The 144,179-nt window shown below is 45.7% G+C and overlaps 1 protein-coding gene and 1 pseudogene across 3 annotated transcripts; one reads left to right on the forward strand and one right to left on the reverse strand.

The window, feature by feature from the left end:
- Positions 1-11,615: 11,615 nt before the first annotated feature.
- LOC8031302 (dixin-A) lies at positions 11,616-72,346 on the reverse strand. Of its 3 annotated transcripts, none has more exons than XM_002405004.5 (11): positions 72,013-72,346; positions 28,191-28,277; positions 26,002-26,067; positions 23,219-23,305; positions 23,003-23,056; positions 22,546-22,629; positions 19,410-19,565; positions 18,072-18,156; positions 15,570-15,687; positions 13,125-13,233; positions 11,616-13,030 (listed from the first exon to the last, which is right to left on the reverse strand). In XM_002405004.5, the coding sequence occupies exons 1-11, from the start codon at positions 72,022-72,024 to the stop codon at positions 12,959-12,961; spliced, it is 930 nt and encodes a 309-aa protein (XP_002405048.3). In that variant the 5' UTR covers positions 72,025-72,346; the 3' UTR covers positions 11,616-12,958. The 3 variants fall into 3 exon arrangements, 2 of the variants coding, with proteins under 2 accessions (XP_002405048.3, XP_029827955.2); XM_029972095.4 differs by having other exon boundaries at positions 19,410-19,568; positions 72,013-72,168; XR_003917303.4 differs by having other exon boundaries at positions 12,893-13,030; positions 18,080-18,156; positions 19,410-19,568; positions 72,013-72,161.
- A 71,723-nt stretch (positions 72,347-144,069) lies between these two features.
- The window catches only part of LOC115313200, a 1,443-nt pseudogene continuing 1,333 nt past the window's right edge, over positions 144,070-144,179 (forward strand).

The following is a 144,179-nucleotide window of genomic DNA, read 5'->3' on the forward strand; positions in this document are numbered from 1 at the left end:
GGTAGCGGTTTCTGCAGTATGTGCCTCCACCACTTCCTTGTACGATGAACGAGCGCGGCTCTGAACCCAATGCTGCGATCTCACCCAGTGTCCACTTGTTGTTCAGTCAGAACCAGACTTGCTGTCCAGGTTTCAGTGGCTTCAGGGTGGATGTGCGCTGGTGTCCATGCTTGTGCTGTTCCTTTTCACGAGCTCGAAGTCCTTGCTGGTGGGCTCTCGATGGGTAGTTTGGAATTAGTAGCTTCGGATGTACTGGAAGCAGTGTGCGAACTGTTCGGCCCATAAGCATTTCTGCTGGAGATGGCAGCGTGGATGTTGACGTTGAGCGGTAGGTGAGGAGGGCCATGTCTAGGTCCTCACCCGACTGTCCTGTCTTGCAGACTGTGTCCTTGATTGTCTTGGTTGCTCGCTCCGATTGCCCATTAGACCGAGGGTAGTGGGGCGGTGATGTCCGCTGTATGATAGACCATGAGGCGTTGAAGTCTGAAAATTCCTTGCTGTCAAAGGGAGGACCGTTGTCCGAGATGATCTCGTTCGGGATCCCAAAGCGTGCATACATCTTCTTAAGACTGCTGATGACAGGTTGGTTAGCAGTTGAAGACAGCCTTTCTACTTCGACATACTTTGTGTAGTAGTCGACTACAAGCAAGTGCGACGCTCCATTCAGACGGAAGATGTCGATTCCCAGTTTCTGCCATGGCAGAGATGGGAGCGGGATGTCCATTAGCGGTTGGTGGTGGTTTACGGGCATGTGGCGCTGACATGTGATGCTGTGCTTTACCCTGTCTTCCACATCTTGTGTCATTCCTGGCCAGTAAAGTACTTCCCGAGCCCGAGCTTTGCATGATGACATTCCAGGATACCCCACATGAAGTTTCTTGAGTGCTGCTGGTTGAGCAGCTTCCAGAATCACAAGGCGGAGTCCTCGACAGAGTAGTCCTTCTCCGAAGTGAAGTTCTTCCCTGCAGTCCCAAAACCTCTGTGCTGATGGATGTACTTCGTGTCTCTCTGGTCAGCCGTCCTGGACATACTTGACCACACGCTGCAGGGTTGGGTCGGCGGTTGTTTGCACTCTGATGAGATTTAGGGTTTCACACGAGGCTCCAACGAGTAGGCAGACTGACTGACGGGTGTCCACCAATGATGTGTCAACTGAGACGGAGGTCAGAGGAGCTCTGGACAATGCGTCAGCTGCAACGAGCTCTTTTTCTGGCACAAAGACCAGTTGTGAATCATATGGCTGCAGTCGTAGTAAGATACGTTGGAGTCTGGGAGACACCACATCATATGGCCTTTGCACAAGGCCGAGAAGAGGTCGATGATCAGTCTCCACTTCAAAAGGGCGTCCATACAAAAAATAGTGGAAGTGTTCTGCACCGTACACAATGGCTAACAGTTCTTTTTCAATTTTGGCGTACTTCTGTTGAGCACTTGACAATGTTGCTGATGCAAAAGCGATTGGCTTGCCTCGCTGTAGCAGCACAGCCCCCAATCCGTACGAGCTTGCGTCGACCGACAGGGTTGTAATCTGGGTTGCATCGTAGAATGCAAGGATGGGAGTTTCGGAGGGTGATTTTTTCGCTTCTTCAAAGCACTTCTGTGTGCTTGCGTTCTAGAGCCAGGGAGTGTCTTTCCGTAACAGCTGCCTCAGTTGATGGGTTCGTTGAGCTATCTGTGGGGCAAACTTCGTCAAATAAGTAGCCATGCCCAGAAAGCGCTGATGATCTTGTCGATTGGTTGGCTGAGGATATTGCGCAATTGCTTTGAGCTGGGCATCATCTGGTTTGATTCCCTTGGCAGTCAGCACATGACCAAGGTAGTTCACCTCCGACACTGCCAACTTGCGTTTGTCCTTGTCACCTTTAAGTTTGAGCAAAGGTCTTTCACAGCACCTTTCGCAGTTGCTTGCAATGGTCAGGCATGGACTTGGACGCGATTAAGATGTCGTCGAAATATGGGTTGATTTTTTTTCTGACGCAAACACTTGGTCCATTGCCAGCTGTAACATCTCAGGGGCACACCTCAGCCCAAAAAGGCATGACCAAAAACCAGTAGCGTCCGAACGGTGTGGTGAAAGTACACAGTCGGGAACTTGCATCATCAAGCTGCATGTGATGAAAGGCATGAGAAGCATCCAGTAGAGTGTACACCGATGATCCATGTCGCTTTGAGACGAGGGTTTTAAACGCTGGCATTTGGTAATGCGGGCGCTTGATTGCCTCATTAAGCTTCCGTAGGCCTAAGCAAATCCGCAGAGAGCCATCCTTCTTGGTTACAATGACAATCGGGCTGACCCAGTCAGTAGGCTCAGTGACCTTAGCAATCACATGCTCATCTTCCAAGCGCCGCAGTTCCTGCTTGACCTTGTCTTCCATGGCTGATGGGATCTTTCGTGGTGCCGAAATGACTGGTTGTGCATTCTCTTTTAAAGTTATTGTGAACTCTCCAGGGAGACGACCTGTTCCTTCAAAGCCATCCTTGTACTCATCAATGATGCGCCCTGGTGTGCCATCCCTTCCTGTAATGCCATCAACCGAGTTGCAGTTGAGTTTGTTGAGTTGTATTAGCTTCAGCTCCCGGCAAGCATCCAAACCCAAGATGGCAGCAGCTGACATGCCAACTATGCAGAACTTCAGTGTTACCGATGTGCCAGATACGCTGCATCTTAGAAAGCACTCTCCAAGTAGTGGCAACGGCTCACCGGTGTAAGTAGTCAGACAGGCACCAGGGCTGTTAAGTAATGGGGGATCCGACAACTTCTGTAACTGCTCCGTTGAAATTAGGTTCACATCTGAACCAGTGTACAGTTTGAACACAATGTCGTGTCCACTGACGTTCACTGTTTGGTTCCATGAAGAAGAGTGCTGAATGGTGCGAACAGTCAGCACATCCAAGGAGAGAGGTCCATCCTCCTGCAGCTCTCGCACGACGTGGGCATGACGCGACTGCAACGGCCGAAGTTGATGTGGCTGCTGACACAACAGAGCATAGTGGTTGGGCTTGCCACAGTTGTAACACTGTTGTCCGAATGCTGGGCACTGTTGTGGCTTGTGAAATTGGCCACACCTGAAAATTGCCCATACCTGGTGAAATTGGCCACACCGCGCCCCGCGGAGAGATAGTGCAACCAGCAGAGGCTGGTTGCACTATCTCTCCACGGGGCGCGGTGCCGCCGGGGCCAAGATGCGCTCCGATAGCAAACCGAAACTTAAAAACCCGTCGATTTTGTACGGTTTTTCAGAAAGCTGTAAATGCTTCGCGTGCCTTCTATCGTTCGGCAGTTTGTTGATTTAGTGTTTTTCTATGATGCTGGGCAATTTTCTAATTGAAACCATGCTTTTAAGCACAATATTAAAAAAGTTAATTACACGAAAATAATTAACAACCTAATTATCCCGGACTTTAATAATTTTCCGAAATGGGCCCCTGGCCCAGGACCAAAACGCCACAAGCCTTGGCTCGTTGCGGTGAGTACTTTTCGCAGGAGCTATTTGGCCTGCGTTCTCGGAAACACCGTCTTATTTTTACGACATGGCACTAATATTTAATTCGGACGGGACAGCTGTAATAAACGGACACATTTGCTTTCCAGAATGCTCGTGGATTGACAGTCGATGGCCTGGGGCAGCACTCATTTCTTGCGCTTATTTCCCTTCGTATTTACCTTTAGGTGGTGTTTTAGGCTTTACCAAATATGCAATTAGGTTCGTCCACCCCAACCAACAACGACACTATTGAAAAGAAAGTTTTTTTGTTAAATTTCAAATAAATTTCGTTTTTTTTTTCTAATTGTTTTTATTTTGAAGGCAGCTTATTTCCAGAAGGTACGTGGATTGAGAGCCGATGGGCTGACGGGTGCAGCACTCATTTCCTCCGTTCCTGATTTGCTATTGTCTTTTTGGTAATGTTATATAGGCTTTACTATATATGTAATCAAGTTCATTCACCGCAGTCAACAACGCTAATCGGAAGGAAACGTTTTTTTTTCCTTTAATTTCAACTGAAATATTTTTTACTATGAATGAGGCGCTCTGTTACCAGCTCGGAAACTTCCATACCGTGGGCATGTCTCGTTCCAACGCTTGACCGAACCAAAATTATTGTGGTATACACTCCGTGCGGGAACTAAAGGGGACGCTTTGAAAAACGCGCGTAGCGCCTCTAGCAGTGGCGTTCGACAGTGAGACGAGTTCGGCAGTTTGCAGCGCCTTTTTTGCGTGCGAATCTGTGGCGGCAGAAGCGCACACGGACGCAACTCTGACTTTTTGAGCCGATACGTCGAGGGTGACGTTGCATGAGGAGTGGGGCAGACCTAGGAAGGACATCTACCTGTTCTCCGCTTTTTATATATACCAAAAAATGCATTTTACTTTTTCTACCAATCACACCACATGCTGGCTTTCGACGAGGAAACTTCCCAGCCTCTAGAAAGTGCAACCACTACACTTTTTCACAAAATTGACGAGGTATTTATATCCTGAAATTAATCTACCACAACTTCATTGAGTGTAGCGTGGAAAAAAATCAAGATGATTTAAATTGTGATTTAAACCACACCAATATACCACTACGACCCTTTTCCACAAGAACAGCTTTTTCACAAAAATCATTTCGTGCGAAACTAATACCATATTACGTGTTTTTAATAAAAAAAAAGTTTTTAATAAAGCTGCTTCTTTCGATACAATTAAATTTGCAGCGAATATTTCGTTTACAGTGTTTTCAGTGATTGGGCGGATTGAAGAATCCATTTCCCGTGCTCGAAAATACTGTACTTCCTTTCGCCTTAAGTATAGACGCAGCCGGCGCCACGAGCTGATAGGATCAATCAGACCGTCAAAAACGCTCCATCATGGCGTGCGTTATGTTTCTGTTTGGGGTCTATCATCGCTGAACCATTCATAATAAGATAATTCCTAGTGACTTACGCTTTTGACGATACTTCATTGATCCCATTACCTCGTAGCGTCAGCTGCTGAATCGAAGTTTAGTAAAAGCAAGTGACTCTTTTTTAGGTAAAGTGGTTTAAATAATATATATGTGTGTCTCATTCCTATTTAGATTAAACTTAAGAAAAAAAAAAACTGATTGCCTTACTTTTTTAGCTAACATGTATTAATTTTTTTTATTGAGACGTACTAATTATTTTGCATCAATTTAATCAAATTCCGGCCTTTTGTTTTGCCAGTAGTCAGTCACATCCTGCCTACATAGGTCACTGTGTGAAGAAAGATGCGAAGAAAGGCGATTTCCACGTTCGGAAGGGGGCTTATGAAAAAAGAAAAGCACACCACATAAACTGTTATACTCAAATGTCGGTTACTAGTAAATTAAAGTTTCATTGTAGTTTTCCTTAGATTCATATTTGTCATTTTCTGTACCGTCCGAATCTTTCTTCATGAAGTACAGACTGCATGCCAAACTGGTCCGGAAATATCATCGACACGTACGATGGGGACGAACCTTTTTTGGAGGGCATTCCTCAAATGAAATCGGCGCTGCATACCCGCGGATGTTGGATGACATTTGAGTTCGTCCCATTGGGGCTAACATATGTAGGCGTTACTCTGATACAAAAACAAACGAAGAGCGCAAAGCGACAGTGTAGAATATGTCAGTCGTGCTGATTGTACGCGTTTTGCGCGTGTTGTTATTTTTCACTTACTTTTTAGTTTCATTTCTCTCTCCCTTTTGTTTTCGTTCTTCTTTTAGCAATAGAAATTACGTTGTCTTCCCCGTGCTGTAATGAGTATGCCGAATGCTAGTGTTTTTGCGTTTATGTTTGTTCTTCCCTGGGCTGCTAAGGGGGGCAGAGGCTAGGCAAGCAGCGTGTGAGTTGCTTTCTTTCTCTGAATCAGGGATCAATAAAGAATTTGAGTTGACACAGTGGCACATGATCGGGAGACCAAATTTCTCGCGTCGTATGGCACCGGTGGCAGTTGGTTCATCGAACGACGTTTCATCGACAGATCGTTTCATCGACGCGCGATGTTTCATCGACAGCTTGTTTCATCGACAAATCATTTCATTGACAGCTCAAAATATCTTTCTTCTGTAATAAGCTGCATGAGATGGTAGCCGCGCAACGGCGTCTACGAGTCGGTCAGGTGGGTTAACATTTTTGTAATGATCCGCCGCACGCTGTCGCCGCGAAGCGGCATGAACGCAAGCGGGAGCCTGGATTAGCGCGCACCCCAGTGATACACGCGTGACAAAATGCCCCTATACAGCGTGCAATACGCGTAAAAAATGTCGACTAACGTTCGTGTCGACGAAACGTGTGTCCATGAAACGTTGTCCACAAAACGTAATTCCACGAAACGAGTTTCAACGAAACGATAGGGACCCGTATGGCACGGGTACATCGTTGTCGCTGTCCCACAAAACATCAGCGAGTTGAAAAACTAGGAAACTTTGTCCCCACGAGACACGACGCATAACTCCTGGGCCCGTTTGCTCGAAGCCGGTTAACTTTAACCGTGGTTAAAAGTTAACCGCCCCTCCCTACTATTTAACTACAAGTACCTAGTTCAGTTTGACGAGGGCTGGATGAGCGATAGCTCCGTGTTTTATTATGGGGTGGTAAATTGTGTCACCTACTGGCTGTATCGAATATACGTGGCTTCCGTGGAAAGGTTCCCGAAATGGGGGGACCCAAAAAATGCCCGCTGCCTTGTTTTCGCGACGCAGCGCGGCAGACATTTGAGCTTAAGAAACAATTTTCATTGCTCGTGGTACAAATAATCGGCGAGGTAAAACTAAATTAACCCTTGTTTGGAAATCTTCTGAATATTTGGCTGTATGAAGTGAAGAAAAGCCTCGTTAGAAATTTCCTTCCGAGTTCAAAAGAGGACGACGAAGTTTAGTCCTAGAAACGATGAAAAAGAAGTGAGCAGTGAAAGGCGGGCGGTACACCTAGAGCCCCTCGATGTGTTTGCGTTTGTCTTGCAAGTAGCGTCAAATGCGCGAGTGCACGAGGCCCACGTCTCGAGCGGCCCTTGGAAGCAAATGGCGGCGCAGCACTGAAATGAGCGGGCCTTGGAAGCGAATGGCGGCGGAGCACCTGCTCATGGCACGTGTCTCGCGCGCTTCCACAACAATGGTTGGCGGTACTTGTAAAAAAACGCTTTTATCAAGGGGCTTTAGGTACACCGGCAGCATGGTTGGCCAGCATGTAAGAACTGTATATAACACCGTCATAAATTGAAAAACCTGTAACTCGGCTCCATTGAAAATTGACCTATTGGTTAATTACCCGAACATCGAGAAAAACGCTGGAAGTGTAATTCTACCATCCGCGCGCGCTGGCCTTCCACTTATAAAAGATTTGAAGTAAATAATCATAATAAATCTTTGACGAACGCGCGTGCACGGCAAAATGTGTTTTAGGCTTTTTGCTTCAGAACAGTTATTACTGCAGACGCCAGCAGGAGCAGCGCGTGTAACTACACTCGTAGCATGCACCTCGGTGCTTTTCAAATTTAGCGAAAGTTCTATAGAAACGCTCTCTGCTTTTGTGTGCTATCAATACCCGGCCGATTGAGTCGAGGCCATCCACTTTCCAAAGACGTTGCCATGCCGACAACTATCGCGTTCATTTAGGCTTAGGAATGGCCAGTCGGCAGTCTATCTAAAAAATGCGGCGAGGTCATTGCTCATGTTTTGCGTTTTAAGTGAGGTAAGGCAACGCGAAAACCTCCTGCACCATTCATTGCTGACTAACGCGCCCGCTACTGCAGCTACCACGACGTAATAGTTCCCAAGCGAGCGGCGCTCACTCACCGGGGCACCGCTATGTTTCCCCGCCGTCCTTACTCTGCCGGTCACGTGACCCAAAATTCCCCCTCGTAGGGAAATCCGGTTAACCGCGGTTAGTTAACCAGCTTCGTGCAAACGGCCCCTGGAAAATTAAACGACGCAGCAGTCCATGCTGTCAACCCAGCGCAACAGCACCGCTCCGACTTCAATGCGTACCATTGTATGCGGTGTGGTCTCGTTTCGTTGGGGTTTTCACTACCTACCTTCGGTAACGGCCGCGAGTGGCGGCGCGCCGGTCGCGTCGCACGGAGTGTATACTCTACGGCTGCATTTGCATGGATGCGATCGTAGCGCATGGAAGCGAGATTTGACTATTTTGATTGGTAGCAGATGGTTAGAAAAGGAAGAGGCATGAAGACAGGCTGCGTGGGATTAATACCTGCTCGATTCGATGCGCCACGATCGCATTCATGTAAACGTAAGCCTTATACGATTATCAACAGGACGTCTGGTGGCCGCGATGTTCCTCCTCGTGTGAGCAAGCACGTGCAATTGCAGGCCTGCCAAAGCTATCTTCACGAGCATGCAGCACGTGCTTGCACGCATGGGGCGCCAGTCGCGGTGCCATGCTAACAATTGTTTATACTCGACGGTCAGTTGTGTCACCCAGCCTAAGAATTTTGGGACGCTGTGGTTCCAGTACACATAGTTTCCTCAGTTTGATTCTAGCTTTTTCTTTCTTATGTTTCGGCATAAAACAACCTCTACACTTATCTAAAGGAGCACTGAAAATGTTTTTGAGCTCCTCCTTTTTAGAACGCAGCTCTTAGGCACCAGTTTCCGGCTTGACCGGCGTCGCCTACGGCATCGACGTAACCGCGCGTTGCATGATGGGGCGTTTTCCATAATGACGTCCCACATGACGTCACATGTGACCCGCGCGTTGCATGATGGGACGTTCCCATCATGACGTCACGAGGGTCAAGAGTAACGTTTCGACTAGGGTCAAGAGTGACGAGATGAGGAGGGAGAAGGAGGGGGAGGAGGAGGAAAGGAGGGGAGGAGGTAGGAGGGGAGGAGGAAGGAAATGAGGAAGAGAGATGCCAGCTACCCGTTGTGCAAGGGATATCACCATTCATAAATCGCAGAGAGGCACGCATGAGTATTCGTTATCCAAGTGGCCGTCTACATGGGTGCGGGTCTGTGCTGTACCCATCGATCTCTGTGGCACGTCAGACGAAGTTGGTAAATTGTGTGCCGCCAAGGTCGACAATGGATTGCTCGTGGTAGCTCTGTATCTCTCGCCTACAACACTCACCAAATATTTTGTGCAAGACAAAGAACCTCATACCAGTCAGTCAGGAAAACATCCCATTGGCCCCGAGGGACGTGCACTCGCTGCTCTGCTGCGCCATCTAGGGGGAGCACGCTCAAGACTAATGCGGAGGAAATCGAAAACGAAAAAGCAGTCTTCAACAAAGCTGACAGGAAGTTGGATGACATCGAGAGTATCACGTACTTCGTCAAAGTGTTGACTCTAACGCTGTCTCGTTCTTCCCCCTTGATCCTGCTGTCCTGTTTTCTGGCACCAGCAGAACTTAGACGGAGTGGAACTTCCAGATGTAAGAACTATATTTCCTTTGTCCTGAGAAGCGGTGAGCGAGAATACAACAATATATATATATATATATATATATAATCTTTCTCGGATTTTTGAGCACGGTATATTATCGCAAAATCGAAAAACCTCAAGAGAGGAGCAGGAGGAGGAGGAAATGAGGAGGGGAGGATCACGGGAGTAAGAGAGCAGGAGAAGGAGAGGGTACGGATGAGGAGGAGGGGCATACCCTCCTTCAGTACCTTTTCCTCCTCCTCCTTAGGAACTGCGCTCTAATTCAGCATTACAGGGAGTTGTAAACGTCTTTCATTTTTGTTGTGACAATAGGTTTGGCGCTCTCTAACGTCCCGAGGAACCCAGAAATACCATCGAGCTCTGGCTATTTCCCCATACAAATATTATCCAAATTCGCGGCACACCTTATCTGTGTTTCGCGATTAAAACGCGTAAACTTGCGTTATCATAAAAACAAAATGACCGTACCCAGAAACTTTTATAGTGCGCCCTTAGTTTTTCAATATCCGTCTACACACTCATCAAATACTGACACTTTGTACGACAACTCACCTCAAAAGACAGGCGGTTCTTCATGCTCTGTCTTCAAGCATACTCACAATCATATCTTACCACATCGCGTCCAACAAGATTTCGTAGTTTCATACACACCAAAGGCTGAAATATCCGCGAACGTATACTGAGTTACGAAACACTCTGAAGCGTTGGATTCTTGGGGGAGATCAGTGTGAAGGATCTGCTTACGCTTGCAGGTGACGGGACAATGCACCCGCGTTCAGATTGGTTCTGCCCGTGCTGAGAGTACATGCGGTTGAGGAGCACAAAGCCCACCGTGTCTAACTGAAGTCTAATTGCACGCCATACATTACAATTAGCACGACGAATGTAAAAAATTCACACAAAAACTGGCTTTCCTCGAAGGAAACTTTATGACGTTGGACTATTTCATATGATAGCGCATCAACTCCATGAAAGCAGCGTGGCAGCTTTTCAGATCCTGCTGGAAGAGCAGTCTTTCAGGGCTAGAAGGAGGTATTCTAGCTAAAACATTCCGAAAGGCCGGGATATTTTCGCGCAAATCTTTTTTCTTTCCGAAGTTTTGTAGAATTTTTTATTACAATCTTTCGGAGGTACCAATAAGTACTTTAGAGGCCTAGGCTTGGATTGTCGAGAAGCTGCTTACCTGGCCGAGAAGGATCCTTGAATAATCGCAGTACATTTTTGTTTTTCGCCTACAAAATTTTTACAGCGGAGCTGTTAAGGGCTAGTTTCCCCAGGATCATGTCCGTCCTGAAATGACCTGATGACACAGAACTCTGGACAGCTACCGCCATCTATGAGCGACGACAAAAACCAGACAACCGGCTTGCCGGTTGTCTGGTTGCCGCTGTCGCTCATAGATGGCGGCAACCTTTCGAGCCTTTCCACACCGGCTTGCCGACTTTCGACTGGCCATTACTTCATTCCCACCATAGTACAGCTTCGCTGGTATTCTTTCTTCACCACAGTGGAAAAGCTGGAAGTTTTTTTTTTTTTTTTTCCTCTCTATTTCTTGTTGTAGAACAGATATCTCAAAGAAACTGCATCCGAGCTTGTTGAATGCCAATATTAGGAAACTGGAACTGTTTTCGAAATATCACTGACAAGCGTGTAAATTGTTCAAACGAAAGCGAACTCACACACACACAGAAGTAATATCACTTGCCTGTTCTTTGAAAATTATTATTGTAATGTATATATAACTTTACACCTTTCTTTTTCGGTTGGCGCAACTTAAACTGTTTTGTCTCATGATCGCTTCTTGAATTATTATTTGTGATATAGACTTTTAGTGTACTCTAAATTTAAGTTGTAGAATATACGGGACCAGTCTGAAAGTAACAGTTTTATTGTCATCATACACTCGCTGGGTTAATTAGACAATTTGCATTGGTACAGTCGTTCTAGACTGTTTGAAAATTAGTATATTAGGAAGGCATCCGTTTCTAAATCTAAAAATTCAGAAACACAAAAGTGAGGTAAAGTGATCGCTGTCTCTACAGATCTAAACTTTTCTTTTATCTGATTAACTTTCCGGTTTTGCATAATGCCTCTTTTCAATTCATTTTGATCGAGGGCTTTAACCGAAAGGTTTTTGCCAAGAATTCCATTAGTTATTTACCAATATCTATCTCTAAAGTAAAAGTGAAAATAACATTTAACATGATCAAATACATATCTTCAATTACATCAATAAAAAAGCTGCCTCTACTTTTGAATTTATTAACTTTCCAAGGTACACGTGTCGTTTCCAACGTTGTATATGCATGGTTATCACCTTGTCTGGATTGCACTTGCGCATAAGTTACAAATCACAAAAGCTGCGACCAAACGTTTAAAAACACAGCTGCCCGCAGTCACTGATAAAAGTTGCGTTGCACTTTCGGAAGGCACGAGCTCTGACAGCCTCTTTTCCAATGGTGCTTGGGCTACATGCGAGACTCAGCGAGGACGAAATGACACCAAAGGCGCTCGCTAATTTTGTGGCCGAAAAAGATGCCCTGTTTATGACTTTTAGTCAACTATATACAATTCTCAAGTAAAACATTATTACGGTAAATATTAAGAAAGACGATATAATTAGACTATTTGCGAACACACCACTCAAAGCTCAAGCATTGGTAACTTCGTAGTTTGTAAACCCGAGTTCACAGCTCAGACTTAATATTTGACTTTAATTTATCCGTTGACGGGCGAACCATATTAAAAGTCAAACAAAAAGGAAAAAAAAAGATTATTGAGGTTCTTGTGGTTTCTATTTTCCACGCCAAAAATTAAGCTACCGTATTTTCCGGACTATAGTGCGCTCCGGGTGTGTAATCCGCAGGGAGAAAATTCAGGGTAAAAAGAAGACTGCTTAGATACTCCACAGAGTCCAGACACGGTGCATAGTCCGCACTTAGCGCCTAATCCGAACGTAAACATTATCATATAGAGCGCACCTTGAAGAATTCCTGATGCATTAGCTTACGCAAAAGCTTGTATCGTACATAAATCACCATTAATATACTCTGTTATTCATAAAATCCTTCGCGCCTTGTCACAGTGAACGATCTATAGAAAAAAAAACAAATCCTTGTATAGCCCGCACCGGGTAGAATTTCAGCTTTTAAACATGTACAGTCTGCGTACTTTAGTCTGGAAAATACGGTACCCTGGGGGTTTGAATCTCAAAGCTAGATGACGAGTTCATTTTTTTTTAAATGCTATACTAATTAGTTATATGCGGAAATCGCCTAAATTTACATAATTATACTTTGAAGGTGTTTTGAGTGTGCCTTTCTTGTACCCGTTCGGGATGTACCCATTCATTAAAAATTAAAAAAAAATCACGCCATTAATATAAAAAAATACACTTTTTTTGTAAGCGAACATACATACATTAGCGACTACTGGTTCCGTCTATATTAGGCATGATACTCGGCAGTAGTAAGGGAACGATGCTCCTGATGGACCGTTCCACACAAAGACGAATGTTATGTACAGATGAAACCAAGGATGAAGCGGGGAGGTATCTGCTGGCCAGTGTCAAATGTCTTCTTCGATCCAAGCAACGATCTTTCCATCCCAGCCAGGGATGATGTCATCGTCATGTAGAACCTAGGAGTGAAAAAAGATACATATATTCATACTCGCCATATTCGGAGAAAATAGCAGCCGAGTTCTAAGGCCTCACATTTTAAGGTTCCCTCACCTCCTCTTTGACCATTCCAAACTCCGGATCTAGCGTCTTGAAGTGGAACCTGTAGAGCCCTGGCCGGTCAAACGCTACTTTGAAGTCTCGAAGTGTTATGTCGCCGAGTCTGCCAGAAAAAGAAAACGAGACACAAACAATGATATTAATTTCAACCTTTAATAAGATTCAGCTTGATTTTTTGTATTAATAAAGGACGCATCATTCATAGTTTGAATGCACCTTTTCCAAGAAGAGCTCTCCATGCACGCGATTGGATTTTGAAGCGGGTCTAACAATCGCACATCTGTTTTAAGAACAGCAGTCGAAATTTTTATAGTTGAAGTTTTATGCCGGTCGGTTGTTCCGGCAGTGTCGACTGATGCGGACTCATCATGCGGTTAATTGTTAAAAAAATACAATTAGCTACGTTATAAAAAGTTACAATGTTATAAAAAGGCCACTATATCTCGTTTCACCTGAACACGAGCTAACGGCGAAGGCTATGCGAGTGCCAGCTCCTTCTGTTTGATCGCTCCTCGGGAGCGAAAGGACAACCCAGGGCTATCCGCTCGCGATGAGACACTGGTGACCGTTACCAGTATACGCCTCCGCTTGCAATCCCAAATATTCCATCTTTTTGTGGCTCTCTGTGTGTGTCACCGGCACGAACGCACGGCGGAGCTTTCCACGCGCGCTGGCTCGTGCAAGGTATTTTGTGTAACAACATTTCTTCGGACCACCTGCGCCTCGAATGCGCAGCACTATAGGGAGTATTCACTGGACGCCATATTTGTGGGTGCTCTTTAAAGCGCATGCTCAGAGCGAGGTCACATTAATAGGCTGCTAAGAACGGCAAGCTTGATGGTGTGGAATGCACGCTGAAAAAGAACTGTGGAAGCTCGTCGTCAGCACGCGCTCAGCAGCCGCGCACACAGCTATGGCCGCCAGTGAATACTTCCTATATATATATATATAGGCTATATAGCTAGTCTATAATATTCAACCTAACCAAAGTATACACTGCGCGACACCATTAGCGCGAATAAAATTCCTCGGGATTTTTACTAACTTCACCTAAAACTTTGTTTTGGTGGGCAGTGAACTTTTAGCGCTCAGAAGGTCGGACATTCGGGAAAAGGAGTCTGCGAGATCGTCGACTGCCGTGATTGCCTACAGCTTCGTGCTTGACCTTGCTGCTGGCCAGTCGTGGCGGTCGGCGATCTCGTCGACCTTCTCGCCGAGTGCCCGACTAATGCAGCCCCAAGTTAGTGTCCCAAATGAGTGGCTACTTCCCACTACGCTTGTCAGCTTGAGAAACTTGAAAAACACGTGGTTTATTACGTTCACGCTTCTCGTTTCGCGATTGCTCGGTGCCTCGGTGGTATTACTGGCTCATGCATGATACCTGGTGGGCTGTGGAGCGACAATACGATATACTGGGGACTTCTTACGCCATGTGATTTTCAAGCTGCTAGTAACTCTAATAAAATTTCGTGACAGCCCTTTAATTCAAAAATGAAAAAAAAAAAACAAGCACTTGTTACTGTAGCGCTGGGCAATTAAGCGATTAACGTATCGATTATTATATATATATTTTTTTTTAGCCGGTCACTCGGTAAACTTTCGAGGAACCAAAATAGAGTAAAAATGAAACGCTTTACGACGCATGCAGGCGTGGACGAGTACAGCGGTATAGGAAGGGCGAACTTTGGGTACCATTTTTGCCTAAAGTATAAACTGTAGGGGAGAGATTTGTATATCCGGACAATCGCACGAGTGTTACACGTGTCCCGGCCAATTGAACGCCGTTCGAGTGTCCGTTTAGTGCATCAGAAAGACTTTAATGTGAACAAGGTCGCTCTTCCCGAAGAACTTCAACGAAGCTTCTTTGCCTCATGCCGGTGAAGGAATAATTGTCAGTGTCTTTGAACTGTTCTCAAATAGAGGTTGACTCATAATGAAAATTGCATATTGCGCCGTTTTTACATGTTCAGCAGAAGCAAAAAGAAAATAGTAATAATAATTATGAATTTGTAAAATATTAAGCATGAAAATGAACGAGACCAATCAATCAATTCATTAAGCGATTAAAAGAGGCGATTCATCGGGTTAAAACTTTTAATGGACGCCCAGCCCTACTTGTTCGCGCTCTGTACTATCGGAAACAATATAAACTGCAACAGTCATTCGTTGTTTGTTGGCGTATACCTTGGCAATTTCTAAAAGCACCTTTGGTATACAAACAACTTGATGGAATGCGAAGTTTAGGATACGAAGATACGAGTCTATCATCAAATCGAGGGATAACAGAAAGTTGTGAGGAGAACAATCGGAGCTGCAGCACCCGGGATGGGTGCTGCGGCTCATATTGTTTCGTGGCGGTGTACGGATGTCGCTCGCTTTGTGACGACCCCTTGGTGGTGATCAACAACCGGCGGGACGGGTCGGTGGAAGTGAACCCACCTTCTGGGGATGACTGACAAGAAGGGAGTGACCGACTTCTCGGTGTAGTAGATGACTTTGGTGGACGCCTGTGCCCGGCCAAGAGACTGCAGTGGATCCAGCCGCTGCACGGGGAACTCTGCTCCGGCCAAAGACAAAAGGGGAACGGGGTCACTCACGGTGCTTCACTTTACGCATTGCCCTGAGCGACGTCCTGCGTCAGACAACACGAGCTGGTGCGGATGAACACCAGCGCCCATTCCTATAGATTTCCGCTGAAATAAAAACCCTTTATCATTCTGTCTCCGGCTGAGAGCATTGTGCTTCTCCAAAACGCCCCGACGATATATGTACGAGTCTCTCGCTGAAAGATTAATAAAGGAAGGGCGTGGCTTCCCGCCCTTAGGCTTCTTGCTTCGTAAATCGTTCATCGGCGTTCATACCGGGGAATACCGTAATATGATTGGTTGTAGAGTATGTTTAATAGCCCTTAAGCCCTGCGTTTCTACAGCTGTAGGGGACCACAGGTAGGCACAAATGACGCGGTCGTCGTTCGAAAAGAAGCTGCTGTTGAAGAGTAGTTACCTCGTAGATCCATAATTAAAGCGCGAAATTAGCTCATCTTGCCAAAGAAACGAACTCTTCACTCAGCTACGTACAGTGTGACGAGTTTGAACACATCTGAAAATCAATTAATCTTAACACACACACACACACACACACACACACACACACACACACACACACACACACACACACACACACACATATATATATATATATATATATTAAGTAAAAAATGTTTATTGTTTTAGAGTTAGTGCTTCGTTTTTTAATTTTTTTTTTATTTAGACGAAGGAAATCTTTATTACTAAGTTTAATTTTGGAGGAGCAGCGGCTTCGTGGTCTAACTTATACAGTTCACTTCTCGCTTAAATCACTGAGCCAAAAGAATAATCGTTTTTTCTTTCTTTTCCCTATAAAACGAAGGATGTGTTCAAATATGATTGTGTACCATAAAGCTATTTCCTTTACGATGATTCCAAGTTTCGGTTAAAAAATCAAAGATCAAAATCAATTGCTCGAAATAATCGAGGGTACGCGGAGACCAAAAGCCTGTGGCTCGGGAATAACGTAGGCTCGGACTCGTGTTTTGACGCAGGCTTCACGGCGCGTAAAACGATTTGATTCCTGTTCGCTATTAAACATTTTCTTTGGCCGAGCAAGAAAACACGAGCGTTGCATGTTACAACAATTTTAAAGAACCTCTAAATGTAAAAAAAAATTTCTGCAAATCAGAGCAACAGTTTTATTGCTCATCTATAGAACAGGCACACAGGACGTCATTCTAAGACAGACTAATTTCACGCTCTCTAAGTCTCCCTACATAAAACCTTACTTTTGAGATGTTGCTTCAAAACGTACGCAGGAGAGAGAGAGAGATAGATAGAGGTCATTTCTCGTGGTCACTAGCCAAAGCAGTGACCACCGGCACTTAATTGTATAGTCTCGACTATAATGGTATGGTCTTCCTCTGAAAAGATTTAGCGGGGATGAGTAACTGTTCCTAACCAACTTTATATCGCCCATGCTTAGCTAACTTTACATTCCGCAATAGCTAAAAAACCTATGACGTGATTCTGTAAAGCCGGGGTCACGGTGCTTATACACCCTACAAAAGGCAGTTTGCAAACACGAGTCACCGCAATATCCGTGGTTCGAATGCCGCGCGCCAAGTTTTCTCCTTGAACTCATTGCCACCCGGCATTCGAAGCACGGATATCGCGATGACTCGCGTTCAAATCTGTATGCATAGTGTCTTTTGTATGATGGATAAGCACTGTTACCCCGGCTTAAGGCGCCTGAGCCTGAGCTGACAAAGCCCGGACAACCTTGTCATTAACAAATGCGATGGACGGTTGGGTGATGATTGAGGGAACATCGGAGACAGTAAATACTTTAAAGCGAAAATTGGGTGGCCCACTATTAAAGCGTATAGCGTTTTTTTTTTTTTTTTTTTTGGGGGGGGGGGGGGGGGGGGTTCTATCTTCTTTTGAGCTATTGCGGACTTCCTTCTGTTTCCGTAAAGTGCGAACGTAAATCCCGGGTGTAAACTCTGAAACAAAAATTTCAGAGCGCGAGCTTCACGCAAGCGGCCTTTGAAGAGCAAATACGAGAAGGAAACTAAGTTTAGATTAAGTGCACAAGTCTTGCTCCGACTGAAGTGGACCCTACACCCTGTTTACCGCTAAACTGATAGGAAGGTGGAAGGTAACTGCTCGTTAGACCAGTTAATCGTACTTCGCACACCACGTGATAACGCTCCTTTCAGAAACTTGCTCGCAGAGAACGGGTTTAGTGGATATTTGGCGAGCGATTGATTGGTCCAGCGATCACATTAGTTTCTACCGCCTTTTCAGCTTATCGGTGAGCGGAGTATAGTAGGTACATACATGCTATAGTTTGTTCTTCGCGCACAAAGACAGTCATGCGGGCAAAAGACATGCATAGATTTCTAAGAACCTTCTAACGTTGTAATTGGTAGCCGTCGGGGGTCGCCCGTTGAATCGAAGTTCAATCTTCGTCCTCCGTCCCTTCCGGCAGGTCCCTGCAGAAAAGGCACAGGATCGCGACTGTGACGTTTGGCGAGGCGTCCACTGATGAACACTCTTGTGCGCCTCGGTTAGAGACAGAAGTGCACTCGCATACGCACTATAAAATGCTGGCTCATTTTCCTCCCCGCTATACTCCGCGACAACGTTTCTTGGTAATGCAGCGCAAGGTACAGGCACGCGTTCCCTCCCATTTTGAGCGCGCAATAAAGCTGCGCGCGAGGGACGAGGTCGAGGAGGACGAAGAGGAGGGGGAGGAGAAGGAGGAGGAGAGAGAAGGGGGAGAGGCGAGGAGCTTGAAGGAGGAGGGGAGGAGGAGGGAGGAGGGGTATACCCTCCCCTCAGTACCCTTTCCTTCTGCTTCAAGCTCCTTCCCTTTGCAAAGTTAAACCTTTACTTCGCATTACGTCTCATGCTTTTTTTTAACCACTTTCATTCCTGGGCGTGCCGTCACGTTTCACGTGAGCGTTGTGGGTTTGAAATTCTCTTGCGAGGTCATGTGGCTGTGACGTCATGACCGTATCGACCAATCAGGATTTTCCCGTCAGGCCACCGGCGCCTGCTTTTCTGCGACACAAGCTCCATCACGCTATGCGTTAAAATAAGATAATTAGACTTCAGTAACGTTACCTCAATTGACATGAGCTTAACAAGAGGACGGTCGAAACTGAACCGAAGAGTAGAAAATCGACCGGAGTTAGCAAGCCGATCCCGAACTTGGAGCAGAAGGAAAGGAATTTTATTGCGCATATTTTGGCTTTCAAGGAGCACAGTTTTTTTTTTTTTTTCTTTTATCAGGATGATCCAATGGGCTTCCTATAATGCGTTGCGTTAGTTCAGTCTCCGGGCATTTCAGCCAATCATGCTCAAGCACGAGACACAATGTCACACCTTTTCGGCCGCTGACGGAGCCGCATATGGTACACTTGCCACCTTTTAAGGCCGGTTAACTCATTTGCATTCCAGCGTGATTGACTTCAACCGCTTGCGATCGCGCTTACGACGAGAGAAGACACTATCTCACTGGCGTCATATATCTGGTCGCTTACAACACCGTCAGAATCGGTTCAAGCACACGGTAGGCGCAGATCGCAAATGTTCCAGGGCTACACGATAGATGTCGCCAGTGTGTTCTCTCGTGGTACGCGGCGGTTACGAACGGTTGCATCGCAGTCTACCATACTCAAACGCAAATGCATTCCTCCAAGCTGTGCGGGCTCGCCACGGACAGACCAAAAGGGGGACGTACCCCCGCGGCCTGCCTCTCCATGCTGGTGACGCGCTCGAGGAGCGTGCACAGGGACTGCTCGATGGTGTCCAGCGTGTGCTGGTACGGGTCGTCCAGGCGGAAACACTGGCGCAGGCTGCTCAGGGCTTCCTTGGTCACGCGCAGCTCCTCGCGTTGCTGCTGCGCCGGACAAGGAAGCAGCGGCGATCGAGGAGGAAAAAAATGAAGAAAGACACTCGCAAATAAGGTCAGGATGACCACCATAAATATTCTCTCGACCCTGCCTCGTCCTCCTGGTTTTGCGGCTATATCCCTTTCAGCCCTAGGCTGATAGTACGGTGAAAGCAAAGTGCACGTCGGACCAGTGATACGCCTGTCTTTCGCCACGTGGTCACGCTCCTGGCAAAGCTGCACGGGCAGAGAGCGGGGTCAGGTGACGGAAAGGAAGGCGGTTGATTCGTCCGGCGAACGCGTGGCTTCAGCCACACTGTCAGCTGAAGGGTGAAGGGATCAGCAGCGCGACAGACTCGACGGGCCCTTCCCTCGACCATCATTACCCCCCTAACTTTATTCAGTCGTCACGTTGCGGTTGCAGGCACGTTTCCGACGGCCACCGGGCGAGCGTATAGGCTATATGGAATGTGACTGGCGTCGTTATGGCTGCGTTTCTTTTATTTCTCGTGCATAGTCTCTTTTTGAGAGCTTATTTGGCTCGGAGAGCTCCGTCCTGACAGTGCCCTTTGTGAGCAAGTTTCTGGTCATTTGACGGCAAGGTCGTTTTTACCGGAGTTTGCGAAGTTCATCTGTTCGCGATCGCTAGCTCTCGTTTGGTCTTCGGGTTATATCGACTGAATATTAGGCAGGTCGTTTTTGCCCTAATCGTATTGGTATCCGCCACTCCAAAGGCATGCTTTGAGGCACGATCATGTAGAATTAAATTGGGCTTGCAACAGAGCGATCAACCGAACCGTAGCAGGACACTTCGCAGGTTTCGCGCCGTTGACCGCGCTCCACATCGACGGGGGCTATTTTCGGCGCCCCGCCAAAAGATTCCACACTGACGTCACACCGCTGACGTCACGCCACTCGAAACGACTGTGACGTCACGCCGCGCAACACGTCAGCTGGCTGTTACCTGGCGTCAGCTGACACCCTGATGTGACATTGTGATGTCAAGTTTACGTTTCGCAGTGACGCCGCCCGACTTAATGACGTCAGGTGACACCGCGAATCACGTAATGTCGTGACGTCACGTGACATCATGACGGTACGTAGAAACATAAACATGAGACTACTGATAATGAAAAGAATAAGCGTTATCGCTAATTATGCCAGAAAGGTTCTCGGGCAATAAAACGAATAAAGCTATTTCCACGCACAAAAGCGCACTACTGCAAAAGTACACTCGCACCGTACACTCCTTCCTTACGCACGAAAAAGAGTGGAAAAATTCAAACAACCGTGCTGACTGACAACTCGTTTTTATATACTGTGTTTTCTTCACCGTCTGGAACTACCGAATTTCCCGAATCACGCGTACCAATTTCCTAAAGCCAAGAAATGTTTTTTTCTTTTTCTGTCAGGTTCAAAGATGGTCTACTGATAGAGTTCTTATAATTCCTGACAATATGTTCGGCTTCAATAATTTCTCTAGTTAATTGGTTACTGAATTGAATAAAGTTAGGTGGGTGTTAAGCCGGCGAAACCACGGGCGTAAAGCTAGGTGGAGCTACACGCTTGAAACTTGAGTGCGCGATTTAGGAAGTGTTCTTCAGCGACCAAAAGGCGGCGTCAGTTAGTGTCCATAACATTGCCTAAGACGTTCAGGCAGCCACACCAACGACGGGGAACGACTCATGCGTACAGGTGGAGTTTCGTCGCTCCTTAGATTTCAGACTTGGGCGCGCGATTTTCGAAGTGTTCTTCAATTACCACGAGGCTTGTGTCCAATAAAGTTGTTTAACACGTTCGCAAAATGCTCTCTACTTAATAACCCTCACTGGTTCCAGAATTTTCGTCCGGTGTGTTACTCAGTTTATTACGAAATGGCCTATGCGGACCCTATGGTGCGCGCTCGCACCTTTACCGTTCCTCCAGTCCATCTGCTCCAAAATGGCACCTTGGCGGCTCCGACGTCGCATCTAAGCTGTCGCAGTGCTTCACCTTACGAGTAGCGTAAGTGTTTACTAATCTTTTTTTGGACGCACTCTACTAGCGATTGAATTTAGAAACTAACAAGAGGAAGCTGTAAGCAATGAATCAGCCTCTAATAAAGTATGCTTCTCGAAATTCGGGGCCTATAAATTAAGATAAAAAAAATAACGAGTAGGATTAATATGTTAATGCGCAAGCTGTTGTTGGGTAACTGGGCGCATGCATATACGTATGTTTCGTCGTCGCAATCCCTTGAAGGCTACAGATTCCGTGTTACGCAATATAAACATGAAATAACTCATGCACGCACACTATGGGGCAGAGCATGAATGCATTTCTAACACGCACAGGAAGTACGAATTTTTGGCACCCCAATCATCCCAAACCTCCTCCCTCCCTCCCCCCCCTCCCCCTCCCCCCTCCCCCCCCCCCCCCCCCCAACGCTCCGACATCTGCCCAAAGATATCGCGGTAAAAATGAAAAGAAGCGGGTTTTACGCGGGTGGCATTTTTAAATCTCTCTTTATTCGGTGGGTAAGCTGATCGCAGACAACCCCCAAACATTAGTACTCCCCACCCGTATCGCAATAAAAAAAAAAGGATTATGCATCTTTGGAATATGTACGCCACATGCAGCGCTTTAGTTCTGACAATTCGTGCTATAATCACAATAAAAACGACATGTCTCGAGCCGCTCTACCAGGTTGAAAAAGGAGAAACAATAGCAGCGAGTGCACAACAAACACCCAGGAGGAAGTGCAGCTTCGCAGGCAAACTAGGTCGAACCACCCATTTCGGGTCTCATATCCTTTTCAAAATAAGCTTTGTCACGTACCACCAACACGACATTAACCGCTCACTTGCAGACAAGGCCGTTGTAGATAGAGCAAAGACAAAAGATGGCCGGTTTGTAATCGGGGTCTCCGTTTGGGGCTGAAAGTGTGCCTCATTCATGGACATCTAAATGCAGAGTGCTTGCACTTTATAATATAAAAAGAACGTACCTGCGTGCGTCGGCTGACAGGCAAGGAGGTAATCCGGTCTAATCCCTCTAAGCCGGCTGCATCGTCTCGTTGATCGAGTTCTTCCTGGAGATAAACAGATGAGGTGCGGTGATACATTCGTCGCCACACAGGATTTAGAAATTTATCGCGAGATTTTATCCGCCGCCCCCAGGTCACCGCTCTATGTTGTTTATGAAACTCTTTTCCGAAGGCTGCGTTACGAGATCGCTTGAATCGCATTACCAAAGGTTTAGCTCTACTTTTTTGTTGTTGTTTTTTCGCGTGGCAGGCGAGCACGTTTTAAACCTTTGCCCATGAATATCTATGGGGGTCGTATTTAACTATGTCTGCTTGTACCGTACGGTAATTTCTAGGTAGCGTCGAAATGTGTTGTTTATATCGGACCAAGTGAAATACGACGGAGATAAGACGGGGAACTTTAGAAGCAGTCACTTACCTCCAGCTTCGAAAGAAGATCACATTTTTCTTTCAGTTCCTGTTGCAAGAGCAGCTAAAGGAAAAGACGAAAAAAAAATTGTAATCCGGACCTATAGCGAGTTCTGGAAAAGTAATATTTACGTAGTGTCCTAGCTATGTTGCTGCAATGCGCTCAGAGCTAAACTAGTTTTCGCAAAATGATTTTGAAAGAAAAAAAGACAACCAAGATGCGTACGTTTTCTTCTAGCACGCGCCTGGTTTCATCGGCCTCAGCACCCTGGCCGTTCGGGCTGGTCCTGGACTCGTGCTCAATTAGGGGACTCTGGAAACCGATATATCGAATTTTTTAGAAGATATTGGCTTCGATTGCGACACAGAAAAAAAACATGTAAAATAGTCTGTTGTTGGGCGAGTTGGTGAACGTTTGGATACATGGTTTTACGCAAAAAAGACGGACACAAGAGGGAGAAACAAACACGAGCGCAACTTACAACTGTATTGAGGAAACCTTGGCTGCAGAGGCCTTGTCAAGTCAAAACTGTTTTGACTTTTTGCCTCTGCAGCCCACATCACTATTTGATAATGATGTAATTAAAATTGATTGATTGATTGATTGATTGAAAACATACAGATATCGTCAACTTCAATGCGTCCACGCATGCGTCGTGTCACTATCACACGCTCGTCACAGAAACTTATCAAGGAAGCGTTTTTCAGCTTTATACAAACTTATCGAGGTATCGATAAGTTTGTATAATGCTGGAAGCCTTTTTTATCAAAAAGAAAGGCGACCTATGTGTGAGCGATACCTCGATAAGTTTGTATAATGCTGAAAAACGCTTCCTTGATAAGTTTCTGTGACGAGCGTGTGATAGTGACGCATGCGTGGACGCATTGAAGTTGGCAATATATCTGTATGTTTTCTAAAGGTTTCCTCAATACAGGTTGTAAGTTGCGCTCGTGTTTGTTTCTCTCCTCTTGTGTCCGTGTTTTTTCCGCAAAACCATGTATCCAAAAGCGACACAAAACGAATGTTCGATTTTATTAGCTGCCATTGAAACATTTACTCCCGCGGCGTAGCTACCAAATAGAAAAGAAAAGTGAGCACGTTGACGTTCTATATGTGACGTCCATGTGAAGGTTACCTTTCTAACTTACTTGTAGCATTTTTTTTTTTTTTGTCTTCAAAAAGCGACTGCTTCCTTGCGGCGATCACAGCAACGTAAGTGATGCTTTACTGATGGCAACTATTGACGCATTTCATTGCCGCAGTTCGGCACACGTTAAACTTGGTAAGCCATGACCCTTAGAAAGATGTCCCTGCTGGTTGGCCGGCAATTAGGTAATTACTCAAATGCTGGCAGGTGTCAAAAAAAAAAAAAAAGGGAGAGGGGGCAGTGGGAATTTTGTTAAACGCGAACAAACAAGGCATAGGAGGGGAAATTCAGGGTAGGAGGGAGAGAAATAAAAAGCAGAAAAAAAGAAATCTTGATTACAAATTAAAATCTTTCTACAAAACAAGTTTCGGCGAAATGAAGTACATTGCGCTTGAATACAGGGCCAAGAGAGGCCTTCTTGTCACTGTATAAACAGTAATACAAGTACAAGAAAAACAACAACTTTAATTAATATACCATCGTTATACAGGGGTAGGCGCCCTTCACCTACCCCTGTTCTGCTGGGGATCCTAAATGACAAAAAGAAATTTCGGCTCTACTTGCCTTGTGAACCCTTTGGCAGGCAAAGAGAGGAGAAAATAAAAAAAAAATTGGGTAAGCTGGCAAAAAAATAAATAAAGATAAGCGGCGTTGATAGACGAACTAGTTCAAAGTAATCTGATGGGGATGTTGCTCCAGAACCTTGAATAGGCGAAAACTCTAAAACAAAACAAAAATAAAAACTTTTGATCCTTTATGCCCGAGTTCAACTAGAGCAACAAACAGAAACAAACGAAAGTGACATGACTCGAACTAGAGTCTTTCGCGATTTGACGGGCTTTGAAAAAAAAAATTGGGTTGTGTGTGTGTTTATACAGCCTAGAACTTGGTCTGCCTCAACGGGCGACGAGTCTCCCAGCTGTAGATGAGCAATTTAGCCAGTGCAGTAGAACCGCTAGCCTGGGGTCTTTAACGTGCATCACGCAGTAGTGATACACGACCGCACGCCGGTACGATGCTCATCCAGATCGAAACGGGCAGGGGTGGGGATTGAACCCAGGATCCCTGGGTTCTGCAGCGCGAGCTTTCGCTCCACGTGCTCCGAGCTGGTGTGCGCTAGCCCACTCGGCCACCGATCCCCCCGACGGGCTTTGTAGAATAAAGGAGGCTGTGCTCAAACACGAGCATCATGCACGCGAGGGTATCTTTGGTAGGCTTGCATTCACTCGTGCTTACTTCATGAGCACTGAGCAACTAAACGCCTGCCAAAGGTACCATTGCGAGCATGCTGCATGGGTTGGAGGCTTGTAGCTGTCGTTTGTTTCTGTTTGTCGCTCTAGTGGGACTCGGGTATTGGAAAATACATCTATCCTAAATAAACTCCATTATAGTTTTCAACATGTCAACAAAGCTGTCTTTTTTTTTTGTGTGTGTGTGTGTGCTTAATATTTAGTTTTGGTACTTTTTCGAGACACTGCAGGTCTGATATCTCGAGCTACTATGGTTTGGAGCATGAATAGAGAAAACCATGACCAACTCATGGTACCAGCTCAGTGTAGTCATGTGGTTTTACGCGAGACAATAGCACTTCTCCAAAGAGGGCGTAACAGAAATTTGACCATCCATTAATGCGTGCTGTAGCCAAGAAAAAACTCGACAAGTTTGACAAGTTCGAAAGTGTTCTGTTTTGATGCAGCTCATACTGCAAAACGTAATACAAGGTCGATAACTACCGTCCGAATTGAAAGATGAAGGAAATACGTTTATGCCTGTCATAAGTTTGCACGATTTGTTGCAAAAAGATCTTTATGATCATAGATGTGTAGCAAAATGACAATAACCAATCCTGCAAACAACTTACAGATTCGGGGTTGCCTCCCACGTCGCATTGTACTTCGGTTGATTCGGTTGCGACTTTGGTGCTGCCCTGCATATGGCATACGGCACGTTCTTAAGTACAGTAGAAAAAGCTTCCTCTCTTTTTTTCTTTTTCAGAAACAGAATCGATGAGCCTTGCATGACTAGTATTACGCTTTTAATTTAACATTCGTGGTACCCAATTAATGTAGAAAACGGGAAAATAGAAGATAAAAAAACTGACTTTTTGTTGCATGGTTTCACATTATCCAGACTTATCTTGTCGGGATTTTGCCATGCCTATGAGGTAACCTTACGCTTTTCATCATGCATGCTATCATCACTGACGACTTATTATGTTCCCTTCGCAGCCAATGAGATTTTGGCATTGTTTAGCCGATGAAATCGCGGAAGAACAAATCACGAAGCAAAAAAGCACAAACATAATATGCCAAGCCCCGTAAGCAGCGACTATAAAAATGCCGGTGGGTCTAACTTCCCGCAGAAAACAACAACAATGGAACGGTCGGTGACCGCGGTCTACGGAAGGAGCTGGGCGAATGACAACTCTGAAAAGGCGATTTTGGAGAATTCGGCGATACCAGACTGCGAATGTCGTTGCACCTGTGGACGTAATGCTCGTTGTCGCATAGGAGACATAACCGTTAGGCCAAAATGTTTTTTTAACGTTTTTTTTTATCTTTTTTTGCAGATTGCAGTGACTGGCTGCTGGCGTGCTTCGCGAGGAATTAGACTCATCAGCGCTACTGGCTCCGTTTTACATTAGGAGCTTTTAGTAAACGGCTACCGTGTTCGGCGTACCGCACTATATACCGGAGTCTTTGAAGCATGAGCAGGTACTTTTAAGCGCGCGCCCCGCTGTCACGGTATCTCTCCGGGTGCGTGCGTAAACGAGACGCTTCAAAGGCTCCAGTAGTGAGGTATACGCAGAGCGCGGTAACGGTTTGGCTAAAAGACCCCGTTAAGTCCGACCGGAGCCAAACGATACGCTCCGACGAAGGCAATAGAGTGTTTTAGTAGATCGTTCAGTCACTCCCGCTGTGCTATCCGCTAGCCGCTACGACCTCCGCTATATGTAGCGTAGCGGAACTACCATTTTAAGTTTTAGTAGAACGTTCGCAACCCGCTACGGATTACAACGTTACGAGAGCTAACGCAACGCCACTAGCGGCTCTTTCGGACACTAGGGCTCGCGTAAAACAGATTTGTAAAGCAATCCTTCGCAATTGTTTTTATTAACGTCGTTATCTTAATAAAATATTGTTTTTTTATTGATTAACGTGCTAATCGTTGCTTCTTTTGTAAGTAGGTGACTATTATGTTTGTAATTGAATACAACTGTCGGCCAAGCTGTCCAAGCCAATCCGATATGAGTCAAGTGCCAAAGCCACCGAGAAAAATCTTCAAAAATAAACGAAAACCACAGTAGCTCATCTGTTGCGTCGTTGTTCACCGAAAATGAAGCGCCACAGAAATCCCTCATATCCGCCTGCTCGCTCCGCTTCCTTTAGTCGGTTTTGTCTTCACGACAAAGCGGCCGAGCAGGGGGCTGCACCTTTCGCTCACAGCACCAAAAACTGCGAAGCTTTTTCTTTTTTTTTTTTTCTCCTTTCCGTGGCCGCGTTTAGTATATCCGCCATGAATCGCTACCTGATGCAGTCGTGGAACGGCTTTGTCGCGGATACTTCTCGCAGCAGCAAGGTATAATCCACTCCTTAGAACCACGATCGCGAAACGCACAGACCGAGTAGACGCGGCGTGGCGGCCATCTTGAACGGCGTCCCTCGCTGGGTCTCCCTTATCTCGCCAAGGCTCGTTCTCGCGAGAGCCACGCTAGCACGCCGCGCTACGCCCCTCGCTATTTGGCCCGCTAGCGCGCCTCCGCTAGCCTCCGCAGCTCCGCAATGTTTCCGCTAGCAGCGCGCATGCGCAGTAGCGTCGTCGCTCTAGCGTATAGCGTAGCGGGAGAGCCAAAACGATCTACTAAAACTCTCTAATCAATTAGCGCCAGAAGTGCATCGTCATGGCGCTCGTCGTTTTTGTGTATTTTCTATGCCAGACTGCGGTTTAGCTGGTGCACTGCAAACGCACAAAAACGACGAACGCCCGTGACGATAAACTGTTGGCAGTGCTTGATTGGCTCCGCCGGACCTGTTAATCTGGGTCACTTACGTTCGGTTTCGGGTGTTCGGCCTTGTCTCGGCCGCTCTTCGATTTGTCCGGAGGTCTGGAACTGTGCCTTCCGTGGTTCCGCAGCAACTGTCGGAGAAAAAAAAAAAGCATGAGCGTTATCTTTGAAGGCCGAGATAATGGTGAATCAACACAGTTGCGCGATGACAATCGTACGTTTGTGTTTTGAGCCTGATGGCTGTATTTTTCGTTATAAACAGCCCACTCCGGCAAGCGCTCGAAGAGCAGCCAGAGGGGAGCACGTGACATCCGGCGCCGTGACATCGCGTCACACTGCACTCTCACCTTACCGAGATGAAAACCAAGAATGAAGGAAAAAATAAGAAATGCATTAAGCAAGCTTATGTTCTTATAAGCATTAAATATACATTATCGTGCATCCTGTTAAAACAAACTTTTCGTCGCTATAGAACACGTTAAACTTTGTTCTTTTCTTGGAGGGTGTGATCATGGTTTTTCGACAACGAATAGTTGATGCGCTGTAATACGGTGAGGAAGTGAGTACTGTTTGCGCGCCTCGAGCTTCAATTTACTAGTTAAATAAGCTCGCGAGTTTTCTATTTGCTTTTTGGCCTCAAGGATGGCGAGTCCTTGGCTTTCTCCCGAACGTGAGCTTTCCGTATGTTCATGCTGTTGTCCGGCGATCGGCGAACCCACCGTGAATCATCATACTTCATGAGAACGCGTGCTTATATACCCACGCATCCAAGCAAGTGCAGCATGTACGTGAAGGTAACTTTGGCGGGCATACAATGGACCTATTTCGAATAATGAGCTCCGTCTGCGGAGTTAACAGCGAACTACAAATGAACGGCAGTCCAACATGGCTTGTATGCTCCCTTCTGCCCAGCCGGAGAACGGCATGGCGAATTCCCTATCCCCCTTAATGAAGCTCAAAAGTCAGAAATAAAGAATATAAAAAAAGACATGTCTGCGCTTGTCAGGACACATTGGCATCGCGCCGTTGTATCGGTTTTAATGTTTTTTTTATGCACCAAACTATTGATGTTCAAGAAAGAATCGTCCAAAAAGACGAAATACTCGCAAATTAAGATAATTGATGACAATGTTGGTCGTGCTGGACGGTGCGCTCTGAAAATGGCGAGAGCGGAAAGAGAAAGAGTGTACGCATGCGCAGAATCTTACTGAGAAAAGGTTCATTGTAGGCGCTTGCCATCGTGGACGCAGACACCTGTTCACATATACACTGCAGCACTACCCCAGCATTAAGGCTGCGCTGAAAAGATTGCCGACCTTAGCGCTTATACCACGCTGACCTTGCGCATATCAATGCGCAGAGCTGATAGACTCCTGCATCACTGCTAGCTATGTTCAAGTCAGCACTGTATATCAACGCCGTTTCTAGATTGTTGATTCAGCGCTGCGCTCGATGTGTGAACCGGTATTGATGGCAAAAAAATACGATGCGGGTGGCATGGTGACAACCATGAACTTAAAGGGTCTCTGACATGACACCAAAACGAAGAAGTGCCATCTTCCTTTTCCTAATTCCTGTGACGTAAAATTAACCTACGTTAAGAAGACTAGAATTTCCTAGTTATTCGCGACTCCAGCGAACTATGGGGGGGGGGGGGGGGGGGGGGGCGCGCTGGTCAGGCAAAATGGCGGACGAAAGGAGGTCGTTTTCGTAGTTCAGCACGTGGACCACCGTAAAATGCTTGCACTGCAGCGTAAAATCGGTGTTACATATGAAAGCAAAGCGATTTTTCAAGAAACCATCTTTTAGTCAGTGTGTAGAAATGACACAGTGAAAGCGCAAAAATAATTACTGGATGCGATGTTTGTTTCTATGCTGCCTACGAGAACCAAGCAGTGATAGCAGACGACAGAGTCGAAACGACCTCCTCTCTTGAGCTTCTCGGCGGTGCCGCTACGCGGCGCTGATTTCGTTGGAGTCGCCAATACCCCCTGTGCGATGGGTGCGCTCATAGCCGGCACACTTTCTCACGCGAGCGTTTGTTTGTACGTATAACGACCAGCGAAAATGATCATGCCGAGACCTCCATGGAGTTTCATGCAAGCGCCATCGATGGCCCAGTCATTAGGCCACGGTACGACGTCCGGTCTTGAGATGATAACCACGGAAGGGCTCCAAGTGACCCGAGGGGGGAAGAGAAACTTTTACAAGAATGCTTGCTACCGTGGGGAGCTCCGATACTGGATGCCAGGATCTCATAACATGTCGACAGAAGTGACAACCACGAGGGGGAAAAACATAGAACGGTGACACTGACATTTGACGTCTATACATTACACATCAGTGTCCCTTATCTCAGATCCAGTCGGGTTAGGCGTGGTTTTTATATACGAAAAATTAATTTCGAGCCCCTCTCACCCCCTTCCGTAAAGGAAACCCTTTACGCGTGGTCCTCACCGATAATGAAGTGTGCAGGTGTCATCTAACTTCGAGGAAACGTATAGTGTAATCAGAGTGGGACTAGCTATATCTCGTGGCCCGACAAACTGGTGAGAGAAAACGGGCCTGAACAAGCCTTTATGTTATAAAGAAGGAAGGGCTTAGCAGCGTCGATAGAAACTTGTGTGTTAGAAAAAGAAATATATTATATCAGGAAAAGACAATGTTCCTAAAAATCTAAGCAAGTTACAAAAAAAAAAGGCTTTGGCTTTAGTTTACGCTGTGAAGGTGTATGGTTGGACAGCGAAGCTGTGGTATCACTTGCAACATTTGCCCACTACACTAAAGACCCTTTTTATGGCAAACGCCACCAGGTGGTGCTCCAGTCTTTGACGCCCCAGAGAACTTCCAATTTATAAAAATAATTGGACAAACATCACCTTAACACCGCTGCTTGAAATGCAGATGACACGTTTAGCCACTCATTCTCCTGGTGAACGCCAAAAGAACGAAGGAATGCGAGATCTGTTAATATGTTTTGAGCATTCTTGTAAACCATCTTGCCTCCTCCAAGATGTAATATCGTACAGCCGAAGGCCCTCGTTAAATCTCCAACTTTCTTGTCCGTGTAGCATTTACGCTTTCTAGCACTGGTGGTATGAGGAAGCTCAACAGGCTTGCAAAGACGGTGCGACCGGAAGTTGCTCGGGACGCAAGCGGCATTTCATGTTTGTAGACAGCAAAAGAGTTTATACAAAGTAATTGACGAAAAAAAAAAGTAAATGCACTGTAGCGAAATTTTTGTTTATATATGAAAGACTTCGTACGGCTGCCATTGCCGCGGCAGCTTATACAACCGTAATCTTTACCGCGAAACGCATGCGGGGAGCGCTACGTGCTTCGCATTGTTAGCGGGGCTAGTGACGTCACTCCCCACTTCGTACTCTGCCGTTGTCGCGGCAGCCTATGCGACCGCAATCTTTACTGAGAAACACATGTGGGGAGCGCTGCGTGCCTCGCTTATCACCCATCATGGGGTTTTGAAACTTATTTTGTGATTTTCTTATTGAAAGAAGTGTTAAACCCACGCGTGAATGCTGATAAAGCGCGGGCGATGGTTTTCTGTCGACTATCTTGTCCATACTTTTCTGTCGTCGGGCACAAAAAAAAAAAAAAAAATTGATCAACGAGTTATATAAAGCCTCGCTGTACAAAAGAACGTTTCGTAAGGATTTACAATGCCGATGGCTACACGTCGTCATGCTATGTAATTGTACCGGCCGATTGATAAGGATATTCCAAAATAAATACATATCCCATAACATGTGGATGTATTAAACGAGGAATAGAGTGGAAGCCATTTGTACACTTCGCGACACTGTTAGCGCGAACAGAACCTTGGACCTTTCTTTAGCATTTTACATCGAAAGGATACGGACAGGCACAAAGCTTACCACTTAGGTTAATAGCCCAACTGAGCACATTCCACCACTACATAGTAGTTCTGATGACAGTCCTTCAATACTGAGAGACAAACGACGAAAACCGGCGATGGACTGTTCGCGCAAGCAGTGTCGACGAGTCTACATTTTGCATTATAGTTACCACGCAGTCGACTTTTCAGTTTTGCGGCTGGCTTTTCCGTAATTAGTGACTGCCAGCTCAGTGCGGTCACCCAATATAAGATCCCGACTATAAACCCGTGATTTTCCTAGGGATAGCAAACTCTACTCATCAATAAGTTCCTACTCCAACTCAAAACATAACCCCACACGGAAGCGGTCATTGCCTCGTGCATTAAACCTTTACCCTACCTCCTACCCCCATTAAAAAAAGAAAAAGGAGAGAGAAAAAAAAAACACAATTTACGACTCGGCAAAGGAAACCTGTAAGGAATAATAATATTTAAAAAAAAAGTAATAAACGTATCGCGATTATAATTGAGGGTCCAGCACCCTCAGCGGGACAACGGAAGACGCCCAAACGAGATTCGTCGACCCTCTTGCCTCATCCACCATAAATAAGCGAGCGCGTAAATAAACAAATAGATAAACAAATAAATAAATAAAAGAAGGTCGTCTTTTTCGGCCGTAACGAAGTCATCCTTATCGTCCACCACCTAAACGAGGGGAAGCCACGGCCGTCCACTTTCTGCCCCGCTCCCCTTTCCTCTTTCTAGCAGCCCCGAAGAGCCAGCTTCCAAAAGACGTTTCTGCAGTTTTGTTCGTTTTTTTGTCGCCCTAACTCCTGTTCCTTTTTTCTTTGTCACTTTTTTTTAGGCTTCGCGCCTCTTCTTTGGGACGAGCGTAATTTGGGCAGTGGAGCGTCACGGGACGTTTCCGGCGGGTTCGCGTGCTCTCATTGTTGTCTACGGAGAGGTTGAGGATCGGACGAGGCGGGGATGCTCCGCACACGCAGACAGGTGCCGCAGGTGCCCCGCAGAAGAGACGACGACGACAGATGTTCTGCGGAGGGCGATTCCGTCGTTTTGTCGGCTCGTCGAGGTGCCCACGCCGGCCCTTGAGGCTACCTTGGGCTTCGCGCCGCACGGAAGTTTCGATCGACGCGTTTGGTTTCGGTTTTGACGCTCGTTTCGTCGTCGCACTCGCCTACGTGGCATTGAGGCTTTCGGTATGCTTGTTTCTACCTTCGTTTTCGACGAGGGCTTTTTAAAAATAAATAAAGAAAGAAAACAGAACGTCGTGATTGTCTAGCGGCGGTCGGTCGTTCGCCCCCTCATAAATGCAATCGCGGCGTCCTGTGGCGATGTGTTATTACGAACGTGCAAGTGGAAAAATTAATTGTATTCCAAACAGTAGCTGTAAAAATAGGGGAATAAACAATGAAAAAATTAATGAGACGTTAAAAAGGAACATTAAAAAGGCTAATATCACGAAAGGAACAATGCGAGGCATGCTAAAGAATGTGATGACGCGATAAGGAAACTAGAAAGTGTTTTGGAAATTGACGGAATCTACTAATCAGGAGATAAAAAGCGCCTGTTGGCCTCTGCTGTCGTCGGAAGCATATTTGTTTGATCAGTGGTAACGCTACTATTTTCGTATTAAAAGCGCCCCCCCCCCCCTCCCCTAAAAAAAAAAGAGCGGACGCAATGAGAAATTGGAACGATTTTGCAGTTTTAGTGCATAAGCTTCGCTAGAACCGGATGTCATCACCTTGTCTGCTTTTATCATATTTTTTTAGCAAGACGAACTTGTACCTGGAATTTTTCTTCGTTTAAATGATTCCTTAAGTTGCGTAGGAGTGGTGCAATAAATCGTGACTACAGATAACCGGATATAGAAGAGACGCGAGGAGGCGCGGAGGCCTACCTCAACGGCGTGACCTGTTCCCTCTTTTTCCGACATGCGTAAATGGCGCAGAGTGTCCAAAGAAGCACGTTTCCATTGCGGTGAACACAAACTTACCGTGTCGGAAACCCTACGTCACCTTCAACACGACCTTACGAAGTACCGCATTTAACGTAATCTATACACGTAGACCTTCATCAAACGAAGGCCCGGACGTTTACTTTCCCGTACGGAGCACACGGAAAGCCCGACACTGCCTTTCGCGTAAAGATGAGTGAGGCACAGCGCGCGCTCCAGGGCACGGAAATTCAATGTTCGATAGAACTATACATAACACGGGAAAATCAGGCACAGTATCCGGTTTTAGGCAGCATTTTAGGTCGACATCGGTGCCCCGTCGTTCGCGTAGCTTTTCCGTAAGCGGCAGTGTTAACTCTACGCTCCAAGAAATTGAGAGAGAGAGAAAGAGACGACAGCGCGCGAGGACGTCATAACACCGTGCTCTGGTTGGAACGATTAGGGGGTAGACCTAAAGCTGCCCTTGACTCCGTTGCACTCGGCGAATGCGTTCGAACGCGAAAGCCAAACGCTGGACGCCGCCGCTTCGCATTCTAGCGCGTTCGACCAGAGTGCAGCGGACACAAATACGGCTAACTTTAGGTCTACCCCCTGAACGTTCCAGTCAGAGCTCAACGTTCTCATTTTCCCCCTTCGCGCTCTCGTCTTCTCCTTTCGCTCCGTTTCATCGGCACATACGCGCGCGCGAAAATAAACGCGCGCGGGCTTTATTAAAAAAAAAAAAAATTCGACGTAGATTTGTGTGACTAGTCACTGACAGTTTAATGAACACAGAGCGTGGCGAGTCCCGATGATCTAGTTATCGCTTTTCAGCCAATCATATTGCAGTATTAGTCGATAAAAACGTTGAAGAACGAATCACGAACGTGAACGAATTAAGCCACGCCCCGCTATTCGCTCACACTATATACTATACTATGAGGTGTTACGGGGTAGTGTATACGCCTGCGCGTAATTACTACTCCGCAATATACTCGGAGAGCCGATCACCGATATTCATTCAGTACGAGTTAGCAATGAGGAGGGGGAGCGATATCCCACTCCAATGGCCGCCTCGGTGGCTAAACAAAATGGGAATGCTCCGTTGCAGCTTGGAGCGTATATTCCGAGCTGACGAAAGGAAGACGACCGATTCCACGAGTTGTTGAGGCTGCGTCGATACGCGTATTTCCGAGAGAGTGCGCACAATCGAAACATTCCCACATGACCTTCTTGCGGGGTATACGCGGAGATATGCACGAAGCAAACCCATTGAACAACGAAGCGGGAAGAGCGCGTTTCGAATTCAACGTGCCGTCTGCGCTAAAATACGGAGCATAGCGTCTCGCGTGACCGCTCTCCCGCTACAAATCGCGGTTTTTTCCGTCAACCGTCTTTCTGGTCCCGTCGTTTGCTGGGTACTAAATCCCAGTTATCGACGCTGTGTGCAAGCGGACGCCTTGACATTATTCTACACACTATCAGACGAAACAGTATTGTTGAGCTCTAAATTTTTGCGCTGTAGTCAACTAGAGAATGCTTTCCAACTGTTTGCAAGGGGGATTGAGGTTTTGCACCGTAATCGAGAACAAAAGATGCGTGTGACTTGGGTGCGATCCATAGCGACCGCGAACGCCATCGACAAATATTTTGTCGCGCGTCGTGAAAAAGAGTTGTCGGGCGTCATGTTAAACATCGGCCTTCTCAACGCGCAAAAAGGTAATCAAAAGTGGCAAAGAATTTAATTTCTCGATGCGAACCAGGTAATGCCTATGTGATTTGAACCAAGTAATGACTGTGATTTGAACCAGGTAATTAATGCCTACGTGATTTTATGCACAGACATCGCAGCTGCTTCTGGCCTCTCCACATGACAGGGGTGATCGACAAGAAAGGACAGAACTTGGTAATGTAAACCACGGTCATTCTCTGCGAGTTCGAAGTACACAAGGTCGCCTCTCCTCTCTCGTTCTTCATTAAAAACAAGATATTAATTTTTCTTCGTCGGTTAACACTGCTCTAAGCGTATAACATAAAAGGGAAATATATATATATATATATATATTTCCTGGTTTTATATTTTTATTTTTACTTTCTTTTGCAGTGAGATCGATAGAAACGAGATCTTTGTCTAGCCGACACTTAGCCGGAGCAACGGAGTTTATCCGGGTTTGTTTTGAAAAATGGCGGACACTTTCTTCTGGTTCGTTGTCTGACAGAGGACGCCGAATTCTCCGATGCTTGTGCCGGTTGGCTGGCGCTAAATCTACGACTTGATCGAGACACTGAAGGACGTTTCGGACTGGGCTAAACGCCCAGTTTATACCTCGTAAAAAGAGGGCTTTTCGTTCTCACCGTTATTACTTCGCTATCTCTCTCCCTCAAGAGGGAAGTAGCGCGACGATAGATCGTCGATGATGCTTCCGGAAACTTCTAGATGTCCATCGCGTATGTTCCTTTTTTTCTACCCTTCATAACGCTTTTTTTTTTTCTTTTTGCGAAGTTGGTTGCTGTATAATGTCTACGCGAAAGTGTTCGCATTAGGAAACGGAAGCGCTAATGCCAGAGGCACGGAAACGTTCTCATCCGTTGACCCGCTTCGCGTATCGCACCCATTGGCACGTATCACCATATCCGTCTATAGCGAATAACCATTTGCGGAAATGAACTAAGACTGGCCCAGAAAACAAAATTAACGCACACGCACATACAAGCGAATGCGAACACGAATAGGGTGGTCTGTTATACGGTCGAATACGTACGAACCATGGCGGAAACCTTCCCAGGGCATGATATGCACGCAACAATCTCGGGTCCTGGCTCCACGAGCGTTGCGGGGGACTAGCTGCTGCCTTCGTCGCCACTGCACGCGTCGCAACACGTTCGAATGCGAAAGCCGTTTCCCTCTTCGTAACTACTTGGCAACTTCATAACTGTTTCCCTCTTCGTAACTAAGCCGGACGCCGTTGTTCCGCGTTCTCTCGGAAAAGACGAGTGCAGTGGAGACAAAGGCAGTTAGCTATAGCTTTAGGCGTACCCACTAATCGTTGCAACCAGGGCTCGGCGTTCTGGCGTTCCCTCTCGTCTTCTCCTCTCCCTCAGTTTCCCGGCGCTATGACGCAACGCAAATTAAAGGTGAGCACACACTGGCTAGAACGACTTTAGCTAAAACTAGGCCGGCGTGGCGAATGAGTATACGTTTTCCATCGCTGCTTACTCGTCGCGTATCGTAATCGACCGTTTTTGTTTCCTCGGTATATTACCTCTCTGGTCCCGGCGTACCCGAGAACCCGTTTCTATGTATGTAAAGACGCGTCACTACCGCGTTTCTTTCATTGGCATTATTTCTTCATTTCAAGTTCGCGGGCGCATTGTTTTTTTTTTTGTGTTTTTTATCGCGAGCTCCGCTACGTGCACGAGCGGTTATTATCTCCGAAACGTAATTGGACATCATAACCGACGAGTGGGCGTTTCCTCCAGTGCATCCTCCGCGCAACAGCTTTCCTCTACACCGCGGGCTCTTCAACGCGATGGAGCTCGTTCCGCAGAGCGCCGAAAGTAGGCGCGCGTACACGTATGCGAGCGCGTGCTCGTATATAGGGGAGATCGGGCGTTGCCAGGAGGTCACGAGAAACGAACTAAGTTTCCGCACCCCCCCCCCCCCCCCCCGCTTTTTCTTTTTTTTTCGACGTGTGCGCGCCCTTGGATGGATCTAAAACTCGAGCGTCACATGTGAAGCGTAACCGATTTGCGATGGCGCGAATCTTTCTTCTTTCCGCCCGCGTCACGCAAGGACGGTCGGTTGCGTGCGTGCGTCGTCCACCCGCTGCGGAGGCCGAGGACCGCTGCCCTCGGAGTTGTCGCGGGCGGCGCCAGGTTACTTTCCGCGAGGCGGACAGTTGCCGCTTTGTACTTTCGATACTTTAGTCCCGGCGTGTGAACGGCGCGTCGAGAGGGCAGCTCGTCAACGAGCCCCATGCACTCTTTGTCCGACAAATGTGTCCCAATTCTAATCAGGTTTTCTCGAGAATGCCCGCGGGAGCCGGAACACTGCAGCGCGTATACCAGACCAGTCTACGAATGGCCATTCTGCGCGCTCTCATCTCTGTCCACTGGGCTCTGGAACACCTTCTGAGCATTAGCAGTATCTCCGTTCTTCATATATCAGGTGTCATCGCATATGCGTTCACAGTCCGGTGACTCGGTATTATCCGCCTCGGTGATAATGAATGGAAAAGTGTGCAGTGTCAAGTTTCATAGCTATTTGTATGTTTTTCTTTCTCTCTCTCTCTCTTTCTTTCTCCCTTCTTTTGAAAATTTTTATTATTGCAATTGTGAGTCAATTACGCTGTTTTCTGAACCAAAAACGTAAACAAACTTACATGCTTTTCTTTTTTATTTCTTTAAGATTGATGACACACTTCATTTATCATTTCGAGAGAGATTGACCAAGTGGTTCAGACCCATACCATGAAAACCTGTCTATGTGCTTATTGTTTCAGAGTCGTTATTTAACTTTAAAGAATCTTTAGAAAACAAAGGATTTGATGGTGGGTGTGTTGTCATAAAACGGTGCTTCGTAGCACACATAAGGTGATGGTACAAAGCGTGACACTGTTAGCGCGAACAAGCGATCGCCGGTTTTTCCAGTTTTTCTCTTTGAAACCAAGGGATGTCATCCAGGTTATTATTGGTACGAAAAGATCTCATTTAGTTCTATAATGTAAGCGGTAAAACTTCGTGCTCGTTAATACTATTTCGAAGTAAAATGCGAAAATGCGCCGATTTCGTGTTCGCACTAACAGCGTCGCGATGTGTACGTCATGAATACACCAAATAGTTTTTTTAGTTATTTCGTGGGATAATTTAGTAGAACGTGCAATAAATATTGTTTAATAATCGTCATTCTTTACAGACACGACTGTCTAAAAACGTCAAAGGGAACAATTATATTCGTAAATTACGTACTATGAGCTACGAATGACCTCTGTATATTCCCGAACCATGATTAGGGTGTCTAAGGACAACCTGTAATTGAGAGGCCAGGATTTAGCTGAAGGGACGTTTCTTTTGAACTGCATTCGACACACTTGGTTCCCACCAGGGCCAAATATCCCATGAACGTCGAATGTTCAACCCCAACGCGGTAGAAGGTGTTTAGTCCCGAAGAACGAGAGATCTCGGGGCCTCCCTGACCCGACACCGTACTGAACGTTTGCTGACGTTTCTTGTTCCCTCCGAGTCGCGGAGAGGTCGACGACACATCCCGGTGGTGGTGCATTCCGTATACGCATCTTTCGCAATAGTGGACGGGAGTTTTTTTAGGCCCCGAAGCACCTAATAATGTAAAGTGAAATTTGTGCGCGTGTTTTTATTTCATCCGCGACGATGGAATTGGGGGGTGGGCATCCCGGTTGTTCAAGGCAGCGGCGCAACAGCATCGAACGGCGGGCACTTGGCCCCTTCCTTCTCGTTGGGACTTCGACGTCCGCCCCGCACCGCTTGCCCTCCCCGCGCGCGCAACGTCAAATTAAAAGGCGCGCCCGTTCCTACGCGGATGCCCCGTCGCACGCCCCGAAAGCCCCGCAGGGAAGGGATCAGGGGGCGTCAGGATGCCCCGCGCAGGCATCCGCGCAACCTGGGTGGTCCCGGTCCGATATTTTGGGTCACTTTACCACGGCCTTGGATACAATGAAGTGATGTTTCGATTTGGCCGTGACGGCCGTTCAGGCAACGACGACGACTTCACATGCATGGGGGAATGCTGCGAGCACGGCGGTTCGGAAATGCCTGGCTGCCCGGATGATGACGATGCGCGAGAAAGCTGCGAGGGGGTCCGCGGTGGTGTGCGGGCGCACTATTACACGCACGTATGAGCGGTGTGCGTGTGTTTGTGTGTGTGTACGCACAATGCACAAAGGCAAAGAAGAGAGAGTGAGGTAAGTTTTGCGGATAGAGTGGCCTGTCACGATGTGTATACGGTTGGCGTCATGGAGGAGAGAAGAACACTGAAGCACTGTGTCGAACTGATGAAGACGTCTTCCTATGAGGGAGTTGTAACGGTGAACTAAGCCGCTTAAACTATCGTTTTTTGCGTTCTTTTCTTATTCAATAATTGCTCGGAGGATACTCTCTGAATATCCGGTGAAGAAAAGTGTATAATGTTGTTGTTGAAAGCGAACGTAATGTTAGGTACGGGGAAGTAAAAAGAAATGATTGGAGTTGAGGTACAAAGATGGGAGATTGTTTTCAGTACGCTTTCATTGTTGCATTTGATTCCGCTCCTATATTTCGTATCACCTTAGCTGAAACTATCGCTAGCCACGCACCCTGAAAGTGCGAGCTAGTTACTTGCTTTGGACAAAGCCCCGACAGCTGTATGAGCACTCGTGCAGCGAGTGCTCGTACAGCTGTCGGCAGTCAGTAGGGCTAGCCTCTCACGCTTGCACAATCTTTCCACTAAGTCCACGCTAAGGTCACCCGAGGTATACAAACACTAGCCAGAGGCCTGTTTGTTGCATTTATTTCTCAATCGAAAGTTCACATTTGAGAATTTATTTTCCAATTTTGTTTCGTGTTACATGGTTGACAACAGTAACCAAAGTTAAAAAGTCGCAAGCAGTGACTATCTATCTAAAAACGTGCACTTCGGGCGTAGAGATACGTATCTCGAGGTGACTAAACTGAGCCCGTACATGTACAAATAAAAAAAGATATGTTTTTAATTGTGCAACCACAGGCACCTTTGAAACACCGTTTGTACATAAACCTTCGCTTACCAACTTCTCGTACCAAAGCTAAAATAGCAGATTGTGACTCGCTCTTCTATTGCGCTGTGGAATATTCGACCGCAGCCAGCCCGAGAATTGTCACAGAAACTCCTGTTTGCCAGGTAATCATATCTACAAGTTTGCTGAAAAGTGTACTTAAACAATGCAAAGAATAGAATCGTGAGATCTTCTTTATCTTCAATCACAGATGACTCGCTTTATACTTGAATTTCTATGAAGCTACAAGGCGTCTAAACAATGAATTAACACGATATATTAAATGCTAAAACTCTCAAATAGGAAAGCAACCTTTAAAGACGCTTTTTTTAAAGTCGATCAGTTAAAATCCCACCGACAGCCTAACTATCTACACAGCGTGAGCTCAACAACCAACCTTCCGACATCCAAGACCGTGACCACTGCGCCATGTAGCAGGTACTATAACGACCACCAAATGCAAGTTACCTAACAATGCACAAACGACGAGAGCTTGTTTCACTGATTGCTAGGTTAAGGGTCAGCGTGAGAAAGAAACGTCTTCACGTTTTGTTGTGACGTTTAGACATCAGTGCGGGGCGTACACCTGGCCAAGCTGACTCCACCGTTTGACTGTGGTGCAGGCAATTAGGGGGCCACATTGAACGGACCAACGCCATTCGGGCGTTCTGCCTGACTGGACAGAAATAACGACCGATTCTAACAACTGGAACCTCCGACTGCCATTTCAATTTTGGATCTAGAAGAATTTTCTGCGTGTTCACACGAAACCGGACCTCTTACAAGCCCATGCTCAAAAGCAACTGGAGCAACACCGCCTAGAATAAGTAAAGACTGCGAAGAGTCTCTCCTGCCTCCATCGAATGCCATCACAAACCGATGGCGTTAACTCGGCAACTCAGCCCGAGCTTGACACCCAGAGTCCTTCGACGCACTGACCGCACACGAGGCCCAGCCAAACGCTTGCACAGCGGGGACGGTATTCGGAGAAACATGAAACCCTCGTTTTGGTGGTTCGAGGGTTTCATGTTTCTTCTTAATAAAAAAAATTCACTTGTGAGTCAGCGCTTGTCACGTACATTCCTCTCACTCGTCTTTCGTCTAATTTTTGCGCTTTTTTGGTTGCAACTTAGCTGTTTTCTTTATAAAGTATCAATATAAAACGTGCCGCCCAAGTCCTATCGCGAAGTCTCAAAGGAAGTTTCTGATTAACCCAATTAGTGTATCGTAATTATTTTCTTTCCTCGGAATTCTTTGATTAATGTGAGGCTAACGCTACTTTAGTCAACAGTGTGGGCTGTAAGACATAAATAGCAGCCCACAATTATCGGCACCGCTACCCGAAGGCTAAGGGGCAGCGAAGATGGCAGAGGAAGCCCGCGCGAATTGATTCGGAGGCGGCCGATGGATCGCGCTGGAGAGCGGTACGGCCTTGCTCCGTCCCCTGAAGGCGCCGCTCGTTCGATAGCGTATCCAGTAAATGAGAGTCGCTATAGTGGTGCCATTCGGCTCACGTCGCTAACGATACAAGGACTACGCAAAACGTACTACACTCCTAAATTTTGAAAATAATACGGTAGTTTTTGCAGATCTAGACACACTGCGGTCGAGATACGTACCAGAAAGACGAGGTAACAAATCTTTACATATCAACATGTGACTGACTCGCTTATTTTATTTTCGGAAACAAGCTCGACCACTCGGAGTGACCGTGAAGAACAGATACATTTCAATCGCGTATAAAATACGCGAATAATAAACAAACTGGTATACTTCAGTACATCCAATTTGGTGGTTCTGGCATGTCCACTGGCGAAAAAATTGTGTTTTTGTTTTCTTTTTCTTTTTTTTTTGTTTTGTTTATGTGCGCTCCTAGTGGCTAGTTCCAGCATAAATTCACAAGAAAACAAGAAGAAACCGAACTGCATTAAATGTTGCGACACAAACAGATAAGCCTAAGAAAAACGAGCTTTCCTTCATGAACAGCTACCGCTGACCTCAGATTATTGAACTCTCGAACCAGCTTCACGTGTAGGCTAGAAATTGCAAATAAGAAGCCGAACGACCTCCGATTATTGAGCCAAAATTGAACTCTCGAACCAGCTTCACGAGTAGGCTAGAAATTGCAAATAAGAAACCGAATGGACTGGAAAAGAACGTGAATTAAGTCAGCATCCGACATGATAGTTTTAAAAGATAAACCTGTCTCAATTATTCTAAAAAAAAAAAAAAAAAAAAAAAAAAAAAAACGCAGGAGGCACATAGGGCGTATAGTTGGTAACAGGTTAAGGGTAAAGTGGAAGCTCCTCCCCCCTGTTTCCACTTTAGCAGAGCGAATGCAGGAGAGGAGGCGACCTCGTCTCCAGCGTTCGTTCTGCTTAAGTGGAGACAGGTGGGAGGAGCTTCCACTCTACTCTTAACCTGTCCCCGACTATAGCGTGTGCATTACGCTGCTCACGATAACGTCAGCTATGTCACCGATGCCCTATCATGAGGGAGGAGGCTAATCGCATCCGCTACGCGATCTATTGGCTGCTGTGCGAGAAAGGGATATGACACACCTACTGCGTACGCCGACTGCCGCCTGCTACCGCAGGCTCCCGTCAGCAGTGTTGCCATTTTAGCGATTTTGTCGCTAGATTTAGCGATTTTTTATACATTTAGCGACTATTTTTTTTTCTAATTTAGAGGCTAGCGAATTTTTTGGCGACTTTGGTGTTCAACCGTAATCTTGTTATTTTGAACAATTTTAGAGATGCTTGCGGGCTAAACCTTTTTGCTTCTCTAGCCGAGTTTGCTTTGTGTATATGCTCAATTTAGCGGCGCGCTTAAAAAAAAATGTCAACACTGTCAACACTGCAGATCATCTCTCCCGCGCCCACGTACCTACGTGCTCTCCGCCAAACGTTGCTACCGCCAGCCAAGAGCGCAGCCGCTCTTGGCTGGCGGCTGCGCTCTTGGCTTTCGCTTTCAACTACGAACTTCCAGAAGAAGTGGTTCGGCGAATTGGCACAGCTGAAGCATACAAAGCTGGCAACGAACCGTCGACATCGGCAGATTTAGGTGACTTGAGTGCAGTCACCATCGAGGAAGAACTCTTCTTCTTTTAGACTGTTCCGTCGAACTGTTCTTGGAGACAAAGCAGTCATTATTTCCGTGTTAAAATTAACAGGCACCCATTTCTTATTCGTACATTCGTACTTACCGCCTAGTCGTTTCCCAAATAAAACATTACAAATAAAAACCGTCCTAATTGTTTCTCAGTGTGAGTTTAACCTCTCAAAATACTTGAGACATGATTATTTGAGGTTCACTCACTTTAAAAGGGTTTAATAAGTTTTCTGAATTCAGCGAATATTTTACGATTTCCTGGCGAATCTAGCGACTGTTTAGTGACTTACTGGCCTCAATTCAGCGGCGTGCGCAATAAAAAAAATGGCAACACTGCTCCCGTGAGGCATACTTAATCCAGCTGCTTGCGCACCCGTTCGCCCCCTCGCGGCGCCGAGCTGCAAATCGCACAGTCCAGGGTTTGATTCCCGCTGCACCACTCGGTGAGTCTCGATAATTACCATCATTACACGCCTAATTATAATTAACTGCGACTAAGTATGCCTTTTATATGTTTTGCAATGCTCACGCATTGCCTTCTATGGGTCATGTGTGCTTTATGTCGTCGGGGCCCGCGTGTGACGGTTTTGGTTACGCTCGTGCGAGACGCATTTTGCACGACATTCAGCCCTCAAATGCACACTGCGTTAAAAGAACATTAAAAGATTGTGAAAGCGCTACACCATTTCACTCTTCCCCATCTCCCCTAGATTCTATGTTTTCTCACTAACATTAAGTGCAGTCTGACAACATCCTTCCGAAGCTGCGAGATTGTTCAGGCCGCCTTCCCTGCATTTGTCTTTCACAGCTCACGCTTCCTTCTTTTTTTTTTTCTTCGAAGATACAAGGCAGCACAAGCGCTACTATCAACGGATTGCGTAGTCTTTTTTCATACATTAAATAATCAGTTTATAGTAGCGCTTGTCCTGTTTGTATTTTCGTCTTGTCCTTGTCCGTTGCACTAATTATTTTCACGATATCTACCAACTTGCCCAACGGTTAATTTTAAAATCAGCGTTAAAAATGGAATAAATCAAATTTAGTTGATTTAAATAAACTTTGATTTAAATCACTGCAGCTAGAAAATAGCGACTCCTTATCGTAGATATATTTTTAACCATGGCATATCGATTTATCGATCCGTCCATACACTGAAAACAATGCGCAAGAAAGAGTTCCTACAACCTAAAGTACAGCTTAATTACCAACTTTTTATTGATGTAGACGACTAGTTCGCGACATGTTTTATATACATATATATAAACTGCTCAACGCTGTTATGGATTCCTCCCTGTTATTGAGGAGAATCTCAATACATTTTTCCCAACAGCAAACACGATCTATCTCTTATCTTTAATTTTTTAACTTCGAATCTAACCCTCCGTTGATTCGGATGCAGAGCATGTACGACAAGTGTTTTGATCCTGACGTGGGCATTTTCACTGCCCTCGCATGTTTTAAAAATGTGTAATACTGAAGCTCACTATGTAGTGTGGAAAAACCTTAGTCCGATTGCCTTTCACTTCGTGCAAATGTAACCCTCTTGAGGCCTTACCAGCTGTTTGGGCCAGAATAAAACACGGATTGAGTAATTAACAAGTCCACTCATACCAAAAAAAAAAAGACGCTTCATATTAGATAAAAAGTTGTATTTGCTATTTATTTGGCGTTTTGTTTGCATGCAAAAAATGCTAGGTAACCGACGAACGAAGTGTAAGGGGGAAAGGAAGCTCAACACTCCGATTTGCTCAGAAACGCACTGCACATAGCAAGCATCAAATGAAGGGAAAACAGTAAATAAAATTTATTTTCAGCATTATTTTTTGAGGAAAGCTTGGATTTGAATCATCGTAGTAAAACTGGCCATGGGTAAATCACGATTTCAATCGCCTTGATTTTTATTTTCCACCCTGACCGTACCCGATCCGCACGGTCGCCAAAGTCCTAACCTACTGCTGCAGACGGCGCGGTTCCTTTGCAAAAAAGAAAAGCTTCGCGGCGTGCGGTCTCCGCCGACGAGAGGACCGCGCGGAAACAAGCTGTAATCGTTGCTCGGTTTTCTTCGCCGCAGGTAATCATCGACCACGCTCGACGCTGGTAATAGCGGTCTTCTCTCGCTCGCCGACGAGGGCCGAGGAACAAGGCGGCACTTTTCGAGCGTCACCGCGTATGCGTACATCGCCGCGACCGATCATCGCTTTCCAGAGACCACAGCACAAAGGACCAGCCACGCCTGCTACTGCTGCTTTTGCCGGCGGTGGCGGTGTTACGAAGACGGCGGCTGCAGTCGGGTTTCGCTTTTGTTTTGCTCTCGAAACGACCAACGCGCGGAGGAGCGCTACGTGTCCTTGCCACCCGTGCTGCCTCCCTATACGCCGACACTTGTTTCGGCGTTTTCGCGTGTACGCGACCTCTATTGTCTCGGCCAGACCGATGCTTTGGACGGAGGTTTCACCCCGACGGGTCACAGGTGGACGCACGATGGAGCGGAGCGGTTAGGGGCTATAAATACGGCGGATCCTTTCATGTGGAACGCGACAGGAATGTGTAGTACCAGGTAACCGAAAAAAAAAGAATAAAAGGGGGGGGGGGGGGGGGGGGGAGAGAAGTGTGCGAGTGCACGCCTCCTGCTTGCGCTTTCTTCCATTGAACATTTCGGAAAATTTCTCGCTCGATTTAAATCGGTCAAATATCTGTTGTTGTTATTTCCTTTTTGACTTGTCTGTACTGTGCTTCCTCTTTCGCAGTGTGCTTCAAGACAGTTTCTTCGTCAACAGCGCAGTTCGCTCTATTAACAGAAACAGCATTTATTTTATTAAAATAACTAGTCAAAAAAAGGATGCAGTTGCACTTTGGTTTATCGATGACACCGTCATATGCAGAATCGCGTTTTAAGAGCAACGCAGCGGAGGCTAAAGGCACGACCCCACTAGCGGCACGGCATCTTGCCGCTCGCCGTTTGCCGACTGCCGCACAAGCCATGGTTATGGAGGAGAACGACGAGATCTCTCCGCCACTCGGCAGATCGGTTGGTGCGCGATTTCTGACGCTCCGCAGAACACGAGTGACGATGCTCATCCAGATCGAAATGGGCTGGGGACGGGATCGAGACCAGGAATGGTATCTGGGTTCTACAGCGCGATCTTTTACTCCACGTGCTTCGTGTTGCAACGCGCTAACACATTCAGCCAATGACTTCATAAAACCCTCGCTCGGAGCACGTGGAGCGAAAGCTCGCGCTACTGAACCCAGGAATCGTAGGTTCAATCCGCACCCCTGCCCGTTTCGATCTGGATGGTCATATCGTATCGGCGTTCGGTCCTGTATCACTACTGCGTGGTGCACGTTGAAGGCCCCAGACAAGCGGTTGTACTGCACAGGCAAAATTGCTCATCTGCAGCTGAGAGAAGTCGCCAATTGAGCCAGACTAACTTCAGGCTGTATAAACAAACACGCGCGTAAAACCCTTCATTAAAATCAAAGAAAGTTTAGTTTTACTTGCCTGTATCTGTTTTGTTTTTACATTTAAAAATTTCGTTGGCTTCCTTTCGTTATGTAGGTACACTACACAAATTTATTAATTCCTTTGTTCATAAATTTTTCGACTCTCCCTATCTACAGCTATTCTTGTAATAAAACAGCACCCAATTTGCGATACTGATCTATACCTATATATAGAGATGTGGGAATGCGGTTGAATGAATTCAACGTGCTCCGCGTCCACTCTAAATGCTCTGCACATTTAAGCGGCCCGACTAAGCGTCCGAAGGTCGGGTGTCTTTAAACAGCGTACGCTTTTATCCCAACTGTAATTAAGTTATCCCCTCCCCGAGAGTACGGGAGAAGAGAACGCTAGCTGGCTCTACCGCCTCTGTCATTCTTGTACGACAAACACAATGCCTCCTTCTGTCGAAGCGGCATTCCTAGGCGAGCTCTCGTCCCTAAAGTAACCTCCGGGGGTGCGAAAAAGTGGGAAAGGAGGAAGAATGAAGAAGAGAAAGTTAAGAGCGCGGGCGAAAGACCTGTCAGCCCGCATTGTCTTTTCGCCAACGCAGGCGGCACAGTTTGGAAGGCCGTCGCAGTGCGAAAGTGAAAATTGCTTTCTGTGGGACTTTGGTTGCGAACAGCGTAGCAGTGGACCTTCATAAAAGCAGTAGGGTAGTGGTGCAAGACCAGTTGGAGACCCGCACGATATGCCGTTTTCCTTTTTTTCTTTTAATATTGTATTTACATCTCCTAAAACTCCGCGGCAAAGCCGTAGTAGTGTCTGGACGTGGGTGCATACAAGGAGGACGCCCTTCTTCGAGCGGCTAGACTATTTCGCAATCCTCCTTTCCGGCTCCTGATTTCTTTATTGTATAAACAGATTGTCGAACAAGCGCAAATACTTCAAGTTTGTATAGTTTTTTGTTGTTTTTTTGCAACGAAAGAGCAGGTAGTTTTTGTTGAGGTAGATGAGCCCAGTCCTAATCTGTTCGCAGCTGAAGGAGCGCATGGAGTTCAATTGATTTTACATTCAGTGTGGTTTCCAATGTCGTCCGTCAAATGCCCTATTCGATTTGACAGGTCTTAATAATAATTAAAAAAAAAAGCAAGCGCACATCTACTTTGTGTGTGCGATTCCGATTCTAGTGGGAAGCTTCACTAAGGCATCGTTGGTCCAGCGGTTGCACTCTCAAGGCTAGCCGGTACCATGCATGAGCTCATGCAACAAGGCTCTGGTCGGGTTCTCGTACACCACAAACATCAGTACGAGACCGACGAGCGAGTTCTTCAGATAGTGATGATGCTATCTGCATCTGCTTGAATAGAGGGTTCTATTAAAGGAGAGAAACATGAAACTGGTGACACAAGCAGGTCAAATACATAGCTACGTCCCCGGTGCCGAATCTTAGGTTCTCGATCAATTATTTGGCGAGCGTGTTCTCTTTGTGCCTCGAGTCCACTTATGCCCCTGCAGTCTCGGGTTTTACCATTTCTTCCGGAATAAATAAGCAACGCCAGCTTGTGTCGACGCACATTAGGGCGCAAACAAGCTGGTGAAGGTTTAACATTTTAGACAAAACCCCTAGACTCGGGGTTTTATCTAAAAAGCTTGTATTCGTCGCATAATATCTTTCAGAAAGCGAAAACGACCCTAGATCAGTACTGACGGTAAAACGTTACAAGCAGTGGCGTTACTGGTAACGCGTTACTTTTTTGATAATGTAGAAACGTACTCGTTCCTTTTTCAAAACACTAACGGGTAACGTCCTACGTTACTCGTTATATTTTCTTCTCGAAACTTAAAAAAAGCTACACTTCGTTTTTTTAGACACCAAGTTATATAAACTCTTACACTATCTCACATACCTTCAAATTTTTTCCTCTCTTTTACCTATGCAAACACTCTCACCTTGGAAAACCCCGAAAGACCACGCCCTTTGTCCTAGTTTAAAAGAAAAAGAAGAAGGTCACGCAGAAGTCACGTGCGTTACTTTTTATTGGTAATGGTAACGCGTTGCTTTTATTTTGAGTTACCGAGGGTCGGTAACGTGCTTTTTTTATTTGCAAGTGACGAGTAACGTATTTCGTTACTTTTTTTCGCTAACGCCTACAACACTGCCCTAGATCTACATCCTATCAAATTTTCGTTTGTAAATCTGCGGTTGTTCACGCGCACGACAACACATTTTGCTCGCGCGACAAAATCACAGTTCATCTATACACGCGCCTTGAAAGGATTCTTCACTCCCCCAGCGCTCTCAACTCCTCTCTACGGCAAGCAATTTCACCAGTGTAATGCTCTGGGAAATTATACTTAACGTACAAAAGTGGCACACTTCGGGGTTAGCTATTTGCCTCCTGTGTGTCGGCCGCTAGCTTATCTCCAACTAATTGAAGTAAGCTAGGTTGAGTTAACATTTTATGAACCATTAAATCTATAGCCCTCGGGGAATGTACGCTCGACGTTGTCTCTGTTCTCTCTGACTTTGTGGCACGAAGGGAGGAAGAGATTAGTTCTCTGACCCAGTTCCATATAACATTCCAAGAGGCGGCGAGCGATTGCACTCTTAAATGAAGAATAATTATTCGTCTGGTTTGAGTAAGCATTAGACTTTCTATCTAAGTGTTCCACAGTGATGCGTGATTGAAAATTCATAAAGTTTACGACGAACAAACATTTGAATAATAGTGCCTTTTATGATAGATATATATGATCTGACTGCAGTTGTGCCCAGACCATAAGCAATATAGCTTTGCTTTACGCAAAATCGAGAAGACACCTATTGCGGAAGAATTCTGTCTTACCTCGCTCTTAGCTAAATGTTATACTGCTGCCATTTTTTTCAATTAAATATTTTCTTTCCAATATAAGGCCTTGGAGAGTCGTCTTGCATATGTTCCGGTGCTGTACCGCGTACTTTATGAGCAGACAGCTTCACAGGCTACTTTGTTGATGTTAAAGAAGCCATAAAATATTTTTTTTTTATTTTTGCTAAAGAAAACAAAATTATGATGCTCGTAAGACACCCAACAAAAATTTGTGTTCGTATCAAAGCGTGAAACAAAACGGGTATGGCGACCTCCATAGATCTTAAATTTTCACAGAGCCTATAAAAGAACCCTGGCTTCGTTTTTCGGCGTTATCTTTTCCGGAAAATGAAGATATTAAAAACAGAAGCCGGTTTTTCTTCTGGGTTCGCATCAAATGACCAGCCAGATGTGGGGTGCCGTATGAATTACCGGAAGTGCTCAAAGTGCCCAACACGTCTTCTGGCTGGTAGCCAAAACGACCTTAAGCGGCTCATGAAATTGACTCGAGTACAGCGCCCCCGTCAGCCTGCGCTGAGTTACGATCAATCCGTCGACGAATATTGGAATCTGTGTTGGTGGCCAATCGGTGCTGGAACGGAAATCACCGAACTCTGACAATTCCCGGTGCACACAGCGTGCTCTGAGCATTGCCAACCGTGACTGCGATGAAGACTAGCGTCACGGTGCCGGTGAAAGGACGTCTGACATATCAGAAAGCGCTTTTCAAGGGGGAGGAAATTAGAGATAGTCCGCTTTTAGTTTCAAAATTTCACAGCAATAATACGTACCTTAATTCATACCCTCAAGTTCTATAGTTCTTTGTTTGTTTTTTGCGTCAGTAAGCAATATGCGGATAGCAGAGCCTGAGCCAAAGATACTATTATTGTACCTTTAATCGTATTCACTATCCACATAAGGAAAAGCTATCCCCTTCAGGAGGTCGAGGCTTGGTGAATACGCAGGACAGAGCGCCAGTCACTTGAAATCTGGCTAGGGCCCCGAGGGAGCAAAGCACCATATAATTAGGGCTTTTGGAATATTGAGGGTCAGTTATTCTTTTAGATGAACTGTTATTGTGGCTTTGACTAGGACTAAACCCGTTTTCTAGATAAAAAAAAAATATATATATATATATTTGTACGCTTCAAATTAAAATATACGCAGCTGAGTGTCATGACAACGTGCGAAGCTACGCGTCTATAGTGAAATAATTTAACGAAAAGCACGACTGGCAATCGCAACACCTTTCATCGTTACATCTCCACCATTGACCCCGCTTTTCTCTCTACGATGAAAGTAACTTCTTGTAGCTGTAGTATATTAGTATGTATTTTACGATCTACGCAGCTACGGTACTGTTCCTACAATTCATACTGCAGTCGTTAGAAACCAGGAAACTATATATTCCCCTTTCTTCATTCTTCTCCGCAATAACGCTTATAAAAATGTTGTATTCAATCCAGCTTATTATCTCAATATAAAGTGCTGCTAAACATATACCAAGCTTAACCACCAAATAGAGGAAAGAATCTGCAGTGATGATTACTGAGCTTGCGAGATTTGGTGTTGTCATACTCAATCAATAGCTAAATTTATCGTATCACGACCTGGCCTTCGATTTACTTTCATTTATGTAGCAATGAAAGAAATGCCTGCGCGTCTACTTACCCGCAAAACACTCGAAGAGCCAATCTCTGCGATCTACAAAATCAGCTCAGCGAGTGATGACGGGAACATCAGTTTACATCCAAAAATGAACTCTGCGCTGTGGCATTACGCTACGCAAAGCGTCATGTTTACATTGCGTAATGCCACAGCGCAGACTTCATTTGTAGGTCTAAATGGATGTTCCGCCTCATCATTCGCTGAGCTGATTTCGTAGATTGCAGAGATTGGCTGTTCGAGTGTTTTGCGGGTAAGTAGACGCGCAGGCATTTCTTAGGGCGTATACTTCTCTGCTGTGTCTTCAGCCAATCACAGTCACTGACAGATTTAAAAAAAGAAAAAAACACGCAAGGCGTGGAGAAAAATGCGTTCGCCTTTCTTGCTACGCGATTGGCTCTTCGGCGCACTTATCTGAGAATGCCGCAGTCTCATCGGCTACGGAGCGATGATGAGATGGTCGGGATGCTTGCCACGCCCGGCTTTTCTTAAGCTGTCAGCGATTAAACCGGATTAACTCATCTTTCAGATGAGGACATATCGCCCGGCGATAAACGATTTGTCACGAAGACGCGTGACAGACGATACTATGCATAGAGATGCAAACGGCGTTAAGGCTGAACTCCATGGGACAAATATGCTGCGAAAAATCGACGAATTTTGCCCAGAGGCTTTTGCTTTGCGCGTGGAATCAGCACAGTGGCTGCTACGTCGCGCGCAAAGCGAGCGTGCCGTCGGGCGGCGTTCGCCAGTTATTCGTCGCTTAATTCGCTCCATGGAGTTCAACCTTTACCGATTCCTTCGCAGTGATTGCTGATCGTGTTTCGTTTTAAGAAAAGCCGCAGCTCAAGATGCCGGAAGGCGTACCCGATTGCCGCAAACTGTTCCCGGCGTAATTGAACGATGATTCAGAGGCGTCTTGCTTCTTCGAGTGTAAGTGGTTTGCGTGCCTAATGGAAGTCGGCAGCGATGGAGCCTAAAGTGGAGCAGTGTCACGGCAGCCTCTAAGGCGCCCCGCGCTCCCCGCGATTCGAGAGGGTGCATGGGATTCTGACCCCTACTTCCTTTAAATGCAGATTCTGCTCGAAATAAAAGGAGGAAGTATTGCCGATTGCCTAGGATGCAATTAAAGTCACGAGAGCGCGTGGGCCTGACTATGAATGCCCGAACACGGATGCGAAGTAATCCAAACAAGCCCGGAACTGCTCGTAGTTTTTTGTTTTCTCACTATTTCTTTTTTTGGCACGGCACACGGCAAGTTGCAGGAAACTTTTGGTGTGATATATAGGTAAACGTCAATATTTATAAGCAATACATATGAAACAGGTAAGTTTGCAAATTCAAAAGTAAACTCCTAAAATATTTTGGAAACTTTTCATGGTATACATTTGTCATGAACCTTCCGTCGTTTGGTGTTCACCGTTAAACATAATGCCATTAGTAGCTCACGTCAGTGTCATACAACTCCCAATACCTAACATCTTAATGGAACCTCGCAAGTGAATATTTGTTAGTAGTAAATCGCGTTAAGAAGCGGCACTATACGGAATCAAGCAGGGAGGGCTTTGGTAACATTGAACTCGGGGACCATCTTTGGTCATGCGCACCCTTCAGATCTTAGATGCCCCAGAAAGTTGTCCCTGAGTCTAGTTGATTTACAAACTAAGTGACAGGTATTCCCTTTACAATAAGAAAGCGTGGTAGTTCAAACTGCTTGTTTATGTTTGCGGTTTTGATTTTATCTTCCTAACTCTGTTATATGCGTCCAACTTTGAAAGTGTGCTATTTATTAAACTTAGATTCAAGTGGCCCAACCAGTAATGATGCATTGTAAAACCACAGCCGCAAGCATTCTTGGTACAATCTCGGGAAACGTCCGGTTACTCCATAGTTGTAGGTGTTTTAGAAACCCAAACTGCGTCACCTGCGGGACCCCAGAAGACACCGAACACTTACTGTGGTTATGTGCGAAATATTACACCGCTCGAACAGAACTTCGTGCACTCTGCAAGCAGCTGGCGCTGCGGTGACCACAGCCCACCATTTGATGTTCCCGGAAGGGGGTAAACGCCCAATCGAGGTCATCTAACGAGCGGTCATAAAGTTTCTTCAAGAAGTGGCCTCGCATCGTGACTATAAGGCGTCGTTTAGGACCGACAGCTTTAATTTGACGCGCTAGTCTAGAACTGTGATGTCCACGAGAGAAGAACTATGGCACTGTAATCGTGTCAATTCGACATCGCGGGTGAAATTTTATGCCCCCCGGATTTTGTGCCGCCTGGTGAGATGCTTTGTGTATAGTACGTATAGTTCACCAAATTTTGCACATTTTTAGCTTCCCCTCACTCAACGTGGTTTTAGGCAGCACACCCTACCCGCAACATCCGCTGTTTCCTGTTAGAAATTCTTGGTTTGCCGCCTCGTTCAAACCTTTCTGTCCATTACCCTTTCACTACTTCTATTCCCCTCCCCTCTGCCCGTGCGAGTCTTTGCCCCATGATGGGCGGATGATATTTACGCACGGGCATTTACCCTTTTCCCCTCTCATCATCACACACACAAAAAAAGAACCATCTAATCATTACAGCAACAACAACAACAAAAAAAAAACATGTAGGTGTTTTGAACTCCTCCAACAAAAGAAAAAAAACATGTAGGTGTTTTGAACTCCTCTTACAACAGAAAACTTCAAATACAAAAAAAAAAAAAAATCGAAGTAAAACAAAATGTGGAGAGGAACACTGTGGCTGTTTCCTTTATTTATTTATATATTTATTCATTTGTCAGTTTGCACCACATTAGACAGCATGTAGGTGCTCTTCGTCCCGAGGAAACTTTTACCTTACTTTCTGGTGTCAGTTAAGATCTTGGTGGGTTGCACGTTTTCCACATAGAGATTTCCGATGTTATACATGTTTGCAGCTCTTACACAGAACGATAATCCGAGATCGAACGTGAAATTCATCTACGTATCTCCAATGGCACATATGATGACTACCCAAAATACCCTAACAAATGGACTTGAATCTTGTTTCATCGCGATGCATGCTTGGTACTATATCAACGAGAATCTAGACTCCAGCTTCGCGATAAAATTATCAAATATATCCCGTGCCTCGTTTCGGCGATCATCGATGCCTGCGTTTCATTTCACCACACGATGCCACGGCCTTCAGCATCAAATGGCTCACGGAGATGGTTTCCATCTCGACGCCGGAGCTTGCGCCTGCACGGACATGCGCGTTATTTTGTTCGTAGCGACGAAGGAATATGTTACCTAGTCACTATGCAGATGGTAGATCATACCCATAAGTAAACACGCGGTGGAGAATGCCAGCTTGCGGTGAGTACCTTGTGGGCAGGTGCGTGCCCGATAGCCTGTCGTATTTCAACGGAGAAAAAAAGGGTCACGAATACGGCTTACGCACAAGGGCGACGGAAACACTTTGAACGCCCGTAACACCCACGTCGTTCCTCGTGATTAGTCCGGCCGTGTTGTGTGCGTCTCGGATATACATTACGCATTATAAGTTTGCCGCAGTATACGAATGAGCCAGACCCCCCTCGCTTTCCGAGTCGCTGACGTAATATACGCGCCAGCAACTCTCATGAATGGTATCAATACGAAATGAACCCGGGGGAACGGAGAGGATGGCGAGTGACACAAGAAGGAGGGGGCACAATGGATTCACGCGTGCACAAAGCCCTCATCAGGCATGAATAGGCCACGCGGAAGTTAATTTCTGACACCTGTGCTCTGCTCTCGCGAAATTAAGACTAACCAAGTGTACGCGCTGCTTCTCGGACAACTCTTGGCACTGATAAGCGAGTTGGGCCAGCGAGCCACTAGCCGTTAGTGTCGTTTAGACCGGCGCCTTGTGTTGATCTGTCGTAAAACTGCCTGTGAATCACCCAGACGCTATATCCGTAGCTGGTGATACCCGTTAACAACATGAAGTTTCGCATATTAGGACAGAATTGCTAAGTGTTTCTAGAATTACGCTCTAGAATATCGAGAATTACATTCTCAATAAATAGCGTTGACTTGAGGTTGAACCTTGCATTTGCTTTGTAACTACTGAAGATGCCTCCCGCATGGGAGGCGAAACGTCTAATGAAATTGTTTTTTTCTGTTGTGTCAAGTCGGTGCTCTTATTTTATTTATGACGTCTCCCGGCTTTCGGAGTATTTTTTCAAGATATAGACCTACACGCTAATTATCAGCGCGGCTGTCGCACCCTGAACTTCGCCAAAAATGAGCGGTTATGAAAAAAAAAATCTTTCTGTATAGTTTGCATGTCTAGATAGTTCGCACAGCGTAGAATAGCAACCTTTAAACAGGCATATACTTTAATTTGCGTACCAAGGTCTGGAAATTACGTGAGCACACGGGTTTTCTGCTCATTATTCCTTTCGTCCTGGTGTTCTCTGCACTCAGCGCTGCGTCAAGATCAACGAGCTCAATTACCAACCTTATAATTCACCACGCGCCAGAAACTAGGATTTTGAATCTCGTACATTACAATTAATTAACCACTCAAGTCACCGCTCTCGCAGTTACCGGCCTATGTTTACGTTTTTTCGTTATTTACAAGTTCCAGTTTCTCAGCTAAAAGCGATAAAGATTTTTTCACTTGTATACGCCAGAACACCTCATGCTACGCTTTGGTTGATATATATATATATATATATATATATATATATATATATATATATATATATATATATATATATATATATATATATATATGGTTCTCACGCTCCATTGAATTCGCCGTTCCCCAACCCAACTGGATCTCTATACATACGCTCACCATGACACTCATAGCCCAGAGACTTGGATTAGTGGTTCTGGCGATTAATACTGGAAAGACGTTACGGCGGTCTGTCCCGTGGAACCGTGTGATGCCCAACGAAAGTGCCGGCGGGTTTGATAAACACTGTCATTACGTGGACGCTCAGTTCTGGTTCAATGACACCCCTGCAGGAACCGCACGAGCCGCTCGCCTGCAGGGCCCCCGCTTCCTGAGGCTATCGGTTAAGGGCACAGGGACGCCTCTGCGATCCGCTTTGAACAACAAAAGAAAAAACGCAAAAAAAAAACATGAACACATTTTTTTTTTAATTGGACTCGAGGAAGAAATGCTAGGTGAGTTTAATCTCCGCAAAACCGCGTTGCTTATTTATATTTTTTATTTTGTCAAGAAGGAAAGTGTTGTTGCGTGGGGTTAGTTCGATCGAGTCTCGATTTTTTTTTTCTATGTTGATAATTATAGTTCGGCCTGAAATAAATCTTGGCCCGTTTTGCGGAGTGGGAAGCGGGCGGTTCGCCGATTCCACGGCGAAGGTGGTCCATTGGAGCACTGCTCCGTGTTCGATATTATCGAAGAGAAATACGATATTCGGCCGAAATATAGCGTTGGTAATCTTGCTTGTAAGATGTCGACTATGAATACGTGCAGACGACAATAATCGGACGTTCTTAACCGTTAAAATTAAATGAGAAAGGCTTTTTGAAGCTCCTTTCTTTCGAACAGTCGACGCTCGCATGTGTAACGAATGTATAAAAATTAATTGCAGAGAAACTTGTTTGTTTGTTTTTGTGTAAAGATATCCAACGAAAGTATAAAGCTTTCCCCAGTCAATTTGTGTGTGTCTGCATTACAGCAGTCCTTTTTTTTTTTTTTTTTTGCATATTTGGAACGGTGTTAAGCACTGTCTCCCGAGAATAACCATTCCAAGAACGTGACAAAATATCTCGACGCCGGCTTGCAGTCAGAACCGAAACTACCAACGTCTGAACCAGATAGGATTTCATTCCAAAAGAAATGCCCCAGCGCGCATGTGCTATACTCCGTTTCACTTTAAGCACAACCGAGGTCGAAGCTACAAGCATGTGGCCCTAAACAGTGCTTGCTTTGCACGAGCGCGGGTGCTTGCAGGGACGCTGAAAGCTGGGTGCTCCCTCTTGTAGCTTGTGCCACGTTCACACGTAAAGTATAGTGCATGCTTGTGAGGGGCTCAGCCAGGCCTTAATCTCTGAACACAGCGGAACACCAGATTAGCGGATATAGTTTTCTTACTGCTTCGAACAATTGTAACATCGTTGTTTAAAACCGCTGACTTCAAGTATTTCGAGGATCGAGGCCTCTGGCGATTAGGAGACATACTGCCTGGTATCTGGTCGGAAAGGAATGAGGCCAGTTAACCGGTCTTATACCCCATTTACACGGTCAACAATGCATAAGGTACCTTTAACATAGGTCCCTTAGCTATCGGCGAATCAGCGCGTGTTTTTGGGTCGCGAGCACACGCCACGAGTGGGAGATCGTTAATTGATCGGCCGCAGAGAATAAAGGTCCCTTAGCTAAAGGTACCTTTACGGTTATGTGAATTGGGTATTAGTGTTCGTGGAAGGCATGCAGGACTGCATATCCAGAAGTTGTCTTCTTGAAATGTTTTAAATTCAGTACAGTTTTTCTTTATGTAGTGAGACATGTGCAAGTTACTCAAAAAGTAATTAAGCTAAGTTACTGAGTATTGGCCTCAAAAGTAATTTGAGTAGAGTAGAAATTACTGAAATGGAAAAGTAATTTAGTGAATTACTAACTACCGTAAAAAGTAGCGAATTACTTCTGAATTACTTTTGCAGTTACTTTTATATTTCTATGGTAATAAGGAACTACATAAGTTTTGATCCGTTAGCGAAATTCTGCTCGCCAAATAAAAAGCAGCTTGAGTCTTTATAGACTTTTGCGTGCCTAATTGTTTTGCACTTTTTGTCTTCCTTTTTTGTTTTTTGGTGAACGATGTGCTGCGCCTGTATCATTTCTACTTTGAAGTGTAGCACTGCCTAAGCTTAGTTTTGCAGATAGTGTTTGCTTCTTTACAGGGTTATGTAAAATGCATCTAACAAGCACTTCAAGTAAAGTACAAAGTAAATGAGAGGTTATGTACTTCAGGTAAAGTAGTAACTACACCTGGTGCAATGTACTTGAATTTCTATAAATAAAATGTACTTTCAATGTAAAATACAAGTAAATTTTAACACAATCTTTCATAATGCCCTTTTATTCCCACAATTTTGTTTTATCTGGTATTACCACAGGAAACCGAAGGTGCATCAGTTTTTTTTTTTTCGTTTTTTTTTTTTTTTTTTGTAAATGGCGGCAATTACTGGTTGAAGTCAAGTCGCCTCAGAGTAGTTAACTTACTCTCGCTGACGAACTTACAGCCGCCATTACATTACTCAGCGAAATGACCTGATGACGTCTTGAAATACGATAGCACGTTTTCACATGGTGATACGCCATTTTTTTGTTTTACAATTTGGGGAATGTACTTTTAATTCGAGAGTTAAACTTTCCTCGGAAAGTACCAGAAAAAAAACTTTAGTAAAATGCAAGTACATGCTCAGAGAATGTACTCCAAGTAAAGTCCAAATTTTCTAAACCTACTTGAAGTAGTACTTTAGGTACCATGTATTTATAGTACTTTCCAACACCACTTTTTTCTTTTTTTGTAAAAACGGTGGGGAAATAACAAAGATTTCTTGAACGATCTCTGAATCTTGGAAGACCTGCACAATCTGAGTTTTAAGAGGAAAGGTAACGGCAAAGAGGTAACCTTTAGGTTGCCCTTTAGCCCGTGACTCTTCAAGTGCAGCACAAACTACGGGAGCACCAGGTGAGCTTCAGAGCGAATTCTGTATTTTGTTGCCTCCACTGAGTGAGGATGCATGTGTACACATCTTGCAGTGGGCGAGAGTTCCTACGTTGGGGAAAAGCGGGGACAAGCCCTTTCTTCAAATGCGCCAAGTCTCCTTCAGCTTCGGGACACAAAGAAACGCCAGCCTTCGGCGTTGATCCCGCTGTTACTCGGCCTCACTTGCAGCATGTCTGTCCGCTCCCCGCGCCTCGTAGCAGGGTTGTTACAGTGGGGTGGCAAGGGGGGGGGGGGGGGGGGGGGGGGGCTCGTAGAAATTTTGGGGGTTTTGGACCCTCCAGATCATTTGCAAATATCAGCTGATCTTCCAAGATCTTATATCTCTTTGCACGAAAATGTTCCTTGATAAGCAACCCTGCCACTAAAATTGGAAAGTAATTTGTAATTTGAGCAGAAGTTGCTCGGAAAAAGTAATTAAACTACTCATTACCGAAAGCAAAATGTACTTGAAAATTACTAAACTACTCAGAAAAGTAGTTAAGCTACAGTAACTTGCGTTGAGTAGTTTAACTACGTACAAGTCTGAGTGCCACGCAACAGATATGTTTTAAAAATTTCCTATATGCTTTGAATATACTAACATTTCATGTGGGCATGACTCTGGCCTGAAAGCTGCTAGGAAGTTCTGATGTCACGCTGAGGGTGAGTGCGTCCACTAGAAGCGGAATCCGAAGCGACACTGAAGTCTTCGCATAGCTACAAGTCATGCTCTGGTCGCGTCGCATAAAATGCGGTACAAGAAAGTATTGAACGGTGTTATTGAGGGGAAAACGCGAAGGAGAGCATGTGTGTGCTTGAGAAAAAAAATTTAGGCCACATAGGACTGTTGACAAATACACCGGAGCCGCTTTTTTAACTGTATCAGCAACTCAAATTCAAAACATTGCGTGGGTGAATTTTTTTGTCTTCCTAAATAGTTCTGTTTTTTTAAAGGTAGAAAACGCTTTGCGAAAATTAGTGTCGTTCCTGGGTCTAAAGCCGGTGTCCCACTGCTTATACACCATACAAAAGAATGTCTGCAAACAGATTCGAACTCCAGTCACCAAGAGATCCGTGTTTCGAATGCCGCATGACGACGAGTTCAAGGAGAGCATTCGAACCACAGGTACTGCGGTGACTTGTGTTTGCAGACTGCCTTTTGTAGGATGGTATGAGCAGTGTGACCCCGGCTTAATAAAACTAATACAACGTTTTCTAAATTAAAAAAAAAGGTTTACGAATAGGTCGATTTTGCGCGGTAAGTAAACCTGTAGACATTCATTCGTATATTCCATGTCACCAAAAAAGAGAAGAATTGAATACATCACAAATAGGCCCCATCATACATTGTCCCGGAAATAGAAGATGATAGTTGGATTGAAGAAAAGGCGCGCTTACCATTTTTAGCACACGCGGGCAACATAAACAGGTCAAACGAGGATACTCGCCAATAGTCCTAAATCAGAAATACTTCGAGGCAAACGCCGGCAATATTTTCTCGTCATTTCCGCCTCAGCAAGGGCGCTACGTGCTAACCTTTACACCATAAAAAAAAAAGCAAAAAAAAAAAAAAAGGACCTTTTCTGACCAGTGCCCGAAAACGCAAGTCCCTATAAAAACAAGCCAGCGCTGCTACAGCTTACGGGCACAACACCGAGCTTGTTCGACGCTTCACACCGCCGCAACTTCCTTCCTCAACAATCGGCTTCGTCGCATACGAAGCGCGGAAAACCTCGAATGCTAACCTGCGGCTGTAAAAAGCGAAAATAAAACAATAACCAGGAGCAATCCACTCGGGAGGCAGCCTCTTCCATGGGCCGAAGGCGTGATCTCATTGAACGCGCGGCGACGAGCTACTGTGTCGACCCGAGCCAATTACATAGGTTCGTCGTGCAATCACGAACTCACGAGCTCCCGTGCTGCGGCGGTTGCTTTCGTGCTGTACGCTTCGGCCAGGAAGCCACGCCGCTGGGAAGCGATCGCGACTGAGCCGTGATAGCGATCTGCATTATGGCTATTACGACGGGTGAGCGCGCGATTCTACCCGTGTTTCGCGGTTCGATCCCCGCACGCAGTCGACAACGAGCCATTCGATAACGTTCTCGCGAGGGGTACGGAACATGCGGCGACGCGACCTGGTTGTTGGGTGGACAGCTGTTTCTTGCCCCCCGGGGGTCCTCGTTGGCGAGGAGGCGGAGCCGTGATTACGGACGATTCATTTTGCTCCAGCACTTTCCCCGTGTCGAGTGAGGAATGATTGCATCAAGTCGCGCCTCTCGATGGCTGTGTCTTCGATCAAACGAGGTCGAGGGGGCCGTAGGTCGCAAGGGGTCGGGTTGCGCGCCGTTTGCCACGAGATCTTCAGAACTAATCCATGATCGACCGTGGTGACTTCTCGTCGTTCGAAGTCTCGACGCTTCAGGAGCGCGCTGAGAGCAAACACCGAAACGCGGTTTCGTTCGGTTTCGGTCTCCCATCGTGCCCTCGAATTCGGCATCCCCTCGCGATGCGCACGACTTTGTGACGCCTCATAAACGAGGCTCCTGTTTACGATAGAATGATCCAGCAACACATTTCGCGTCATTGATAGTCCGGGCGCGTTACAGCGACACCACCTGGACACTGACAAGGCCTGCTTAATATCTCCCATGACGTCACATTAATGTTCCGATAAAGGGTAGTGCGGCTGTTGATTCGCCCTCTCTTTTATATTTGGTGTAATAATTGAATGATCTCGTAGACGAAGCGAAAATAAGACGCTTGGGACTCGACACGCCCTGAGTTCCTTAAGTTGTCAGTTTCGTTATAAGGAACAGCGCAAATGCCTCGTATATCCAGTTGGTGTTGATTACAGAGAAGGTGAAGATTCCGTCTTACGGCCGCACAGGTCATGCGCTACGGAATCCCCAGATATCGAACCCGTTTCTTTTCACGTTAGCGTTCACACAAGAAACGACACTTCATGGGCGGGCCCAAGGCGGCAAAACGCGTTCATAATTGGAATAGACGGTATGGTCTATCATGCGTCACTGTATAGTGACCGGAAACTAAATCTATCGCTTAGCCTTGTTCTCGAGCTTAAAACCGTTTGAGGGACAAAAGACATATGCTAAGACTTCTTCTTACGGCACGCTCGCGCCCGGATCACAAAGGGACTCGTAGACGACCACGAGCACTCTCTCACGTCCCGTTGCCGCGGGATCCCTCGATAACAAAGCGAGGACCGCTTTCACGCTGACCCAGAACCGAGAAGAACGGGAGAGTGAGTGAGGAAACGAAGGCCTAAGGCCCTCCTGGACAGAAGCTGAATTATTGAGACGGGCTCGTATTAACGAATGAGTCGATGCAGGATGCCCGGAAAAAAATATACAGAGGAAAAAAAAAGCAATTGTTCTACAGGCCTGAGGCTAAAGGAAGATAAGATGGACGTAATTACTCCTACATGAACTCGTGATTACAGCGAAGCTTAGAGTGATACATTGTAGCTGTGAAGACCTACTCTATATCACATTACTCACATATCTTCTCCGTGTCCGATTTCTTTTTTTGGTTTTTGGGTTAGCAGAATTGCAAACAGTGCAAAGGTTTCCCTGCGCAGGATAGTTTGATATTGATTTAAAAACAATATATTTCTCTTTTTTATATATCGCGTTACGTTATATAGTTTACTTTGCGTTTTTTATTAATTAAGGTGCACGCATTTTAGGGCGATGAGGCTAAAACTATAATCAGCACCTTGAAAACCCGAGTCAGAGGAACCAACAGGGAGTCCTTTTCCCTTTCAATATTCAAAGATGATCAGTTCATTTTGCTCTTTTTACTAGTTTTCAACCTGGATTCAATGTAATATCCTACAATCAATAGGGAGATATTATGCAATCCTCTGTGCTCTCCAGGGCCAGGGATCTTTATTATTAGTACTAGAAAATATGAGAAGGGAAATCCGTATGCAGAAATCAAACAAGCTAAGAAGTAAACCAGTGTTCTTTGATTTTCAAAATGTATTTCTAAAACACTTTAAGAAAATAGTTTCCTCACTTTATTTTGGTGTTTGTCTCCTCGATCGTTACTTGTGCACATTTAGTTGCTTATTGATTTCGTCTAGAATAGGCTCAACATTCCCGTGGACATGGCTGAACTATTAACGCAAGTAATAGGTCGTCACGACTTCTTTTTTAAGTTACTGAATTTTCAATGTTGGTATTTACTGTTTTTACACTGTAAACTCCGGTCCGTACCTGAGGCAGGCACAGGTTCACTGTTTGGGCTTTAAAGATGGTTTCCAGGTGATTAATGGACATTTGATAGTAGAAAATCGATACTGTGGAAGCTAGATCAAGCGCTCAGTCAGCAGCCAGAAAAAACAAACGTGCGACCTATTTTGTTCTTTGGACTGCCTGCTCGACCTGCAAGTTTGCGCCTACCAGTGACGTCGCACCGCTCTGAGGCGCCGGAAAAGTTGAATGTTGGTTTTGGCATCGTTTTTATTAGCCGCTTCCTGAGTATCTTCTTTTTTTCTAGTTTATGTGTACTAAATAGCGTAACGGAAAGAGGAATACGCGGATATGCGGAATATGTATCAGTTTAAGTAGCTTAAAATGACTGAAATTATTCTTCAACTTCTTCCTCCTTAGCTCTCAAAAGCGAAATGAAAAATCACGTGATCGAGACGTGCTTGTGCACCGGAGGCGATGGCTCCAAGCTTCCACCGTGATCATTAAGCACACCATGGAACTTGTCATTATCAAGTGATGATAAGTGCCGTCAAGGCACCCCTTGGCCACGAAAGCGAGTTCAAATATTCGTCGACGGATTGATTCTTGACGAGGGCATACTTTCGAGTGACGCAGTGCTCATGTCCAATACGTGAGCTTGGTTCGGCTGACGTGTTTGGGCACCGCGGACGCCTCACAATGAAAAAGCGGAGAGCTTTTGAAGGAAACGACGTACGAAATAGTCCGTTATATTTTCAAATTTTCGTACCGAAAAGCAGTCTCTAAGCTTTTTACACTCGTGCACTAGTTTTATTTTGGTACACTAAACTATATGGAATTTGTAAAATCGCTATTTATCCCAGCCTGAAATTAATTTCATGTTTGCTTTAAACAAATCGGCGGAGTACCCCTTCAAGAAGACAGTAAAAATTGTGTAGTGCCCTTTTCAGGTTAAACGTGGGATAACCACACCATTTCTCGCTTCTAAAATTTATAACAAAATCTAATTCAATATCGTTGTCTCTTTTTCGATCGGTTTCATTAGCTCGTAAAATTTGTACTACTAATATACATAAAAAGAAAAAAGTTGCCTATTAAGATAAATTGATACTTCCGCCTGTAATGGAGCCTCTCTAGTCGTCCTTTAGTCGGCTGGTGTTGAGGAAATAGGAAAGACGTTAATCCAATTCCTTCTCGACTGTATAAAAGAATAGTTATTACGGGTGTCCGAATATTAAAAATTTCTAATACGAATCGAATATTTTCCTTATTCGAAACGTATTCGAATCGAAAATTGCATATTCGGGAAAAACGAATATTCGCACTAACTGCGAATATTCGAGCAAGTAACAAATAATCTGCCTGGCACGCATTACCCTATGAATATGTTTATTCACCGAGAAAGGCGTATGATCCGTGCGTTATCGGTCTGCTCCATTACTATCTGTCCGATCGCAGCAAGACAGGATCAGTTTCGGTTTTTTTTTTACACTAAGCCCTTTGTCGTGTGGCACTTTTATGGCAATATGTGATTTAATTGCGCGTTCTATAAATTGATACAATAAAATAAATCTCGACAGTGTTATCTAATATAAATGTTTGAAAATTGAAAAAAAAAAAAGCTAGGTGCGAGCACAACATTGCATCGCCATCGACAACAACTCCTGCCACTCCCGCGCAGTCAAAACTATGGATGTCGCAAACCTGCCCAGGTTCGAGTTCGACCAAGCTCGACTTTTTCGAACTTTGCGCGATGTTCGACAAAGGTTTGAGTGAAGTTCGACTTTTGTGCGTATGCGCAAAAATTAAAAAAAAACAAAAAAACTAGTTGCCTCCACCTGCAATATTTGCTGGGTTTATTGGCATCACTAGTTCACATCAATTACTTTTATATGGTGTAAATATTCTTAACCATTTTATGAAATATAAAATAAAGTACTCTCTAAATTATGTGTTGCCCAAAATTCGAAATATTTGTGTAGCAACCGGGCAACACTGTCCATAAGTCGAGCTTATTCGAACTTAAGTGAAATTTCGCAGGTTTCCCGAGTGAAAGGGTCTTTCTACTGGCGGAATGCTGTCAAGGCGCGCAGGGAGCGCCTACCTTCTGAACACGTTGAGCAGTTAATTTTCCTGCACGACAATTTGTAATGAGTGCATTACTAGAAGTATCTTTAGCCTGTTGCAGCCCAATGATATACGGTTTCATTTATTTATTTTAGAAAGGCAATATATCTTGCTGTTACCTGTTGTTTTGCAATTTTTTATTACTAGACAGATAGTATTCGATATTCGATTAGATATTCGAACCTCGTTTTTTGCCTTATTCGCATTCGATTCGTATTCGAAATTTTCAATATTCGCACACCTCTAATAGTTATACTATCCTCCTGCGAATTCAGTGAACATACTATAAATTGTGCAGTATTAAGACAACGACAGTACACGCGGGAAAAAAAATAGTAGTTGACTTTTAACGGCCGGCGATTGTGAACGAAGTACGTACCTCGTCCGGAATGGAATCTTTCCCCAACAAAACAAATCGAGACGTTTAAGCTTTTAAAGAAAATACAAAGGAGGCAAGTTACAATCACTCGTGCAGCTTTAGATGTCATATATATTGCTGCCTTAAGTCTAACGTTGATAGAAAAAAAAAAAGATTTATAAAAAGCGCGGAGGAGATATGCGTTTTTTACTAGGAAACAAAAAGTGCAAATTGAAACTGCTTTCTCACGGTTCAGTTTGCGGTTATCCTCGAGCGAAGGAGATAGCAACGAGGCAAAAAAGAAAGAGAGCACTCAAAAAGACTGCCAAGAAAACAACAGAAGGTATAGATTACTAAGCTGGAAGAAAATAGAAAAGGGCTAACGGGACTCTCCAAGTACTTGTATATCTACGTGAATTGGGGAGGGGGAAACAGAGCGATCGCGTTCAAGAGCCGCAAAGAGAGAAAGAGAGCCATAGATGAGATGGAAAGAGACGGGGCCCGAGGGAGTCGTCGGCGGCGCAAGAAATGCCGATTGCAACCTTGAGGGAACCTGTCTTCCTGTAAACAGAGCCCGGGAAGCCGGCTTACCGCGCCGACCAGGCCGGCTAATAGCGGCAACTAGGCCTGGCGTAGCCGCACCTTTCACCCTGCTGCGTGCGTGCAAACGGGGCAGCTTTTTTTTTTCTTTCCTCGTCTCCGGCCCGTCGTCGGCCCGCCGTCGGCCCTGTGCCTCGGCTGCATGTTTCGGCGGCGGTGCTCTCTCGGCGCGCTGCCGCAGCCGTTCCTTACGACCCGTCCGGTCCTAATGAAAAGCGGTTGATTAAACGCGAGGGTGGCAGCCGCCAACCCTCCCGGCCGACCAGCGGGCGGTGCTGGGAGCTGCCAGACGGCAGCGGCGTTAAAGCCATCCGCGGGGATATTTCAAGCGTGTGGCGGAGAGGTGTGCGTCTTGGCCCCTCGGAAACTCATACGTTAGGGTGCTGCCGCGCATGTTGTTTACTTCTTTCCTTTCTTTTCCTCTTTCTTTTTATTTTGGCTGCATAGAAGACAGAGGTAACAGACATTGCGTGTTTCTGCTTCGAGGCTTGCGGAAGGCAAAGGCGGAATGTGTGGCTGTGAGGAACAGGTAGCTGTTAGGTGGTGCCTGGACTACGTAAGTTTATCCTGGCTTGGTCAGAATGAACTTAACACATGTTGTATACGGCGTACGGTCTGCATCGGACGGCGCCCCAAGTGGCCTATAGGGCTCTGAATATATAGTAGCAGACAAATTAACAAGCGCACCGCGTAACGTGTCTCTTATTTTCGCCCCGCCAAAGAACCCACCCCGAACATAATGAGCCGTTCTCTGCGTTTCTGAAGTTTCCAATGGCGTCAGAAGTTATACCGACGTCACCAGTGAAATACAAACTGCCGTAGTTGACTTGAGCTCTGCTCTTCCAACTCGCTGACGCATCGACATACTTAAGCGCCCAACGGTGCAATCTGCGAAGTACTCTTGATAGCCAAGGAGTGAGAGGAGAAATCAGAAACGGAGGAATGTGTTTTTCATTAAACCTGGCCAAGAAGTCTCGCTGAACGATTAGTCAAAATACAGGTAATGATTATTCTACTCTCTTAGTCTCTAGACAACGACTTAAGGTTTTAATTGATCAAATTATGTAAATTCAGGATGATGCCTGATCATCGTACACCCGAAAGTTTTCCGAAGCTCAGAAGAGATCTCTATATAGGCTCCTAAACAAAAATGTAGCTCGTTCCTCTTCTCTAAAGAATTACTCCCCTCATTCAGATTATTTCTCTTCGTCCAGCATTAGTGCGACGAAATAACCCGAACTACGTGATATTGCCTGTCAATTTGAAAACACGAGATGAAAGCAACTACAATCGAACAAATCTAGAGCGCTTCCTTTTCCACGAAGCGCGAGGGAGGGCCAACCGCTGATTTCGGCAAATGACGAGGCTATACGTTTGATTAGATACACCTTTAAAAAAAGACAGTCTGCGCTGAGACACTGAGCATGGTGAGACGTCATGCTCTTTGTCACAGCGCAAACTGTTCTTTTACGGGTCTAAAAATAATTCAGCCGCGTCGTTTGCTAAGTTTTTTTGTTTCTTCTGTAGATTAGAGCGCTCTAGCTCCCACGTGCTTTGCGGGGCAAAATGGACGCTCCAGATTTCTGACAGTGTAATACAATTCAATCACGTATAATTACGTAACTAAAATAAACAAATGCCTGCCAGATTTATTGGCCCTCTACATTATGCTTGGAAGCCGCGCTGCAGAGGATATATATCTTCGAGTTTGCGAATCCCGGAAGCAGTGCCCCAGAAAACGTACGGCACCGTTTCCCTTGGGCCCGATAAAGTCGTCGCCCATGCATGCGGGCCACAAGGTTAAGCGTTGGATCCATCACTCCAACCCAACAATTTAGCTTTCGGGTTACAGCTTGATAAGTTTATAAAGTTTGAACGCGTACGATGTACCGGCCGACGGGCGACGGAGTGGCCCGGCGCCGCTCTCGCAGGCGATGCTCCGAAAGATATGCGGCTGCGATTTTCGAGATACCGTTCCAGAAGTTGACCCCTTTGTCCTTTCCCGCTAGAACCCACCCATGATCTTACATGCTTGGTTCATGAGACGCGGGCAATCAAGGAAGACGCCAAAGTCTGTAGCATATAGCGGCCACCTAATCGCCCCCATAAACCCCACCTCGACTCAAGTGGCCTCCGACGACTTACCGAGGACTTCCAACGTTTACTGTTTACGTTGCTATTTGCGTCGGGGCAGTTTCTTCAGCCACAGACTTTCTAATGAGAAGTCGACAGGCGGCATTTCTCCCCGTGTGTTTTACGTCTTCGGTCTTACACTGCATCGGGCTAGCTCATAGGTGCTCAAGCTCGCTATTCTGGCCGCGTTATCGACCAAGGATATATCGGGGCCTTCGTGATAAGACATCTTTACGACAATCGCCAGCATAACAACAACGGACGGTGCGGACTATAAGGTATACACTCTCTATGCGGACGGGTATTTCCCGGCATTCCGATAACCGGAGACATTAAGAGAGCTGCTTCGTCGCACATTTTATTGGCGCAGCGAACTAAAGCGTCCTTGCAGAAGGCAACCCGACGCGCCGCACCGCTTACAAATGCGAATCAATTCGCGTCGCAGTTCCACATCCTGTCGACTTTCTCGCACTCGCGGCTGCGGTCACCTTGGTCGTCTGGTTGCGTGCGCATTCCGCCAATGCCACGAGGGCGTCGAGGTCCAACTACCCGCGTCCAAGAGTCGAAGCACGTTTACCCCTCGCCGTCCTGGCTGGTCGAGGTCCTAGCGAACTGGGCAGAAAGATGTACTGCGACGAGGAAATTCTGAAGTGGGAGGACGAGGATGACCTCATGGTGAACATCCTTTTGCAGTTACGCTGAAGAGTGGAGGTGAAACGAGAAGGACGAAGCTACCCACGTCAAGCAAACCTCTTAACAGATTGGTGGATAAGATGTTTTATTAATTGTTATCATTTTAAAATACCAGAGTGTTCCTTGCACCATGATCTAGTTAAAGTAAACTGCGTCGTCTGGTAGTGGATGCCTTATCTCACCGTGATGTATGCATTCATGTGCTGAAGGAAGAAATGTTCTATTTACAGAGTGCCTCCTCTGGTCTGAAAACACAAATTCCCGCCCGTAGCACTGGTAGATCGGTTTGAAGCAGTGAAGCTCTGCAGTCTTGCGCGGAAATCACAACTGATATTAATAAAGGTCCCAAAACTGCGCGCTCCAAAGCCCTTTCGCGTAGCTTTCTGGTAAAAAATAATCGCCATACTCTCTTTCCTGCTCGCTCAACGTGCCGCCGTTATTGAATCTACCAAGCACACCCCACAGGCGTGTCTGACGCAGTGTTGATTCGTGGTTTCCCATCGCAGAAAACGCAGATGTTTATTGGGTACACATTTCGAGATGACTATTCGCGAGTCCCATAAAACGATTAATAAGCCAACTGAAGTCCGGATTGAAACAAAGCGTTACGTCAAGTATACTCACGCAAGTACTCAACGTTCGTACTCCCAACGTGCAGTACAGCTAGGGACTGGAGTAAGTACCAAACTCCGAAGAAACGAGGAAAGTGGACGTCTCTCTTCTTTCAGGTGACTTCCCCTTTCGTGCGCGCGTTTGCGGAGCGAAAAAGAAGAAATCGTCGCCGGAAACGCTCGTCAACGAGTGTAGGGCGCGTGCAAAGAGAGAAAGAAGGCAGTCGGCTCGTGACGCAACGGGCACTTCCGTTCCGTTCCGCCCCGCCAAGCTTTACGCCCGGCGTCGCTCGGGCCGGTCCGGGCCGCTGTCCTCAAACTACTCAAACGGCTTTCGGGGAAAACAGCTGGCCTTCGGACGACGCCTCTTGACCGCTGCTTGCGAAACCGTCGAGACATGGCTCGAGGGGACGGCTCCGAGCGATGCGCCTTATTGTTTTACCTGTCCAGAGATTACGAACGCCTACACGTGTTACACACCGGCCGTGTTGTCCTATGACAGCGTTTGTGTAGCGTTTCGAGAAAAGGGAACGTGTGACAATCTATCGTGTAAACGTTTATACGCGCGCACACTAATAGCGAAGCAACACATTATTTCGGACATGACTGACAGTCACTGATTGAGGAACTGACGCTTCGCCCTGACATGTATTATTCCGAAGACGAGCCGTTTTTGCATGAGGATTTGGGTTGAGCGCGAGTTAATGTATGAATAACGAGGCCCGTCGGTATACGCAGGATCAGACCTTAATGTTGAAGTTTTGCGATTTTAGTTTTTGGTTTGTACCCGAGCCAATGGCATCGTGGCAGCTGACTGAACGTTTAAGCGCGTCCTGTCGTCATTTGGTAGGCCGAGGGAGGTCGCGATGGAGGTGACAGTTGCTTGCAAAAAAAGATGATACAAGTGTGCAGCTCAAAAGGGAAGAATGACTCAAGTGGGTCCGCAGGCAGTAAACAAAAAAAGGGACGAGGACGTTTCAATTTGCTAGATCGCCGCCCTGGACGTTGCGGATGGAAGCCTTGCACATGGCTTAATTTTTCTCAGTTTTTGTACCTTTTGATTCCTAATGGAACCACCCTGTCAATATCTTACACCTAGTAATACATATGTATGCCTGTGTGCGTATTTGTAAACAGTCCCAATCGAAAGCGTTACGGGGGATCCTTCAGAAATAAAGTATTCTGTATCCTTCAATAAATGCGAAGTGGGTTGCATTCCACATTTCGGCAAGATCCGTGAATTATTAATCACTTATAGAGCCCTTCAGTGAAATAAGCCGAAAATTAAGGGTAAACAAACTCGTATAGAAACGCAACCTAAAAAAGAAAAAAAAAACGCCGAATTTTGTAAAGTGATTACGAAAACGCCATTGCCGCACCTGTCGAGAACCAGTGCAGGTGACTGTAGCAGCTTGATTACAGGAATGTGGTAAAACGGTACCATAAACGACATAAGGTAGGGTAAAGAAGGTTAAAAAAAAAAAAAAAACTAAATATATACAAAAAAACAACAAAAAAAACAAACAAGAACACATTACTTCTTTTCCTTCAAAAATTGAAGGCACATCCAAGCGCCGTTTATAACGTATCGCCAGTGACAACTCTGTATTTCGCTGGCGGCGGCTCGGAACTTTCTCAAAAGGTACGAAGTATACGACAGCAGATCTTCCAGAAGTGCAAACGCGCTAACAAAGTCACGGGCAGGAAGAAAAAGCCAACGAACTGCATGTAAGGGGGAAGGAAAAGTGGTGCGTTTAAGAGGACAAGAGCAGCGGCACATACCTTGAAAAACATGGCAGAAATTTCCTTCGCGCGGCGGTGACGAGCCACGGACGACGACGTCTTCGAGTGAAATGCGTAGCGGCGCGACTCAGTCGTTAGCGATCGAGGCAACGCTACGCCGGACTCGTTGCTGGCAGCAGCGCCTAGCGTCGCCGACGGCTTGCCGCTTGCCGCCGCGATAAACGAGGGAGAGAGAGCGGCCAAAACGTGGGGGAGAGATGAGAGTGGGAGAAGAGAGAGGAGGGAGACTCCGTTTGTCGTAGCGTGTGGGCAGAGAACGTTGCCGCCACGGCCGCCGCCGCCGCTGCTTGTCGAGTGCCGGGCGGTACCCCTCAAAGCGAGAATGGGCTCAACGTGTGGTCGCGCGACATTTCGTCATGATGTAACGCGCGACTTCATGCCCGCCGTATAGCTGCGAGAAGAGCACGTCTTTGGGGGAAGTTTTGAGAACATGCATCGAAGGCACGCAGTCGTCGTGGGGGAGAATCGCAGGTTGCGTAGGCGCGCGTAGAAAAATTCGGTGGGAGGAAGGTAGGCTCGTACGCGATACCCCAAAAAAATAACCAAATACGTTACTCGTTACCGATTCTCAAAAGGAAAGCGTTATTTTACTTCAAAAGTAGCGAGTTTATTTTCTCGGTACTTTGACGACCAAATACGCAACTGCTTTTGTTTCGTGGTTCATTGCCTTCTTTTCGATAGTCATTGTACCTAAGCCGTAAGAGCTTTCGTCGGTTATGTTTCCCCGCTTTGTTGGGAATGCTCCTCCAGCGACGCTGAAAAGTCGTTCTACTGATACGCTCGAAGGAACGGCTGTTTTGTGCTTCAGGAAGAGCTGGTGAATCTGGGATTCCCTTGTCTCTTTTATTCTCTATGCGTCTAAACTTCGAAGTTGACAACGGGATCTATAACTTGCCGTGTTGGTGACCTCCGGGTTTACATTCGGTCTGTATACGATTTTAGAAAGGTTCAACAAACGCTGGTTGTGAAGGACATTCCCAGCTGTAGATTTCGGCTGGCGTGTTCCGTAAGTAACGTTGTTGTGTCTTGCGTGTTTCTTCTTCGACCTCCTTGTTTTATGCTTTTATCCTTTTAAATCAGCTATACTTTCGTACTGTTTAGTTGTTTTCCGGGTTGCCCAACTGCCTTTGTCCCAGTAGACGCATACTCAGGTTAGAATCAAAACAAGACCGTTTAATTTTTGTTGCAGACGTTACTCCTCAAAAGTGACGAAATATTGTTACTTGGCCTTCAAAGTGGCGAAGTACGTTACTCGTTCCTTTTCTAGAAAAGGTAACTAAATATGTTACCCGTTACCAAAAAAGTAACTAAGTAGAAGTAACTCGTTCCTTCTAACGTGCTAAGTACATGTCTAAAAAAGGGTGGCTTAGATATACTTCTTTTTTCGCGACTTTATTTGTTGGAAAACTTTCGTCTGCTACGTTGGAGATATATTTAAATTGAATGGTGATCACAATTCGAATTTCGGTTGTCTTGTGGAGCAGTAGCCTACTTTCTGGTAGCCTACTTTCTGGTCTGGGAACATCGGCGGTTTCCAAGCTAATAAACATTGTCTTAACAAAATGCGCCGTTCCATGAAAAAAAAAAAAAAAAAGTAAAAGTAAAAAAAAAAATATATATATATATATATTTACTTTTAATTTGTTTTCCTTATATATATATATATATATATATATATATATATTTTTTTTTTCTTATTTTTAAGCCAGATGTCACATTTTTAGGTGGTGTTTCAATTATTCCGAAATAATATGAACCCCTACGTCTCAAGTATGGATGGCGTTTCCAATCGTCCATCTTTTCTACATGTTCGTGGGGTTTTATGAAAGAGTAGACGCACCCAACGACTTTCTCAACTCTGGCTTCTCGGAACCCACGTCATTTCATTAGGCTCTCCGGGCGATCTGATTGTATGACTTGTAACGTCGACAGCGCGTCTCTGGGTCTTCAATTTGTCCATAAGAAAATATTTTTCATAGCCTGACGAAAAAGTTCCAGGCGAGGTGATCTAAGGACCGCGTCTAGATTTACGTCCGCAGTGACCGCGCTGGTCACGTACGCTGAAAGGGAACGGCGTGTTTATTTGGAGCGCAAGTCCGTCCGCGGTTCTTCCACAGGGATTGCGACGATGTCAGGATTCCGAGCTCTGACTGAACGATGGAAAACAAAAATGGTGGGCAGACCTCGAGGCATCTAGCATTGAGGTCTACCCGCTCTTCTTTCAACCAAAGCCAATCAGCGTTCGGCGTCGTTTTGACGTCACCACAACTTGTGCACATGAAACAGACGACTTGTTCTCCGCATAGGGTTAAAAAGCTCACGAGTGGAGAATGAAGATCTGCCTTTTGGCGGATCTTCACTGAAAAACGTTTTATAAAACCTTTTTTTTTTTTATTGTCACGTATTGGCATATGGCCATAGACGCCATGACCTGGCAGCCGCGTTGGCAGACTCCAGCCTCGTGCAAAAGTCTCGCGCTCCATTGGGGCGTTTAGGAGCGCGCTTTTCGCGCCTAACAGTCGGCGAAGCCGACAAGTTTACTGATGACTGATAAAATAGGCGGCGCATCCACGAGAGAAGTCTGTACTCGCGTTGCATGCCTTAGTTATTTCAGTAGGGCGTTTTCAGATAAGATGGAACAACCATGTCCGGTGACTATTTTTAATTCTTGATGAAAAAAATATTTTGCTGGTTTTATGCCCAGAAAAACTAAACCGACCCTTGTTTTGAAAAAAAAAAAGTAGTCTTTGCGAAAAAAATTTGTAAGCACCCTCTCAGTGACGTGCGCGTCTTGAGTATCGCGCGATGTTGGCATACCGGGTGGCTTCCCCAAACAAACTGTCCTGACTATGGGTCCAGAAATATTTAGTAATAATTTAAGCATAGGAAGGATTAACAAAAAAAAAAATTTGTTTTCAGCCTTTCCACTCTGGTCAAGAAGGAAGACCAGCGAAGTTGTGCTATGGTGGGACGACCTCAAAAACGACATCTTGAACGACCTCAAGGACGACGCCTAGAGGACGACGTCTAGGACCACCTCGAGGGCGACCTCAGGGATGACGTCTAAGACGCCCTCGAGGACGACTTCTAGGACGCCCTCGAGGACAACGTCTAGGACGAGCTCAAGGACAACTTCTAGGACGACCTCGAAGAGAACCTCTCGAACCTAACGGACGACCTCGAGGACGACATCTAGGACGACGCCTAGAGAAATTCAGCCTTTCCACTCGGGTGAAAACCAGGGTGGATATAGGCTGGAAAGGTTGCCGCCATCTATGAGCGAGGCCGGCAAGCCGATGGTCTGGTTGCCGCCGTCGCTCAGAGATGGTGGTAGCTGTCCAGAGTTTTGTGTCGACATTTGATTTGTATTGAACACGATCCTGGGGAACTATATACTTAACAGCTTAACATTAATACTTAACAGCTCCGCTGTAAAAGTATTAATCACTGAGCATTAAAAGTCCTCAACAACTTTTCTTGTCATTTCCGAGAAGAGGAGGAGAGCCCGCGCACAGCTTTATTCAGCGCTCAAAATGGGAAGGGGAACGCGTGCCAGTACCTTCCACTGCACTACCAAGAAACGTTGTCGCGGAGTATAGGGTCGTTATCTTGAGAAACAAAATCGCAAATACGGCGCATCGCGCAATAATGCTCAAGATTAAAATTTTTTTCTCCATATTTAAAAAAGCTAAGGTCTTCCAACTTTGCCAGTGTGTTGCCCTGTAATAGTTCATCTTTGCATGATATCTTGTTTTTCTGGTTAGCGGGAGGAATTAACAAGAATTGCTGACACAGGGACATCTAACAAAGTACGCATTTTGAAAATAATTTAAAAAAAAGGTTATCTGTAATATTTTTAAACTCTGCAAAATTAACGTTTATAATATGTACTAACAAAATCTGCCAAAACATAATGCAATATTTTTGTAGCTTTAAAGTTATAAAGCGAGAATAATGGCCAAATTGGCGCTAACGCAGTTGTCATAAATGGGGCGTGCACATACCCGTTCTTTACAATTTCATTAGTATTAAGAAGCGTAAAAATGCTACGTGGTGGTCAGAAAAAAAAAAAAAAAAAAAAAAACTGACAGCTCAGAGGTGGACGGTAGCTTTGAAGGAAAGATTCTTAAGGCCCGTTCACACTCTTGCGACCGAGTAAGACCGAGAGAGACCAGACCAGTTTTTAAGCCTTTTGCTATGTCTTAGGACCGGATGCGCTGCAGCGGAGCTGTTCCTAAGACGTCGCAAGAGGCTTAAAAACCGGACTGGTCTCTCTCGGTCTTACTCGGTCGCAAGAGTGTGAACGGGCCTTTAATACATTTTCGTAGAACCGACCCAAAAATGCCCATGGGCCGGGGCGATCGAGAGGCGCCAGGCTATAACATGCTTCGCGGTAAAGGAAACAACCGGAGCGACTTTGCAAACAGATCAGCCTACGAGCGTTGAAGTAACATGATAAAGGAGGTAGGGCGTGGCAGAACCTGGAACTGCGGCGTCTGTGAGCGCCAATAAATCCGCCGCCGTGAAAAGCCACACAACGAAAAAAAAAAAAAAAAAAAGATAATTCTGATTGACTGAGATCCTCTGTATAGCGTTTTCAGATAGGATCAAACGACCATGTCCGGTCGACATTTTTTTTTTTTACGATTTTTATTTTTATTAAAATATATAATTTACTTGTGCAACCGCAAAAACATATTCGAACTTTTTTTGCGGAAAATAAAATTTCACTTGAGGTGCAGAAATCACAAAATCACTGTCGGTATACGCGCACGTTTTTGCGACTTTTGGAAAACCGCCCCTTTGGGTATTTATAAAAGAAAAACTGTTGTCGCCTTAGGTTTAATTTTTATTTTTTTTTGCGCAGAGACTGCACATAAAATAAAAGGAAATGAACATGTATTATCAATCACTAAGCAATTCTGAGCTTTATGCATCCGGATCTTAAAGGACTGGAAATTCATATTTTTTAACATGATTTCGACGCGTTTGTTCAGTTTTGGTATGGAGGCTCGGCTGCTGACGACCATTTTAAAATAGTGATAAGAAAGACCACATGTTTAAAGTGGTAGAATCGAAACGAGTTTAATGAATCAAGATCCTGTGCGCACATTCGGCGCTAGTCGCGTGCATTCTTTCTGCCAGACGCAGACCTGAGTCGGTCACGGCGCTCTCCTGGCACTCCGAGGAGGAACATTTTTTCCCGTTTTGCCTGTAGCATTTACTGTTGATTTCTTCTCAGTGGCACCGCGAGCTCGCGACCTCGATCTGCTTTTCGCAGCCATAGGAGACTAATATATCTTTTCTGCTTCTACTGTTTCTGCTAAAACAGCTGCGGTTGCAAAGTGTCGCAGGGCGTACACAGCCACAAGTGACAGGACTGAGTTCCACGCACAACATAAACAAAGTCCCACTCCTTTGCTTCCCTATCCCTGAGCGCTTCGACGTCAGCTTTCGGGAGGTAGATTAGTTTTACGTTCGGCAGTTTAGTGTTCCGTGGGCCAACCATCTCTGACGCCGACTTGATCACCGACGTGACGGGCCGTCGGAGGTTGTACAACGTTCTCTTGTGCTTGACACGACCCCCGATTCCATAGCATGCAGGCCCTCTTGCCATGTCGAGTTGTGGAAAAAATCCACTTCACTGACGTGTACCTGTTGCTCTGCAGCTCGTGTAGTTGGTTTTGTTTTTAAAGTGGCTCGCTGTACCATCACTGATGTAGGTCACAGAAATTGGATTTCACGATTCTCTGAACTGTTGTCAAATAGATTTAGTTACAAAAAAAATATATTGTGCCTCGGTCGGTTCTCTGGGGCTTATGCGATCTTCGCCGGTGTTCGTATGCCTACTTCTCGCAAGCAGCGGCGTAAGGCAAGACTGACGCTCGGAGGCACAACTGCGGACGACAGACACCGAGTCGTCACGTCGAATTCTCGGCTCACCCGGTAGAAAGCGGCGCGTGGGAGTGATCTGAGAAGGAAAGTCGAGCGCTCGTGCTGCCGGGGGCTTAGCTTCGCGCACCTGGATCATTGGGAAGCTATTAATCAGAGAACGAGAGGCGCCGATTTTATTCAGCGATGCAGGAACTTGTCCGCAGCCGAGGACACATTAATGCTGCCTACGCGGAACCGAACGTGTTCTGGAAGGCGAGCTCATTCCACTCCCGCTGCTAATGAACGGACGCTCCACTCCGCGGGTCTGGGTATCTGTGTGAGCGAGTGAGGGGAACGCGAAGAGGTAAAAATAAACGATAATAAACAAAAAAACATATTCAGAGGCTTCGCGTCGAACGTGTATATTGAGGAAATCGGGGGTTCCGCACCGCTTAGGCATTTCAAACCCGGCAGACTAAATGCGGATATATTTCCTGAACATATTGCTCGTTTCTACACATCTACCGTGTTCTGAAGTGGGTTTCTATAGTCGCCACGTTGTGCAGGAGGAATTTCGCTCGCTTAGAGTAGAATCTGTATCCTTGCCGGGTTGTCCGACGGGGGGCCGCGGAATAACGTATTGGTTTCAAGGGATTAACAAATTCAATGGTCTCTAATACCCCGGCCACACGCAAAGACTAACGTAATTTCTATCGAATATCGATCCTATTAAGAATTACGTTAATCTCGAGCCGCGCCACAAGCAATTTTTTACAGTCATTCAACTCCATGATGATGATTAGGCCGATTCAGTATATAAACTATTTGGGTACGGTATCCGTAAAATAAATGGCGGCTCAAACGTTAACAACGCCTTCTATATTATTCATTTACTTATTCAGCACAGCGTAACATAAGAAGTGTGGTTGTGGGGGAAGGGGGGGGGGGGTAGAGAACATAAAAGGTGAATGAGTACAAAGCACTCGCTATGCAACACCAACCGATGTTCTTCTATAAAAATAAAAGAACGCGAGTCCCCGGGAGAACCGTACCTCTGTTGTAGGAAAAGTGCCGCCATTCATTGTTGTGGAAATACTCAAGACACGTGCCGCGCGCCACTTTTGGGGAAAACATGGCGTCTGAAATCTAGCTCAGTGCTGCGCCGTGCCGCCGTGATCTTCCCAAGGGCTGCACGTTGCACGTGCCTCGTGCATCGAGGCACCTTGCGCTACTTTTGAAACATGAAGGGACTTCATTTATTGACGTTGTCTTCGATTTTGACGTCAAGTGACGTCAAAACCTTAGCACAATGGTGCCTGTGATTTTAAGATTGTTCTCAGAACGCCGGGTACAGAATGGCAGGAACGAGAATTGGTTCCTTCTTGTCTTAACTTCAACGACATTTAAAAATGTACCCGTCGTGTTCAGAAATTGGCTGAATACGACCCACAATATCCGTACATGTCAATGGCAACGTTTGTATTTTGAGCCTGATGACTCTATTTCCGTTATAAACGGCCTACTTTGGCAAGCGCTCGGAGAGCAGCTTAAGGAGAACACGTGACATCTTGAACAATCGTGCCGTGAACTGTCTTGGGACGAGCACGTTACTAGATTACTTCAGTTGTGGAACTCCCGCGGAAGGGGATACCCCCTCATTCACTTCAGTCCGCCTCCCATCGTTTGAAGCGCCATCTAGATTTTCGTTTCATAACTGTGTGTTCCATAGAATACGATGGAACGCCATCTAGACGCCGTTCCCTCGAAACGTAGATATTTCATAGAATACACTGCGGTTACCATAGCCCCATAGCCGCCGCCCGGCGCGTCGAACGACGGGAGGCGAGTCGTGGTGAGTGTGTGTGTGTGGGGGGGGGGGGGGGGGGGGGGGGGGGGTAACTGCTCGTGCAAGCAGGCGTCTGTGAGCAGTTCCGTAACTGAAATAATCTAATAACGTTGGGACGAGCAAAGTTGCGGTGCGAGGCTGACGTCGACAAGACGATTGCAAGCAAGGCGGCTGGCCGCCGCCATGTTCCTGCTCGTGCGGGCAAATGCCTGCAATTACAAGCTTGCCAAAGCTACGTTCACGCGCACGCTGCACATGCTTGCAGGCATGTGCAGCTCGCGCGATTAGTGAGGCTATAGTTCTAGGCAACGTTACTAGATCACCTCAGTTGTGGAACTTCCGCGAAACGCAATACCCCCTCCCCCTCCCCCCTCATTCCAGACCGCCTCCCGTCGTTTGTTGCGCCATCTAGATTTTCACTTCATAACTGCCTGTTTCATGGAGTACGGTGGAACGCCATCTAGATGGCTCGCTTCGAAACCTACGCATACCATAGAATACATTGCAGTAACCAGCAGTTACCATAGCAGCCGTCCGGCGCGACGAACTACGGGAGGCGAGTCGTGGTGAGTGAGAGGGGGTACTGCTCGTGTAAGGAGCATCTATGAACAGTTTCGTAACTGAGCTAATCTAATAACGTTTGTTCTAGGCGAGGCAGGCCAAGTCAGTACCTGTCAATATTCCTAGATGGACATTACAAACGAGGCTTTATCGACCCTCACCAGGTGTAATTTACTAATCACATAATTCGTTTTTAAATTTCTTTTCGTGTCGTTTTCAACAAGAGATTGAGGTGACCGATGTGCAGAGCCGTATATGTAGAGAGTTTGGCCATTCGTTGGGAAGTATAGGAGACAAATGAGAAGGCGCCATTGGCCGAAAGCGGGCTGGGCGTGTTCCAGGGCGTCTTCAGAAATTCGAATGTGACCAACCAGAAGCCGGAAATAATACCCTGGCGGTGGTCGCGAGAAACAAACCTGATAACTGCATTGAAGTAACCCTCGATGGCTGAAAATGTGGTACACGTGATGTTTCAATCACGCTCATCCAAAATGATGGTGGAAGAGTGTGACTAGCGGAACGATCGACATAATCCGTACGCCAAGCGCCGAGGGCCGGGAATCTGCCGTCCGAGCGGTGACACTCTGTTCGAGCAAAACAGAGTTGAGCGGCGCACTCGTTTCTTGCATCTTCCTGCATGATCATGATCAAAACAACACGTGCACCCTATTTTCAACCACAAAGAGTTACTCCCTTTCACTCTTACGCGCTTATTAAAACCATTTACGAACATAGACCTTTGATCAGAACTCTTTCTCGCTACCACCGCTAGGGGATTCTTTTCGGCTTCTGGTTGGTCAAGAGGGCATGCCAAGCCCGCCTTCCAAGTCTGCCGCACGCCGTAGCTCTGCCCGCGCCTCCCATTGACCAAACTCTCTACATATACGGCTCTGACCGATGTGGTACTGGTTCATAGAACACATATATACCTAGAAATAGCGCCGAAAGTTTATTGGATATCTTTTTAACTACTCCTTACACAAGAGTATTTTTTTTTTTTAGTTGTGTGATGTAATATCTAAAACCACTAATACGCAGCGCTTCACAGTGGATGGATGGATGGATGGTAATGGCTATACCCTTTGTAACGGGTGGCAGCTTGTGCCACCTAGCCTAACATTTCGCCATTCCTTCTTTTTTTAATTTATATGAATTTTGTTATAACAGACCCCTCTCTTTTAAATTGAATTTATTGCTTATATTTATCTGTATTTTTTTATCCTTCCCTATGATGATGATGATGATTAGGAGTTTATTGGCGCAGCAGCAACGAGGGCCATAATGCGCCAAACTTAATGTATTTAAACATATTATAACATAAGTTTACTTTGAGGTTACATATTTACAAATGGTATAAATATCCAGTTTGTTTTAAAAAGTCTAAGACACGGCTGAATGGAACTAAAGGTTTATCACCAAGCAAAAAAGAGGGATGAAATGGGAGATGATCCCTAAAAAGTTCGAGAAAACATGATTGACGGAGTGGTTGATGGGACGAACAATGCCACAAAATGTGCAACACGGTCAGAAGCTCTCCACAATGTTCACATAGTGCAACATCCTCACCACAAAGCAGATACTGATGTGTCACACGGGAGTGACCTATTCTTAGACGGCATAGAAGAACCTCCACACGACGTTCCCTGTTGTAAGAGCTCTCCCAAACGCCCAGAACGGGCTTGATAATGTGAAGTTTGTTGTTGCTCTCTGTATCCCATTCAAGCTGCCATTTGAGAAAAATAGATTTCCTCAGAAGTGGTTTCAAGTCTTGGTAAGGTAAGCAATTGAATGTTATAGACGAGCCTTGCGCAGACACGGCCAATTTATCCGCCTCTTCATTGCCCAAAATCCCAACGTGGCTTGGCACCCAGCAGAACTTAATGTCCCGACCGCGTCGCAGGGCGCTATTGATCTTACCATGTAGATGTTGTGCAAGGCGGTTCTTTGTGGGCATCAGGGAGGACACAGCCAATAAGGCACTCTGCGAGTCGACAAAAATTACAGCTTTCATTATACTATTGTCGAGTATATGTTCGACCGCTAGTAAAATAGCATAAAGCTCTGCAGTGAAAATGCTTGCCCTAGAGTCAACTTGTGTGGCTTTGCTGTAGGAGGCGGAATAGAAAGCACACCCTACAAAAGACGACGATTTGGACCCATCTGTATAAAACTCCAGGTAGTCTGCATATTTTTGTTGCAAGGAGAGGAACTCCTGCCGGAGGATTTGTGGTGAAATGACCCTCTTACTGTATTTTGCAAGTGACCAGTCACAGAAAATCGGCAGAACATCCCATGGAGCAACCCTATGAGTGTTTTTAAGCAAGGGAATCTCATGGAGGGGGATATTAAGGGATTGACAAGTACTTTGCAAACGGAGGCCTAATGGTCTAACAATGCTCGGCTTGTTTTCGAAAAGTTGTGAACTTCTGCAAGCATGAAGGGCACTGTAGGAGGGATGCTTTGGATTTGAAAATACTTTGTAAGCATAAGAGACGCTGAGGTACTGCCTCCGTTTCTCAAGGGACATTTGATGCGTATCAGCATACAAACTCTTCACGGGAGATGTGCGAAATGCACCTGTAGAAAGTCGTAGTCCAAGGTGGTGTACTGGGTCAAGCATCTTAAGAGCGGATGGCCGCGCTGACCCATATACTACTGCACCATAGTCGAGGCGGGATCGAACTAAGGAGTTATACAGTCGTAGAAGACAGCGCCTATCAGCACCCCACGACATATGCGATAGCACTTTTAGGATGCTTGATGACATCAAGCATTTCCGTTTCAAATTCTTCAGATGGGGTACAAAGGTAAGTTTCTTGTCAAAAATAACACCCAAAAATTTGTGTTCTTGTTGGACTGATATCTCAATGCTATTAAGATGCAAGGAAGGATCAAGAGACAATCCCCGGCGTAATGAAAAAGGAACACAGACTGTTTTTTCAGGAGAAAATTTGAAGCCGTTTTCTTCTGCCCACTTACATATTCTATTGATTGTAAGCTGCAATTGTCGTTCACAACTGGAGAGGTTACAGGAAGACACAGAGATTTGCACATCATCCACATATAGAGAGTAAGTTACTGATGATGGCATAACCTTAGCTAGACTGTTAATCTTTACAGCAAAGAGGGTAACGCTCAACACTCCTCCTTGAGGAACACCATTTTCTTGAGAAAAAACATCTGAAAGTGTGGAGCCCAATCGGACTTGAAAGGTTCTTTCGCTGAGAAAGCTCTGTATGCACTGAAGCATGCGGCCCCGTACACCACAGTTGTACAAATCGCGAAGTATTCCATACCTCCATGTGGTATCATATGCTTTGTGTAAATCGAAAAACACCGAGACACAATGCTGCCGGTGTACAAATGCCTCACGTATAGCGGTCTCTAGGCGAACCAAATGATCGGTGGTCGCTCGTCCCTCCCGAAAGCCGCACTGGTTTACATCAAAAAAATTCTCAGTCTCTAAGAAATGGACAAGACGACGATTCACAAGCCGCTCATAGGTCTTCCCTAAGCAACTTGTGAGTGCGATGGGACGATAGCTCGTAGGAATGGAAGGGTCTTTCCCAGGTTTCAAAAAAGGGATTATGTGGGCATGTTTCCAGCAACGAGGAAAGGCAGCAGCTTGCCATAGTTGATTAAAGAAGGTTAACAAACCGTTCATAGATTCAGGGGACAGTTTCCTCAACATTTCATAGTGGAGTCTGTCTGGCCCTGGTGCAGACTGCTTCTTTGCACCAAGAGCGACTTTGAGTTCACACATTGTGAATGGTCTATTGTAAAAAAATGAACCACCCTCCGACATCGAGATGGGCTGCTTTTCAACAGTCGACTGGAACTTCTTGAATTTTTCGCTAAAATTAGAGGAGCTACTAATAAGATGGAAATGCTCCCCAAGAACATTTGCTTGATCTTTCAGCGATACAGAGGGGGAAGAAAACAGAGGAGTTCGGAAAGATTGGTAATCTCCTCGAACTTTCCGCAGGCGATCCCAAACTTCTTTAGCTGGGACAAAGCTATTTAGAGAAGATATATATTTTTCCCATGATGTCCTCTTTGCCTGTTTCCGTGTCCAACGTGCCTTGGCCCTACATTTTTTAAATTCAATCAGGTTCAAAGCAGTGGGATAACGGCGAAATATACCCCATGCCTTGTTCTGTTTCCTGCGAGTGACTCTGCAGTCCTCATTCCACCAGGGTTTGCATCTCCGGGGTAGGACACCGGATGTTTGCGGAATAGAAGATGCAGCAGCATTAATTAGACATTCAGTGACAAACACCGTCGCCTCCTCGGGGGACATACTGCGAAAAAGCGATGGATCCAGTACGGCATTTAAACCAAAAAGAGCCCAGTCAGCCTTCTCTAATTTCCACTTTGGAAGGCGGGTCGAAAGCGAAGGAAGGGGTATTGAACTTTCTAAAATTATGGGGAAATGATCGCTGCCAAATGGATTATCTAAAACCTTCCATGAAAAGCATGGAAGTAAAGCTGGTGATGATATGGAAAGGTCTATTGAAGTAAAGGTGTTATGAGCAGCACTAAAAAACGTTGGCTCCTTTTTATTCAGAAGACAGAGCCCGGAGGATAATAAAAGTCGTTCTAAAACTCCACCACGAGAATCCTGACGAACACTACCCCACAGTGGGTGGTGGGCGTTAAAATCACCTAGAATTAAAAAAGGCTTAGGCAGCTGATCTATGAGTCCTTGTAGCTCGTGGAGCTGCAGTGGAACGTTGGGTGGCAGGTAGAGAGAGACCAGGGTGACGAGTCGGTCAAGGAGAACGCGAACTGCTACTGCCTCTAGTGGTGTTTGTAGAGGAACCTGAGCACACACAACCCCGCTCTGCACTACAACTGCGACACCACCAGAAGGGCTAGGAGAAAGGCGATCCTTCCTAAAAACCTGGTGCCGGCGTAAGACCTGTGTGTGTTTGTCGGTCAGATGGGTTTCCTGCAAACAGAGTGCCACAGGACGAAGCTCATCGAGAAAAAAATTAACGTCATCAATATTACGAAGAAGGCCGCGACAGTTCCACTGCATGATACCTAATTGTTTACTCATAGCAGTGCTAAAATTAAAATAAACTTTAACTTATAAACTGCAAGAATGGGTAAAAAAACGGTTTACTAAGGTTTAAAATCGATTTTTATGCGCGGAGCGTTTTTCTTTTTCGCGCAGTCATTCTGCTTCCCACTAGAGATAGTGGGAGCAGCGAGGGAGGACTCCGATCCCGAGAGGATAGCCTCGTCGTCGGATCTGAGCCCACACTCTTCCATGGGCTCTTCCGGTGGTGTCGTCGGTTGACCCTTAGGGGCCAACTGCTTCGACGTCTCACCGGGCTTCCTCTGGGGAGCAGAGGAGCGAGGGGCTAGGCCTCGGCCCTTAGGGGCCAAAGGGACAGGTGGAGCAGGGGGGGTCAGCCCCTGCCCTGAGGTGGATGCAGAAGAGGCAGCATCCACCTTACGGTTCGAAAGCGGTGTCACTGGCACCGCTCCCGAGGACGGAGACCTCGACGGGAGGCGCAGACTGTCCGTAGACGTCTGAGTTCCCGTCGAAACCATTGGCCGTACCGGTCCCCTGCGTACGGCCTCGGCATAAGAGCCTTTGGATACAAAGGCGAAACGCTTCTTTGCATCAGCGTATGAAATATTTTCGGTAACCTTCAAGGTGAGGATTTCTTTTTCCTGTTTCCATAATGGGCAGGATCGGGAGTATGCTGGGTGCTTACCGCTACAGTTAGCACAGTGGGGCTCATTCTCGCACACATCAGCAACGTGCTCCTTGCTAGAACACTTGGCACAAGTGTCACTTCCTCGACAGTTCCGTGACCCATGGCCAAACCGTTGGCATTTAAAACACCGCTGAGGGTTTGGCACATAGGGGCGGACGCGGCACTGGAGATATCCTGCCTTCACAACTTCAGGAAGTGTAGTTGACTCAAATGTAAGGATGATGTGTTTCGTCTTGCGTTCAACACCATCGCGGCGAAGGGTAATACGCCGAGCAGCGATTACCCCCTGTGTGGAAAGGCCCTCAACTACTTCGGTTTCTGTACATTCGAGCAGGTCGTCTTCTGAGATCACTCCTTGAATTGTGTTAAGTGTTCTATGAGGTGTGACAGTGACTTTGTAATCAGTCACACAGTTTAGTGCTAATAGTGAATCACTTTGTTGCTTACTGTGTATCTCCACTAGGAGATCACCAGATGCCATCTTTTTTGCATTGTAATTCTTCCCAATCACTCCTTCAAGAACTTTTGAAATGAGGAAAGGGGACAACTTGCCAAGCGGTTTTTCATCCTCAGAGTGCATGACAAGAAACTTGGGGAACTTTGAAAATGTGTATGTTGGTTTTTCTATCTGCAGTGCTTCGGTGCGGACCCTTTTCGGGGCCCGATCAAAAGGTTTTTTAGCTTGAGAACCCATATGAAGGGGGAGGGTTTTCGGAAACTGTGGTGCACCGCCCACCACCGAGCCCAACAAGGGAATAGGTAACGCTCCATAACAAGAATGGCTTGGCTGAAGACGTTACGCTATTAGTGCTGCCCAGTCTCTATAACCAAGAGTGGTTCTGGACAAGGTGTCTGTCGCCACCCAAGGTTAGCCCTTGCCGCCAAAGGAGTTGAAAAGGAAAGAAGAGAAATGAGAAGAGTGAAAAGGAGGAGAAGACAAGGGTGAAAGCAGAGAGGGGATAGTAGAAGTGGCGACTAGACTGAATCATCCTGGCCGGGCCTTACCAGGACTCCCGTCTACGAGAAGCAGGGGCCGAAGTGGTGTATTGCCTCACCCGGGGGGCCCCGAAGGGTCCAAACCTACCCCGGGCTCGGCTCAACTACCAGGATGCCCTTTTCCCCGGACACGGGAAAGCCACGCACAGCCATACGTGGGCGGGCGAACCCGCATGGCTCGGGGTCCGTGGAGACGCCACTCTCCAAACACCTGCTTTCACAGGTGCCCCCTGCGGGGTTTATCCTTCCCTAGATCTCTTCCACCAATCTTCCAATCTCCTCTTAGTTACCGCAATTCTTTCCCTATCCATTCGTCCATCCATGTCCGGAAAACCCAGTGCCCCCTCCAAATCCGTAGTCATCCCCCCAAGAGGGTGGGACGAAGCCCCGTGCACCTTACAATTACATGTTATATAGTTTCCCTTTCAGGGTTGCATACGTCACACAGAGTGTCTACTTCCTAGAATTTAGCACTGTACGTTTTCGTTCGTAGCACCCCCGTTCTAGCCTCAAAAAGCAAAGAGCTCCCCACTGAATTTTCATACAGCTGTTCCTTCTTTATTTCGTGTTTTTGTGCCCTGTATATTGTTAAAGCTGATTTCCCCTGCATTCTCTCTTCCCACAATTTCCTCTGTTTCCTTAACTCCCTTTTCGACTGATATGCTCTGATCGGTTCCATCTCGTTGAATGTATTTAAGTCTCAGCTTGCGGGTTCGGTTTGTCCACTTAATGTTTAGACTTTTCATATATATAGATACTTGTACACTTTCGCTGCCCACCGTGTATCCTCAATTTCAGCTAGTTATCTTAAACTTCATCTCAAATCATTAGGAAACGCTTTGTTTTTTTTTTTTGTGGCCAGGAAACGGTAAAATTGTAAATAACAAAAAAAAAACAAAAAAAAACGATGTTGTTCGGGTTTCCTTACATGGAATCTACAGCTCAGGAGGTCTCATTTTAGACGGACACCTTTCTGTCTTCCTCAACCGCATTTGAAGAAGGGAGAGGTGTCTGAACTGCACCGCCTCGCCGCGGAGAAGCGTGCCCAAGGTTCGCTCGCATTGAAGGCAAAACGCCGTGAGATGACGCAACTTGGCAAGGGGTCAACTCGAGCCAATCGAGGAGCCGTCTCTATTTGTGCACACGTTTACATGATCGCGCGACCCGCGACCGCGCCTGCGTGGAGCCCTCTACACCGACAGCACTCCTGCCGGGGAGACGCGCGAAGCCCGCGAGCCATCTTTTGCCACCTTGTCTGCCCTCGTTCGAACAACTCTGTCTTCTTCCACCGAGTTCTGCACTAAGCAGCGGAATGACGGTGCCCACGAGATGATCGAGGGATTGAGTGCCATTACGCTAAGCCGGGCTATATAGTAAACCGGGCTATATAGTAAAACTATAAATATAGTAACCGGGCTATATAGTAAAACTATAAATGCCAGAAAAGCGAATATACGTAGTAAAACGTATAAATACCAAAATTGCTTTTCCACCTTTCTGATCACAATTTGCTCCTTCCTACTGCGTCTCTGCCGTCGAGATTACTCAGCCAGTCGGCGAGCAACTGCGACCGAGTTTCCTCGAGCGAATTAATACCCGTGCCATACGGGCAACTCGAATGCCATTTACAACGAATGACATTTAAGCGGACGGCCAATCAGCGCGCGACACTCCGGGCGTGGCGCATTCCACGCGCGACAAATTGCGAGCTGATTCGCCGATCACACAAATGTCATTCGTTGTAAATGGCATTCGAGTTGCCCGTGTGGCACGGGTATTAGTTGGCGGCGAATGTCATTCTCAGCTAATGGCATTAACTGATTTTGTGTGGCGTCGAACAACTGAGTTCCGGGCCGAACTTCGATAACTGGAAATTTAATGATTAATTTTGCCGCGTGACGGGAGTGTAAGAAATCCAGTGCGTCTATGCTCTGCCTCGAAGGACTTAGGAAAGCGAATTGCCGCCACCGGCGGAGGAAGCATGGCAAATGACGAGGCCGACAATAAATACAGTCTCCGCTCGACACTGACCATGACGCTTCACGTGCTTAAGTTATGCTGAGTGTCGTACAGCGCAGACTTTGGTTTTTCTTTATCTCTAAACATATTTGCAGCCCCATCCTCGAGCTGATCTTCCGTAGCTAAGCGCTCACCCAGGTGCATTGCGGGATAGTGGGCCCACCGGATATCTTAAAGCGTCTAGGGAAACTGCAAAGTGAAATTTATAGAAACAACATATTAAAGAAAAATGTAATAAAATTATGCATCCGTTTTTTTTTTTTTGTTTTTTTTCTTGTAAATTCGACGGCGTATTTTTTCACTGCGCTTTTCAACACGCATGCTTCTTGAGTCTACATAGATCATATCGTATAAAGAAAGCCACGAATATCTGCGCGAAATAAAGAAGAAAAAAAAGAAAGGAAGTCATTTTTGCTGTCTTCATAAAGAGCCGCTTTGACGGGATGAGAGTGCAGTTAGGCTTTCGTGAAAGCGCATAATTTGAGTTTAATTATATCGCTTATTATTATTATTTACAAGAGGCCGGTTGTTCTTTTCACTTCAGTTGTTTGCAATAAAAGATAGTTTGAGTACAGTGTTGAGGCGGTCATCAGTCCACAGGTCCAGGCTTGGGTTTACGTAGCGCAAAATTACAGAATATAAGTAAAAACTACGAAGATGACACCAAATTTCAATCGCACATGTGGAATTTTATTACAGCTTGTGTAGTCGGGCGCAGGTTAAGAACCTGATAGAAGTTCTGCCTCCAGCACGTTTTCGTTGCCTTCATACAGGCTTAGGATGCGCGTGCGACAGAGTTATCGAAGGCAGGAAGCTCGCCCGTTTACTGGATTCTTAAACTTGATTCACATGGTGCGAATTTGCTTGCGAGTTTACAGCTGCGGCGTTAAACCCGGTATTTTCCACCGCGCTTTTTTTTTTTTTTTTTGCCGTACCATGTGAACAAGGTTTGAACCTGTCACCGAGTATAATTTCGTCGACCCTCCCCTCCCGCTCTTCCCCTCCCACGCACAGAGATACGCATAAACACAGATCGAAAGTAAAAGCTGCATTCGACGCAATATTCTACAGCCTACAAAATTTGCTCGTCCCGTTTTTCGTGGGTTTTCTTTCTGGCACTCTTATTTATCCTCTCGATTTTTTTTCCCCGCATGTTCAGCTAGGCAACTGACCCTCATTACCAATAAGATCTTTTGTTTTCAAGCACTCTCGACCTCCTTACCTTCTCTCTTCCAATTTTTCTCTTTCTCTCTCTCTCTCTCTCACTTTCTTTGTGTACCCACCTACACGCCACCTCTCTGAATATTCTGTTCCAGTCCTTCTCTCCGTCGAAAGTCTCGTGCTCTTTACACATTACTCATTCCCATTTCTCTTGTTCCTTTTTTGCTTACTTCCCTTTTCTTCCTCGCTTTCTCTTTCTCTCTCTTTTAATTTCAGCTTTCTTGCTCTGTACCTGCGGTTATTGTCATGCCCTCTCTGTTGCGCCCAACGATCGTGTAAACAACGCACACGTGTGCAAGACTTCCTTCCTACATGCGCCTCCGTAATCGCATACCGTTCTAGTAGATGCAAATTCGATTTTGCTTGCGGAACACGACGAGCGTGTTCCGGGTCTAGCAGCCGCCCGAGACACGCACAAATTCAAGTACGGCTTAATTTATTTAACGCCAGGGCAGTGGTAATATGCTGACAGCTTCAGAAACGTAGGGCCTGGTACCGTCCGAGCAGCTTATTGTCGCGCAGCCAATGAGATAGCGGCCTTGGGCGAAAAGAGAACCGGCGAACAATTCACTAAGTGAAAAAACTGTGAAACGTGGCACGCCACGGCCTGTGATGTATGCGACCGTAGTAATAACAGTAATAAGTCGTTAGTTAATTACACAGAGGAGGGTTAGCTTGCCAGAAAAACGCGACAGTGATACCAGCTGTAGATGAGAAATTTAGCCAGTGCAGTACAACCTCTAGCCTGGAGCCTTTAACGTGCACCATGCAGTAGTGATACACGACCGCACGCCCGTACCATGCTCGTCCAGATCGAAACGGGCAGGAGTTCTGCCGCGCGAGCTTGCTACCCACGTGCTCCGAGCTGGTGTGTGCTATCATAGTCTCCTCTATACTCACAAGGCCTGGCAGTTCGATGACGTAGCCATAGAGTGTCCGGTCGCAGATTTAGAGCGCGAGGGTCTGGTAGCACAGATCATTTCTCGGGGAGTGCGGTAGTGAGCGCACAGCTTTTGAGCGGCGAGGACCCGAAACACACTGTTCGCCATGGCTCGGGAGAAACCGATGCGACAGGCTGCTGATGTCGGGGCTACGGCGATTGCGGCCGCCGAGGACTGCGGCGGAAGCTACGCCACAGTTCTCGGCACTCACTTCCGCACTCCCACAGCAACATACCAGCTGAGGACGTCCTCAGGACCATCTGCATTGTCTGGGCAGTTGCGTGCCCTATGGCGGATGGACCGGGGAAAACTCCAAGCAGGGGATACTGACCTTTCTACGCTGTTCCCGTGTATCAATATCTGTAATCTGTAATCAATCAGCCCGGGATGTTTGCCCCACAATTTTGAGCGTTACGGGTGGAACCAGCTGAACAATTGAGGGAAGGAGAAACAAAAAAGACAACCTACCGCTGGACTACCAACTATTTTAATAAATCGTCCTCCTCTTCCACTAGTTCTTATGCTTACCCTTTCTTTTTTTTTTAATTTTTAACTGTGTTGCCCTCTTCCTTTTGTACTGAGCCGTGAGGGTACCCTGCAGAAAGAGCTTCACTTGAGGTTGGAGGGTTATTGAGGCTCATTGTTCAGCTGGTTCCACACGTAATGCATAATAACCAACTAGCTCAACGTATAAAACGAAACAGACGAAACCAAAATGGAGGAACGGGGAAGCGGTGGCGTTGCATTTACCCTCGACAGCAGGAGAAAAAAAGTAAAGTGTGTTTCGGCGTCTCGTCGCAGCGGGGCGCCCGCTACATGACTCTCACCTTATCCGTTGCTTGCCGCTCTACCTTTTCACTTTTGGTGGCCGCGTCACGTGAATTTTTGCCAGATGCTATGGTGCTATAGTACCAGACATGTACAAATTACTCAAAAAAGGTAGTTAGGTTAAGTTACTGAGTATCGACGCCAAAAATAATTGAAGTAGAGTAGAAATTACACATTTGGAATAGTAATTGGGTAAACTACTAGCTACTGTAAAAAGTAGCGAGTTAGTTTTGAAGTTACTTTAGAAGTTTTTTATTTTTGTGGTAACAAAATGAACGGCAGTTTTTATCCGTGAAAAACCCTGAGAGCCCAATAGAAATGCGGTAATTTTACGGCTTACATTTTCACCTAAATAGTTTGTTCGCTCGCAGAAGCTATAGACTTTCAAAGTTGGAACGGCAGCGTTGAATTTCAGAACCAGGCTGCGTAGGGTCGGGTACTTCAGGACGTCGTTCCCATCTTTATCGTCCGACTGCAAGTAGAGCAAGTTACTCGGAAAAGTAGTTAAACTACAGTAGTTTGAGTAGAGTAGTTGAACTACGGCCACATCTGTATAGTACTCCGTTTAGCTTTAAGTGAGAGCGTGGCAGAAGCTACAAGAGCGAGCTCTGTGCTTTCAGCTCCTTGCCAAGCACGCGCGCTCGTGCAGTGTTCGGAGCCATATGCTCGCGCTTGTATCTTCGGCCTCAATTGAAGGGCCCAAAAAAAAAGTTTTTTTTTTCTTTATATTTTTTTAAGTTTGGTGGGGACACATTTGTCAAAAATTAATTTTACGTGAAAAAAACATTTTACAGCAATATTGACGGCGCGAGACGCGATTTACGCGGCAGTCACCTCCTTCCCCACTTGTTTTCTCTCTCAGCATTTTGGGAGCTTGGAAAAGAGGTGGATCGGCTTCGCCTTCATGACCGAGATGGTCATTAGGGAATACACCGTGACGTCATGGGCTTTGCGCGCAGAATTTCAAATAAATCTCTCGCCGTCAATATTGCTGTAAATTGTTTTTGCGTTTTTTTTTTTTTTTTTTTCTGAGACGCGTGTGTTAATCAGACGGTCGGTGGCCGAGTGGGCTAACGCGTCTCAGCTCGGAGCGTGGAGCGAAAGCTTGCGCTGGGAACCTCCTGGGTTCGATCCCCACCATCCCCACCCGTTTCGATCTGGATGAGTTTCGTACCGGCACGCGTTCATGTAATGACTACTCGTGATTCACGTTAAAACCCCAAGTTAGCGGTTGTACTGCACTGGCTAAATTTCTCATCTACAGCTAAGCGACCGGTCACCCGTTGAGGCGGACCAAGACCAAGGCTGTATAAACATACAAAGCAAGCCAATTTTTCGAAAGGATCTTCGTGCTTTGGTATGCTACCTGTACAAATGTAAACTAAACTCCTGTCGAAAAGTCACCTTCCTTCCGAGACCCATAGTCGCGATGTCCTGGTCGGCACCTGGCTCCTGCGGAGCCCGACAACGAGGATTACCCTGGGTTCACTACAATAGTTAAGAAAGGTAGCAATATCAATTCGGTTATCACGCGTCAATCATCTCTCCAGCCAATGAGAGATGTAAACACCTCTCAAGCACTGGGCGGGACTTAGCGGGCTGTGACCTCCCCATGCTGCCTCTAAATTGCATCTAGTGGCGTAAATATTGCTAAAAAAATATATTTTTTCTAATAACTTTTTTTTAAATATACGTGGATCCCTTTTGAAAAATAAAATGTTTTTATTGCAGTGTCCCTTTAAAAAGAAAATGAACAGGTATTAGAAAAATAATGAGTTAGAGGTGAATTTTAGAGTATTTTTATCGCGTGAATTTGAATATCACGCTCGTTTCCTCCGAAGATGCAACTAAGCGCGAGAAAACACGAAAAACCTCCGACCAGTCGTTACGTCATAAAGGGATATTTCGGCAACCAAGCGTGTGTCGGTCGTGTGGGCAGCGCGTGCAATTACAAGCTTGCCAGGTAGATTCCACCGCGCTCACACCACTCGTGACGTCTTGTTTTTACCTTTTTTGAAAAAAGCAAGAGTGCGCGTGCATAGCTTGGATAAGCGTTGACGATGCGCGAGAGCGGAGGTTCCGAAAACTCCTTTGATGACGTAACGCTTTGGAAAGGAGGAGCTTCGGCGTTATTTTGAAAATAATTTTCAGTGGCCTCCGTGAACCAAATCGAAAAATAATCTCGATATTCGGGATCCTGGAGGGCAAATGAAGACGACTGAAATGTTTTTACTCAAACACAGAAACCGCTTCAGTTTCCCTCCAAGGTGAAACTGAGTATAGACGCTTTACACACGCGCCAGAATACAGTCGCCATTGCTGACCTTCTCTTGTTTTACCGAGATACCGAGCCACTGAAATTGGTGTGGACGAGCCTCCACAAAAGCCAATGCTGGGGAGAAAGACAGAATAGAATCTAAGATGGCAATAACCTAGCCTGCTATGGTAATAATGAAGTGAAGTAAACGTAATAAGGGGAAACAAAAACTGAAGGTCAGTTATGGCGGTGCCCATGCACAGCTGCTGCAAGGCGTCTATAGAAGACTCGGCCACCGATCCCCTGAAGCGACCGAAGCGCATCGAATCAGGATATGACTATTCTGATTGAGTCGAAAGGCAAGAAGCAGAGGATCTCGGCGCGTGTGATTGGCTCCCTCTCATTTTGATGCACTATACGGTCGCAGTCGCATAAACGCGGCCTATAACAACATGTACCGTCAATAATAATAATAAAAAAATGAGAGCGACATTGGTATCGAGATATTTTGGTGGCTCCTCCTATGCTCATTATCTGGGACGTCCGATGATTATCAACTGCCAGCGACAATTTCGATGGTGTGTTTGGTCTGTGTAAAAATCACGGTGGAAGCTTGGAGTCGTCGACTCATCGCGTCCTGAAACCAACACCGTGAAAGCTGACACTGACATTCCTTTATCTCCATAAATAACGACACGAAGGATCCTACTCAAGAAGTAGTAAGAAGCGTTTTCACCTGTATTGCTGACTTCCTCTCCGTGAGTGTTAATTTATTTTAAACGATGATTATTAGTGTGTTATTGACCCCCCCCCCCCCCCTTGTATAATACCCTAACTGGCCCTTGAGGAATAATAAATGAATGAATGAATGAATGAATCGTGAAGGTGGATCACGATGACGCTTTTGGTCGCGCACGTTGCGAATAATGCATTAAGTGCAGTCTTTGAGGAGCAGTGTTTTAAATTTCTTCAGAAGACATTTGATCAGTTGTTTCGCTAGTGAAGTAGAGCCTATTGTTTATTATTTTCGCTCTATTTGTAGCGGAGTAACCGAATCGGTGTAAAGCTAACGCGACGTCAATATCCCCGCTATATTTAGTGGGAATGGCACGAATGAAGGGACGGAAAAAAATTGTGGCACTACGAGGTTCCGTTAGAAAGCTTTCCATGGTTTAATATCTGTTTAAAGCGAAGGTAGCGACCCCGAGTATAGGCTCGTGCGACAATGGGCACGAGTCACTATAGTTCTTGAAGCCTCGAAGTTTCCATAGCAGAGACATTCGAGTCCAGAAAAGTGGGCACTTAGCGAGTCGTCCCTCAACGTCTTTCCCATGTGGAGCGAAAGCTCTCGCTGCAGAACCCAGGTATCCTGGGTTCAATCCCCACCCCTGCCCGTTTCGATCTGGATGAGCATCGTACAGGCGTGCGGTTGTGTATAACTACTGAGTGGTGCACGCTAAATACCCCAGGGTGGACTGACTAAATTGCTCATCTACAGCTGAGAGGCAAGTCACCCGTTGAGGCAGACAATGTTCAGGCTATATAAACAAACCCACACCCTTTTTTTTTTTTTAATTTTTCAGAGGAATACACGTGACAGCGAGTTTTGTACTGCTGTTTCGATGCCAATGGCTTCGAAAGGCCTATTTTAAAGGAGCCTCATCATTGTATTATTAATGAGGAGGCGTCCTGCCTCATCTGAAAGGCACGTGCGACATTCCATCAGACGGCTGACTTCCCGCCTTTAACTGATACATGCTGAGGACGCCTCTTACGCATTGCAAAGACATCGAGTAAAAAAAAATAGAGCATTGACATGAATCCGGCTAAGAGTTCATTTCAGAGAGTAAATGTTGATACTTTTAATATATTAAAACAACTGGAAGTTTCTGTTTTTATCTTGAATAATTTACGAACCATATAAAGTTGTAGCTTCAAAACGTGTGATGTTGATTGCGTTAAATGTTAATTGGCATGTACAGACACAAAACGACTAAAAGTCGTAACTTTTTTTCTTTTTGCGCGGGGTGATTGAATCGGGCGTCATGACACTGTCCAATTAATTTATCACTATAGAATCGCGTAGATTTTGTTTTATCCGAAACGCGGATCCACTTACGCGGTAGATATCCGCCTACGCGGGTTGTTGAGACGTCACGGATGTTTGAAAGGTAGTGCCCAATATTGCGATAGCTAACACCAGGATGAAAGAGGAGATGGGTGTATGGACAAGGCAAGCCAAAGCGCGAAATGTTCGCTCGGGCTTTGCGCATTTTCCGGCAGGGGGCACCGTCGGTTAAGCTTCCTTGACGCATGTGCGGTTGCGCGACGTGCCCTTTGTATACCTGTGCACCCTCATCAGCTTTCTACGACCCTAAATCCCAGTACGGTCATCGTTTGATTGTGCCGCGGGCGCTCCTACTGGATGCCTGCAACGCGTCGCCATTTTTGGCTCATGGCGCATCCCAGATCCAGACGCGCATGCTACTTTTGCTCTGCTAAGGCTGCCCGTGACGCACCGCCGTTCGCAAGCACCCTCTTATTGGTCTAATTCAGATTCTGGCGCCGCGTCGCAGTGACAAACGAGATTGGCGGCGACGCTCCGCCATTTTTGGATCAAGTGCGTCCCAGTATGCACCAGCTTGGCGGTACTTGTTTATAAAATCCATCCAGCGCTTTAACTACCCCAGAGGTGTTGCGCCCCCTTACGGCGCTTGTCAGAAATGCGAGCGAACCTTCGCCACACTTGCTCCATGACGAGGCGGCGCCGTTTCGACAACTCTCTTTTATTTTACCATTGCTAACACTCTGCTGGTTTCTATGCAAAAAAGCGAGGGAAAAAAGAGGTCGGGACGGTCGGGAAAATGGAATCGTCGCAAGTAACATGAATTGTTTTACTCCTCGGGCTTTTTGCCACCAGGAGTAAGCTTCTTAATTTACTCTTTATACTACGCTCCTACCGGAGTCATCTCAATAGAAGCTCAATTTCGTTCGTCTTTCGGGCGCTGGAAGACTGGTTGCTTTTGTTGCTGGAGAAACAAAACATCTGCAGAAGAATCCAGTAATCCACTCCAGGAGTATGGCTTGCAGATGTGGCGTGAAGAGCTGCCCTAGCAAACCTAATATTTATTAGCGTCAACACGTGAAAAAATGTGCTGCCTAAAATAAAGGAGGTAAGCAGATGTCAACATGGTGACACTGGACGACGTATTGACGCGGCGCACAGGGGATCCGTTGCGAGTACCAGCTTGTACGAGGAAGTGTACACGAGTGTCTGGAACTCTGAGAATAAAAGAAATACTTCACTACAGCCTGTCGAACGAAGACGCGCGTCCGCTCCGTATCCCTGGAAACTGGTTTCGTCCCTGCTCACGCGTGTGCGGCGGAGAAGCGGCACAGCGGTCAGTTCCCGCCGGACACGTGACTTCTTATGTCCTTGCTTCGTGATTCGCTCTTAGGCGTTAATAAGACGTTCGTGGCTCAACACGCCCTGCCTTTCTTAGGCTGTCTGGGACTATAAGATTAGCTTGAAGTTTTTTAGTTTTTACATTTGGTAGGAAGCAAAATACCCTTCCAAATCACAGCGAGCAGACCCCCCCCCCCCCCCCCCTTCTCCCCCTTCGCCTTTTGAGCATAACCGAAAACTTTCTACTCATCTGCAGTTTCGAGCGAAACCTCAAGGGAGATCGTGGTCTTACCGCCGAATTCAGAAACCTCACTCAAACTACACTCGAACTGAAGGGCCTCTCCACTTCCTCGAGGAAGTGGAGGGGCCCTTCAGTTTGAGTGTAGTTTGAGTGAGGTTTCTGAATTCAGCGGTTAGACTCTGCAGAATAAAAACTTGGTGAAAGCACCAACGTTGCGCTTAGACATCCTCGCTATACTTTACAGTATGTGTTATTCGTCTTGTTTTATGTTCAGCAGTTATAAAAGGATACAATTAGAGTATTACACTTCTCGAAGGTCTCGATTTGCATGAGCTCAAATAAAATTACTGATCCGTAAATGCGACTATCCGAGTTTTGTTCACGGTGTCAGGGGAAGGTCGGGGTCTGCCGCAGGGTGGTCTGCCGCAAACTGTGTTACCATTTTTAATGCGCATTAGAACGCGCGTCTTGACGAAAACCGGGTCGTGTCTTTCGTTTGTCAGCGCCGGGGACAGAGAGAGAAGGAGAGTGAGAGGGTGACGCGTGCAACGTTGCGACTGGCCCGAAGCGCTGATGTCAGCACCCGTGTCAACATCTCCCTCTCTCCACAGCGCTGACAAACTGACAAACACCGCCGGGCTTTCGTGAAAACTAGGCCTTTCGTTTTCGTCAGAGTCACGCGCCCAGCTGGCGCGGAACCAGAGAGGAGGAGGTGCCGCGCAACACCTCCACGGTAACAAAGCCGTAGTGCTGAATGATACGGCGTCATCAGAGAGGGCCGACGCTGGACACAGATTGGAAGCGAGAGCTGCGCCAGCGCTCGGCTTCGAATTAACTTTGAGCCGAGCATTGACTCAATCATCGTGTCCAATCTGTGCCCAGCGTTGGCTCTCTCTGATGACGCCATCTCACTGAGCACTACGGCTTTGTTATCTTAGAGGTGGTGCGCCGCGGCGCGGTGGAATGCATGCTCAGTTGCCGCTCTGCAGTCGGCGGTTGTTCTTCGCTCTGGATTTCCGTAGTAGCGGTGCGTGGGCTGTGATGTGTGTGTAGTTAAAACCATGGATGCGGTTCCCTCGACGAGTGATACGGGTGTGGTTCTTTCCACGACTGACATGAAGGACCGTATCCAAGGGCGTCGACATGCTCTGACAGGCAGAATACAGAAAAGGAGTGAAAAAAAATATAAGAAATTCATTGGTGATTCTTAGGGAATCCGTTAGCACGACCCCTGGAAAACGCCACAGACGTCCCCCTTGGGGAACGTTAACACTGACTCCGTAACAAGGCCAACAATAGGCAAAAAAAAAAAAAAAAAATATATATATATATAGAGGAAGCAAAAAAGTAAGCCAAAAGAGAAAAGTGAAGGGTCAGCGTTAGCGTTACCAAAGGGGACGTGTGTGGCGTTTCCAAGAGTCATGCTGACGCATTCCCTAAAAATCTACCAATGATCTTCCTGTATTTTTCTTTTTTTTTTTACGGGAAAGCGTATTTTGCGATTTTCGATACAAATTTTTGATATCTGGCAACACCGATTTTAAGCATCAATGTGGCTGAAGTGTCGTTAAGCGTATATTATTTAAAAGCTCTAGACTAAAAAAAAATCTATGGAAGGTTCGAGAGTGCTGGGATTCTTTTGGGTAAGGCTATATACAGGGTGTTTCAGAAAACGCAGGCCAAATCGTTCCTGCGCAAACCACTCATCGCAACGAAGAAAGACTTGTGGCGTTATGGTCCTGGGCCAGGGGCCCATTTAAGAAAATTATTAATGTCCGGGATAATTAACTTGTTAATTATTTTTGCCTAATTAACTTCTTTAATATTGTGTTTAAGGGCATGGTTTAGATTGGAAAATTGCTCAGCATCATCGAAAACCTCTAAACCAACAAATTGCAGAATGATAGAAGGCACGCGAAGCATTTTACGGCTTTCTGAAAAACCGCACAAATTCGACGGGTTTTTAAGTTTCGGTTTGTTATCGAAGCGCATTTCCGCCCCGACGGCACCGCGCTCCGCGAAGAGATAGTGCAACCAACCTCTTCTGCGCTGTGATCGCGCGACGCAGTAGAGTCTGGTTGCACTATCTCTCCACGGGGCGCGGCGCTGCCGGAACCGAGATGCGCTCCGATAACAAAGCGAAACTTAAAAACCAGTCGAATTTGTGCGGTTTTTCAGAAAGCCGTAAAATGCTTCGCGTGCCTTCTATCATTCTGCAATTTGTTGGTTTAGTGGTTTTCGATGATGCTGAGCAGTTTTCCAATTTAAACCATGCCCTTAAACACCATATTAAAAAAGTTAACTAGGCAAAAATAATTAACAGGTTAATTATCCTGGACATTAATAATTTTCTTAAATGGGCCCCTGGCCCAGGACCACAACGCCACAAGCCTTTTTTCGTTGCGATGAGTAGTTTTCACAGGAACGATTTGGCCTGCGTTTTCTGAAACACCCTGTATAGTATTCGTTGCGCCTTAAGTCTTGACGCAGTCGACGCTACGAGCTAATGGCACCATTAAATCAAGAAGGAGGAAAGTAAGTAGAAGTCTCTTTTAAACGAGAAGCACCCGGAATAGTGGGAATTGAAACGGGAAAGTGGTTTCATTCACTCGGACCTCGTAGCCCAACGAAACGTTATAGGTATTTATGTCACAGCTTTGTATTTTCATGTTATAAATGCGATCGAAGCGAGCCGTTGGATAAGATAATTGCCCTCTTTTAAAATTTCAAAGAGAGCACAGATGGAATGGTGGCAATGTGCGCCCATTGTCTCTAAAATAAAATCAGAATCAGAAATTGACATTCCCCTTCTATTTTATTACTTTCTCCTCGCTTAAAGTAGGAGGAAGAAATACGTTTACGATATACGTAGTACATACGCACATTTCGGTTGAGTTCTCTCCATACGTTAAGTCAGAAAGAGGCAACTTGCGCGGGAGTGCGATCGCCAAAGCCAGTAACGTGCCCACCACGAAATAGCTGCTGGAAATGCGGACGCTTAACGATGGCGCGAAAACGGAGAGCTTATTTTCGGAAAGCATCAGGGAGGCAGTGCTCCGTAACGTACTCCCTCCGACAGCTGCTCCCCGGGCTCTTAGTGTTATTATTATTATTATTTACTCGAACCGGAAGCGCGGGTTGGCAGCCTCGACAGCTGCCGCACACTCATTTACGACCGTGGAAGTAAAAAAGCAGCGTGCGAGAAAGTGGTTTTGTGAATTCAGCCAAAACTGTGACCGGGGTTCGTGGCAGAATGCAAGAGTTACGTTGCTCTATTTATTGAACAGAGTCAGCCGGTATGGCCTCTAGTGACCCCGTCGGGGTGACCGTTCACATGCATGATTTAGCAAACAGCTGCCGAAGTTATGAATGGGTTTGTTAAAAGTGGAGGTCTGCGAACGGTGCTTCAAAATCGAAATCTGCGTCATTCACAGCCTTCACAGCGAACGGGAGAAACAACACAATGGTTCTCTTTACAGCGTTGAAACTAGGAATGGCAATCTGTTACTTGATGCCATGCTGAAATCACGCACCTCTAACTAAAATCTAAGAGAATCCACACAATGTACACACCAACAACCGGAGACCAGATAAGAACCAGGCAGGAATTTTTCCAGGAATTGAAATTAGGGGGTGGGGTCTACATTCTTAAGGCGGGGGTGGGGTAGGAAATTAAGGGGGTGCCTTCAGAAAAACCCGGGGGGGTAGGGTGCACCCCCCCTAGGGGGTGTGTAGGGAAATCACTGGAACCAGGGAAACAGTACTTCGCTTCAAGATTTAAGACATCATTGCTCTTCGTTCGTCTTTTTTTTTTTTTTTCTACTCCGAGTTTTTTTTAGATTTGCTACAAGGGCGTCTGTCATTACGAACCACCCTAGCTCGAGACCTTTATATATTGTCCGTTTCTTTGAATCACAGATATGCAAGTATAGCAAGAACAACAATAAATAAAAGAGTAGAGTGGAACAGCTTGAAACGTCATTATTTGTTGCGCTGATGTAACTCTAAAATGTCAGAAACAGTATGTTTTGACTGGAATTGCCTCACACTGCATAATCTCAATATCCTCCGTCAGCACTCGACTCAGAAAGACTCTAGAAAAAAAAAGTTGAGAATTTTACATTACGGAAGGGACACTTACAACATCTAACCTTAGCGTCACAGTTTTTGTTAAACGCCTTACGTCACAATGTAGCCTAGCGAGAGTGGTTCACAGTTGGAAAGCGAGAACTAAAATACATTGTTGATCCATAGCGCCAGTCCACCGATTCTTACGGTACCTGTGTTCGATAAAAGCACAAGCTTTACGGGTTCACAGAACACGCAGAGAAACATTTCGTGAACAAAAATGCCAGGAAAAGAAAAAGAGATAGACAAGGCGAGAAAGAGAAAAAACGAGAGCCACGCAAGGCAGTAGCAGCTATTCTGGTGAGATAGGCGGGAATGACTTTCTATAAATACGGACGGCGAAAGAAGGATGCATGCAGCTGCCCCCGTCGACATCTTGTAGCCTCCCGATCGCCAGCAGAGCGAAGCCCCCGGGGGGGGGTCACATCGTGAAACCGAACAAACGGTCGGCGCTGTGTAGGGACAAGAAGGCAACTGACTCCGCGTTCTTCAAAGAATCGCCAGGCTGACCCGTGTCGGTGATCCTTCGTTCGCGCAATGCGCATGGAAAAAAAAAAGAGAACTATTTGATACTTCGTTCATCTTACGATGGATCGTGGAGGACGCGGCTAATTATCGAAGCCAATCCAATGGCCTGTTAGTGTCACGTGCCTTCAAGAGAGGCGCATAGTCACGTGATTCGTTCGCAGCTTTGGATTGGCTGGGATGGCTGGTATAGCGTCCGCTGTCGTTCGGTGTAACGGAGTAAAGGCTGTTCGAGGTTGTCTGCTCGTGTGCTGCTTAATCGCTCCCTGCTGTCTCCACCACGGGTTCCTCGATTATTTTTTCGAAGTCGAGACCCCGTCGAATCGCTCGATCGGATTGAACTTGACCCGTTGGCCCTCGTGCTGTGAAGTGTCACTCTTCGTTCTAAGGTCTAGACAGGTGTGGGGTAACAATAGAAGTCAAGGGGGAAGTCGTCCCTAAGTATGAGAAGGGGCGTTGGTTTGCTTGTCTTAGTTTTTCTTTGTTTTGTGTGTGCAAAGTGATGTGATGAACAGTGTTTCATGTGCAGACGGACTCGATGGTATGAGGATCGTTACTGCGCAATTACGTTGATGCTTATTCATATTGGGACATGAACGTGAAACGTGCGTGCGTGCGTGGGTGTATGTGTGTATGTGTGTATGTGTGTATGCAAAATACTTCGCAGAAACATATATAAAACACGCGCAAAATCGCAGCTTAAATATAATTTGTGAATGAGTACGTTTATTCTCTACACGACTTCTCTGCACTGTAGTGTAGTCGGTTTGCAAGGAGGAGCCCATTGTTTAGAAAGGCACATTCACTGGAAGCAAATTCTGCGCGCAAGTTGTAACTCAGGTAGACGTGATAAGAGCACAAGAATATTCAGAGGCAAGATAATATTTAATACAAAGGAGGTTTAGATGCATGTGATGTTGGATTTAAAATGTTCATACGAATCTTTAAAACGTCTATTGTGGAAATGCAGTTTCTAGTAATGACAGCATTTGTAGTGAGATTGAACTTAGGTGGAAAGAAAACGTAAAGTTTTCACGAAAATGGAAACGAAAAGTTCTGAGGCTTTGTGTGCAGAAACTTTTCCTCAGTTTTGCAAGCGTTCATTTTTTTTTTTTTTTCAAGGCACTTGTATGGTAGTTGCCTAACATTCATTATTAGGTTCCTGAATGTGACTCTCCGTCACTGAGACTTCATGAAGGGGTTTGTATTATTGGGAATATACAGAGTGCCCCACCCCCTCCCCCCCCCCCCCCCCCGCCAAAAGAAAAAAAATATATTTAAAAATTTTTTTTACCCCAAAACTAAACTACGCATTACTCAACGCTCATTCTCATCTCGAATGTAGGCCTAGCGGTCCAAACCATAAGCCAACGTTTTAGAACTAGCCGATATTTTATTCAAAAGTTATAACCAATTTTCTGAAAGCTTTACTCGAAAAGTGGCGGCAGATGAACCCCGTATTATACATGGAGCTGAATGGCGCGGGTTACCGAAAACGGGCAAAAACGAGCCCCATTTTTTTCATTTAAATTTTTCAGAAAATCACCTATAACTTTTGCCTGAGAAGACCGCTAGTTATGAAACTTTGGCTTCTGGTTTGGATCGTTAGTGATACATTTTTATCGGAGAATGAGCGTTCAATGATGCGTAGTTTATTTTTCCAGTAAAATACACTGTGACTTTTTTTTTTTTCGGGGGGGGGGGGGGGGGAGGGGGGGGGGGGGAAGAGGGCACGCTGTACATAACATATATTACAAATAGCCCAATACATGCCTCGTATCTCATTTTCCCTCTTCCCACAATTTACGACTACTATGAGCCTCAAGTTCTCTCTTAACGCTTGATTCGGGCACCCAGGTCCCCTTTCGCTTTAATTAACACTTTCCCAGCTCACTACCTTTCTTCCGGTGTATTTCTAACCCTCCCGACGGCGGCGCCGATGTTTCATTTCACCGACCCCGAGTATACCCGAAGCGGTAACGTTTCTCAACAATGAAAGAGTAAAGGAAAAAAAAAAAAAAACGGACGCGAGCTGGTGCGAATGACTCTCACACTTCGGTCCCAGACAAGTTCGTAACCAAATGACGGACGTAATACACACACACTCGTTCATCGTGCACCAAACACACAGATCGTGCACTCCACGGCATGCAGGCTGGCACCCAGAAGCGTGAAGTGACCTTCGACTGCGTCCGTCCGCATATGTATAGTACTCCGTTACTATGCCATCCCAGCCAATCAAGCGCTGCGAAACGTACCACGTGACTACGCGCGTCGCTGCGTCCCTACCGAAGGTCACGTGACATTCGCATGATGCACAGCCGCAGTCGCGCTGATCCGTATATCATAAAAAAAAAGACACGGTAATCGTTCCAGACACGACGACAGAACCATCTGCGGAAAGGTCTCAAGCGTGTTTGCTTCACACGTAATGCCATAGCCACCTCTATACTCACAAAGCCTGACAGTTCGACGAAGGAGCCATAGGGCGCCCGGTCTCATGTTTGGAGCGCGAGCGAAGATCTGGTAGCAGTGACAATCAAAGAACCATTTCTCGGTGAACCTGAACGTCAGCGCACAGCTTTTGCGGCGGCGAGGACCCGAAGCACACTTGTTCGCTCGGGAGAAGTGTGTTTCGGCGTCTTGCCGCAGCGGGGCGCCAGTCACGTGGCTCTCCTCTCATCCGTTGTCTGCCGCTCCACCTTTTCCATTTTGGCGGCCACTTCTCGTGGTAATCTGCCAGGCTTTGTCAGTATATAGGAAACTATGGCAGTGCACGCTAAATTAGAGCTTGCCTGCAGCCAGTTTGTGTGGGGTCAGTGTGGTCGGGCCGTCACTGCGCGGAACGCGTCTGAAGTCTGTATTTTGTGCGACGTAACCACGGCCTTATATAGGGTGATTTCGGATGACTCGCAGCGCCCCCGGCGATTCGTCGCAAGGTGAAGGACGGAGTGCAGTGGCGTGCGCTCACCTTTTCCTTGAGCAGAAGAAGCTCTCTTTCGGCGAGCCACACCTCGCTCTCCAGCTGTCGGATCCTCTCGCACGAGTACTTCTTGCCCTTGCGAGTGCCTGCGCTGCTGCTGCTACCGACAACGACCTGGAAACTTCCTCCGGGCTTCCGCAAAGTCCCTGCGTCAGGAGGCGTAGATAAACCAAAAAACAGTTTGCGTTTTTGTTTTTTTGCTACGCTTGTTGAAGGTTTTGTGTTGCGTAGTAGTGATTAGACAAAAAAAGACGAGACTCGGCGCCGCGCAAACGCAGAACGCGAGGAGCGTGCGGGCGCTCGAAAACTTGTGGTCGGTGAGGCTATAGGTGCATGCCTGGGCCGTATGGTTTAGCGAAAAGCTGAACTGAGCGACACGTAAATATAAGCGTGTTTCTAAAGCATCGAAAGCAATGTCATTCAGGTATGAAAATAATCAACCACACACTGAATGGTAAAAAAAAATTCACTGTGTTACTCGCTGTGATGTTAAAAAAATAGCCTACAGTGCAATTGTATGGGGTACAATAACTATCCACTAGTATCAAATAATAACCCCCCCCCTCTCCCCCTTCCAAAGCTCGTTTTGGAAAAATTCGCGCGACAAATTCATTGTTGGAAAATATAATATGATTCGAGGATAATAAAATATTTTACATTAAGCAGCTTCAGCAGACAAGTACAACCATGTGTGTAGTTACAGGCTGTTTTTTTTCTGTTTTTTTTTTTCAGCAGAGGCTTTGGTACGCAACCTTCGTCGATAGATCTCTTCGCTAATATCGGGCGAGTTCTTACAGTAAGCCCTCTGGCCAACACACGCAGATTTCAGCTATCTTGGCCTTATAAAAGTAATTTTGTTTTGGTAGGACTACGATAGGGGAACGCGTCAGAGGGCAAAACACCTTAAAACAATACATCAAAAGAGCATGGAGTGAAGACAGCAAGGCGTCAAACACAGCCAAATGGCAAAATGGTACGCTTTAAAACAGCATAGCGACAAAAGAGCGTGTCTCGCAACAGAACAACATAAAAACAGCAAAGCGACAAAAAAAAAAAAAAAAAAAAAACACTCATCAAAATAGCAAAGGGATGAAGCAGCACGCATCTATATGGTAAGGCATTTGGACCCCCCCCCCCCCCCCCGACACGCATCGAGATAACTTATTTAGTCACCACTCTCGCAATAAATTTATTCTACATCCTAATATTATTGATTATTCAGATTACAGTAGACAACTAACTGAGTAGCATATGTCAATAATACAAGATATTCATGGAATCAATAACTTCTAACGTTTAGTTTTAGTAGCATGAACTATACCAGGGGTGGCCAAATCGCGGCTCTTTGCTGGTCCAAGTGCGGCTCGCGGATCCCTTGTAAGGTGCCCCCCCCCCCCCCCCCCCCTTCCACGCCGCGTTCTGCGTTTCCCCAGGAAAAAAAAAAAAGAAAAAAAAGGAAGGGACTTCAGAATAAAGCACGGCTCGCGGTTTGGCAGCCTTGTACCCCCATGCGTACAGTCGTACAGCCTGTGCCCCCTTACGTACAGTCAGACTCTGAACAAAATTTAAGCTTGCTCCCCCCCTCCCCCCCCCCCCCCCCTTTCCGCGGCTCTTAGAAGTTTCGTGATTTCGTTTGCGGCTCTTAGGCCGGGTCAGCCTGGCCACCCCCGAACTATACGTACGCTTAGTGAAGGCTAGCGTCTGGTCAAACTTAATGTTTCAGACAATTTCCTCGGGTATGCTCTGCACACTTCTCTTCTGCTCAGGGTAAGTACATTTAAGGAATGGGACACATAGTGCAATATTGTTTTAAATATGTAATTTGTAGAAGTTGTCTTTATTTGAAAGATCTAGTTGTGCAAGCAACTTCTCCATACCTCTGCTGAAAAGCTCTCCCCCCCCCCCCCCCCCCCCCCCAGTTTTGTGCACGCAGGACAAAACTGCTGTATTGACAATAAAAAAAAAAGTTGGAGACGTGGCAGCATCTACTGTATACGGACTCAACTTATCCCCATCCAACTACCATTTGACTCGTAAAATAAATTTAAAAAAAAAAGCGATCTTAGGGGAAAACGATTTCAAATTGATGAGGCTGTGAAAGCTGACTGCTGTGCTGAACTGTTTGCACAAAACTGAAGGGGTCTTTACTCAGTCTGGAAACGTTAATCACACGATCCGATGAGTGCTTATGGTCGTCAGGTCGCTATGTCGAAAAATGAATGAAGATTGTGCCTTTATATCGGGGCTTTCAAACGCGCGGCTGGCGAATCTCTGGGAAGTGGCCCGTAAGCATCCCGCGGCTGAGAGCCCCCATTTCCATGTCTCCAGAGCCCATAATTCATAAATAAAAGTTTTATATCGTCGATTTATTTCCGCTCAAAAAGAATCTCTGCTCTTATAAAGTGTTCACGCATTTTGTACAATTCTGGTTTTCTTTTGGACGAAGAATTGCTTCGTCTAAATATTGGCTTCTAATTATTTTTTTTCCTATAAATTTACCGGAATGGCAATACAACTACTATAAGCTACTACAAGCTACAAGCGTGAGCTCTCTGCCCAAGGATGCATCTCGGCTGCTTGAACTCTTGCTCAGCAAAAGAAGCTGCCAAAGATAAAGATATGAGCTCAAGCATCTAGCTTTCAGACAATACCTTTAAAAAAAAAAATCTTAAAACGCTACTATAAAAGCCGTCAGGAAAGCAAAATCTGACGTATGAAAAAAATATTTGATATGCCTCTTGATCCTAGTTTATTGTGCGACAGGGCGAAAACGGTGTGCCTGACCTCGGTCTATTGTAAACGGCCAGAACTTTGGTGCGGTGGTGATTTAAATCTTCTTATAACATCAAGTGTGGGCCCAAAGTAGTCGTATATGCAATTGAAAGCTAAAGATGACAAAACGGTGAGCTTGCAAGAAGCGGAAAGCAGAAGGTTCCTTGTCTAGAAAACCTCTGGGGTGTCGCTGGGACACTCAGTTGCTTTGCAACGTGAAAAACCACTGCTATTTGTTTGTTTATATTCTTTATCCCAAGATAGCACACTGCCCCCCTCTCCATTTCCCCGTTGACCCTCGTCCTTTCCCATTTGTGCTATCTGGCCCCCACACTCGAATGAGTTTGAGAGCCCTGCTTTATCTGAACCTACATTACGCTTCTATCTTTTAATTTTCGTATTTTATTCAAAAGTGGGACTATTTTTTTTAATTTTTATATACACTGTAAATTATACTTCAGAAAACTGAGGCCCGTCTTAATAATGTAAAATATTATTTCAGCTAGATCATTTGTAACACAAGTGACACGTGTTAAGGATGTTACAGAATAACGACTCGTATGATGCACGTCGTAAATCATAGATATATGATGCGGAGAAATAGATTTGAATGACTTTATTTTTTCTGCTGTGTCATTGATATGGCCAGCCTATCAAATATTTGAGAATTTACACCGGGTCAACCGGGCACCCAGCAATGCCACGTTTTCTTTGCCTAGACCCTTTCCTTTTTGCAGGCGCGAGAGCAGTGTCTCGTGTGAACTCCACGTAGAACTGGTTTGCTTGTTTTGAGCTGCAAAGCCAAGAGGTGACCTGGGTCGTACTGCCGAGAGTCCACGGCGCAATTATACTCGGACGAGGTGACGCGGGCTACCGGGGTCTACGAGACTCGACCGTCAACTAATGAGCTAAGCGCTGCTCGCGACCCTTTTCCATCCCTCGGCAAAGACAACAACGATCCGAGTAAGAGATTCTAGGTGAGAAGTTCATGGACAGTGCTACCATTATAACGCCGGGCCTGTTTGTATTTTTAGTTTTATGAATTATTATTAGGATTACGTGTTTTCGGAGTTCAGTTTTCGCCGAATTCGGAGGTTGTTTTCCGGATTTTATTTTTTGCCGTAAATTCAGAATTTATCGGAGTTTATTTTTCTTCCATTCCCAATTCTCCGAAATTCGGAGCTTAATTTTTGCAGTGTTATTTTATTATCATAAAAAAATATCTAGGTGTAAACGTGGGCTAGCTTTAAAAGAAAGAGCTTGTATGAATTAATATGCCTTCAACTGAACTCGGCGTTTGCACCATTGCCATTTGCAATACCAATTTGTCCCACAACAAAAGTTGCAAACAGGTGCTTCTTCGATAAATGTTAAAACCTTAAATTCAATTAAATCCCAATATAGAGGCCTCAACAACCCGCCCCCTCTTCTTCATTCTATAAAATCGGGATGGTTCACAGCCTTCACTGTTACAAAAACACAACCCGTCCTTCCTCTAAGAAGCACTATGGCCCAAACTGGGAAAGGGAACAGTGGCTTCTGTCGTGACCCGACATACATATGTTGTCCTGATGAACCTCGACGAGATAAGCGGTAAGATTTCGTTTGTCAATGGTCCGAGATTTGAAAGAAAACTGGGGTGACATTTTCTCAAGACCACTGACCCTGTGCGCTGTCCAAACTTACTTGCAATGTAGAATGCCGTTTTGTTTTGTTTCATTGTTTTGGCGTGGGCACATTCAAATTTGGAATTCATCGGATAAATCTGAATTGACGAAAATTTTACCGGCAGGTGTTTTTCGAATTTGTTCGAAAACACTGAACCCTAATTATTATGCATGCCAGGTGCGCAAACCATTTAACAGCGTCTTGAAAAAAGGTCAGCTTGCGGGAAAAAAAATTCTTTCAGCTCCTTCCGTGTACAGCCAGGGTATGGTGGGATTACATCGCGGATTTACTCGTATACACGGCAGCTGTGGCGAATTCTTGTCACATCTTTATTATGAAAGGGGAAAACCTGTCATCAAGTTCGAATTTTGACATTGTCCTTACTAAAATATATCTATCTCAATTTTCATTCCCTCTTTTGAGAGACATTAAGGTTTTCAAACTCGGAGTTTTTTGACCCTATAGTGCCAAGAGAAATTGGAAATTATCTGATTAACGGAGACAACGGAGTTCTCAGAAAAGGTGTGTGCACTCCCCTGAGTGCCGTTAATTTACCAGAACTCGTACCTCCAGGGGGTCCCATAGCTACACTGCGGGACAAAGGTACCGTGGCATCGCCACCTGCCGCGATTCGCCCGTGGCGGGGCGCTGACCAACCGCAGCAGGCGGCGATGTGCCGGTTTCTTGGTCCGGGCCAGTCGTCTAGCTTAAGGTAGATGTATTTTGCATACCGCGTACCGTAGCTAGGAATATGAGTTATAATGCGCGAGCGGAGGCCAGGCAGTACAGTCCACCCCGTCTAGCAGGCAGCGAGTGGATGGCCACAACAGCAGTGGAGGTGTTTAAATGTTTCTTCCCACTCACCCGCCGCGCGCGCGAAACCTCCCTCCACTAAAGTCCCTTCATGTTTCAAAAGTAGCGCAAGGTGCGTCGATGCACGAGCCACGTGCAACGTGCAGCCCTTGGGAAGATCATGGCGGCACAGCGCGGCACTGAGCTAGATTTTAGACGCCATGTTCTTCCCAGAAGGGGCGCGCGGCACGTGGCTCGCGAGCATTTCTATGACAATGAATGGCGCCCCTTTTCCCAGGATAGAGGGCCTTTACCCTCTACCACCGACGCACGCACGGTACGCATGCAACAACGTGGTTTGTTCTGCCTGGCCGCAGTTTGCGCATTCTAGCTGATATCGCTAGCGACCGTACCACGTTACTACAACCGAAGTCGAATTTAGTTAATACATTTATTGAATTCTTCTCCCAGTCTATGCACGAGGAAAGGAAGCAGAGGCGAAAGGCCACAAAGCCTGACGAGGCCTCTTACCCCATACAAAGTGCTTGTGTCTGGTTAAACCAATAATTTACCGTAGACACACACGCATAGAAAAAAAAATAAAAGGATCAAGCACAAATATTGACATCCTCTGAAAACTGTACCCGTTGTTTTCTCCTTTATCCTCGGAACCCTGTTTTATATCACTCGCAACCACAAATTACGTAGTGTTTTTCATTAAATTTTGGAATTAACGCTGGATATTTATCTGAGCTTCAATTTTATTTAACGAAAACAAAAGGTCTCAGTAACCGATGTGTTGCTTTCAATAATCAGTTCCAACTTGGCAGCTTCCCAAAACCCGGCAGTACCACAGAGAAAAGCCTCACGTGGTCGAAATTTGGCAATCCTATAGGGGTCCAACTTGGGCTCAGTAAGCTTTCGCTCCAAGTTAAATGCCGAATTTTTTTTCTTTCTCTCTAACTACTTAGAGATATGCAAGGGCCGATTAAAGTAGACTTATTCCTAAACTCCAAGAGCCTCATCGCGGCGTAGCGCCACGTTATACATTGTGGAAATCAGTGAGATGCAAAATCCATACCCGCTTTGCTCCTGGGCCACAGGTTGCCATAATGCACCGCGCGCACGGTGACGGATTTATGGAAATGGTCTATTGTGTTGTACGCATTCCAATACAGCTGGAAGTTAGTCAGCCTCAATGGGCTCCTGGTGTCTCAGGTGTAGATGAAAACTTTACAGCCATTGCGCAGTACAGCCGCTATAGCCTGCAGGTAGGGTGCCTTCATGCGCGCTTTGCTTAGGGTGGAGACATCTGGCCATTTTGTCTCACACTTTTATTTTTATTTTTTGTTCAGAAGCGCGTGAAAGAGCGTGTCCCTGCACGCGTTTGTGGCGCTGACTGTGCTATGGCGACATTTTGTTTTCGTCGATTTCTTTGTATTTTACCCGTGAACGCGTGCTGTCGGCATCAGCTACTCCAAAGGTTGACATCACCTTAAACGGAAGGAAATTGACGCACCATATAGCCTGGGGTCTTTGACGTGAACCACGCAATAAGGATACACGAGCGCACGCCGGTATACGATGCTCATCCAGATCTAAACGGGAAGGATTGGGGATCGAACCTAGGATCCTTTGGAGAAGTGCCAAGGGGCCAGACAAATGGCAGAGATGTCACATGAAAGAAAAACAGCCAGCAGTGAAGCCTGGTATTTTTTTTTTTCAGAAATTGAGGACCAACGATGCCAGATGACAACCGAAAAAACTGGGCAGTCAAGCCTAACTGGCACTTGTTCGGTAATTTAGGGCCAATATACCCAGACTCTAGCGAAAGAAATGAGGTTTGGTTACGCCTTTAGCAAGCTTGCTAGAGGATGACAATAAGCAGCGTCGTGCTCAGTGTTTCATCGCAGACGTCATTTTTAGGCCTAAACATATTTTCTACGTTGTCGTTCGCCAAGCTGCCGCCATGTAGAGCAGTGATTGGCCCTCCAACTGCTCTGTGAGGACGTGCACACGCGCTGTTGTTCTTCCGTTTTGTTCTGTTTTAAGGCGTACGTAAATTGTGCTTCAAATGGCAAGAAAAGAAAAAGAAAAAAGAAAAAAAGTCTGGTTGGCTCGAACTTACGATTTGCACAAGTTGGAAAAGTCATGCTTATCATGTTTCTGCGCTGATTGTGTTTTAAAGACAAACTGTTTTTTTTTTTTTTTGTGTGTGTTCGTTATACTTTGGCTTCCGTACGCTGCCTCCCATATGTTCTGCGGGAAAGTAGACAAATAACTTCTTTTTCTAGGGTGTAAATCATTGGCGAGATTTTAAAAGTTTCGCTACCAAACAGTCACTTCTTTCAGCGATGTTCGGGTCCCGAAAATGTAGTTTATATCGCGTAATATTTGTGTTGACAGGTTTGTATTAACGATCTCATGAATTCCCTTTATTAGCGATAAAAAGCCCATAAAGGAAATTCTAGCCCACTTCACTTTGCTTGTCGCACGCATTTTCCACGCTCTGATACTGTCTATTTCTCAGTTTCAAGAAGCTGACTTGCCACGATATAAAACTTTTAAGAATCATCACGTCGTGACATCAGAAATTTGCCACTAAAGTGCGACTCACAAATCATTTTGTGAGAATACAACCTCAATAAAATATCAACTTTTGAATAATAATTTAAAGCAGGTCATGTTCAGTTCTGACAATAAATACGCTAAGCCACTAGATAAATACCGTTCAATTGCATTCAATTAAAAAAAATCATATGTAAAATATTTATCATCTTGGAACCGCAGAAATGAAATGGGGAATAAAAGTTTACTTCAGTAAACAACGTAGCTACATCGAATGTAGTCTTTAGCATGGCCTCTCGATAAAAAAAAAACAAACAAGATACGGCCCGCCACGTCGCGCCGCTCACATATTCGAAGGCGAGATTGCGCAGTTTACACTACTGGCCGCGTTTTTCTCTCATGGCGCTAGTAGTCTGAACGCTCCGGGCAATTCGGGGAACGCTCGCTGCTGAGCGGAGAGAAACCCTGGAACAAAGAAATCAGCGCCGATGATGAACCGCTGCTGTCATCGACTGTTAGCGCCGCGGCGGTCGTTCGGGGTACTAGGCGTTAAATAGATAAACTAACTGATATTTGTTACTAAAAATATAGGTAATTTATTAACATCTCTGGTTAATAAAGAGTAATACGAGAAGCGACACATTTAAACGGAGCGTCAGAAACCTCAACAATTAATATAGTGTTGATTACTTAGCTAGTGCCACCATAACGCCTGCATATTAGGAGGTTGTTAGGAGAGAAAAAATTATCAGCCCTTTCTCTTAAAGCTATCAAGCATTTGCTACACTGTTCCAGAACTGGTTAATTTAACACTTCACCAAGTGAATACCCGTACTGCTTTATCGCCGTGCTGTTTTTATGGTGTTTTTACACATGCTGTTTCGACCGTGCGGTTTTGTCACGTGTTGTTTTAACATGGCACCGTACCTATATACACCTGCGTACTTCACGTTAAGGGCACAAAGCAGTCGATTGCTCGACTCTTTTTCTTGGTTCCTTTTTTCAGGAATGTGCCATAAATAATCCAAGTAGGAGACAAGCAAGGCACTCTGTATGCCGAGAACGTAAAACCGCAGGGCTAAGAGAGAGGACTCAAAGTACCGGAGTTTAGAGTGGGCCTGTCCAGCACCCTGAGTTTCCTGGAGGTAGATTGTATCCTCTTTCCCAGCTTCTCGGCTAGCGTCATTTCAGACTCGAAGGAAGACAGGCTCTCGCTGCAGCTGGCTCCGTCCACCTGCCTCTCCAGACCTGCCGGCACGTCTGCACCGTTCGCGAGCACCTCGGCCGGCGCAGCGTCGTGCACAACCGTTACCTCGTCTGGAGTTTGTGTTGTTTGTTCGAGATCACTGCCATGGCTTGCAGCATCCTCGGATTGCACTGACGTCATTTCAGCCGCTGATGTGTTTCCTTCAAATTTCACATTTCTGTCGTCGCTGATTTCAATACATATCGAATTTCGTTTTGAGATTTTGTCGTCAGACACACTTGACTCGGTCGGGACAACTCCCGTGTCATTTGAATGAACCAGCCTCGCGGTGGCAGGCACCGCCCGGTGGATGTCGACCTTTTCGATGAAAAGCTTGTGATTGGAATCGAGGCGAGGCCCGAACGGAAGTTTTTCACTTTTGAGCGCAACAACACCCTTTTGTGCACTTTCTTTGTTGTTTTCATCGGTGACACTGGCCCCGCGGTCCCCGATGACCCCTTCCGTTATGTCGACAGCGGCATGCGGAACGTGTTTTCCTGCTTCTGGAGGCCCTGTTGGCGCCCTTTCTTTGTCCGATTCGCTTTTCAACGCGAGCAAAGGGAAACCGTTGGAAGCCTCGGCGGCGCTGGCTTTTGCAGTGCAAGTCTTTGTTGGCAAATCGGTTTTTGACGAGAGTGCGTCCGCGGCGGGTCCGCTTGGCTGCTGCCCATCCAGCTGCGCCCTCTCGGATTCGGTCGCGGTGCCTTCTGGAACGTTCAACCTCCGAAAATTGGTCTTGATATATTTCCGCAAAGCCCTCGGTGGCATTATGTACGGCCTTTCTGTGGTTCCGTTGTCCGTCCCGTTATCGGAGCTTGAACGGCTTCCGGTAACCGCAAACACTTTGGCTCCGTGCGGGGATCCTGCAGAACCCGCCGGTGATTGCCGCTGCTCTTCCTGATCGCTGACTTGAGACTTGACCGGTGGATAATCACCTGCGATGCTCACGTCTCCGTGACTCAGGCAGGACTTTGGTGCTTGACCTGGAAGATCGTGCAGAGATGTAAGCGATGTGACCTTGAATAGGTGGCCGCCGTTATTCGATGAACCAGAGTCCCCATCTTCACCAGTCTTCAGTCTCGGAAGGGTTGAACTTCGGGATTCTTCACTGGGGAGTGAATCGCTGTTTAACTTGGGAGAAGAATGAGAACGCATGAACCGTGGCAAGCTGAAGCTCCATATACGTCTCTGGCAACGACTTTTAGACTTGGGCTTGTTTCCGCAGGCCTTCGATGGTGCTTCAGCATTTCCGTTTTTCTTTTTTCCATTTGGCGTTGTCATGGTGGTCTCACCGTCTGCGTCACTCGTGCTGGCTTCTTCCTCATCCGATTTCTTGGCCGCCTGATTCTGTGCGACCAGAACGGTGCCAATTCCTGAATCGGTTGTATTATCAATAACATTCGAAGGCGCTTCAATCATGCATCCTCCGGGCGTTGTTCCAACTTTCAGGAGGTTGCCATTTGAGCAAGCGTTTTGCGAAATGTCGCTGGTGCTTCGGCGAAGTCCCACGGGCCGAAGAGCTACAGCGTTCTGCATCCGCGTCGGAACCCCAGATGACGAAGCACCTAACCTTGGAATTCTCGTCTGGGGAGGCACCTCATACAACGGAAGCCCATTTGTGTTGTGGTCACCTTTGAACCAGCGTTTCCCAGCCCCATCGTCGGACCGGCCATTCCTTTCGTCCGCTCCTATAGCACTAGTTTGATCATGTTTAGAGGCGTTATTTGTAAGCCCAACGTTCTTAGCCTCTGGGTTTTCGCTTTTCGTTCGTCGTCTTGTGAGTGTCGTGGCTGTTGATGTGGGCAGCAAGGAGCGAGTTGTGGGCTCCGTTTCCGGGGGCTTGGAAGGCACTGAAGACACACGCAGCGTCATCGACGGACGGATGACGGGTAGTCCCGATATCGATGTCCCCTGGTGCTGTCCCGCTGGCTGACGGTTGTTGGTAACGCATCTGCGGAAGGTTCGTAGACCGTTTGCACGAGCTGGAACGCCGGAGTCTCCTGTGCGCCCCGTTTTGGTCTCCTTTGTGCGGACGTTGCATATGACGGGGAAGAGATTGCCGTTTGCGTTGGTTGCCATACGGATGTCCGGTGGTCTTGGCTCCAGAGAACTGGGCTTCCTAAGAAGAAAAGCAAAATAATCATAACATTATGTCTAATATCATAACGTTAACCGCCATAGGAGGTGTTCATCATTTCACATCAATAAAGTGAAGTATCAATATTTTGCAGATTATATAAAAAATATTAGGTAGCACCCAGCCCGACCGAAAACTTCAAATAAAACGCTTTTTTTTTAACCGTTTAGTACTAACCAGCTCGTCTTTTCAAGTGTGTAGACAGTTAGGTTTGTAACTCAGTCACCCTCAAAATAGTTAGAATCAAAGTAGATTTACACGCTACGGAGACGGGGCTATAAAGAAGATGCCTTGCTAATGGAGATATTCCATGGGTTTGCTAGTAGTTCACAAAAAGGAATTGTGGCTGCCAAGAGGTTGAATTAAATGACCATCTGTAAAATGTATTAAAGAAGCATAGCTCCCAACAAAATCATCCAGTAGGAACTAAAATATGCGTATGAAGCTGCATCAAACCTTTCAACATATGACGACTGCCGAATCAGCTGAAGATATTGTTCGCTAAAAGAAGAGCTCTAAACTATTTATAATAATTAGAGGATTCCATTAAAACAAAGCTGGGTAGTTAAATTGAACTATACCTTTAATCCAGAGTTTTCAAACAATAAATCACTCAAGTTAAATTTAATCTGTAGCATACATCTTTAAATATTAAATAGTTTCGCATTATGAAAATAACAAAACGTAAATACAAAACTTTAAGAGGTGTGGAGCTCAGCAGCACGGCACGAAAATGACTCTTTCAAATATCTTTCTAGAACCTGCGGTAAACACAACGGCGTATTCTATCCCGGATAACTATGACTGCCTCCTCATTTGCATCCTTTGTCGAAGACACAAAACACTTACATTTTAATAAACAACCTTTTTTTCTTTTTTCTAATAATGTCTGCAACGAATGCTAAGCGATGATTAAATTCTGCAATATTATTTTAATAAAGCGAACTTGTACGTACAAAGATTAAGCTCTAATGAACAAACAGCATTGGCGTTCAATTATGTTGAATGGCCATATTCAGGGGCAAACGCGAGGAAGTGCACTCTCTCAGCCTTTAGAGAGTGCTTTTGATTTTCTATTATATTATTCACATTTACTGTCCCGGAAAAGGTCATGCCGTCATTGTAATCGCCGCCTACATTATAGGCACAAATTCGACGAGGTCCCTCGACATACTGTCGATGTCAATGTGTTCGCGGCCGGGCCGTAAACCAATCATAACATTTTTGCAGTAAACCAATTCTGTGCCCATTATATAACGCAAATGATCATCATATTCTCACGCTGTGGTTGGCAAAGTACAAGACACCTGCTGCGGTACAGGCATTGTGCAAATTCCCGTATTGTCGTCACAGCAGCAAAGACACTTCCCGATTGTACGCCGAGGCGTTGATTGTCACGATCCCAAGTTGATCGCTCACGCAGCACTCATGCCCAATCCATGAGTCGCATTCAACTATTGATCACCATGGCATAATCTTCGTGACTACGCTAAGATCCCCATTGTTGTACGCAGCACAAGCGAAAGAGAGGGGGAAATGAGACGCAGTGAGAGGTGGGTATCTCGTCTGCTGCAACGAAGCTCCGCCCCCGCGGTTGCTCTTCAGACCGGGCAGCGGAGGTCTGGGTTCTAGATTTTTCGGTTGGAACGGACTAAACAAAGTCGCCTTCGAGGAATTTCGTTTCACCTTTCTCGAAGGCTAAGTCCTCGTTCGTAAAGAACAGGTGGATTTGCCGAAACCGTTGGAAAGGTAAGACAGCCGTTGCTACGACCATCAGACGACGTCGGCGTTCGGCGCACGAAAACAAGATCCTGACGCCACTGCTTTCTCTGCACGAAGGGTAGACGACGCCTTGCACTCTAGTTGGAAGGAGACGCTGGATAGAGACAAAGGCAGCTATCCTTTGCGTGCTCCCCCTAACCTTTCAATCAGAGCTCGGCACTCCAACGTTATCGCGCCCTCTGCACAAGAAGGGGCAAGCACTGATTGGAAGGATAGTGGGTAGGCGCAAAACGAAGCTGCCCTTGTTTCTACGCACTGTTCCTCTTCAATCAGAACGAGCAAGATCATCGTCCGCTCCTCGCGCAAAAAGAGCAGCAGCATCAGTGTCTGGCGTTCAAGCGTCAAACTCGAAGCACCGGCGTTGTCTGCGAGTCGTAGAAGCGACCGTATTATACCTTCTCTACGACTTTCAAAAATTCACCGGTCCTTTACAAACGAGTACTTAGCCTTCGAGAAAGGGGAGAGGATATACCTCGAAGGGTACATTTCCCAACGAACAAGGACCCAACAGCCGAGATGTCGTCAGCTCCGGGAAGGGGAGCAGCTGTGGGGGCGGAGCTTCGCCGCACACGTGATCCCTTCATCTCCCCACCACGCTTCTTCTCATCCTTTCTTTTACTTGCGCTCCCGTGTACCATCGAGCATTGCGAAGGAGAATCTGAAACAAAGTTCGATCTAATCCCTAAAATCACACCGCAAAAAAAAAAAAAAGCTTAGTTGTAAGTGGCGCTGCACGCGTCTATATTTGAATTACACAATAGTGCCAGGTGAATAAGTAAGGAACATTCCAACCCCATACGGTCACACAGCCCCTTTAAAGTGAAAAACAAGTTCAAGGTTTTAGTTTTAGCACCTTCACTCTCTCACCTTTCGATACACCCTGTAAATTTGTTGCCTAGATTACAAAAAAAAAACACGATTTGGTTTAGCGGTCATTTGAAACGATTGAGAATAAAATGTCAAAAGTCTCACAGACTTGGTGTTCGCGTGCAACATCACTGGACTTGTAGGAGGGATAGCGTTGCGCAACAGCAGCCTCGAAACCCCTTGTACCGCAACAAACGGGGTTAAGTGCAGCCTCACGCGGCGTGTCTGCCCACCTTTGCACGCACTCTTTCTTCACCGACGTCAGAATGTCCGGGCGCGAGTCCGGCAAGGCTGTTCCCTCCGAGACATCGTCCCCGCCTGGGAACTTGCAGCCCTCGGGGACTCTTCCGCTGGTCCCGAAGGAGTGTAGAAAATGCTTTACGGATTTCATCTCACGTCCTGCGAGCGGGAAAGAGAAAGTGCGTGTAGTATCGTACATTGAACGCGAGGGGTCAACGTGTCCCAGAATAAAGAAGGCGACAATCAGGTATCGTTTATTTTTGCCTGAATAATGGTCTATAGCCTGGTCAGACATGCGAGTAGACAGCATATGGCATCTGAAAAGATTTAGTACGGTTGACCGCCTCATAAGAACCTTTATTCAACCGCGGCCCGTAGGTGTGATGCAATGCAGGTGGTTTTTCCATTACTTCGAAGCATTTGCCTATTCATTCGCCATTTATGAATTTAATACAGACAGGTGTCGAGGTCGCTTCGGTAAGGGGCCATTGTTTGCTGGATGTACAAAATGAAACCCTTTGCAAACCATATTGCTCGTAGGAAAATTGATTTTAAAACAAAATATGAGGGGGAAAGATAATAGAAAATAACGATAGTACAACCGAACCTTTGGACAAATTATTAACAGTATAAGAGTCTCGGTAATTTCAATCGCGGTTTAAAACAGAAACTATATTCTAAGGTTAGAATTTACTTTCCACAATTTCATCTAAAGCGCGCTTAGAATGAACCCTCATATCCTCTTCGTTTATTTTTATTAAACTCCCTATTTCCTTCCCTTACGTTAGCCTGTGGTAATCGCCCAACAAGACGATCACCCAGGCTAACCTTTATTTCTTCCGGTTCTGCAAATCCTTAAGGCGCGTTCGCACCGGCGATGCGATCTAGTCGCGCGATAACTTTCATAGCAAAAGCGACCATCGCGGGCAAAAAGCGATGCGATTTGAGCAGTCGCTACTCGACCCGACTTTTTTGCGATCTAATCGCGGTGTGGCTGAGACAATTAACGGCGTTCGGAGAGAGAGTTTTCGAGAAACGACTCACCAACGAAGGCGTTGGACTCGCTCATCGCGCACGCCGGTGTGACCATCTAACTTTTTTTCGCGATGCGATCTAGTCGCATCGCGCGACTGCTTACATCGCCGGTGTGAATGCGCCTTTACTTTCTTCCTTATCCAGCGAAATGACATAAATCGGACCTCTTTTAGCTAAAATTTAAAACGGAGTTATTAGGGAAGGTTATTGGTATATAACAAGCAGCCCTGATTTTGCCCATTAATAAAGGATTTGCTTTTATTTATTTATTTATTTAAATACTTTAAGGACGCCCTGGGATGTATTACATAGGAAGGGGGTAGCAACGCGAAAAAGGCACAATGCACGAAAGCAAGAATGCATGTGAAAACAAGGTAAAAGTATCATGAGGTTCACTTCATTAGACCTAAAATTCAATATCACGTAATAGTTTCTTAAATGACGTTGAGTCACGAGTAGCTACAATGTTCTGGGGAAGACCGTTTCAATCAATGGCAGTAGGAGAAAAGAAGGCGCTCAGAAAGTGACGGTTCATTCTTTAGGGCGTCTTACATCGACCGAAGTTATTAGGGATTTTTCGTACACTGTATATCATTTGCGCCGTCTCGCGACGCTCCCCGCCACCCGCTTATGCCCGAGTCCCACAAGAGCGACAAACAGAAACAACCGAGAGCGGCAAGCCTCAAACCCATGCAGCATGCTCGCGATGGTATGTACCTTAGGCAGGCGTGTAGTCGTTCAGTGCTCGTGAAGTAAACAAGAGTGATTGGAAGCCTGGCAAAGATACCCTCGCGTGCATGATGCTCGTGTTTGAGCCCCGCATCATGCAACCTTCTTCACTCTACAGAGCCTGTCAAATCGCGAAAGACACTGGTTTGAGGCTTGTCGCTGTCGTTTGTTTCTGTTTGTCCCTCTAGTGGGACCCGGGCATTATAGATGAACTGCACATGCTCTATAGATGCTACGATATCCGAACCTCAGCAAAGAAGCAAAAAAGGCTAGCGGTGCGCAGGCATGCACAGCAGCAGCGTCTTTGTTGCGGAGAGCGTTACGGGACAGTGGGAACGAGTTACGAAAAATCTCTAATAATAATTTCTGATATTGGCGTATCAGTTAAAGAACCCTAAAAAAAAATGAGTGAGCCGCTTTCAAGTAACTTGATTCAACAAGGTAGGTGCGAATAAACTTTAAGACTCTCAACTTCCGCGCAAAATCAATGCTGGTGAAACGGAGCGTTAGATTGATACATAAAAATTCGAAAAAAAAACTTTTGTAAAAAAAAAAAGTTTAGTTATTTGCACTGCTAAATGATAACTTCACTGATTTTGTCACCCTTAGTGTTTTAATTTTTACTGTACTTTGGTTAAATATGATTTGGTTCGTTACAGAGCTTTGTGGTTTCCTCTTGACTCAATCAACATTCGAACCAGAGTTAACGATACGAACGTGATCTCGGTCTACGTCCTGCGGACTGGCCTCGTTCGAATTCCCTTATACGACGAACTGCCTTCCACCAGTCAGGCGTCGACGAACGGGCTTCGGACAAGTTGGTCAGATAGAGACAGTCTCTCCATTGGTTCGAAATCAAGAAGAAAAGAAAATTAAGGAAGTTGAAGCAGGCTAGCAATCGAAGCATATGTCCTCGGTATAAGGTCATACTTTTAAAAGTGCTTTTCATACTGCTTCTTAAGGAAGAACCCAGTAGCAATTACTCCACTTTCATTTGTATTTGTATAGTAACTTTTTAGATTCGTAGGTATTTGTCTCCCAGCAGTGCATTACCGCAGCGAAAAAATAAGATAAAATATGTCTAAGTTGAGGCAAACGTAACGTAACCTTCAGGATTCCTCGAAAAACACAAACAAAGTGTTGTTGTTTTCTTTCGCGAACGCGTTTGTGATAACAGTGCTTGATAGCCGATAGCAGACACCAAAATAGTGAGTGACACGTCTCTCTGGACACTCACCGCCCTCAAAGCTGCTCAATCAACCGGAGCAAGACACACTCGGTGCTGCTATCCACCTGGCACTCGCGCAGCCCATGCAGCACTTCCCACGTTAGAGCTGGCCGCGTGTCGCTCATGCACACCACGTCGATTCGTACTAAGCCTCGGCACGTCGTCCACGCTTCCGCCCGCGAATGAACGGCAGCACAACAGTGAAACAAAGACTGCGCCGTCCAGTGGCACTTTAAAGTCCCTTTGCCCGCTAGTTTCCCTTCTTCGTTTCGTATCTGCGTTTCCCACGTTAGTCGCACCAGCGGAAAACACAAGATGCTCGTATAAAGAAAAAAAAAAAAAAAAAAGGAAACATTCGAGAGCGGCGCAAATGACGGCCACCCGACGCAGGTTCATCAGCGAAAATTCTCACGGAGTCGTTGGTTCGTTCGCCCCCACAACGCCCCTTGTTGCCGTAGCCTGCTGCCGCCGCTGCTACTGATGTTGCTACCGCTTGCTCCCCACCGCCATTTTTTCCCCCGTCGCTATTTTTTCTTTTTTATCGCGTTATGTGCCAGCGGCTTTTAAAGTCCTCTCCTTCCTCTCCGACTTTTCTATCATTGTTGTTGTTGCTGTTACTACTGTCGTCGTAGACGCCTCATAGAATCCCTCGCGCTTCTTTGAAGCCACGCTTCCCGTATCTGGTGCAGCGTGTCTTCAAAGTCGGAAAGAACGAGCAAGTAAAGATAGACACTAAAATAATAAAAGAAAAGCTGAAAAGTAACTCTTAGAAAGCAGAGAAACGAAAGAGAAAAAAATAAAATGCAGGTAAACGAGGCGAGGTGTGCGTGCGCGTGTGATATGCCATTGTATACGAAGTCCTCTGGTGATGGACACGGAGGCGGCCTTCATCAGAGGCAGCATGGAACTCGGGACTATGAATAGGCGCGCTTGGCGGAACCACCGCCCTGACGTGCGGGCTCTTTCTGCAGAAGCCGGTCTGCCTTTTCGGAAAGTGGAAAGTTCACAGGCGTTGATCGGGACACGCACAGTTTCTGGGTGCCTATACAGCCTCCCTCCCGAGTCTCTGTAGACACTTTTTGACGGACAATCTCTTATGTTTTGGCAGCGCCTTCAGAGCGACTGCACATTGTGCACGCACGCCATTCTTTTGAGATTGAGAAGAAAATGTCTGCCCACTTTCAAATATTCGCCCGTGCGCAGTTTTTCTCTTTTTCCTAGACAGTCTAAGTTACTATTCTGGTCGATCGAATTTTATGGAAGTATTTGGGTCTCGACGCCATCCTGCGTGATTAAACGCGAGCAATTCATTCAGGCTAACTCGATTACACATTCTGCATTATGCCCCTATAATCCAATTGGGTTAATTTGGTACACTCCATTTGGAGTTCTTGCGAGCATCTTTTCTAGAAAACCTAAATCATCATGCAAGTGTTTCTTAAATGCAAATTTCAAAGTGTTTCTCTCTTTATAGGGCGTTTGATTTTAATTCGAACAGCTGAATTAAACAGAAGCCGCGAAAGGTACTCTAATGAAGTCTGTGCAGGTGAGGTATATGGCCGGGGGACACTTTATAGATGAATAATCCTCACAATAAATCGAATATTTCTCTAGTATGTGGTCATTAACCTTCTAATCAGTAAAATAAGCATGATTTCAATTTTGCTCAGCGTCATCTAACACCTCCAAATCAGTCACTTTTAGAACTACTTGAAGGACGTGCCAAGCGCCGGGGCGTGGTAAAGTTTCCGCTCGTGGAACAGGCGCAACACTGGCAATTGGAAAACGCGGATGATGATCTTTTAATCCACGTTTTTGGATCGCGGGCCTTGCACCTCCCGCACGAGAGGAAACTTCAGGGCAGCCTCGCATTTACCATGTGCTTCAAATCATTCTAAAAATGACTGACTTATAGCTTTTAGATGACGTCCGGCAAATTTCTGAACAAAACTGTAGGATTATTTCCACAAATAAAACGTCAATTAACAAACCCCGGGTAGTTATTTGGCTCATCGTGGCGATTTTCCGCCTATATTATGTCTTCCTAATCGTATAATTCACTTGCACGGACCGCATTATTCTTCCTTTAACTTACCTAAAAAAAGAATGTTCGAATTAAAATTACACAGCCTGTATATTACTACCGTGAAGTTTCCTACCGTGCTTTACCATGTTTTGCGTTAATTTGATGCTAAATTAATTTATACTAGAATAATTACGATGCGAACGAATGCAGACTGACATCATATCATCGTCACTTATTTATTACTTTGGGTGGCACCGAGCAAAAAATGGTCTCAATGGTGACGAAACAAATGTTCTCGGGACAAACAGTTGGGATTCAAAGTCAACTGTTCAACAGTAAATCTGACAGTAAATGTGGGTCAGTCTAATTAGAATATAGCGTTATAATAATATAAAGAATTTATATAATCGTTTTAGATGGCGCAAATTCCTGAAGATCACTAAATCTGAAGCCTTAACACTGTTTATGTACATTTGATTTAACGCTACAAGTTAGGTATTACATTGGACATATTAATGTAATACTAAAGACATATTAATAAATCGAACTAGCACATAACAATTAAGAGCGTTAAACAGACCAGATTTAAGGCTACGGGCTCAAAGAGCTTTATAGTGTTCCTTGATATCACGCAATTATACTCTATCAGAAAACCTTTGACGGCGCCGTTTTTAAAAAGGAGTTCCGACTAATACAGAAGATGCCAAAATATCAGTCAAATATATTTAACAGCTTAAGCGCCCTCTAAATGGTTCATTAGGTTCTGCCTACGAGCGCTCAGTATATTCCAAACAAACGTAAACTCAACTCTGCATTAACCTACTATTCAATCTAATAACACTTTTTGTAAGAATCAATGTATTTGGGCCCAAAATTACCCATGAAATGGGCTTTTGAGTTTGAACGACGCCAGGCTAAGACATGTTTCTGAATACACTCCCACGCTTTGCACTTAACAATGTTACCCCCAAAGAAACTACAATTCGCTTTCTTGTTACGGAAGCGTACCCCATATCTGCACAAATGCATACAAACGCTAATGGTTCAGGGCTTCGCCGCTAAAGAGCAGATTGGTATTTTATGCCATTCACTAGTACAATATGTATTCAAGAATTTTCGACACTGGTTATAACTTTTTTTATAGCAAAGTTTCTTACCGCCAGCCTCTTTCTGCGTGTGGTACCTCTTCCCCTCGATCAGTTATGGACAACTTACAAAACAATACAAACTCGTGCTTCTTGCCTAGGTCGAGGATTAAGTGACGATGACACGGAGTCTTACGCTCAAAGTAATTCATAAACGAAGGTTATTTGAGTCATTTCATCTTTTCACCCATACAGCGGCCGTGCCCGTATGCGCATTATTCAAATTGTACACTTTACATACTAGAATAGTTCATCACTAAGTCGAGCGGTGTCCTAGAAGCTCAACATTCGAACCTCTTTCGAAGGAGGGAGACGTGGAGATAATCACGGGACGGTATTCACACAGCCTCGATGCGACAGGTGCAAACAGACCGTGCGACTCGTCGAGAGCCTGCGCGACGTAGTCGGGGTCACCGCATCACCACACCTGACTGTTTAACTGTTTATCCTTCGACACGTATCGGTAACAAAATGATAGATTGTATTCTGCTGCTTGCATTGGGAACATATATTACGAGCGCGCAGTCCGCTGTGCCAACCAATTAAGCGAAGGCAGATGTGGAGCGCCCCCGGGCACGGCTAGCGGATACCCTCGGCGCATCAGTGCATGCGCGTCCGCGTCTCTAATTGAGCACTCCAATTATTGGCGGTAGTGTATCGTCTCGGCCGGAACCTCGAAGGAACAAGCATCGTAGTAATGCGAGCTTCAGATGGGCGGGAGCGAGAGTAACTTGAGAAAGCTGCGTGCACCGGACGATTTTTTTCCGGACCAGCATTTGAAGGAGTGCCGTCGATGGCAGAATTCCTTGGGGATGGAGTCACGGAAACAGCAAAAGTTTCGCGGATGTGGGTATGGTCGCACGCGTATAGATATGCCGTTTTTTGTGTTAGCAGGGAATCGGGTATTTTCTGAGGAGCTGATGTAACACGATTATTAGACTAGAAATATGCGGGAATCTGATGGAAGAAAAACGTTGCGTTTCTATCTCGATTCCTCACTGTGAACGGGCATCGTGGTCGGAATTGTGTCTACGTATGTTTCTTTTAGGCTTTGAAAGAAAGAAATTAGTAGCATGCGTATATTTACCATTTTAAAGTCCACTAGACCGGTGAAGCCTCATGCTTGAAAGTTAATAAGATGCTATATCTCTGTAAACAATTATTCGAATATTTTTTTTAAAAAAAAGGTAGAAATTGATACATCTGAGCATGTGCGCTGCATAAACTGTTGTTACCAACTTGAAAGGGCAACTGGATCGAGAACAACTATTAGCAGTCTTTTTTTTTTTTTCACGCCTTATTTGCGTAACGCGATGCAGTATATTTTGGAAAATTCACTGATCAGCTGATATCCTGCACGACGTTCACACTCATAAAGGCTACAAGAAGAAAGTTTTTTACACGGGAAAACCGGGCAAAATCGATGCCCTTCGCTACTGCAATTACTCTTAAGTGTATTCCTGCAAGAAAGGCCCCGAATTTACGTAAGACCATCGCGCATATTTTGTGGTATTTCTTGCAGGAATACAGCAATAACCTCCACGTAATGTTTTCACTAGTACAACAACGGTTTAATTAAAATCCTGTTGTTGTTGTCACAATGATACGCTCTGTCGGCACAAACACGTTTGGTCACGTAGATATAAGAGGCTCGGGAAACACCGAGCGGTCACCCTAAATCCAACGAAACGTCTTTCCCACAGTCACACGCTCACGTGCCGGTCAGTGAAGTCAAGGCGAGAAGAGCTCTCCGGTAATCGAGGCACGTCGCGCGTCCTCCGCCAAACGCTACCCACAACAGCGCACGAAGCTAGCTGCGTGCGCTCCAGGAGGTCAACTCACCTGTTGGCGCTTCCCTTCCCCGCCGTCCAGCGCGACATCCTGGCCTGTGACACCGCCGCCGCAGCCCCCGGGGGAACCCCTTCACACCGCGTCGGCGTCTCCGAACTCAGAAGAAGGCACAACCTCAGGCTCGAGCTCTTCGTCAGCACCCCCGTCGTCGCCTCCGTCGAACCGGCGTCCGTAGTCGTCGTCTTGGGCGGCTGACCGAAGGCGCTCAGCGCATCGTGGCCGCGCGGTAGGGACCGTTCTCACGATTTGCACGTGATTTGCCGCTTCCTCCGCGGGCCGGCGAAGAAGCGAGCCGTCGACGGGCAGGCAGGCAGGCAGGCTGGCCGTACCTCGGAAGGAGAGGGACGCCTCTCGCGCGAGAGAAAGACTGTTTCTATCGGCGTAATGGTTCGCGCTGCGTATCGCCCGTCGGCTGGCCACCGCACGTCGGCTGTCCGCCCTCCCTCCCCCAGGGGCCCTTGTGTCTAGAAGATGTGCCCCTCTCTCCCCTATCAGTCGTCCTTTCCTTTGTGCGAGGGAGAGGGGACGCCTGGATTTCTTTCTCTTTCCCGCGGAAGAGGGATGAGACGATTCTATTTCGTGCAACCACGGATCCTCTAGGTAGCAACATACGGAGAAAACAACAAAAGCAAACTTCGCGAACAGCGGCAGTAGAAATGCAACCGCGCTCCTAGCCTTATCGAGGGAGCCGCAGTGAGAGCGAGGGAGAAAGTGAATAAGGAGCGAGATGCATAAAAAGGTAGCAGGCCTGGGACTTTCTTTTTGGCACTATCCCCGAACAAGTTTTAATGGGTAGAATTGCACCAAAATAAATTAATGCGACCATGTATTCAAAGAAGCTGGAAGAAACGAAAAAGTACAAGTGAGAAAAAAAAAGGGGGTGGGGGGCTACACTTTTTTAACTCCTAAGCCGACATTGCGGTGGAACCTATCTGTTCCACTGACCAGTCATAAGTCTACCTTTCGCCAGGTGGTCGGGCCCATAGCCGCGCTCAGAGAGCGGGGTCAGACCATAAAAGGGAAGTGGTTCAGTGGTCCGGCGAGCGCGTAGCTCGTACCGCGCTGTCAGCTTCGGGGTGAACGGAGCCTAGAAAGAAGTCGGGAGAGAGGGGGGCTCGGAAGAGGGGGCAGGGGGGCAGGGCCATAATTAGGGCACCTGTCGCGGATCCCGCGGGCCCGATGAAGCGTCTGCGATCAAAGCGTGTCCATGCTACAGGTGCGTCCACGTTGCGCGAACGCCCTGTGCGTTCACCCCGCCCAGGGGAAGCCGCCAGTGGAAGGCGAGGGCCGCCGGAGAAGCTCATAGTTCGCGAGCTAATTGCCGGGGCGCACGATGCACGCTGTACGCTCGGAAAAGAAACAACAGCCTCTTCAAACGAACAGCGCGGGAGGCTTTCGGTGGCTGGCGGGTCTCGCTGCCGTCTAGCTCCCGGCGTGCAAAAGCTCCCTCGAATTTCGGCTCGAAAATCATTTGGTTTCGCCGTACGTTCCGCGTGCAAGGTTCCGGGAGCAGTCCGCTTCTCTGAACGGAGAAACGTAAGGAACTTGGTGTTTAATACTTGCTGTTATTTTGTGCTCACGTTTGTGGCACTTAGGGGCGTGTTTCTGGGCGTTTACTCGTTGAATAAATTGGTGGAATCAGGAATCAAAATGAAGGGTCGACGCAGGCACAAGCTCTACAAATTCTGGAGCGTCTACTTTCCCGCAGAGCCCTTGGGAGAGCCAATAGCTGCAGTCTACGGAGGGGGCTCGGCGAATGACGACGCTGAAAATATACTTAGACCTAAAAACTTGGGTTGTGGGAATAGTGGCTCGAAACGAATAGTTTCTGCACTGTTGAAAGAACTGGCCGTCTTAACTTTCTCTTGCATTGTCAAAGCTATGAATGACGCAGCGCTATTCGATTCGAACCGCTATTCGCGCAACCATACCAAAAACAAAATATCCTTCGTTGTGACATTGGGCATGACGTTTCACGCGCTGACGCCATGCAGTGTCACAACGCGGGCTTTTTTTTAAGATTTAAACTTACTTTTAGTTTCTTCATTTGCCGAGCTCGCTCCATAGATTATAGTAATTGGTTCTTCCAAACGTTTTGCGATAAGGTAGGCGATCAAGAATTTCAAGAGAGCACGCTATAGTTTTAATTGTTGCACGGTCATTTCAACTGGTATATATAGATCAACTCATTTGACCAAGCGGCGCATAAGCTCTTAGTCAGACTCTGGACGTTCCACCATCAGACATTCGCTGGTTCGCCGATTCTTTAGCTGACTTGGTCTGGAAATCACTTCAAGTACTCCTGAGGCACGGGTAGTATTTGTGATTCCAGAGAGTAAATCTTTTTTGTAGTCTAATTATTGCTCTTTTTCAGACTGCTCAAGTCGAACTAAATTATAGTGCACATTACACTAAAGAAAAAAAAATAATTTAGACTGAATTATAGCGTAAATTTTTTCCCATTTTTAGTTCGAGTATTTGGCACAGTTATAAGGTCGTACACAGTCCCCCTCCCGTTCTACACATCAGTCGCCGTTCAACCCCTTCTCTATTTATTTCCTCGGCCATTCTGTCAAAAACTAGTTTATTTGTTTGTCCAAAAATAAAGCAACGTACTGCAACAAAAATCAATGAACAACTTTTCTTGTTACCACAGAACCTTATCAGATATATTACGGAAGTACCTATCCTGTGCATTAACGTTTGCGCGCCTATTCCATTAGAAGGTGCGCTCGGAACTAAAAAATTCGGATGCTCTCTAGCAGGTTATGTGGCAAAAATAACCGCCTGCACTGAGAAATACGTTCAGCACCGGTGGACTGAGAATGCTCGACGTGTTACTCAGTGCAGCAGACATATCTAATTTTTTTAGGACAGCTTCATTACACCTGGACTATTATCACCTGACTCCACTTAATTCAGGTAAACTCTGATAAAATACCAGATTGCTTTCTTTCCTGAAAGGAAGGCGGTAGAAATCGCAACGTTCGTACTATTGAATGTATTTTTCTTGCCTCTATTGTTTTTAAATTAGTGTAGCTGTCTACAAAAATTACTTTTTCTATATATTTCATTTAACTCATATCGGGCACAACTTCCTCCCACAGCTATACTTAAAAGTTTTATGTTTTCAAGTCAAATGGAGGATAATCGCCTGCGCGTATTGCGCGCTTCCAAACGTATACCTTCAGTGAGAGAACTCTCGCGATGCCAGCGAGAAAGTTTGCCGGCACGTTCCGCAGAACTGATTGATTTCATGTCGCGATTACAATACCAGTGATGCGCTAAAAATGTCTGTATCCCTCTACGTAGCTATATTCACACCGTCCGGAGGCACTGTGTGGAGGCGAAACCCGCGGTGGCGCCCGAAGCGAACAAAGCTCCCCGGCCGGCGTTGACCGAGCCACGAAAGCTACTCTGATCTGAGCCAAAAGGTCGCTCATGCACCGCATGCCTCCATTTTAGAGCGGCAAACTTTTTTGTTATTCGCAAGCTCAGCAGATGCCCTGAAAGAACATCCCCAAGATTCTGAAATGCTTGCTCCTGGAGCCTTCTCTCAACAATTCTCAGCTAAAAACCGTAAAAAAAGTTGAACAATTGCATAAATTATAATAAAACTACGAAGAACTATAGGTGACAACATTACACGATTAAAATGGTAAATAAAAAAATTAATAATGTATTTATATTTATTCTTTGGCCGTACATATATTTTTGCATTGGGTCCTACGGACCACCTTGGCAACCCCTTGAATTTCTGCCCGCCATATTGGAAGACCGTAAGATTTCTGAGAACTGCAATATTCTGCGACTCAAAGCACATGTCGCATTTTATTGTTTTCTTAGTCTTACCGTTGTATAACCCTCGCAACCACCTATAAACAGCCGTCTTCAGAAAAATGATGGCGTATAGGCAGTCTTGGGTAAGTTACTTTTAAAAAGTAATATTCGTTACAGTTACAGTAACATTCAGAAAAAAGTAGTGAAGTTACCTTTACAGTTACCGCAACAAAAGAGTAATTCGTTACAGTTACAGTTACTTTTAAAAAGTAACCAGGTTACTTTTCAGTTACTTTATTATATAACACACAAAAAAAAATTAAAAAGTGCGCTTTTTACTTTATATTGTAACTTAGCAGCAGGTGCTTCTCGAAGTTAGTGTTTGAACGTTTTCACGCCCGAGTTGTGGTGCAAATCAAAATACGAAACATGCGCAGTGCGGCGTAGTGGCGCTAATCAAAATACGAGACATGCGCAGTGCCCTACGTGCATTGTTGTTTCACAGATGATTCACCCTATTAAAAAGCGTTTGCACAGAAAAAAGAAAAAAACACAACATAGGTAGTGCTTCAAGACACTAAGATGTAGGTGTTCAGTCTCAAAGTATAAGCGCGTTAGTAAAGATAACGATATTTTTTTCATAAAATCTACACCTGGCTATATTCGGGTAGTGACTCGCGAGAAAGAACGTATTCACAACTTTGTGCAAGGCCAACTTGACACTCGAAATGTTGGAATAGACGATTTGGAAAGTTCAAGGAATGGCTAAATTGCATCTCGTTCAGTGATATATTATTCATAAAACACTGGAAAGTAACGACCAAAGTAACGTCGTTACTTTCATCGTTACCTCAGAAAAAGTAATAGAACTACAGTTACAAGTTAGATTTTTAAAAAGTAACTCGTTACAGTTACAAGTTAACAAAAAAAGTAACGAAGTTACAATAACGCGTTAGTACCCAAGACTGCATATAGGTCGCACTTATGCATAAGTTGCACTTCAATTCCTGCACTGTCGGCGTGGTAAAGATGCCACGAGAAACCCGCATATTTCTATTGTGATCGCAATATATGCGCAAGCGAGATCCAGCTTCAATGTTCTCGCCACGGAATTAAACGAGGCATATAACCCCAGTGGCAAATTTGCAGATTTAAGCTTCATACTTCAAAAAGAACAATGCATATAGGAGGCACCAAAAGATATTTTATGGGAAAAAAAAAGAAGAAGCGACCTTTATACAATAATAACTATACGGTACCAAAATTTCAATTTCACGCTTCCCATTAATACCTTTTATTTCTCGTGAACGTTTTGTGTTGACCACACCATCAGTCCTGTAAAATTCCCATTCCCATTTACAACAACACACTGAAGCAAAAAAAAAAAAAAAAAAAAAACATTTGCAGACACTCGTGCTTATAACATTTGCTCATAGGGTCAATAGGATGGCACGTTTGTAACAGAATTAACAAACAAGAGGTCTCGTAATTTCGGTCATGTCGGCAATCTTGATGGTGTGTAATATGCCGCGTAAAGGAAGCGTTGTCGAAGCTTACACCATAAGCACGCCCTCGACAGCAACAGACTCAGCAATAGCCATCAGTGAACACAGTATTTCGTATTTGCCGTGGCAGGTTTTATGACGAACTACTAGTAATAGTAAAAAAACAGTCTATGCTAAACTGCATGGATTTATAAATGCCCTCCCCGCGATCTCAAAGACCCCGCGGCCATCCGACGATCAGTACCTAAGGTCTATCTGACACTCCCCCGTTTGAATACCTTCATTCATCGCGAGGGAGTTTCCGTTATTCTCTCATGTGTGACGCCTGCCTGACTTAGGAACTCATTGTGAGGCTGCAATTTATTACTTCCATCCATATCGCGCACCCTAACGACCGGAGTGAACCGGCTGTCACGCTGCAGAGCTTCGGCGAGTGATGGTTCGTTGTAGAAACACGAACTGTCCAGCGCAACTTGCAATATCGACTGCGGCGCCAAAGGTGAGATGCGCGGCATCGCCAGATAGGTCCCAACGAAAGGTTGTACACCGAAGCAGCGAAACATTGTTTTCTCTTCGGAGTGAGCCGAGGTTCACAAAAGATTCCAACCATTTTTTCACGCAAGCACTTCCTTGAAGTGGAACAGCAGTTATCAGATGGAAAATAAAAATAAAAAAAGCTTGTCAGGTACTTCGAGACCAAAAAGTGCCTGCAACCATGTTCACGTAAGACACCATTCTTGTGAAGTGAGCCTGTATCGTGCACAGCTTCCTCCTTCAGAGCGGATGGGACATCCGTGAGAGAAGAGGCGAGAGGATGCCTAATCCTCATGATGTGTAGGCTACTGAGGCAACTGAGGACGTAAAATCCTTAGCAGTCTTTAGCGCAGGAGTTAAAGGGGCCAGGAAACGATTATTATAATTTTACTAAATACTACTTAGAATCTCTCTATAACGTTACTAACCGAATAAACTTGCCTTAGTTTTTCCTTCTAGTAAAAGGCAGTTGCCAAAAAAAAGAATCGAGAAATAAGCACTGTTCATCCCCTCAACTCGGAAACAGAACAAGGGACCACGTGGTCTGGTGCCTATCCCATACTGCCAACATTAATCACAGCCACGCGCTGGGGTTGGCAAAGAAGAAAACGCGTGCTGAGCTCCCGGCATTTTTAGTGTTCGACTATTCTCATCACGGCAGTGGTTGACCACGAGCCACTACCCGAGTGTCCGCCGAGGCATTGATTGTTCACTCAGTTCCCGTGTCCAAGACATGAGCCGCGCTCGACTGTCGTCAGGAGGGAGGTTTCGATCCCACGATTACGTTATCAAGCTTGGCAAAGGCAAGACTGAAAGAACTAATCCCTCGTTTATCCTGGCAATTTCACCGCGTCAAAAACGCTTCTGTATCAGTGCCGGTCTTTGTGAGCAAACTCGCGCCAGACTAGGACCAGTACGCCTCTGCAAAGTCATGAACATTCCAACCCGATATTGTAAATGCCCCCTTTAATTGCCTTCGCAGATCCAATTTTGGAGAATTTTGCAACCGGTCGGTGGTATCCCCTGAAATTTCAAAGTAAAGGGTAGAGCACGGGGAGCAAAAACTTGAACCTCAGAGCCCCGGGATCATTATTCAGTCCCCAACCCTGCCCGTTTTGGATGAACATCGTACTAGACTGCATTTGTACATCACCACTACGTGATGCGGGTTGAAAATCCCAGGCTAGCCGCTCGTACAGTACAACCTAAATCTCTCGTCTACAATGTAAACTAATGTCGGCATACTTCAAAAGCAGATCGACCTTAGGCTGCCCGAACACGAACGTCTAATTTGGTTGCTTTGATTAGGAAGCCAGACTCACCGTGCAGCCGGAATTTTCAGACGATGGGACTATTGATGACATAGGCTAAACGAAGACTTAGTTTGACAAATAAGCTGACAGTGAATATATGAACCAACAAGGAGACCAACAGCAACCAAGGCCCTATGGAGCCTGGTGATGTGACAGAACTACATATTGACTCGCAGAGAGTTACGATTTACATCGTAAAAATATTACAAATATTAAAAAGGCATCTAAGAGTGTTTTCAAACGAGCAATAAAGTCCTGCATGGCAGCACCAGGTGTTTTTGCTCTTCGAAATTTTTGACGCGGTGCAGCAATAAATACGCATGGTATCACTGAGGCTCATAAACATACTGAATGGCGAAGCCTTGCCGGTCCGCAAGAATGATCGTATACTGCGCAAACGTTTCGGAGAATACTTAGTCCAGGCCCACCAGTAACAGAGCTGTCTACTATCTACTGTTAATGAACATGCAGTAATTGGAGAGGAGTGTCTCTTGCATAGTTACTATCATCTCTGCTCTCCTTTTTCTTAATCGATCCTTTTGTCGGGAAAAACATTCATAGCCTGCTATCCAATTCATAAATATGTATAAATATTTAATTAGAGAGCAGATAATTATGCATACCACATAGGAGAGCTGGTGAAAGTTTTAACAAGTGGACACTAATCCTGAGTGTAAGGTGAAACAAAAGCGTAAGAAGCTTTTCTCTTTATTTTTTTACGTATAGTTACAGTGACGGAAACAAGTTTGGGATGTGCCAAACATCTTATTTATCTAATAAAGCGTGAATTACTATCCGAGCCATGTTAAAGAAAAAGTTGAACAGTGACCACACATGTTATGGCCAATAGACTTTTTTTTTCTACGCGAGTGTAATTTGTTAACAAAAAGTAAGGGCGCAAACGAGCTGGTGTACATTGCACATGGTTGAAAAAAACCCGAGACTGCGGGTAAACGACACAACACTAAAAAGTATCTAAAAAAGACTTTTTAGTGTTGTGTCGTTTACCCGCAGTCTCGGGGTTTTCCCAACCATGCGAAATTTGTTATTTTATTTTTTTTAATTTTTGTTTGATTTCGAATGACATGAATTCTTAATCGCGATTTTGGATTCCGTTATCTTGTCTCCCCGCCAGGGCACCGACAGTGAGCGGCCCCAGAATCTAGTTCACGGCTGGCAATGCGCGCGGCACCGCGCAAGTAAAGCACGCGGCCTGGACGGATGTGGCCAAGTCCGCTTGGCTGACTCCCCACAATGACTTTCGGGGTGTCGTCCCATTTGGAAGCCGGCATTCTTTTTGTCCCGGCGGACCGCGCTTTGCGCCGCATCAACCGCGACTGCCCTCGGAAGCAGCTCCTCCCTTGACCATCGGGAACCATCTTCCTGCCTGAACTAACAGAAAGCGTTTCGTCGACGGACGGTCGGAGCGAAGAGGCAGTTCCGAGCACGCGATGTCCTGCGAATGACGACGATGCACGCTGTATAATCTCGGTCGCTTTCGCCAAGGGTGTGTCGAAGACCGTCCCGTCGTTTCATCGCGTAACCGACGGCACGCCGAAGGCGGAACAAAAGAAGTGCTGCTTCTGGGAGGAGGAGGACCGCGCTTTTGTCTACGGTCAAGGTTGTCAAAGAACCACTGGAACGACCAGTCGCTCTGTACGATGTCCTGATGGTGTCGTGATGCTAACGTTCGGGACCCGACGGAGTTGCGTGGACGGCCCTGGGGGAATGGATCACTTGGCGAGGTCGGAACGTCTTTTCGCATAAGACCCCTCGGTTACCGCGGGCAACGACTGTACGTAAATGCGGGGGCGAAGTGTTTGTAGCACGCCGGTCGTTTGAGGACGCGTTCTGATTGTGGGCCTCCGTGCAGGTGGCTCGGCTGAAGCCCGCATTTCTTTTTCTTTTTTTCCCGAGTTTTTGTTGTGTTCCGTTGTCGTGTTGGCTCTGGGGCTGATGAAGCGTTTGTCTTTTGGGTCGACATAATGGTGTGTTAGGGTCTTAGCGACAAAACAAAACATTTGTGTCGTGGGCGGATGCGCGGGGCTTTGTAAACGATGCGAGTAAAAGGCGAGGAGAAGAGTTCACTGGCTCTGGGAAACTAGAGCTGTCGTGGCTTCTTTTGAGAACAATAGTTAGACACTCAGTTGCTAAAATTTAAAAAAAAAAGAAGAAACGACTGGATACTCTACATCCTCTTTTCAAAGAGGATGAAAGAACTTACTTTTTTTTCAAACTGGCTAGTGTTTTATTTTGGCCGTCGTAGACGTAGCTGACACTACAGCTTTATAGTTACAATGCTGCGGCTCCACAAACCACTTAATGGCAGCAACTGCGAAACGTTTGGTAAGGAACTTATTGTTCAAGGATGCACGTTTCTATAGGGACCTTAGATAGTAGTCGACAACAACAAAACCATTTTATATCTAGATGATCCCTGGCAAAGTTTAGGGATATCCGGCGACCACTTCTTTTGGGTTGCTATAGGCCGGTTATGTTTGGGACTACTGCTGGCACAATCGAGAGTGACTCGAAATAATAAATGTCTCAAATACACGGATATGACCAGCAGTGACGCGCAGCAGTAGTTAATAATTGCAAAATAATTTGGTTCCGCATCAAACGGCGGTTTTCCATAAATATTTGTTTTATTGTTTCGATTTCAAAAAGTAAGATGTCAGAGAATACGTGCCAAACCAAAACCGGGCTTCTGGCACACACCAGCAGTACTGTACTGAGGCTTGATTTTGCTCCGAATTTTTTATGTGCAAACGAAATCTTCTTTTTCACAACGTTTTTATTCACTTCCTCGTTTTAGCTACATACTATAGGGAGGTGGGGGGGGGGGGGGGGGGAGGGGGGGGGGCTTCAACGTATAAGTTCACGACGCCAGAGGTCACATCGGCGTCAACCGGCCACCCCTCTTTCACGATTTTGTTCACTGATTCAAATATTAGAATATTGTCAGGAACGAAAAGGGAAAAAAATTGATGATAACTGGAGAAAACGAAAGGCTTAATGCGACGAACGTGTGACAAACAAACAAGCAAACAAAAAGTTCAATAATGGTGTCGATGCATGACTTCTTGCTGCGTTATATGGCTGTCTTTACACACATCGACTATGGTCACGAAGGTTCTGCTCCTGAAGACACAGTACCTCACGAGATTTCACTCAGACGTTCCTGCGAACCAACGAAAGGTGAAATGTAAAACGGACAGCGGGATTCAAACCCGGTTCCCTCGTGTGGGAGCCGCGTGCGCTGCCTACTTGGCCGCGCACGCAGCAATGGAGAGAAGTTTATATAAATTTTATGTGTGTTTTTCTTTAGATTTTTTTTTAGTAAAATTATTGTGATAGTTCTGGCACTCGTTCAAAAGATTTATTTCCGTGCTGTTTTTCTTTTTCTATTGTCATAATTCATTGCAAATCTATTTTCCTCAAGTTTGCACTTCGCCGCGCGCAAATAACTGAAAAAAAAAAAAAACTAATTTTGCAACCTTTTTTTAAAATTTGTATCACACCTTATAGCATAAAAAATATAAGATCGTGGATTTTGCACAGGCACTGAAGCCCCTGAATGATGCTTTTTTTTAAGGCATTGGTTCATTCTGGGAGAGCGACGGAGACCATTTGCAGATTGCTCGATGGCAAAAGCTGGGAACTAGCGAGACATTAACTATAGGAATGATGGAGTCGTTGGCAGGATGAAAACGGCAAAAACGTCTTCCTCCAACGAAGCACACATTATGTTTAATAAACAAAACTGTGACTCAAACCAGTCACTGTAATAATATAAAAAACGGGAAAGTCGCATTGATGCAACTTCGAAAACATTGAATTGTGTATGTGTCAAACAATTTTTTTTTTCGGGGCTACTCTTTTGGTTTGCGGTACGCGTCCGGGAACCCGTCAAGCTTCCCTTCATCAATTTGATGAGAAGATAAAAATTATTCATTGTGTGGTGCTGTATTGTAATATATTGTAACAAGGGCTGGATGCGGAAACCACTACTTCAACCTTTTCCGAAGTTTTCATCGTATTTTGCATATTTATGTAAGAGAGTGCCAAAGCGGAGTGTGGTGAAGATAATAAAAAAAAAAGCCTTGCATCATGATTTCCTGCCTTCTGCCACGGTCATCGCCCCAAAGGTACGCATCCGTAAACAATCTACACTCCAATTAAAACGCGTGTATTTGTTCTTCCCGGCACAAAGGGCGACCCCGTGAGACGTGTATACGACGCTGCAGTCGACCACGCGAGCAGACGGCGTCCTCGGAGCGTTTCTCCTTTGGAATGCAAAACCCGCGCTCAGGCGTACAACACGAATTGAAGGCAGCTTCGGTCGCCACAATTAACCGCACTCCAAAGATCAAGGCTTACGATCTCAGGGGGGTCTAGGGTCGGTTGATTTTGAACAGCAGTGAATCCAGCTTCCTGGTAGTGCTGTGATGGTCAAAAGCTTCCAGTGTCCTAGAGTATCAAGGACCCCACTGAAAAGGCAATATACAGTCGCTGACAACTTGAGATAAAAAGGGCGTGGCTTATTATGGCAATGTCTGTAGGGTAAAACGCGAAGAGCTGGTGAGGGTGAGCACAGGACACGGCGTAGCTTCAAATTGAATACTTTAATAAAAATGAACAATTACATAAAAGAAACGCATAAACAGAAGCACGTACTTGCAGAACAGACTGAAGCTAAGGCAATCAGATTTGCGCAAAGGATGCCCGACTTGTGCATTCTCCAAGTAGGCCTATCTTCAGTTTGTTCCGCAAGCATGTGCTTGCTTTTTTATACTTTAGAGCGCAGCTCTTAGGTGCCCGTTTCGGGCTTGAGCGGCGTAGGCGGCGCCGTTGCCGTCGCCATCGCCGTCGACGTCGGCGTAGCCGCGCGGTGCATTATGGGAAACGTCCCATAATGCAACCCGCCGGTCTTACTCGTGACCCGCGGGTTGCATTGTGGGACGTTTCCCATAATGACGTCACACGTGACGTCACTAGTGGAGGAGGAGGGAGGAGGAGGAGGGAGGAGGAGGGAGGAAGAGGAGGGAGGAGGAGGGGGAGGGACGAGGAGGAAGGAGGAGAGGAGGAGAAGGGGAGATGGTCAGCTACCCGTTGTGCCAGGCATGTGATATCACCATTCATAAATCACAGAAAGGCAGGTATGGAAACGTGGTGTACTCGTTATCCAAGTGGGCATCTACATGGGTACTGGTCTGTGCTGTACCCATCGATCTTTGTGGCACGTCAGACGAAGTTCGTAAATTGTGTGTCACCAAGGTCGACAACGGCTTGCTCGCGGTAGTTCTGTATCTCTCGCCTACGGCACTCACGGAATATTTTATGCAAAACAAAACAAAACAAAAAAAAAAAGAAAAAGAACTTCATACCAGTCATGTAGGAAAACATTCTATTGGCCCGAGGGACGCGCACTCGCTGTTCTGCTGTGCCATCTCCGGGGAGCACGCTCAAGACTATTGCTGAGGAAATAAAAAAGAAAACGCCGAGCAGTCTTCGACAGAGCAGGCAGCAAGTAGGATGTCATCGAGAGTATCACGTGCCTCGTCAAAGTGTTGACTTTAACGCTGTCTCGTTCTTCCGCCTTGATCCTGCTGTCCTCTTTCCTGGCACCGGAAGAACTTAGACAGAGTAGAGCTTCCAGATGTGACAACTACATTTCCTTTCTCCGGACCAGCAGTGAGCGAAAATACCAGAGTATGTCCATATAGATATATAAAAAACTGAGAAGAAAAGAAAACCCTACGTGAAAACAGCAACAACGGACTTTATATACCCACGCCTTCGGCCCCCCGCCACCATGCCCGTTATATATATATATATATATATATATATATATATATATAGGTGATTTCATTTCAACTCAGGCACGAATTTAGGATCGAAATTTTAATTTTGACGAAAAAATATATGTTTTGGGGCAATTCCTATAATAAAAGAAGACGCAAACGGCAATTTCGTCGGATTTTTTGTTCTCAAGTTATGGACCGTTGAAGCGGCCAAGGTGGAAACTCGTTTTTCCAGCTTAGGCGAGGATGCCATATTTCACTTCATCCCTTTTTCTTACTTTTTACGCTACATCAATATAACTTCTTGGGAATTACACTCTAGACATATAATTTTTATGCTAATTAGGCGTCTAGAGAATAACATTCTTAATGCATTGTGTTTCAATTGACAAAACTCCTCTCTGCGACGATAATTGACCAAGTTCAGCAAGCTGTGCTGTCTGACCTAATCAACATATTTTTTATGATCTTTACATCACCGTAAGGCTCAAATTAAGCTCTTTCTTTTGAGTATGACTTCAATATTGTGCAGTAAATATATAATGCTCTACATGTGCCTGAAAAACGAATATTTCGAAAAACTAGCAAGTTTGAAGTCGATTTTCTAAAGAAAACTCCACGTTTTATTTCTTTTATTTTTTATTCACAGTGAGGTGATATAGTAGTCTATCAGGAACTACCAATAAAAATTGTAATGTATCGTTTGTATGGCCGCTAATATGACCCGAACCTCGTGCTATGAGCGTTTTGAACGGGACTTCACACAGGCGCTCTGCTGAGCAGAATTTTGGCCTATGTAAGGTTTTCTACTTATCGTTAGCAGTAACTTCAATATCCAACCAAAAACATTATTAAAATTTGGAGTAGTGTACTTAAAAAAGGTTACTTAAAAGTTCTTATCCACTGATAAGAACTTTTAAGCTGATATAATCGCGCCTATCCTCACTGATATATTTAACACCTGTTTAGAGACAGCTGTCTTCCCATCAGATATTCAAAAAGCAAAGATTACAGTACTTTACAAAAATGGAGATAGAAATGATCTGGGAAATTATAGGCCAATTTCCATCCTGCCAGTTTTTTCAAAGGTGTTTGAAAAACTTTTGCACTTTAGACTTATTTATTGATAAGTATAACTTGTTGACGCCACACCAATTTGGATTTTCTAAGAACAAATCAAGTGAACTAGCTTTATTAGAACAAAAAGAATATATGCTCACACAATTTGAAAACAAAGCCATCGTTCTTGGTGTATTTGTGGATTTTTCAAAGGCTTTTGACTTAGTAAATCATGACACTTTGCTTGAAAATCTGAACTGCTACGGTATCCGAGGGCGGATTTTATTGCTTCTAAAATCTTATTTATCTAATCGAAAACAGGTTGTCCAGATTAACAATATGCGCTCAAAGGCGCAGCCAGTACTTTGTGGTGTGCCACAGGGCAGCATATTAGGGCCACTACTCTTTAACGTTTATCTTAACGATATTGTAAATATTAGCCCCACTGCCAAATTTATAGTATATGGGGATGACACTAGCGCATTTTTCTCTGGCCATGACATTCATGAACTTATAGATCGATGTAATAATGCAATGAGAACACTTGAGAACTGGTCGGCAGCTAATGATATGCAAGTAAATTAAAGAAAAACAAAGGCGGTTATTTTCAGACCCAAAAACAAGCCGGTCCTACATATCCAAAAATCTTCCTCAATTCACGTCGTACAGAAAAGGTAGATAATTTCAGGTGTCTCTGTATCCTGTTTTCCGACGACATGCTATGGGACGTTCAAGTAAACTACTTGCTAACAAAAATAGCGCAAATTACTGGCATAATTGGACGCATTCGATACCTCCTTTCCGCACAAGTTAAATTGCTTCTTTATAATTCACTGTTTTACTCACACTTAAACTATTGTCAACTAGTGTGGGGACAACTACATCTTCAAATCTACAGCGTATTCCTTTATTACAAAAGAAATATGTTCGCCACATCTATAACGCCCCTTATGGAACACCAAGTTCAATTTTCTTTCGTCGTTCTCGCGTTATCAGGGCACACAATTAACCTATACAGATATCGTTTGAGTGCTCGCTATAAATTAGAAACACAGAGAAACATAAGTAATATACGCAATCTTTCCCAACTGCAAATAAAACCTCTAGTTACTGTACAAGACACAAAGAGTGCTGGGTAGTCCCTACAACTCGACTAAACTCCGGGAAAGAATGTCTCCATTATCTTTTACCATCCCTTTTAAATAACTATCACCACGTTCATTTTGATCTGTACACTTGCAGATATAGTCAACTTCGCGCAATGTAAGAAGCATAAAAACACACATATGTATGTCTGTGTGTACGTGCGTATATATATGTGCGTCCTTGTGCATGTATGTATCTGTACGTGTATGTACGTGTGCATAACATATATGTGTGTATGTGTGTGAATGTATATGTATGTGATATGTGCATATATATGTGTGTGTGTATATATGTGTCTGTATGCATGAATATATATATATATATAGATTATATATATATATATATATATATATATATATATATATAGATTAAATCGTCCGTTGTTGCTGTTTTTCACTAAGGGTTTCTTTCTTCTCAGATTTATATATATATATATATATATATATATATATATATATATATATATACATACATATATATATATATATATATATATATATGTGCGTCTATGTATAATATATATGTGTGTGTATGTATGTGTACGTGTATGTGCATATATATATGTGTGTGTATATATGTATGTATGCATGTATATATATATATATGTATGTGCATATATATATATATATATATATTGTGTAGAAGCATCTTAGAATATTTTGGATAGTTTTACCTTTCTTGAGTAAAACTTCCCGATTTCTTTTATAGGCAAGTGTTACTCTTGTTTGATGTATTGCTGATAGTTGTCTGTTCATTGTTATGATGAAAGTACCTTGTATTATTATATAATTTCTTGTGTTCTTTTAAATGTCTTTCTCGCCACTGTATGTACCTGAGGGGGGCTGAGGACTAGTCAAGCTGCTTGAACAGCTTTTTTCCTCAGCCCCCACCACGCTTATACACGGTAAATAAAGCTATTATTATTATTATAATTAAGTGCGGGCACCCAGCCCTTACTTCCTCTCAATACGAGGGAATGCAGATCGTTAGAGAGACGACGCTCCAGGCAGGACGATCAAATTTGTCGCTCTAGCAAGACTACGGTATTTTATGGTTATTTCCTGTTTTTTGACCGAATATTTCCCTGGTTTTTCAAGAAGACGTCTCCTTTTTCACCCAATCAGGAGCTACGACTCCGCCCAACGGGGGCCACGTAATATGAGCCTCCCGAATTCACTGCAGCCTAACCAGGATGAATCTGGATCTGCCGGACCACATAACAAGCCTGAAGACTCTTATGATAGCGTCATGGATGACTTCGAGGACGAAGCTGTGTGGAAAACCCAAACGTCGAAGAAGAGACGACTCGGCTCAAATTCAGGTGAGGACCCACTCATAACCCAGCCGGGTTATAATCT

Source organism: Ixodes scapularis, unplaced genomic scaffold (assembly GCF_016920785.2).
Source record: "Ixodes scapularis isolate PalLabHiFi unplaced genomic scaffold, ASM1692078v2 PGA_scaffold0__279_contigs__length_252992795, whole genome shotgun sequence".
Classification (NCBI taxonomy): domain Eukaryota; kingdom Metazoa; phylum Arthropoda; class Arachnida; order Ixodida; family Ixodidae; genus Ixodes; species Ixodes scapularis.

What these genes read in the sequence shown, in the direction of transcription:
- LOC8031302 (XM_029972095.4), bottom strand. An exon ending in CTGTCAGCCGACGCACGCAG is followed by an intron (nt 19,569 to 22,545) that starts GTACGTTCTTTT and finishes TGTCCGGCGCAG; the next exon opens with CAGCAACGCGAGGAGCTGCG. An exon ending in ACCAATTACAACGTTAGAAG is followed by an intron (nt 15,688 to 18,071) that starts GTTCTTAGAAAT and finishes TGGCCGGAGCAG; the next exon opens with AGTTCCCCGTGCAGCGGCTG.